This window comes from Panthera pardus, unplaced genomic scaffold (genome assembly GCF_024362965.1).
Source record: "Panthera pardus isolate Hobbes unplaced genomic scaffold, ASM2436296v1 HiC_scaffold_19, whole genome shotgun sequence".
In the NCBI taxonomy this organism is placed as follows: Eukaryota; Metazoa; Chordata; class Mammalia; order Carnivora; family Felidae; genus Panthera; species Panthera pardus.
The window spans coordinates 25,614,096-25,740,543 of NW_026526754.1; the positions used below are offsets into that span (position 1 = coordinate 25,614,096).

The window sequence follows — 126,448 nt, forward strand, 5'->3', positions numbered from 1 at the left end:
ACTCCTGACTCTTGACTTCAGCTCAGATCAAGATCTCACCCTTCGTGGAATCAAGCCCAGGGTCAGGTTCCAAGCGGACAGCAGGGAGCCTGCTAGGGATTCTCCCTCTCTGCCCCTCCTCTGCTCCCATGCATGCACCAGCGCTCTCTCTCAAAATAAATAATCACTTAAAAAGTCCCAAAGTTTTCAGCAGTGAGGGAGGGGAAGGGTATACAAATCATGCTACTTTTGTAATACATAAGGAACAATGGTGGGGAGCAGCGCAGCCCCAGAAACCAGTCCGACCAGCTCTGAGGCTCTGCACTATCCCTCCTTAGCTGTGACCTTGGATGGGATTTAATGTGTTTGAGTCTGTTGCCTCATCTGTAAAGTAGATATTAAAAGTACTTCAGAGTTGTGAATATTAAGAGCATCCGATAGGGAGCCAGGCGCCAGTTAGTACTAAGATTGCCTGCAGAAATTTCCAGAATACAGAAAGAAAAGCACATGGAGAGCCTGGGTGGCTCAGTCTGTTAAGCATCGGACTTCGACTCAGGTCAGGATCTCTCCGCTGCTGAGTTTGAGCCCCGCATAGGGCTCTGTGCTGACATCTGAGAGCCCGGAGCCTCCTGCTTCAGAGTCTGTGTCTCCCTCTCTCTCTCTGCCCCTCCCCCACTCATGCTCGCTCGCGCTCTCTCTCTCTCAAAATTAAACATAAAATTTTTTTTAAGCAAAAAAGAAACACGTTACCATAACCCTACCTCTGTAAGACATCCACCTAGTTTTTGGTTTTTCTACTCAACAGGCTTTTCAGCTCTGAGCAGTCAGCAGCGTCAAAGCTAAGCACTAAAGCGCTGGGCCTCACGCAGGCTGGGAAAGAGGAGGAAAGGTGCAGACAGCGGCGGCCAGGGGCCGGGTCTGCCTGGGCCAGCGACGAACCAAAAGGCCCCTCCCTCCTGCCTCGGGCTGGGGACGACTTCCAGAAGTCTTCGTGCCCTCCGCAGAAAATAACTAGTTAAGATGGCTATCTGTCCGAAATTAAACGTCCTCAGGACGAGGCTCCCGCCTGCGCAAGGGCGCCCGGCCACCCTCCCTGCTCTGACCGCGAGCCCCGCGGGCCCCTTTCAACTGCCCGGCGGCGCGCTGCCGCCCGACCCCCGGAGACCCGCAGACGGACCAGGGTCCGCTTCCGGTCCCGGGAGGGGGGGGTTCGGGGTCCGAGTCCGGGTCCCGTGGGGTCTGGGGGTCGGGGTCCGAATCCCAGTCCCGGGAGCGGGTTGAGTCCGAGTCCGTGTACCGGTCCCGGGTGACGGTCCAGTCTTTTGGGCGCGTCTCCCTCCTTGCTCCGCCCGGGAAAAGGACGGCCGCCCCAGCAGCGGCGCCCCTGGCCGGCGTGGCTGCAGGATGCAGCCCGGCGCAGAGTCACGACACTCTTCCTTCAGGGCTCTATGTGCGGTGCCCCGCACAGGCTGCCACCTAATAAACCGCTAGGTTACGCCAGTCCGATCGGGGTTGCGGCGGGACGCCGGGGGCACCGAGCCTTGGCAGCCCCCACCGCGCAGGCGCTCCCGGGTAGCCCGACTGCGCAGGCGCCGCTTCCGCGCCAACATGGCGGCCGTGTTGCTGCTGCTGCGTGCCCTCCGTCGGGGCCCGACTGCGGGGCCCGGGCGACTGCGGGGCTCCTGCTCGGGCTGGAGCCCAGGCCTCACCACCGAAGGCGGGAGGAGGTGCCAGCACTTCGTCTACAGGCCTCCGATCCGACTCGCGGGCGCCGGAGGCCAAGCCAAGCAGGTAACCGCCGACCCCAGGCTGGGACCCTGCCCCCTTCCTGAATCTGGGCCGGGCCCCTCCCGCCCCGCCTCCGCCCCGGCTGGGTCCCTCCCCCTTCCCCTGATCCCCCTCCGCAGCCCCGGGCAGGCCCCTCCCCCTCCCCCATAGGCCTCCCCCGCTCTCCCCGCGCCCCCGCAGTCCCCTGAGCCCGAGCGGTGCCTTCCAGTCCAGTGATGCGGGGTGGTACGGAAGGGCCGGGGCAGCCTTGGAGAGACTCCGCACAGGCTCCAGCTTGGATTTTTCCAGCCCTTATTTCCCGTATTGATATTTTCTGCCTGTTTGCCTGAATTCCTGGCATCTTAAAATTGAATCCAAGGGCGCCTGGCTGGCTCAGTCGGTGGAGCGTGAGACTCTTGATCTCCAGGTTGAGTTCGAGCCCTACATTGGGTGTAGAGATTACTTAAAAATCTTTTTTTTTAATTTTTAAAAAATATTTATTTTTGAGGAAGAGAGAGAGAGAGAGAGAGACAGTATGAGCGGGGGAGGGGCAGAGAGACAGGGAGGCACAGAATTCGAAGCAGGCTCCAGGCTCCAAGCTGTCAGCACAGAGCCCGACCTGGGGGGCTCGAACTCATGAACTATGAGATCATGACCTGAGCCAAAGTCGGACGCTTAACCGACCTAGTCACTCAGGCACCCCTAAAAATAAAATCTTTAAAAAAAATAGATAAATATGGGGCGCCTGGGTGTCTCAGTCGGTTGAACATCCGACTTCGGCTCAGGTCATGATCTCGCGGCCGGTGAGTTCAGCCCCGCATCGGGCTCTGTGCTGACAGCTCGGAGCCTGGAGCCTCCTTCCGATTCTGTTTCTCCCTCTCTCTGCCCCTCCCCCACCCATGCTGTCTGTCTCTCTCTCTCTCTCTCTCTCTCTCTCTCTCTGTCTCTGTCAAAAATAAATAAACATTTTAAAAAATGTTTAAAAAAATAGATAAATAAATTGAATCTACTAAAAGTTTCACTGATTTTAGCGGAGAACAATTTCACAATTGGCTCATTTGGATCTGATCTCCTGAGGATTAGTTCCAAATAGTACTTGGCGTTCGGTTCGAAGTGGGCTGAGGTTTTGTGAGCCAAACACCACGTGATTGTATTTGACTTTTGTCTTGTAGCTTAACGTGTTATGAACTCAAATTCATGGAGCATTCTCTGGCCAGGACTGTTCTAGGCTCTGCTCAGGTTAACTCTTCATCCAGAAAACAAAAACCCTAAGTCCTGGTGCCTTTATGGCTGATTTTTTTTACCCAGTCTTAGGAGCTCAGCCTTAACATCTTAGGTCATAATTTATTGTTGTTATTATATTTTATCATAACTTGAGGACCAGTTTGAATTATAATTCTATTGTTTTCTAGCTTACTGGCTGTCCTTCCTTAACCTGAGGGCAACTATAGGTTTATTACCTTTTTTCCTGCCTTTTAGTTCCGTTGAAAAGGAAGTTCGTGCTTTATTATCATCAGTCTGAACCTGTGCTCATTTTATGAAAATAACTGATGTAGTCAGGTCACACAGTGTGAAATCTCAGCAGGTTACCTCGCCAGTGGCTATAATAGTAGTAAAACTAAAGTAACCTGGTTTAAGCAAACTGTTTGGGTCTGACTTTGAAGAATGACAATTTTCGTTTTGTTTGCTGTATCTTTCACACTGATGTTAGTCATTTGTTGGGTCCAGTCCACGTTGTGTGGCTACCTCTTCTATGCCTGCTGCGTCTCACCGAACCAAGAATGTTAGTTTTAGTTAAATGGGACAGTAACTCGATAGACTAGGAATTTGCCTCTTGTTGCTAACGGGAGGTTACATGTTATGTGCTTGTTACCAGAAAGCGTTGAGCAAGGTGTTACTTTTCTTGATAGCAGCGGGACAGGGATGAACGAAGGGAGACATCAAAAGCAGATGAGGAAACTGCCAACAAAGAGAAAAAGTTAAGTTGGATCGTTGACCTTAACATAACACGTATTCAAGTGGGAAAATGCTCACCCTGAGAGCAGAGCTTTGGAAAGACAGGCCAGTGAGCTGCTGTAGAGCCAGAAACGCTCTTCGTGGAACTGCTGTCTGGAGATGTCAGGATCAAGGGCCCTGGGCTCTCACAGCTGCCGTGTGTGTGTGTGTCTGTGTCTCTCTGTGTGCTTTTCCAGACTGTGATCCTTGGGTACAGAGTGGTAGCCAGCGCTCCCTGCCTGCCCCTCAGTATTTCTTGCGCTCACATCACGTTTGACGTTTTGATGTTACATTAAAACTCTGAAATGATGCTCAGGCCGTTCATGTTTCAGGGCAATGTAAGCACAATAAATGAGCACTGGAGTCGTCAGGAAAGGTCTGGCACAAGGAATCAGTCACAGTGCGGTGGTGTGGTGTGGAATGGGTGACCGTCCTCTGTGTTTTCCTTTCCAGAACTTGCAGTCGTGCCTGCTGACCCCTACCTGTGACAGGTTCCGGGGACTGTTGCTGAAACAGCATCTCATCCAGGATCCAGTCAGACTCTGGAAACTCTTAGGTGTGTATCTTCTGAAATAGAGAATTGATAGGTAAATCCTGTGACATTTGTAAATAAGTTAGGATATCGTTGCTAGTCTGACATCGGCAGAGAAACAAAATCACTCAGATGACTTTTGGCTTTTTTTTAATTAAAAAAATTTTTTTATTTACTTTTTATTTGTTTTTAGTTTTTATGTTTTTAATATTTACTTTTTAAAAAGTTTTTTTTAATGTTTATTTATTTTTGAGACAGAGACAGAGGGAGACAGAGCACGAGTGGGGAGGGGCAGAGAGAGAGGGAGACACAGAATCGGAAGCAGGCTCCAGGCTCGGAGCTGGCAGCACATGAACTGCAAGATCATGACCTGAGCTGAAGTCGGATGCTTAACTGACTGAGCCACCCAGACACCCTGTTGGGCTTCTAATTATTGTTGTTGTTGTTGTTGTTGTTTTACTCATTTGCTTATTTTGAGAGAGAGGCGGGTAGAAGGGGAGAGAGAAACAAGCAGGTTCTGAGCCATCTGCACAGAGCCCAACTTGGGGCTTGACCTCACCACCCTGAGATCATGACCTGAGCCCAAATCGAGAGTCGGTTGCTTAACTGACTGACCCACCCAGGCGCCCCCTGGCTTCTATTTATTGTGAGCCCCTAGATGTTCTAAAGAGCAGTTTACAAAAGAGAAGATTGGCTAAGGCCTAATTGCTTCCTTGAGTGGACTTTTAAAATTCTGGTGCATAGCAATGATTGGGCTGCTTAAGAGGATTTTCGTGTTCTCTAGCCAGCTGCGAGAACAGTTAGTAAGGCTCTTCAAAGTGTATGTTTTATATAAAGAAGGTAACTAAAAACAGCCCATAGATAACTTACTCTTAAAATAGTTTGCTTGTTTAATGAGATACTGTGACATCTTCAAGCGAGATCTTAGGTCAGAGGCCTTAGGATCTTCAGGATTGACACCTGGGACTTTACTCCCCGCTCCATCCAGTTGGAAAGGGCAAAAGTGAAACCTCCCAACTCCTAAAATACATTAAATGGCTTGGTTCTCGGGGAGGGCCACTTGGCAGCAGCTGTTTCCGCATTTAAATCTACACACGTCCCCAGGGACACACGCCTCGCCCTCCAGACAGCCTGACCCTCTTCAGAGGGCCATCAGGGTAGTCTTACTTGCGGTTCTGTGAGCGTCGTGAAGAAAGATCCAGCTCAGTCATGGCTGTGAGACTCTCTTTCCCCTCCTTTTAAACAGCAGTGGAATTAGACGGCGGACAAGGCCGAGCCTCTGGTGTGATGAGTGTCGTGTCCCAGTGGTGGCTGCTGGGAGGCTGCTGCACACGTCACAGCCAGTGTGGCTCGTTTGCTCAGGTTCATTAAAGTGGCTGTGTGTGTGTGTGTGGAAGAGGCCATCCTCCAGCAGACTTCCGACGTTTCCTCAGTTTACATGCACGACTAAGTTTGCTTCCCTGGCTTGCTAACTGCAGTGACGAGACATTCCATAAGTTGAAGTAGCTTATTATTCTGTAAGTAGCAGCTGCCGTACTAAAAATGAGGACCCAACAGCGCTCAATCTCAGCATGTAGGTTTCGGATGGCTTCTGTTTGGGTTTGGTTATTGGAGAGCATACTCTTCTCCCGAGTGCTCCCCCGTAGTGGCAGATCTTGCTAAACGCTGTCCCTGTTCCTTACAGGTGGCACTTACTATTTTAACACGTCCAGGATGAAGCAGAAGACTAAGGACGATGGTAAATCCAAGGCGAGGACCCCTGAAGATGACGAAGGTACATCTATGTGACGTTCGTAAATAATGGCTGCCTCGGTTGTCTTCACATGTGTGTTCTGCTCTCCGCAGCAGGAAGTCGGTCTCAGAAGTAGAGGGAGCCCAGGCACCTCTGTCTCTCTTACCCTGAGCACACCTACCCCCAACCTTTGATGGGATCACTGGGTCTTCTCCTGCCAGTGTGGCAGTGTGCAGTGTGGCAACCTTTGATGTGATCACTGGGTCTTCTCTTCTCCTGTTGAGACAGGCTTCCATCCACACCTGTGTCCCTCGTCATGTCCAGAATGTCCGAAGGCAGGCAGGATTACTGTCCTCTGCATAGAAATGGTGACTCTCAGGTCTGCCCTGAACTCAGGAGTTCCAGGGTGGGGAGGAAGGCACCAGGACACCTTGGTGAACCCACCCCCCACACCCCTGCTGCAGTGTGGCCTTGAGAAGCAGTCTCCCCGCCAGAGGAGAGGTTGGGACAGCGTATGGCCTCAAGGAGGGGGCAGAACACATACAACACTCCCGTGTGAGTGACCTCTTTACCTGTTAGCCCTGCCCCAGCCCCAGTTCACAACGACCTCACGTGTAAACCTTGAGTCTCATCTCCTATGGAATTAGGACTCTGATCGGGCGAAGGGGTGAGGGAAATTATAAGGTCAGTTTGAATTGACCTCTAAGGTAGAAGCTGGCTGCTTAGAGGTAATGACAGTGGAAACCACTAACCCGTAAGAATGATTGGAGTGTACCCAGCACTGCACTACATGATTCCTACATGTTCACAATTAATTCTCTCCTAATTCCCCGTTATCGTTCCCTTTTTATCCCTGAGGACATCGGGTGTCTGTCCTGTGCGGAGTCTGGGGAGGGACACACAGGTAGAGAAGTGGGTGTCTTGTCAAGGACCTTCCTCGTACTTAGATGCTGATTTTGTTTTGCTTGTTTTATTATTATTTTTTAAATAGTCTCTATGCCCAATGTGGGGCTCAAACTCACAAACCCCAGGATCGAGAGCCGCAGCTGTTCCGACTAAGCCAGCTGGGGGCCCCCATCTTCAAGCTCGTGAGAGATGGGTCTTAACTCCCGGAAGCCGCCCGTGTGGTCATTGGCTGGGTTCTGTGGAGACATTTCTCAGATATTTCTGGTTTTGAGCTCTGCGCTGATCTCACTGCCGCCTTCACGGGGCATCCACTTTGGCAGTGGCTCGTTTCTTTCACCCAGAGAGCTCCCCGGGAGCTCAGCTCTCCCCCAGCAGGCTTCTGAACTCGAACACACGCGCGTTTCCCACTGTGGGCTGCTACGTTCGTGTGCGTCCTTCACCCCAGAGGGACTCCGCGTTGAAAGGTTTTCAGGGGTGGGGGATGAGGGTGTGGCTTGTCAGGAAATCTGCAGGATTTTGAAACACAAATACTGGCGAGGCTGATATTGGCAGCTATTAAAATTTTTTTCTTCCCCAAAATGAACGTGTTGGTCCAGCAATAGGTAGGTGGCTCAGTGGAACAAAATAGAAAATCCAGTAGCAGAGCCTGGTTTATGTAAGAATTAGGGCGTAACTAGAGCGGCATTTCGTGCAGTCGCAGGAAGGATGGATTGTGTCAGAAATGGTTTGGAACAGTTGCTTCGTGACTTGGAGAGAGACGAAATCACACGTACCAAAATAAATCCTGGATGGATTAAGTCGTTAAACCTAAACAGCAAAACTATAAAAGAATCAGGGGGAAATGTGGCAGAATACGGACATGGGAAAGGCCTTCCTAAATTAAGAAAGAGGTGACAAGGAAGCCAGGGTTTCCTGTAGAGAAACGGGCGCGGGCCTTGCGTGCGCCGTCCCGTTCCTCGTGCTCGGTCCCGCTGATAATTGTCACTTCTGCGGGGGTGGCCGCGGCCCTCAGTCCGGGTGCTGAACCACATGCTCACTGAGCCTGGTCGCCGCCACGGTGCCGTCAGCCAGTGCTGTGGCGCAGGGGACAGCGGGGGCAGAAGTAAATCCCGAGTAGGGGTCTCGCCCACTGCTTCACCGCCGCAGGTGGCAGCCGCACGCGGCTAGAGGGCGTCTGCGTCTCCCCCGCCTTCCCGGAGCGTGTAATACGTGTGAACTTCAGATTGAACGGTAGCGTGCCCTGAGAAAACGGGACGGAGTTCGTGTCTGTTGAGTTTTCATTAGAGGATGATTATGTGTTTAGCCCGAGGATGTTTCCTGCCGGGAGAATCCACCGTGGATGTTCCCTGGCTCTGCCGCCTGTGCGGGCCCGGCTGCCCGCAAGCGCCCCGACCTGCCTGCGTGCGGCAGGCGCAGCCCGGCGTCTGGGCCTCCCACCCGCTGAGGGTCTGCAGCGAAAGAGCCGGCCATCGTGGAGGGGAACCCTGTCTTCGCCGGCGGTGGACGCGTGGGCGTTCACCTGTGCTAAGGCTGCACAAGGCAGTCCCACGCGGGAGCGCGTCAGCATCCTCGCTGCCCGCTTTGTACAGCGTCACCGTCGGAAGCAGCCGGGCAGACAAAGGGTGGCCTTGTGGTGCGACTGGGACTCCATGGGGATCCACAGCTATAGGAAAAAGTTCAGCTAAGAAAAGCAGTTGCTGGAATTTCCGGACAACTTTTGTGTTAGTGCTTCTTGGCCCTGAGACGTGAGAACACCCCGTGAGGTAGGGTTCTCGGCCCCATCTGCGTCGGGACCGGTGCCAGGTGATGGCCGGAAAGAGCTGGATCGTCACTGTGATCCCCCTGCACCACTCGCCCCAGAGCTTGCGTTAGCAGTTGACCGGGGGGGGGGGGGGGGGGGGGGGGGGGGTTGTTTCTGGAGGGAAAACCGGGGACAGCTCTGGTAGCTGTGTCCTTGGGCCTCTGGCTTCAGGTGACTGATTCGGGGCACTCTGAGGTGATGGACAGTACCGCCTGGAAAGGAGTTTTGCCACCGGAATCTCGCAGGGGGTGTGCCCTGTAGGCCGCTGTCCGGTGGGTGGGCAGTATGGTGGCCGGGAGGCAGCAGTGTCCCCTGGGTGCCTGGGGACGCGGGCAGCAGGAGCTGGCCTGTCGGCGTTCTACACGCCCGTCACCGGTGTCAGGAGCCAAAGGAGACGCGCGAGCCAAGGGGACGGGAGCGCCTGCGTGCGGTGCTCACACGTGCAGACTCAGGCGGCGCCCCGGCCGTGAGGGGCCGAGGAGGAAGAGGGTCTTCCGGGGACAGGAGACGTCTTTTTGTGTCTGGAGCGTTTAGATGGCGTTTCCTGTTCAGGATCTCAGGATCAGATTTTGTTTCACCTCCTCTACCTCAGAAATCTTACTCTGATTTACTTTGAGAGACACAGAGAGCCTGCACAAGTGGGGGAGGGGCAGAGAGAGAGAGAGAATCCCCGGCAGACTCCGTGCAGGCAGCGCGGAGCCCAACTTGGGGCTCGACTTCGTGACTCTGACCTCGTGGCCTGAGCCAAAACCGAGAGTCGGAGGCTCAACCGACTGAGCCCCCCGGGCGCCCCAAAAATCCTATTCTTATTTAGCCAGTCCTCTAAGTGTCTCATTTCCACATTTCCCTTTACTGTTTCCCTTTGTCTTTCTCGGACTGGCCCTCACGATTGCATACCTGACCAACACCACAGACGGGTGTCTGTTTTTAGACACTTTATTCTTAGTAATTTCTACAGCCAGCGTGGGGCTCGAACGCCAAGCCCGCGATCAAGAGTCGCGTGCTTCACCGACTAAGCCAGCCACGCACCCCCAGGTTTGTGTTTTCTGCATTTGGTTTCCTTGGCTACGGTTTGAGAAGTACACTTAGTGAGTTACAGAAAGCAAATGTTTTTGTGGCCCTGATACACCAGCCAAGTAGCTTTCAGGAGGGTTTACTCACTGGTCCCGCTCGACAGCGTGTGCGGGGCCGGTTCCCCGCACCCCGTGCACCCGGGTTCTACTTTGTCGTACGTGCGAATGGACGCAGCACGTGTTTGCGCACGTTTGTAACGATGCTGTCTGCCGGCACGGCCGTCTCTGTGCGTGTGTGAGGTCCTGTCAGGGTGGGCCTGCCGTGTCCGTCTCCTTCTGCCCGGGAGCAGGACTCAGGGCGATTTGGACTCAGAAGCCAGAGCAGGAGTTGTACTGAGAAGCACACACGATTTTAACCTGCCTTCGGTGAACCGTCCTGACGCCCCAGAGCAGTTACCACTCTGGGCTGGGACCTCCCTGCTCTCTCCCCTGGAGAGTCCTCTGGGAACGTGATGCGCGGCCTCTAGGCCCGGCCTGGATCCTTCTCTCTGAAACAGGCCAGAGGCAGGCAGCTCCGTGTGTCAGAACACCTGGCTGGTATTTGAAAAGGGTTGGGTTTTGGGGAAGAAAGAAGACGTGTGTTTTGGAGCCTAAAGGCAAGCTGTCTTTTTTTTTTTTTTTGTATGTTTATTTATTTTTGAGAGGAGAACACACGCAAGCCTGCACGCACGCACGCACACGTGATTGGGGGAGGGGCAGAGGCGGGGAGACAGAGGATCCAAAGCAGGCTCTACAGTGACAACAGAGAGCTCGCTGTGGGACTCGAGCCCGCGAACCTCGAGATCATGACCTGAGCCGAAGTTGGACGCTTTTGTTGGCTAAGCCCCCCAGGTGCCCTGTCCAAGCTGTCTTTTGATTTTAAATGTTTGTTTATTTTGGAGGGAGAGAGCACACACGAGCACAAGCAGGGGAGGGGCAGAGACAGAGGGAGACGCAGAATCTGAAGCAGGCTCCAGGCTCCCAGCTGTCAGCAGAGTTCGACGCGGGGCTCAAACTCACAAACCGTGAGACCATCATCTGAGCCCCTGAGCCGAAGTTGGATGCTTAACCGACCGACCCACCCAGGCGCCCCATGATTTTAGAAATTCTTGCAAAAAAGTGCAAAATTATCTTGTTTAAAACCAAGCCATATCTGGGGCACCTGGCTGGCTCAGTTGGTGGGGCGTACAACTCTCGATCTCGGGGTTGTGAGTCTGAGCCCCACTTTGGGTATAGAGATTCCTTAAAAAAAAAAAAATCTTTTTAAAAACAAGTAAATGAAACCAAACCATATTTTTTAAAAATCATAGCCCTGTCTCACAGTCTGCAATCAGATGCATGTGAGTCGCAGAATCGTTGCAAGCCTGTTTCCCCACGGGGCGTGCCGGTGTGCTGGCCAGAGCAGCCAGGAAGGGCAGTGTCGCCACATGGCCTGGGCCCAAGTCTGTAAGTGCTTCCGGTGGACTCGTGCCCTGCGACCGCCGGCCAGGAACCAGGGATGCACAACAATTTGTGTGTGAGTGAGAGCCTGCCGATCATACAGAGCTTCTCAAACAGAGACGTTCATCCTGCTGGTGGAGTTTCACCCAGTTTGCCCAGTGTGGGGACGCTCAATATTATTAACTAGAAAACAAGATGGGAATTCAATAGACCAATTAGGTAGAAAATTAGACTGAAATACGTGGTCTCTACCTACTCACCGAGAACATAAATTTGCTCTCTAAAATAACCGCTACCTTTATTTCGCTGCCCTTTGCAACTGAGCTTTACATATTGGATAGGCTCTTATAGCCCGTTCTTTTTTTTTTTTAAGTTTATTTATTTTGAGAGAAAGAGCATGAGTGTGCATGAGTGGGGGGAGGGGCAGAGAGGGGGAGAGAGAATCCCAAGCAGGCTCCGAGCTGTGAGCGCAGAGCCTGATGCACGGCTCGAACTCATGAGGTCACGACCTGAGCCAAAATCAAGAGTCGGACGTTTAACCCACTGAGCCCCCCAGGCGCCCCCGTTCCAGTCTAAGGGAACATCTAAAATGCGCTTTCAGGTTTTCAGAACGATTGTAGACACAGCCTTCTCCATAAGCTTCGTTTTGTGTTTAAGCTGCCTTAAAATGCCTTTCAGCTCCTCTAAACTGTTGGGAGACGAGGGTGTGTTTGTGGACGGCTCCAGCTCCAAGCGGCACAGGGGGAAGCGGGCGGCACCGGTTCCGGTGCGTGTGCGCTTGGGCTGAGCCCTGTGTGCTGGGTCCCCCTGCTCCCGGGAGCGGGCCCCTGCTCTTCCCCCGAGCGGATGCTTGTGTTTGTGCCGGAAGGAGCAAATGGTGGAGACTTTGGTTGCCGAGCGAGGTCGGGGCCGTGGTGAGCACACGTGGTGAAGGCATCATTAATGACAGGCCTGGTTGGAGTCTGGGTGGCGTGTCGGGAGGATGGGCCGTGCCGCACAGGTGAGGGCCGCACGGCAGCCTGGTGTGTAAACAGAGGCGCCGGATCCTTCCAGGGACTGGGCTGGGTGGGCCGGTGAGATGACAGCATCGCGCAAATGAGAGGGTTTACCTGACTGGCTGTTTTGGGAGGAAGACTGTGGCCGGGCCTCTGGCGGCTGCAAGCAGGACTCTCCCATCTGCGCTCTGGGCCTGAGGGAAGCAGCTTCTGAACGTCCTGCTGGCCTCCTGGTCCGCTTGCTCTCCCTCCTTCTGGGAGCCTCCCTGGTGCCCGTGCTGGGAGCTGCTTCTCTGAGTTCCCTGTGCCGTGGGCTCTCCCCTCCCGCCCCGCCTCCACACGCTGCCGCTCGGGCCACCTTACCTCCCTGGGTTTCTGCACACCCCAAGCCGGGGCCGAGTCTCGGGTCCTCCTCTCACCCCTAAGAACGGGCACGATGCAGTCCATACCCTGGGTAGGGTATCAGTAGCCAAGTAATGTGATTTGGCTGACGAGTTGGTCTTTGGGAACATTCTTGAATTAAGTGGACCCCACCATCTGTCCACGGACTAAACTGTTTAAATGTGTGGCTGTGGGGGAGGGGAGGCAGGTGTCTGGTTGTTATTAAAGACTTGCACGTGTGCGCACACCCGGCCGGTGATCACGCCAGGTCCGGGGGGTCGGCCGTGCTCCCGGCCGAGGGCTGACGGTGGAGACGTAGCACACGCTGGTCCCGGGAATTGGAAAACCCTGGTTTTGTGCTCTACGCGGGCGGCGAACGGGGTGCTGGTGGCCCGGATGGCATGTGATTCGTATCTGTCTCAGGCCACTTTGTTGAAAACCGGCCAACACGCAGGGCCGGCCTCCTCGCCACTGTGCTCTCCTGCCGCCCCGCCTGCGGCCTCTGTCTCACGGTCCCCCGGTTGCCCCGCCCGCAGAGGAGAGGAGACGCAAGGAGAGAGAGGACCAGATGTACCGCGAGCGGCTACGCACCCTGTTTGTCATCGCCGTGGTCATGAGCCTGCTGAACGCGCTCAGCACCAGCGGGGGCAACATTTCCTGGAACGACTTTGTCCACGAGATGCTGGCCAAGGGCGAGGTGCAGCGGGTGCAGGTGGTGCCCGAGAGCGACGTGGTGGAGGTCTACCTGCACCCCGGAGCCGTGGTGTTCGGGCGGCCTGTGAGTGTGGGCGGGCCCCTTTCCGTCCCCTCCCCCCTCCCCTGCCCTGAAATCCCGTGATTGGGGGAGGGGGTGTTGTCCCAGACGGGAGCTGGGGGCCCGCGGCTGCGGTGGCCGTGTACAGAGAAGAGGAGGAGGGAACGTGAGCCAGCGGTGGCCCCGACGTCCCGCTCTGTGGGTCTGGCGCTGGCTGCAGGTTGGCTCATGGGGCAGCTTTGGCGGATGCCGGTGAGTTGAGGTGCCAAGGCTGTTGGGGGTATTCCCTGGGGGCCGGGGGCAGGAGCCTACCCTCCCTGTGAGGGCGGCTGAGAGGTGGGGTTGGGCACGGGCTGGCCCTTGGACGGGAGGGAGGAAAGAGCAAGCGGGGCCTGCTTACCTCCCCGCCTCGGGTGCTCCCGAGAGAGAGGAGGCGTCAGACGGGTGGGATTTGGTCTCAGGGAGAGGGCTGGGCATCAGTGTGGGGCACTGGGCCCCGGAAGCCGACTGCGGAAACCCCGCTATGAGAGGGAACCACCGTCCAGTCCCCGCCTCTTTGTTCCCCCGCCCCCCACCCCATAACCACACCACCGGCAGGCCCAGGAGAGGTAGCGACACGAGACTATTTTCCAAAACACTTTTCCCTGATCCTGTTTGCTAGTCATCTCTGTACTGACGCTCAGAGCTGTGTTAGATGTTTGAGCCACGGTCCTGTCATGTTTTAGTCTCCTTCCTGTTGTTTGTTAGAGGTTTGGACAGCGGGAAAAGGAGACCAGGTAGAATGCTGGGAGACAGGCGTTCAGTGTGGACATACTGTGCGCACTTGGGGCACAAGTTTACTCGTGGGCGTAGGACTCTGTCCCTTAGGACAGCACCGTGGGCGCCGCTAGGGCTCTAGATAGGGCTAAGCGCCACGCACGTGTGCACAGCTGTTTGTCAGTTTACATGAGCTTGTGACTTAGTTGTGGGGGACAGGCCCCTCCCGGCCCTGACTGCTGTGTGACCTGGGGGACCTTGCAGAAGCAAGCAGGTCGTCCAGGGCCAGGCGGTCAGAGAGAAGACGGGGGAGTTGAATCGCTTTCTGGAGTCATACACTTTGCTCTTGGCTTCTGGGATAGAAAGGAGGACACTGTTGTGCTTCTCCATTCTGTTTCCACGGCCGGGCCGGGTGTGTGAGGGACGGGGGCATGAAGTGCACATCAGACGTTTGGGTCTGTGGGGTTAGTCCAGCACAGACTGTGATCAGGGTGTTGTGGCCGGTGGCGCCCCCGCCTGCTTCTCCCATCTGGCCTTGTGACCCCACGACATCTTCTGAGGTTCTTAAGAGCCAGGGGGAAATCTGGCTGCTCCACGTAGATTGGAAGAGTGTGTTTAGAAGCTGAGCTTGGAACGGCTTAGTTCTAGAAAGCATTTGGACCAGGCCCTCACGAGAATGGTGTGGGACTGGCAGGACACCGTCTAGGCTGCTGGAGATCATCAGGACGGCTCACAGAGAAGGCATTCGGGGGCCCAGCGTGGACTTCGGGCCACGCTGCCTCCTCCCAGGGAAGCCTGTCCCCCTGGAGGCGGCGGTGACGTCATGCCAGGACACTCCACCTGCTCGCTCCCTGAGCCTCCACCCAGGAAAGGCTTCCCGAGGACACAGAAAACCACTTAGCTGATTTGCCGATTTCGGGGTCAGCCAGCGGGCAGGCGCGAAACCTGTGCTCTGGCCTTGGACTTGCCTGCGTCCCGGCGGGGAGCTCCGGCCTGTCGCGTGTCTCTGTGCTCTGCACGCACGGCTGAGGCTCGGTGGGGGGTGTCAGTGTGGAGCACACCCTCCCTTTCTTAAAATGTCCCCATTCCTGAAGATAGAGAAAGCACACGTATTGAAGTTTTGCTGGAATTGTGACGCAGAAGTAGTTTCTGACCCTCAGATGAACCTTCTGCTGCTGGAGCCCTGCAGCGTCCGGGGGTCGTCCGTCTGGCCCGTGTGTCACTCGCACCACCTGTGCTCTCTGCCTCCAGCGGCTGGCCTTGATGTACCGGATGCAGGTGGCAAACATCGACAGGTTTGAGGAGAAGCTCCGAGCCGCCGAAGACGCCCTGAACATTGAAGGCAAGGACAGGATCCCGGTCTCCTATAAGCGGACAGGATTCTTTGGAAAGTATGCTGGTCGTTATTTGGCCCCTGAACTAAACCAGGCGTGGCTCCGTAATGTGCTAACAAAGCACACACACCGGAAAGTGGCCTGGCCTGCACGAAGCAGACCCCCGTGTGGGAGGGCGAGTCCGGGACCACGTGTGGGGAGGGCGTCCGTGGGTCTGTGGCTTTTCTTGATCCAGCGCGTCGTGGGGCCGTTGGCTTCTACAAACGGGAAAGTGGAACAGAAAGGGAGAGGCGGGCCCGTCCGGTAGAAATCCCTGCTTCCGTGCGGCAGACGGAAGCGGGGACCGTGTTGGGCCCGTGGGACCTACAGACTCAGCGGGGACACGTCAGCTCCCAGTCGTGGCGTCTCACCACACGCTGGGCCCGACAGCGGCCGGAGCTTGCGTGCAGAGGCTCGCCGCTGACTGGCCGACACCGCTGACGCGCTGAGCTTCCTGTGCGGTGGCGGGTCTCTCCCGCAGGTGCAGGGCCGGGGCTGGCGGACCGCGGGCAGCGGCGGGAGGGCGGGCTGGCGCCCTAGGGTTCACTCGGTTTCCTGCTCTGCGAGTTTTGCCGTTGCATGCAAAACCGGTGGCCTGCTTCGGCGCACGTGAAAATCGGTTCTCGCTGGGCGTCATCGGTCGGCTCTGGAGGACGGGGCGAGCGTGTGGTGTCCACGTCCTGGCTTTGCGCCGTGGGGAGACGCTCCACCTGCCCATCTGGGAGAAGGTCACGAGAGAGCAGAGTTGGACAAGGAGACCCATTTTCACAACCACTCACTCGGCACGCTGCTCTCGGAGTGCGGGTCGCTCTTCCCATCTCTGAAGTGTCCGTGGCCCCGGACTTCGCGAGGCGTGCCCGTGGGCTTCCTGCCCGTGACTGACTCTCTCTCCCGCTAGTGCCCTCTACGCCTTGGGGATGACCGCAGTGGGCCTGGCCATCCTGTGGTACGTGTTCCGTCTGGCTGGGATGACAGGACGGGAAGGAGGACTCAGTGCTTTTGTAAGTTGGGCACGTGCCACCCATCCCCCTGCACCTGTGCTCTGTCCCGTGTCCCTGAACGTGTGCTCTGTCCCGTGTCCCTCCACGTGAGGTCTCTCCCATGTCCCTGAATGTGCGGTCTGTCCCATCTCCCTGAGCGTAAGGTCTGTCCCGCGTCCCTGAAAGTGTGCTCTGTCCCATCTCCCTGAACGTGTGCTCTGTCCCATCTCCCTGAACGTGTGCTCTGTCCCATCTCCCTGAACGTGTGCTCTTAGGGTCTGTCTGTGTTTGCTGAGTATGGCTCCCAAGAGTGAGCACGCAGTGAAGGCTAAGCTGTCACAGAGGCCAGCCTGGAGCCGTGGCCTGCCAGCTCCTCTTTCTTTGTGCCTGGCCGACTAGGGGATCCACCTGAGGCCCACTCTCCCCCTGGCTCGTGGGGCAGCTGAGCCAGGCCAGTGTATAGGCCAGTTTATTCTGCTGTTTCAGTAACTGGGCATGACTGTTTCTTTGGTTTCTCCTACTTGCTAAGATGCTGCGTATTTTTTAAGGCTGGCAACTGAGCCAGCCAGATGCCCCAAACCTAAATACACTTTTTAAAGATTTTATTTTAAAGTTTATTTATTCAGAGAGAGAGACAGACAGACAGACAGACTCCATAGTGAGATCATGACCTAAGCAGAGGTCAGACACTTAACTGGCTGAGCCATCCAGGCGCCCTGCGCCCCCCCACCCCCCAAATACACTTTAAAAGCATTCTCTTGGGGCACCTGGCTGGCTCAGTTTGAGGAGCATGCGACGCTTGATCTTGGGGTCTTGAATTTAAGCCCTGTGTTGGGTGTAGAGATTACTTAATGTGTACACACACACACACACACACACACACACACACACACACACACCCATCCTCTTGTGGTAGCCCTCGTTGTAACGTGAACCCTCCCTGGCAGGAGCATGTGGCCGGTTAGCCCATCAGCAGCAGAGCTGAGGGGCCCAAGCCCCGGCTGGAGCAAGTCTGCAGACGGCACCACCCAGCCCCTTCCCTGAGAACGGAGACCAAGAGTGTGTTCCTGGCTGTAGCTGAACGCTCACACTCTTTGAAGGGTGTCTCATCATGGGCCCGGGCTGTATTTTACTCGGCCAGTTTCACCGTTCTTGTGTATTTAGGGCTGTTTATTTTTACTGTCGTATTTAAATAGCACTGTGATAAATTCAGCGCACATGTTTTCTGAGCGCGGGCACGTCTGTGCGCCTCCTGAGGCAGAACTGAGCTCAAGTTTGCGCCCCTCACTACGAGCTTTCTCTTGCCTGGTTGCTTTCCAGAAATTTACCAGCCAACATTTCTACCAAACTTTCCTAGAGCTCGGTGTTATCTATATTGCTTTTAAAATCAGAGTATTACACAGTAGCGGGAAAAATCATATAGAAAAATACAGTTTATGTGCAAAAGACATAGTTAAATTACCTTGTTTGGGCGGGGGGTGGTTTTACGTCTTTTTTTTTTTTAAGGCAAACCGTTAAATACTAGATAACTTTCTTACTGTTCATGACGCACAAGAAACATTTCCCTTCATATGCCTCGGAAGGGGTGTGGGAGGGGACCCTGGGCCGAGGGGAGGTGGGGCCCAGGGACGCTCACTTTCCCTGTTGTGCTGAGAGGTCACGGCACCCTGCCCTTTGTTCTTTCTGCCCAGAATCAGCTTAAGATGGCTCGTTTCACGATTGTGGACGGCAAGATGGGGAAAGGAGTCAGCTTCAAAGACGTAGCAGGAATGCATGAAGCCAAACTGGAAGTCAAAGAGTTCGTGGATTATCTGAAGGTAGGCGTGCCTGCCGAGCAGGAGGCAGGTGAGCACCATCCTGGAGGAAAGACCCGAAGTAGTCAGGTGGTGGAAGCCGGTATTAAACCTGCCGTGCAGGCCGAGTGCACGGTTTTCAACCAGCAGGAGGGCCGAGAGCCCACCGCCGGCTGCAGCTTAAGCCGTCCGGGACACCCGGTCAGTCCCGGACTGATTTGCGCCAGAACCGTGTGAACCATAGCTGATTCGTGACAGCGCATGAGCTGATCTCTGTGTGTCCTGTCTTGAAAGTTCTCTCTGCAACACCTGCGATCAGCGCTGCGTTGTCTGCTGCTTTTCCAGAGCCCAGAGCGCTTCCTTCAGCTCGGCGCCAAAGTCCCAAAAGGCGCGCTGTTGCTCGGGCCCCCTGGCTGTGGGAAGACCCTTCTGGCCAAGGCAGTGGCGACGGAGGCCCGGGTGCCCTTCTTGGCAATGGCTGGCCCGGAGTTCGTGGAGGTCATTGGAGGTTGGTGTTGCCTGGGGGGCTGCGGACAGGACCGTCTGTGCAGGATGGCTCTGCCGTCACACGCCCTTCCTCAGGTGGCGGCCGGCCGGGGAATTGGGGGGACAGAGAGGCAAACAGAAGCCCCATGCTCCTGGGAATGCCGCTGGCGTAGAGAACTGGGCAGCGATGTTCTTTGAAGCCGCCTCCATGCGCGGCCTGGGGGTCCACGAGGGGGCGAGTACCGCCAGGGTGACTCTCCTGAGGCTTCGTCATCCTCCGTGGGCCGTTCTGGCCCCTGGCGCAACAGTTGGGCTCCCCTCCCGTTCCCCGTTCCCCGTTCCCCGTTCCCCGCCCGGTCCTCTGCGTCACCTTAGGCCTCGGCGCTGCCCGTGTGCGGAGCCTCTTCAAGGAAGCCCGGGCCCGGGCGCCCTGCATCGTGTACATTGACGAGATCGACGCCGTGGGCAAGAAGCGCTCCACCACCATGTCCGGCTTCTCCAACACGGAGGAGGAGCAGACACTCAACCAGCTCCTGGTGGAGATGGATGGTGGGTGCCCCCTCCGGTGCAGGGAAGGGGTTCTTTTCCTGAGACCCACTCGCGGGGTGGACCACGTGGCTCATGCGTGTTGTTCGGGAACACGCACTGATGTCCACGTACGCGGGCTGCGTCTCTCTGCCCTAGCACCTGCTGCAGGTGAGGGTGCCGTCAACACGCTCCCTAGTAGCTGATTCTGAGACAAGGCCACTTCCAGAGCTATTTGTCACCTTGTTGCACTCAAGAAACACAGGTTTTCATTTTAAAAAGTCAAGGTCATGGTAGAAAAGAAAGAAAAAACCTGGGAACACAAAGGGCAGGGCAGGGCAGGGCAGGGCAGGGCATGATTTCCAGTCTTGGATAAACCCAGGTGATGTGTTGTGCGCACCCCGCGGCCCGATGCAGGAAAGGTAAGCACAGGGCGCTTGGCTGCCCCAGGTGGAGGCACATGTGACTCTTGATCTGGGGGTTCTGAGTGACACGGAATGGTTTTTCTTTTCAGTTACTTTCGTAAGATTTTGGGGTTTTTTTGGATAGGCATTGTATGTTTATTTTATTTTAATTTATATATTCCTTAAAGATTTTATTTTAAGCAATCTCTATACCCAACGTGGGGCTCAGACTCAGGACCCCGAGATCCAGAGTCGCATGTGCTCCACTGACGGAGCCAGCCTGGTACCCAGTTATTTTTATTGCAGTAAAATACACGTGGCATTTACCTTTTTATTTTTTTTTTAACTTTTTTTAACGTTTATTATTTTTGAGAGAGAGCGAGTGGGGAGGGGCAGACAGAGAGGGAGACACAGAATCTGAAACAGGCTCCAGGCTCTGAGCTGTCAGCACAGAGCCCGACGTGGGGCTTGAACTCACGAACCGTGAGATCATGACCTGAGCCGAAGTCGGACACTTAACCGACTGAGCCACCCAGACACCCCAAAATTTACCATTTTAACCATTTATTAGTGTTATTCTGTCTGTTGTGCAACCACCATCTATCTCTAGAACCTTCTTATCTTCCCTGACTGGAACTCTGTCCCCATTAAACACCAGCCTCCCAGCCCTTGGCAGCCATGCCACTTTGTGTCTCCACGGGTCTGAGTCTTCTTGGACCCTCCTGTGGGTGATTCCTACTGCTGTTTGTCCTTCTGTGACTCACCCAGTGTGATGTCCTCCGGCTTCCGCCATGCTGTGGGGCGAGGGCTTAATTTTTTTTTCTTTTATGTTTATTTACTTTGGGAGAGAGCAGGTGGGGGAAGGGCAGAGAGAGAGAATCCCAAGCAGAGCCTAGCATGGGGCTTGAACTCATGAACCGCGAGATCATGACCTGAGCTAAAATCAAGAGTCAGATGCTTAACTGACTGAGCCACCCAGGTGTCCCTTTATGTATTTATTTCATTTATTATTACTTTAAAAATTTTTTATGTATTTATTTTTAAGTAGATTGCACACCCAACATCGGACTGAGATCAAGAGTCATGCACTTCACTGACTGAGCCAGCCAGGCACCCCCTGGTTGTCTTTGTAATCGAATCACAAGTGTCTCTCTCTTTTCCTCCTTCCCTCATGCTCTGTCTCTGTCTCTCTCTCTCTCAAAAATAAACATTAAAAAAAAATTTTTTTTAAAAAGGGGCGGCTGGGCAGCTCAGTCCGTTGAGTGTCTGACTTCGACTCAGGTCATGATATTGTGGTTCATGAGGTTCAAGCCCCGCGTCCGGCTCTGTGCTGACAGCTCAGAGCCTGGAGCCTGCTTCCGATTCTATGTCTCCCTCGCTCTCTGCCCCTCTCCCACTCACGCACGCGCACCTTCTCTCTCTCAAAAATAAACATTTAAAAAAAAAAAAGAATGACCGACATCTGTGATATCGAGTGGACAAGGGAGAACTGGCCATTGGAAGTCATCAGATGACCAGGTGGCCGTCCAAACTTAAAGTGCCCTCTAGTCCCCGTTTCCCCTCCGGCTCCTGCAGATGCCCATCGAGCACTAGATCCCTGGGTGAGAAGGTGCTGTGGGCGTGCATGCCTGCCCCCGCTTCTTCAGGCTGGTTTTCTGACCTGTGCAGTGTGGAGAGAGTGTGTGACCCCCCCTGTGACTCTGTGGCCCGTGTGCCACAGCTCATCATTGCAGGTGAGATGAAGGCACTCAGAGGTGAAGGCCCCCACATGCCTCCCACTGGGCCCACGGGAGGCCCACATAGGCCTTCCTGCTTATATCGGTGTTTGCACTTGAAGGCTGAGCCCACGTTTTGGGGCAGACCCGAGCCCACCAGGAAGCATTTACCAAACGGTGGCTTCCTCTGAGCCCAACCTCTGTGCTGCCGTGAATAGGGCTGCTTCCGCTCCAGGCCCACGAGCGCCCAGGAGCCCTGACTGAAGCCCCTTGTTGGGCTGGGCCAGCGGTGAACGGGTCCTTTTGTGTGCGGACACAGTGCGCATTCTTCGCCCTTCACATGAGTCTGAGGGGTCTGTGTCAGTCCTCCCGGAGGGGCGGTGCTTGCTCATTGAGCCGCAGGGCACGGAGCAGACACTGTGCCGGTCGTGGGAAAGGCTCACCAGGAAGGGACTGCCCGCCCCCCCACTCATGAGTCAGGGAGAGGTGGCCCTACCGGAGGGCCAGGCCTCAGGGGACAGGCACCTGCGCGGAGCGTGCTGGGGTCAGCGTGACTTGGTACCTGTGTACGGCTGATCAGCAGAAAGAGGGCTCTGCGCTGAGTGCCCCTTCCCCGTGCCTTCACCGGAGCTACTGTGTTAGCAAGAGTGTGTGGGGACGTGAGCTGCGTTCTCACGTGGAGTCAGAAAGTCCTAGCCACCATCCACATGGCCTTTTCCGTTTTAGTTTACTTTAATCTGTTTTTGAGAAAGCTTGGGTTGGGGAGGAGCAGACAGGGAGAATCCCAGGCAGGCTCTACACCGTGAGTGCGGAGCTGGACGCGGGGCTCGAACACCCGAACTCGGAGGTCACGCCCTGAGCCGAAGTTGGGTGCCCCGCCCACTGAGTCGCCTGGGCGCACCCCCACCCCCACCCCTTGGCCCGTGGACGTCTGTTTGCCCCAGCTCCATTTGCTGAAAAGGCTGAACTGCTTTTGTGCTCTGCCAGCGCTTAGCGGGGTCTGTAGAGTCTGGCCTCCTGGCCCGCGGAGGTCTTCTGCAGGCCCGCGCCTCCGCCACGCCGCGGGGCCCCCCGCACGCACCACGCGGCACAGACTCCTGCGGGGTGGCACCTCGCACCGTGTTCCCCTCGACCGATGGGGCTGCGGCTGCCGTGCTCCGTTTGCTTTTTCATGTAAGGTTTCGAACGCGCTCGTCCACACCCGCCAAACCCTTTTGTGAGAGTTGGGTGGGAACACACCTCCTAGGACAGCCAGAGCGGAGACGCGCGGCGCGCCGGGGTGGGGGGCGCACCGACGGCTGGGACGAGTCTGCGAGCGAGCCCGCACGACCCTCGCTGGAGTACAGCAGCCGGAAGCGTGAGCCGACCCACTCTCGGCCAGCCGCTCTGGGAGACAGAACCGAACTCACACCTCCCCTCTGGCCCGGCGCTCACGCGCCTGCCTGCGGCCCCAAGAAAGGTCCGCTTACGTGTGGCAGCTGGAAACTCCCCGCATGCAGCTTCTAAACCGAGCCTGCGTGTCCTTGCCGTGGTTACCGTGAAGCAAAGGAAAGAAACTGAGTGCTCACACACCGCCATTCGGATGGATCCCGAGGGAATTCTGCTGAGCAGAAAGGGCCAGCGTCAAGCGGCTGCAGGTTGTACGAGAACACTTACGCAAGACTGTCAAAGTGACAGAATCCCAGAGAAGAGAACAGACTGGTGGTGGGGTGGCCGTGGAGCAGGCCTGCGTACCGCGGGGACGTGGAGAGAGGCGGGCAGGGGGGCCGCGTGCAGGGGACCTGCAGAGAAGAAAGCTCCTGGCCGAGTGCGTTAGTCGAGGCGGTGAGAAGGCTCTGCCCTGCACGGCCAGCTTGCTGGCTCTGAGCGACCCTCGAAAGGACTTCTCTGTACCAAGCTGCACCTGTGTATCTGTAACTAGGTCAAAATGCAGAGTTTGTAGAGCAATCCGTCCAGCCCCGGGGGCTATACCCTCTATGTGATCGTGACCCCAGTGACGCAGGGTGCCTGGCCCGAGTGAGAGGGGCTGGCTCTGTGGGGAGGTGGAGCTGAGACCCGCCAGCAGAGCTCTGAGCGCTCCTGCAGCTCGTGCTGGGGCTGGCTGGCACCGCTTGCGCCCCTGCCCCGCCGCTGCTCTTCCGCAGCCATCACTCCCACCGTCGTCCATGTGTCTTCAGTTATGTGACTTCAGAATTCCGTGTCCATGGCCTTCGGGAATCCTGGCAGGGCCCTCTCTCCAGTCAGCCTCTTGTTTGCCGGGTCACAGGTTGACTTCTCCTAACACCACGGTGCAGGCAGATCGAACACAGGGGCACACGCTGCATGTGCTGGCTGGTGCTGGCTGGTTTCCGGGTTCTTTTCAGAAGTCACGGTTATGTGCTGCACTCTCCCCTGACACAGAAATGTCAAGTAAGCATCCTGGCTGGTCGCCTTCCATGGAGAATGCACACATACAGGGTTCTCGAGGATTTCCTTGGGAGGTGGGTGTGGTTTGGGCATCCTAGTGGCTGCTTCTCGGTGACTCAGGGGTCGTCAGTTCCTTGGTACGGTGGGTCCCAGGCCCGTGCACTCGGCCAGGCCTCTCACTGCTGTCCTGCAGAGTGGAGTCAGTGACAGTCGGCTGGGAGATGGCAGTGCCTAACACTCGGGCCATAATTCTGCAACCGTTCTTTTAAATTTCACTTAAGACAGGTAGTTTTAAGTTATATTTGTCAGTGTCAACTTACCAAGATTTTTTTTTTACTAGCAAAAGATCAGGATATCTTCATTTTACTTATTGTTTAAGTGGGCTCTACGCCCAACGTGGGCTTTGAACTCAAGACCCTGAGATCAAGAGTTGCTCTATTGCTCTGTTGACCGAGTCAACCAGGCGCCTCCGGCATTTTTAACTCTATTCCGGAACTTGTCAAGCATACATCAGAGCAGAGAGAGATGTGCGGCAAACCTCCACGTCGCAGGCCAGCCCTGTTCCAGCCACCCCGCTCCGTTCCTCTCCTCGGGTGGGTTATTTTAAAGCAAATCCAAATTTCTGAATCTTACGTGTTCTAAATCTTCTATGCTCTGAACGTAGTTCTTTACATCCAGAGAGATGCCACAGTATCATTGTAATGCGTAATTTACAAACACAGAACACTCAGGTATCCAGTCAGGCTCAGATTCGCCCCACTGCTCCTTAGGCGCACTTCTGCAGTGGCTTTATTCAAATTGGGTCCAGTCTGGTTCTCCTACAGATCTGGGCCATCGGTGGAACTTTCTGTCTGCACTTGTTTTTAAATTCCTGTGAGAAAGCTAGGGCCTAAACGCAGGCTACACACCAGCATTAGGGACAAAATGTCCCAGACGTCTTGCTGCAGTGGCTCTGGCCCACAGCCAGTGCACTGAAGGAGCGTGGGGACAGTGTCCCCTCGTTCCCCAGGCCTGCTGGGCAGTTCTCTAAAAACGAGGTCCCCCCCAGGCGCTGTCTGGATGGCAGTGCAGTTCTGGTCTGTGGTTCAGCCTGGGGGAGACGGGTGAATTCTTGCTCTGTGGGGATTTTGATCCTCATTCAGAACAACGTACGTGTTCCTTTCTTGCGGACCCCAGGGGGAAATCAGTCCCACCCTGTGTCCTGACAGGGGAGCTCTACCTGAACGGCTATCATCCCTCCAGGAATGGGCACCACGGACCATGTCATTGTCCTGGCATCCACCAACCGAGCTGACATCTTGGACAACGCTCTGCTGAGGCCAGGCCGACTGGATCGACACGTCTTCATCGACCTTCCCACGCTGCAGGTCAGGGTGGCCGGGGGCCGGCCTTTCCTGGCCCAGCTGCGACCGCACAGTCCTGGTGCCTGTCTGTCCAGACTTTCTTTGGCTTCCCGCTCTTCCCACCGTTTTGCAGTTCATTTGGTTCACCCACATTTTCTCTTTATCCCTAAACATTGGGGCTGAGTTTTGTAGAACCTCAGGAGTCTCGTCCTGACCCCAAGTCTGCAGGCTGTCCGTGGGTTTGGAACATGAGCTGTGTTGCCCTGGGAGCAGGTGTGAGCCCTGCCGGTGTCTCAGCCCCTCCAGCCTCCTTGGGCCTCTGGAGAGACGTCCGCCCTCTGGTGGCCAGGCCTTGGTGGTGCCCCGAGGCAGCAGGAACCAGCAGGCAGTGATGGCGACCTCACATGGGTGTCACCCTGGGTCTGACACTCGAACGGCTCCTAGGCTCTAAGGAGCAGAATGGAGCTCCCCGCTGCCACTGCTTCCAGAACAGCACCTTTCCCTTTCTCTGACCGCGTAAGGAGCATTCCCATCAGGGTCTAGAAAACACAGAACGTCTACGAACCAGACGTCCTACGAAGTAAGCCCTTACTACGCGTGACCTAACCTTTCATTTTGAGATGCTGCCTGTGGCTCTCAACTGGCCTCACATATGAAGGTCGGGAGTGATGACAAAGACAGGGATCTAACAGCCAGGGGCCCCATCTGTGGGGCAGGAGTGAGCCCACACTCGTGTCCTTTCTCTGCAGGAAAGGCGGGAGATTTTTGAGCAGCACCTGAAGAGCCTGAAGCTGACCCAGGCCAGCAGCTTCTACTCCCAGCGTCTGGCAGAGCTGACGCCGGGGTTCAGTGGTACGGAAGCTGGTTCCTGCCAGTCCTAAGGGTGCAGGCCTCCCCCAAGTGCCCCACATCCCCCGCTCCGGGGTGGGGGTGAGGGTGAGGGTGAGGGTGTGCACGGGGAGCCAGACCCACAGCACTTCCCTCCCGGAGTGGTGCCAGAGCCCATGGCACTGCTCCCGCCGGCGCGGGCCTTCAGGGCGTACCGTGCGCGTGCGCGTGCCCGCCAGGGGGCGCTCCTGCCTTCCGGGCTCTGCACACCGCTCTCGGGGGCCCCCTCCTGGGCTCGGGCTGTGTGCCATTGATGAGTAGAATCAGATCACAAATCAGGATTATTTTCTGCATGGCCCTCATTTTAAAGGGCAATAGAAACAAAATCCCTTTTATTATAATTTTTTCCCTTTGGATTTTTTTTAATGCCCTCAACTAGAATCTTGTGGAACCTGGAAAACTAACTTCTTTCCCCTCAGTGCACGTGTGAATTGCTAGCTGGAATAAAACAGCACTTGGTGCTCTGCGTGCTGACGACAGTTGTGCAGTAAAGAGCCCGGAGGTTAGGGTTAGGCTGGAAGGCACGAGGGGGAATGCTTTGGGTCTGTCAGTAGTGTGGGTGGGGTCAGCAAAGGGCATGGGCGTCGCCTGCCCGCCTGTCTGCCAGTCGTCAGCCCCCTGCCCTCCCCCCTCACCCTCTGTGTGGACAGGTGCCGACATCGCCAATATCTGTAACGAGGCGGCGCTGCACGCTGCGCGAGAGGGCCACACGTCCGTCCACACGTTCAACTTCGAGTACGCCGTGGAACGAGTCATTGCCGGTACGAGGGACGTGTTCTCAGCAGGGCTGGGGCCCCAGGAGCAGCCAGATGGAAGGCAGGGTGGTGGGAGCCAGGTCACCTTCCACATGTGACAGAAGCAATTAGCAAACAATTATGATCGGACAAGGGAACAGTACCAAAGTTCTATTTTTACGTCAGGTTGTTACCACGAGACTTATCCTTAGTGTAAAATGCCGAGAATCTGCCAAAGAGCAGACTCTTCAAGTAGAAATATAAAAGGATCTCCCACAGCCAAGGGTGAGTGGCACGCAGCCCCGAGGTGGTCATCAGTGCCCCCAAGCTGCAGGCCACCCACCGTGGGGCTGAGGCCACGGCTGCCTGGGGACAGAGGGTCTCCCGAGATCTGAGCTCTGCTGTCCCGCCTGTCTCTGCTTCGGGGTCTCGGCAGGACAGGGGCAGGGAGGGGGTGGCTTCCGGCAGTGCTTAATGGTCACTGCTCCAAGTGGGGTCCCTGGGTTTCTGTCAGAAGAGGGACCGACACGATCTCTAGAAGTTTCCGCGGCCCTCCATGGCTTGTTCTTGAGCAGTGTTCGATCTAAGATCCTGAAAGTTTTTTAAAAAGGGAAACTATTCCTTCCAAAGGTGTATGAGAAGCACAGGCCTTGTCTGTGGAGGGGGAGCACTCAGTCATGAGTCATCCCTAGAAGGGGCTCGTCCCTGTCACCCTCCACCGGAGTTAAAGTCTGCTACAAATACCGCCAGGTGCCCATACTGCTGGTTAGGAATTGGCGTGGACAGAAGGAACTAAAGTGGCTGTTTCTTAAATGTTTTTGTTTTTTACTTTTTAATGTTTATTCTTGAGAGAAAGAGAGAGAGACAGAACACGAGCAGGGGAGGGGCAGAGAGAGAGAGGCAGACACAGAATCCGAAGCAGGTTCCGGGCTCTGAGCTGTCAGCACAGAGCCCAACGCGGGGCTCAAGCTCACAAACCGTGAGATCGCGACCTGAGCCAAAGTCTGACACTGAACTGACTGAGCCACCTGGGTGCCCCTAAAGTGGCTGTTTCTTACTACAAACTCGGTTTTACACAAGCCCCTTATTTTTACGTGGGAATTGATACGCTTGCAGTAATGGTGTGAAGGCGAGAAAGACGCCTGTCAATACGGACGACGCTGGCCCTGTGAGCAGGCACCAGAGCCCCCCGGCCTCACTCCGCGGCCTGCCTGGGCTACAGCACGTCGCGTTCAAGCCCACCCTCGTGTGTAGATGCTCACATCACCAGCTCTGGTTGAGATGATTGAGCTGCTATAGCCAGTGTGAGGAAGGATTTATAACCTTGCAGTAAATGGAGGTGACCCTCCTACCAAATACCCCAAACCCAGAGCTGATCCAGGATGCCCCAAGTGGAAACTCAGGGAGGTGTGACGGTGTGACGGGAGCAGAGGGTCACCAGGTGGGAGGCATCGGGACTGCGGCTTGCATTGCCCGTCTGGGGGGAACGGCAGCGCGCAGCCCGGAACCCGCTCGGGACCCCATCCAATCACAGCAGCCCCGCGGGCCCCCGAGCGGAGGGTGTTCCTAAAGCCTGCAGGAGCTTGACTGGCCGCTCCCGCATTCACACACGCACAAACGGGGAGCCTCCGGCATCCCCCTCACCAAATGAGCTTCACACAGTGAGGAACACAGTTCTTGGTGTTGGCTGGGGGCCGAGACGCGGGAGGGGAGCGTCCGGTGAGGACGTTGCTCTGATGACACAGGGTGGAACTCCGTGAGGCCAGGCGGAGTGCCTGGGACGCTCACCCGGGACCCTCGGACTCTCCGGCCCTCTTGCAGGGACCGCCAAAAAGAGCAAGATCCTCTCCAAGGAAGAACAGAAGGTGGTCGCGTTCCACGAGTCGGGCCACGCCTTGGTCGGCTGGCTGCTGGAGCACACGGAGGCCGTGATGAAGGTGGGCTGTCCCACGCGCGCGTGTGGCCGCGGGCGGGTCTGGGGCGTCGGCGGGCGTGAGCCCCACTGGCCCTTGGACCACGCTGGCCTCGGGAGCACCGCGTGTCCGCGCTCGAAGAGCAGGCACGGTGTGAGGTGGACAGGGGCACAGGGCAGAGGTGACCGTGCAGGGTCCCTCATCCCGGGAGGCAGAGGGCAGGACACGTGGCTCCAGCTATGGGGCGAGGCCACTGGAGAGCCACGCAACGACTCGGGGGCCCCCTCTCCTGTCTGCACCCTCAATCTCGGAATTAAGAGTTGTCAAGTTTACCACCATCTCTGAAAGCAGTAATGTAACGACTCCTAACCTTAAAAATAGGTGCGTGGGGCTCACCTTAAAGAACTACCACTCTGATAAGCATTTGGGAGTTTGACGAAAATTTATTTGTTCAAATGCCTATAGTGTAAACAACTCCTCCGGAATGGTGGATTCATGACCAGGGAACCGAGTGACCCTTCAGGAAAACGTGAAGGTGTGGGAGGCGGGTGCGGATTGAACTGTGCCCTGTGTCCGGCCTAGAGGGGGCCGGCGGGTACCGGGAGGGAGCTGCAGCGCCGAGCATCCCCGGCACCGAAGAAGGGGACACGTGGCCACTGCCAGCCGGCACGTCTGCTTACTGTCCTTGAACTTCTTTTCAGAGGTGTCAGTTGTAGCCAAGTAGATTGTTAGTCTGGTCGTGTCTGAGAGGCCTTCCCCCAGAGGGCCCGAAGTCCAGTGTTTGTGACAGACAAGTGGACGCAGCCGTCATTGAGGTGACCTGGGTCAGACTGAGGACAGTCACCAAGGGTGTGACATTTATGGGACACTAAATATTTCAGTAAGCAAGGTAAATACTTGAATGCAGTATCTCAAGAAAAATTAATGCAGAAAAATCCTGGATGAAGTAAACGTAATTTAAAATTTCCCGTTTGACGGCCAAAAGATAAATCTGTCCTCATGAGAACCACCCCCCACCCCACCCCCACCCGGCCTGGCACTCTGCCAGTTATGGATGGGATCGTCACTTAGAGCATTTTACAGTGTAATTCGCTTAAGTGTCAGACTCTCAGCTTCCTCTTCAGAGCCCCTGCGTGCCAACCTGGTGCTGCGCTGGTGGGGGAGAAAGGAAGGATGGTGTCCAGTCTTGGTGTCCCCAAGGGTTTGTGCAGTCCCATGTCCACCGCGGTGGGCGGTGACAGGAGGGCACGACGACTGGCCCGGGGTGGGGGCGGGGCAGGGTCCCGTCTCCTTGGCGCCACCCAGGAAGCCGTCTTTGCTGTGCTTTGCGTGGCGCGCCAGGACGACACCGCCCGACAGCACGCGAGCTGTTCTCCTCGGTCACAAAAGTGAGGCCGGTGCAGACTTGCTCTGACTGCTCTGAAAGCCTCCAGTTAAAGATCCGTCTTGCCCCGCCCCACCTTCGCCCTCAAAGTCCAGATCCCGCCTGCTCACTCGGCCCCCCGACACTCCGCAGGTCTCCATCGCCCCGCGGACAAACGCAGCCCTGGGCTTTGCTCAGATGCTTCCAAGAGACCAGCACCTCTTCACCAGGGAGCAGCTGTTCGAGCGGATGTGCATGGCCTTGGGTGGCCGCGTGTCGGAATCCATCTCCTTCAACAAGGTCACTTCCGGTGAGGAGCTGGCCCTGGTTCTGGTTCTGGCGTGAGGTGCTGGTTCTGGCGTTCTCAAAGTGCTTTTACACCCACCGCGCCTTCCTCGTGGGGTTGGGAGGGTGAATCCGTGGAGGAATTCGAAGGGTGGCTTACACACGTACTTCTGAATTTCGCCAAGTGTTCTCAAGCTACCGGTACAGGTGCTCGTGTTCCCAGTGACACGGGTTCAGCGTTGACAGGGGTGCTGTCAGAGCTGGACGTGTGCTGGGGAGCTGCCAGGGAAGCGAACCCAGAGGTGCACCCCACGTAGCGTTTAGAGTTTTAAGACTCTGTCCTTTAAAGAACAGTAACAGGGCACAGTTGTCCCCTGGGTCCTCTGCGGTCAGGCCCAGGCCCGTGCCCCTCTGCCAGGAGAGAAACCTCTTTCTCGGCCCCATGCTCCAGGGGCTCAGGACGACCTGAGGAAGGTCACGCGCATCGCCTACTCCATGGTGAGGCAGTTTGGCATGGCCCCAAGCATCGGGCCCGTGTCCTTTCCCGAAGCGCAGGAGGGACTCACGGGAGTTGGACGGCGTCCCTTCAGCCAGGGCCTCCAGCAGATGATGGATCACGTGAGTGCGTGCCGCCCCGTCACGGCGCAGTGGGTCAGGGAGCAGGTGTCCGAGGTGCTGGCGCTGTGCCGTCGCGTGGTCCACGTGGTGGGCTTTCCAGTCCCGACCCCTTGTGGCTCTCACGTTCTGAGCGTCTGCTCTCGGGTGAGGACTCGTGTGGCCCCTGGTGAAACTGTCCGTGAAACGCCCCGAACGACGCAGCCGGTGCCCGGCGGTCCCCACACTTGCAGGACACATGCACGCTCCCTGCGCGACCTGGCCGGGCCCACGTCCAGCCCGGTGCGCACGTGAGGTGGCCGCACGCTCCCCGGCCTCCAGGAGCTGGTGGGCGCCTGCAGCCGTGAAGGGGGAAGGGGTGGGAACAGGGGCATTCGCAGGGGATGGGGTCAGGGCAGGAAATGCCACTGGCAGCCAAGCTCTCCTGGTCCCTGTGAGCTGGAGGTTGGCTTCCTGCCCCGTGGCTCTAACGTGTGCTCTGATGCCAGAATTCTGTGCCAGAATCAGGCACAGGAGAGGTCGTGAGCATTGGTCCGCCGTCCTGCTCGTGACAGATCTGTTCGCCCATTGGCAGGAAGCCAAAGTGCTGGTAGCAAAGGCCCACAGGCACACGGAGAAGGTGCTGCGGGACAACCAGGACAAGCTGCAGGCGGTAAGGTTCTGGGCACCTGCCTGTCCTCCCCTCGGCGGGGGTGGGGGCAGGCAACCATCGCCACACGGTGCTGATGTGGCTGCCACTCCTCGAGGGACTCTTTCCAGCACACACACAGCCACAGAAAAAGCAGCCGGTCTACACTCCCCCCAGTTCAAATGAAATCTCACCTTTTTCAAAGACCACTTGGGGCATGGCAGTCTTTATTTTTCCTTTATTTATCTTTTGGGAGGGGGAGAGGCAGAGAGAGAGAGAGGGAGAGAGAATCCCAAGCAGGCTCTGTGCTGTTGGCACAGATCCCGATGGGGGGCTCAATCTCATGAACCGTGAGATCATGCCCTGAGTTGAAATCAAGAGTCGAATGCTCAACCGAGGCACCCAGGGGCCCCTATTTTAAGTCATGTCTGTGCCACACATGGGGCTTGAACTCTTGACTTTGATTTCAAGTTTAGAATAATCTTAGATTTATAGAAAAGCTGCAAATATAGCACAAGACCCTTCTACCCCATGGCCAGTTTTCTGTATCGTTAACATCTCCCCTTAACGTGGTGGGTTTTCTACGAGCTAGTGAACCAGTGTCGATACGTCATTAACTGAAGTCTGCGCTAAATTCACGTTTCCTTCATTTTTATCTAATGTCGTTTCCTGTCCCTGAACCCCACTTCACTCTTGGTTGTGATGTCTCGTTACGCTTCCCCGGGCTGTGAATTCCCGCTTGCCTGTTGGCTGCCGGCTCTGGCAGTTTTCAGAGCAGTGGCTTGGTGGGTGTGGCATGTCCCCCAGCTGGGATCTGTCTGCAGTTCTCAGTGAGGCTGGGAAGGCGGCATCTGAAGCGGGTGCCTCCCGTGTCCCTCGTAGAAGCGGGCAGCACTTTGTGGACAGGCCACGTTTCGTCACTTCCTTATTCCATTCAAATGAGGCGCTGCTCCCCCAGGCTGGGGTGCTGCCCTCACAGTGCTGCCCCTGGACCAGGGGGCTGTGGGCAGCGCAGGGACCTGCTGAGCCAGAACCCGCCATTTACCAGGCCCAGGTGCCACACGTGCGCGCTGCGGCCGCTGCTTGGCAGGACTGGGTGGGGCTCCTCCTGTGGGGGCCCCGGGTGTCCCCCCTCTGCACCATGGGGAGTGGGGCATGTTCCAGGGCTTATCAGCTCTGTCCGTCCCGAGGAAGCAGTGGCCCTGCTCAGAAGTGCCTGGGGCTCATCCCTCATGGCCGGTGCAGGCTCCCTGGGACCACGTCTAGGGAGGCAGAGGCTCCCTTGCTAGCCCCGTCCCCACGTTCCAGCTCCCACTTGTTCCCCGACGTGCAGACACACGCACCTTGTTTGCTAAAGGAAACTAAAGTGGCCCCAGAAAACAGACTTGGGAGGGAAGCAGAAAAATGACGGAGGCTGGCAGCCAGGAGGCTGCCTGTAAGGTGGAGGCGAGGGTTCTGTGCACGAGCTGCCCGCTTACACTGCTTCCCTGGGAAGCCGCCTGCCCAGGGCGTCCCGCTCCAGACGCCCCCTCCCTGCTGGGTGCTCGGCTCTCAAAAGGCTCATCTGTTTCCTTGTCTGGGGCTCACACACCACTCGCTGTGTTCCGTTAGCTGGCAAATGCCCTGTTGGAGAAGGAAGTGATAAACTACGAGGATATCGAGGCCCTCATCGGTCCGCCCCCTCACGGGCCCAAGAAGATGATCGCGCCTCAAAGGTGGAGTGAGGCCGAGAGGGAGAAGCAAGACGCCGGGGAGGAGGAGGCGCCTCAGCAGCCCCCACTTCGCGGGGAGGAGCCATCTTGGCCCAAATAGATGGGCCTCCTGGATTGTGCCTCGACTGTGCCGTGGGGACGCGGCGTCCCCTGCAGACCCAGGAAGGGAACGCCTCACTGAGTGCCCCGCCCCTGCCGTTCCTCTTTTGCCCAGACTGGTGCCCCCTCCCAGCCCTCACTGGTCTCTGAAAAGACTTCTATTTATTGACTGCCCTCCCGGTGAGAGGTAAACGTTTTTGCAGATGACTTGGCTTTGTTAGTAGATTGTTTTATCCGTGCCGGGTACAGGTGCGCATGGGGTACAGGTGGGCATATGGATCCGAACTCCCAGGCCAGTGACCCGGTGACAAGGTGGTTTTGTGTGCGAGCAGCTTGCTCCCGCCAGGAGTTCGTGCGGGGGCTGTCCCCGGCTGCTGGGACTTCATCAGAGCGCTAACAGGACCCCCGAGCCAGCTGCCGCCTGTCCTCCCTCCGGTGGGCCTGTCCTGCTGGCAAGTCCACAGGGTCAGCATCAGGGCCAGGCCCTGGGCTCTCGGGCGTTAAAATACCGCCACCTACTGCTGTGCAGACCCGGGCACCAGCCTGTCCTGCTGGCCTGGCCTCCACATGAGGGGTAAGCCCTGAGGCCTGCTGTGGCATCTGTAGTAAGTTCCAGGGGGACAGTCCATCTTGCGCCACGGGGCCAGCTCTAACCCAGACATGGGGTCACGCGTTTCAGTTTAGAATGTCAGCCCAAGATAACCAACAGAAGAGCCCTGTTGTAGGAATCTGGGGGAAAGGCCCTGGGACGCCCCCTCACCGCAGCAAGCGAGGTACACTAGGTCCCCTCGGCCCCCTCGTGCCCAGCGGTGTGCCACACGCACTCCGGTGTCCCCACCCACTGCTCTCACTGCGCCTGCCCTCCCTGCGCAGCAGTGTTCGGAGCCATGGACTGCAGGTGCTTCCTGACAGAAGGGGTAGTTCGGCCGCCCATCCCACAGTACGGCCCGAGGGATGCAGTATGTAAGCAGGTGGGGGTCACACCCGAGGGAGGGCAGCTCTGAGAGCACTGTGGCCTTTGCCCCACGTCCCCAAATTCACTTCCAAAGACGGATATGCAGTTAGGAGGGTTCTGGTCTCTTCGCCCCAGGGTGGCACCCTCCATACCCGAACCATGGACGGATGTGGTCAAGCTTATCCCCCTCCTACTTTACCGATAAATTGGCCCGTGCCTCTTTATTCTCTGGAAAATCATTTGCTGACCACAAGATACACAGAAACCAAACGTAAATGGCATGAAAGCGGCCCCTCCCTGCAGCGGAAGCAGGGGAGCCTGACTTCCTAGCACTCACTGGTGGGATGGGGGAGGTTCGCGATGCTGACTTAGAGAAGCTCAAGGCGTCTGCCGACTTTGGGCCCCCAAGTGGTCACAAGTGATGTCACCTCCGGGTCATCAGGTGCTCGAGCGCCAGAAGTCACACCTCCTCTACCATCTCAGGCGGGGACTGAGGCTGCCCCTCAGACTTCCCGTAAAGAGCCTCCTCCAACTGCATGTTGGTCTGGGGCAGCCAGACCACACGGGGCAACCGGCGTGTTCAACACCCGAGCCGCAGCCCTGACCCTCTGCCCTCCACCCGGCAGAGGGGGTATAACATGGCCTGACTGTAGCTTCTGGAACTGGCTTCACCTGAGTCAGGTATGCGAGGTCTCCTCACCAAGAAAAACATGTTTTCTTTTGTTTGTTTTTTAGTAATCTCTACTTCCAACGTGGGGCTCAAATTCACGATCTGCAGATCAAGAGTCGCACCCTCTTATGATTGAGACAGCCAGGCACCCCGAGAAAGTCACATTTTCAAAGTAAACGTGTGTTTAACACCATCAGCCTAATAACTTACATCCTTTAACGATACAAATTGTCCTCTGTAATCTACACTTGTACTTACGATTCTTTTATGTTCCCTAAAACCTTTTTGTTGCAGTGTAACAGACATACACACACACTGATGTTCGTATGTGCCGCAGGGTGATCACAATGAGCCTAGTTAACACCTGTCACCGCACAGGTATTTAATCTGATGAGAACTTTTAAGGTCATACTCTTAGCAAGTTTTAAATAAAACATTTATGATTATGACACTAATATTCTTTCCACTGCCTTTCACTGACATCAAGTATTCCTTCAGGTTTTAGGAACCTCTGTGTTAGCCTTTATCTGATTTACAGGTAGGCCACGATTCTGGAAAGCTGAGATGATGGATAGTCATGAGTTCTGTGATCAAGCAGCGAACATTAGCCTGTCCTTGCTGTTATTAGGCTACTGCTTTTCCTAACTCAACCATCAGCCCATATTCATATAACATAACATGCAAATTTTACAAAGTGCTTTGGGATATAACCTCCCCCACTTCCCCAAACACTATAAAATCACTTCCGCTATGATATTAACTTAAAAAATCAAGGGGCACCTGGGTGGCTCAGTTCAGTGTCCGACTCTTGATTTCAGCTCAAGTCATGATTTCATGGGTCACGGGATTGAGCCCCACATCATGCTCTGCTCTGAAAGTGCAGAACCTGCATGGGATTCTCTCTCTCCCTCTCTCTCCAAAATAAACATTAAAAAAAAAAAAATGACTGTGTGTCTGACAGAGTTCCAAAAACTATTGTTGACCGCCTCAGGTGGAATTTCTCTGAAGCCAACACCCACAGCACCAGCTGGAAGGCACTGGTCAGGTGCAGGTGCTGAGTGACAAGGCACTGCTGGGAGTAACTGGGGCTCCCTCTTGCAAGGAAATTCTGGGAGGCTGTGCAGGGGACACTCCAGCACCTTCAGGCATGTTTATCCAGGAATCCCTGGCTACCTTATTTATGTGCGTGCAGTTTCCAGGGGCATTAGCTGGCTCCTTCAGTGGCCCCTGCAGGCCCAAGCCCAGGGCAAGCGCTCTGGAGCAGAGATGTGGCTGTGGAATTCTGTGCCCAGGGGGACACGGCCTGTCCCTCTAGCTGATGATTTTTTAAATGCGTGGGCCAACCAAGTCTTTGTATCAGAAGGATTCCTGCTTAACACTTTAGAACAGTTCGGGGTGCCTGGGTGGCTCAGTCGGTTAGGCAGCTGACTTCGGCTCAGGTCATGATCTCGCGGTGCGTGAGTTCGAGCCCCGCGTCGGGCTCTGTGCTGATGGCTCAGAGCCTGGAGCCTGCTTCAGATTCTGTGTCTCCCCCTCTCTCAGCCCCTCCCGTGCTCATGCTCTCTCAATAATAAATTAAAATTAAAAAAAAACAAAACAAAACACAGTTTATAACAGTTCATTTTCCTCTTTCCCAACAAGAAAGTTGAGCCTGTTTCTAGCAGATTTCCTGTCAGAACCATTTTTACTTCACTATTCTGCATACTGTTCAAAGGAAGTAAGCGTGTGGAGTGTTCAAGCACGGGATCCTGGAGTCTGCATCGGGCATAGTGTGCGCAGCAGACCGAGGACCTTGAATTACAACCTCGCTTTCTTACTGCCAACTTGATTCTGATCAGTGTTTCTAGTTTCTGACCTCCAGCCCCCAACCGGTGACCCACGGCAGCACCTCAACCATGAGCGGCTACAGCTCGGGTCAAGATGTGGCTCGGGGCACATGAACTGCACGGGTCTGGGGTCCGGAAAGAGAAACCGGGGATGGGGACAGGAGTGTGCTTGAGACTCAAAAGAACGCGGTATCTGAGCACGACGACCCACCGAAAGGGGTCTGAGAAAGACCAGGGAGGCGCGGGCTGACATTTGACAGACTACATTCAAGGAAAATCCGCACGGGCCAAGGCAAGTATGTATTTGGCAGATGTTTCCGCAATGTCCCTCTGCTGAAGTTATGGGGGGTCCACGTTCCAGTTCCACCAGAAAGAAGGGACTTGTGAGGCAGATGACAATCCCTCTCACGGTTTCCGTGAGGACTGATGGAGGGATCACTTGCTCTCTTCTCTCCCACACTGGCTCCCAGCACGTCACACGGAAGCGGAGCTGTGTGACATCCGTGACAGCCAGTACATCCACTCACCCTGTACTGGACACCGCACGACGTGCTGGGGTCTAACACACACTCCCCTCCCACTTCACAGAAGGGAAAAATTCAAACGATGCCCAACGTCTCACAACTAGTACAAAGGTGCCCAAGCAACTCCAGCCACTTTCCTACTGACTCGCCAGTGACTCTCAGTTGAGCCCATCTGTTCGTGAAAGTGGCAGACCACATTTTAAACGTTACCTGAACGTCACAGGTAGATGCCATTCCCAAGTTCGTGAGAAGTACTTTCAGCCTCTCCTGTGCTGACAACAGTCACAAAGTGGGGCTAACACAGTCCTTGGCTCCTAACTGAGCACCCAGAGCTAGGGTCTGGACTTTCCGTGCAGGCTCAGTGCATTCGTCTCAAGAGGCTGCAGGTGCTTCATAAATGACACATGTTCTCTGTCTTTTCTACCTGTTCCGTGTCCCTGGCCAAACCCTGTAATTCCTCAATGAATCTCAACCTGATACTTCTAACACCCAAGCGTGTCTCAATAGGGCAGAAAACTGTATCGGCACCCTATTTACTCAGTGAAGCACACAGGCCTCCACGTTTCTCATTCTGCGTCATAAAATTCTTCGAGTGTTAAGTTTTGTTAGGAAGAAGCTTAGCGTTTGGGGGAGGGTGGGAAAGAAGGAGAGTTACCAGGCTGCAAAGGCTCACGGAAAGGTACAGGGTGTTGGCGGTTTCCTAGACTCACCCTGGAGAACGGGAGACGCGCAGGGCACAGGTCACGGAGCTATGTCGGGCTATTTATCGAATACATGTTTTCCATGACGCCCGTCTCTGCAGGGTCTGCAGTCCGTCACCCGGATTCTTACCCCCCCTCTGCCCGACTCGGGGAAGGTACAGCGCTCGTGGCGTGCGGCGTGAAAACGCATGCGAAGTACTTACGCTCCGGTTAGAGCACTCAACAAGTGTCACTTCTGGGTACACAAAGAAGCACAAATGTTTCAACAGGCTGGGGAGGCACAAAGACGGACGCGGAGGCGAGGCTTTAGGGTTAGGGGCACGTACCGAGTCCCGTGACGTGCAGGAGCGGGAAAGACTCGGCACCCAAACGGCCGCTGCTCTCCTCTGGCCTGGCCGTTCCTCCTTGAGGGCCGCGGAGTCCCGCAGGACCCGCCGTCCTCCCAGCACGGCCCGGGACCCAGCCCGCGGGAAGCGGGAGGCGCCACGTCCGCCCAGGCCGCGAGGTCTGCTGGGAGAGCGTGGACGTCACTTCCGGGATCCCCGGCTCTGACTGGCCGGAACGCTTCGGCGCTTTTGATTGGCCGAGCCCAACACCATCCCAGGGTGCTTTGTGGCAGCAGTTCCTTTTCGCTGGCCGTTCTCCTCCGGAGGAGGTGAGTGTGCTCGATTCCGGCGCCTTTGGCCGCATCGGGTGGCATCCGCCGCCATCGGTGTAGGGCCGCGTCGGGCGCGGCCGCAGAGGGGCCTCGGGCCCTTGCCGCAGACGGGAGAGGGCCGTGGCTCGGGTTCTGGGGCCGGGCGGGCCGCCGCATCCTGCCGGAGCCCGGGGCCTGACTCGCTCCCCTCTCCCGCGGCTCCCCAGGCCCGTAGGCAGCAGCCATGGCGCCCAGCCGGAATGGCATGATCCTGAAGCCCCACTTCCACAAGGACTGGCAGCGGCGCGTGGCCACGTGGTTCAACCAGCCGGCGCGGAAGATCCGCAGGTGAGCCGCCGCTGCCGGGTGGGGCCGCGGGGAGCCCACGGTCAGGTGCGCTTGAACCCCTTGGCCCGGTGAGCGCGCGGCCGTCGGGAGCGTGCGTCGGGGCCGGGCCGGGGGCCAGCTGACCGCCGCCCGCCTCTGTCCGCCCAGACGCAAGGCCCGGCAAGCCAAGGCACGCCGCATCGCCCCGCGCCCCGCGTCCGGACCCATCCGGCCCATCGTCAGGTGCCCCACGGTGCGGTATCACACCAAAGTGCGAGCCGGCCGGGGCTTCAGCCTGGAGGAGCTGCGGGTGAGTGCGCCGGGAGGCGCGGGAGGCTCTGCTTGGCGGCCCCCGGTCCATGATGACATTCTCCGGAATCGCTGCACCTCCTTGATGAGAGCGCATTTGAACCCTTTTCCATCTGACGGCCGGGCACCCGGGTGGGGGCGCGGCGAGCGGAGGCCCCGGGGTGGAGGTCCTGCATCCGTGTCTGTCTGGGGGGGGCAGGTGGCTGGCATCCACAAGAAGGTGGCGCGGACCATCGGGATCTCCGTGGATCCGAGACGGCGGAACAAGTCCACGGAGTCCCTGCAGGCCAACGTGCAGCGGCTGAAGGAGTACCGCTCCAAGCTGCTCCTGTTCCCGCGGAGGCCGGCGGCCCCCAAGAAGGGGGACAGCTCGGTGAGTGCGTCCTCCCCGCCGGGTCAGGGTAATCTCTGCGTCCCCGCGGATACAGGGACGCGTGTGGGTGGAGAAGGGCAGAGTTCCTGGCGTTTCCCTAGTTGTGCAGAGCGCCCGGAGCCCGGCTTTCCCATCTGGGTCGCGGTCAGAGCTGTTGGCTGGAGGCCGGGGGTTTAGGGGTTCATCTTGTTTGCTTTGTAAGTTGGCTCACGTACAAACGCTCCCCCGGCGTCCCCGTGTCTCTGCTCCACGGAACGGGGGTTCGGTGACTTGTCACCCAGGCCTATGTGTGTGCACCCGTAGGTGGGGTCGCCCAGCAAGCGGGGCTGTTGTCCAGGGTTAGAAGCTTGCAGCCTTTGGGGACTTGAGGTGAGCCCGGGTGACTCTTGTCCTTAACCAACAGGCCGAGGAACTCAAGCTGGCCACGCAGCTGACAGGACCGGTCATGCCCATACGGAATGTAAGTGGGCTTTGGGGGGTGAAGCAGTGAGTTTTCGGGGCGGAGATTGGGTTGAAGGGTGGCAGCCAGGGCCTGTGTCAATATTTATGGGTTTGTGAAGAAGAAACCTTTTTTGACTTTGGGAGCAACACCCTTCACTCTTAACAGATGGGCTCCTTGAGGGAGGGCCTTGTCTTCATCTTTGGGGACTCATTTGTTGCACCTCCTTCGGGTTTTTTTTGGTTTTTTTTTTTTTGTTTTTTTGGTTTTTTTTGTCCCTCTCTTTGCTATTTGAAAGGCCAGGCCACAGGTACTTGCACATTTGGTGATCCAGGACGTGACTGGGCCCTTGACTTTCTCTGCCAGGGAGGTGGGCCCGGGCCTCCCTCGGTCCATGTTCTCTGTTGTTGACGGTGACACAATGTCTGTCTCAGCACATCGTCCCCCAACGGTTGTTCGCACAGTTCAGGGGGTCGCTTCTGCCTCTGCTGTGTGTTTGGCGGGGGCATTAAAGTCTGTCTTGGTGTCAGCGTGGCCTTTCAGCAGTCGATGGGCAGACAGCGTGCACCTCCACGGTCTCTGCTGTCATCATATGCTGGGTTTTGTCTCCGGCCTCACTGCATGCAAGGGTTTTGACTCCTGTGCTCCGTTGCAGGTCTACAAGAAAGAGAAAGCCAGAGTCATTACCGAGGAGGAGAAGAACTTCAAGGCGTTTGCCAGTCTTCGCATGGCCCGTGCCCATGCCCGGCTGTTTGGCATCCGGGCCAAAAGGGCCAAAGAAGCTGCAGAACAGGATGTGGAAAAGAAAAAATAAAGCGCCGTTGGCAACTTGAGATATTTGAGGTCTCCGTGTGACGGCGGTCTCCCGTGAGGGGTGGGGCAAGGACGTGGGGATGTGTGCCCTTGCTGAGGAGACCTGGCAGGGGGTGACAGCATCTTTGCGGGGCAGTCCAAAGACCGAACTGCTTTTTTTTAGTTTCAGAGAGTAGATCCCAAGCAGGCTCTGCGTTCTCAGTGTGGGGCCTGACACAGGCTCAAACTCCTAAACTTTGGTACTTTTTTTTGCAGAGGTGTTACAACGGTTCATTGGCTTCATTGTTAACGAGTATTTGCCAGTTACTTGAGTGTTTCAGGGGTCAGACCCTTCCTGGGTCTGTCTGCATTTCTGTGCCCAGTAGCAGCCCCTTCACCCACATTTGCAAGGCATCCAAGCTTTGGTGCAGAAAGCTGGCCTTTGTCCATCCTGAACACACGTTCGGGCTACTGAGCCTGTGTGGCGGCCAAGCGTGCCCTCATGGGCAGGCGGCACTGTCCCCGGACCCTTTGTGACAGCATGATGCCCGAGTTCCTTTGAAACCAGAGCTTGGTTTCTCTACGGGTGGGTACTGAGGTCCAGCCCTGAGCTGGTCCCTCGTCCCAGCAGGGCCCACTCTGGGGACTGGCACTCAGCAAGTTTTGCTTCAATGCTCCAGCCCTGTGGGTATAGGCGTCCACAAGCCAAGAGAGGTGTGTGTTTCTGTGCCCGGCACCTGTGCTGCCACCTGAGTGTGTTTGGAACCAGATTCCAGATAGGTTTTCATCCAACAGATGATTTGGAAGGCACTTTACTCCACACCTGAAGTAAATTTGTAAGGGGCTGACCTCCATGCTCCTGCACTTGGAGATCCTGTGCCAGGGAAGGGTCAGCTGACGGGTGGGAATTTGAGGCCAAGCTGTGTCCTGGACCATCCTGTGAAGGGGGGATATCCTGGTGGCACGGTTTCCACAGCATTTGTGCAGAGAACCCAGTAAGGAGTGGGATTAAGCTACCTGACCGCAGGTGGCTCTGCGCTTGGGCCGGACCCCAGGCCTCCAGGAAAGTGCACGGCCGTGGCCTCCACCACCCCAGCACCTGTGATCCAACCTTTGGAGTAAGGGGAAGAGACCTTTGCATGGCCTTCAGTCACCTCTGGACATACCCTGTCCCCCTTTTGGCATTGTGATATCAGAATGAAGGGCCTTTCCTGCCTTCAGGAGCCCCTGGGACAGGCTGGACACCTGAGAAGCTTGGGGTAGGGGACCCGCACGCTAGGACCCTGTTCACTGGGTTCTCTGCAGCAGCCCTCTGGTTCTGTCACAGTTCTGGGTCACCTGAACTAAGCAGCTTCCAAGGGTCACTTAGCGCAGTGCCACGAACTTTTGGTGAGCGGGACCGGCCCCACCTCTGCAGGTAAGCTACCTGAGCCGTCTGGTAAAGCCAGGCAGGAAGTAAGCCGGATCCTAGGACTTGGGGCTCCTGAACCCCACCAAACGGGCTTCTGAAGGTGCCGGGCCCAGCTGGTTCTCCCCCCTGCTTGATGCGCTAAACTCCCTGACCTGCAGTTGTGAGGACTTCTTTCCTCTGCAGTCTGGAATGCTCTTGGTGGGGTCGTAGATTTTTACATCACCCAGGACTTGGGTGAGTCTGGTACCAGAAGTGATTATGGATTGGACAGCCCAGCTGGTGTCCACTCTGAGCTGTGGCCGTGTCTGGGGAGGAGGGGGCCCCGGTGCAGCCTTTCCCAAGGCTGAAGAAGGATCCCTGCGAGGTGGAGCTGGGAGCCTGGAGGGCAGGCGGTGCCAACCAGCCTGGAAAGCCTAAGTTCTTTTTTTTTTTAATTTTTTTTTTTTTTAACGTTTATTTATTTTTGAGACAGAGCATGAACGGGGGAGGGTCAGAGAGAGGGAGACACAGAATCTGAAACAGGCTCCAGCCTCTGAGCTGTCAGCACAAAGCCCGATGCGGGGCTCGAACTCACAGACTGCGAGATCATGACCTGAGCCGAAGTCGGCCGCTCAACCAACTGAGCCACCCAGGCACCCCCGGAAAGCCCAAGTTCTGCTGGACTGGTGGTGGAACCCTGATGCCTGTGACCCGGGAGCTGGGGAACGACCGGGTGAGAGTGAGCTCATGCGCGTGGTAGGCACTGCAAGGAGGCTGGGAGGACTTCCCCCGCGACTGGTCCCTGTGTGTCCGTCGGCTCCAAGGCAGCCCTCGCCACGGCCAGGGTGACGGGGTCCTCTGTCAACTGGCCGTCCCCTGGCATTCCGGCTCCTGGAGGGTTTCGCCTGGAGTGTGTGCGGAACTGCCCGGGACAGATGGCTCCTCACTCGGCTGTGTGTCTGGTGGGGCGGCAGAGGCGTGAGGCCACAGAGCAACAAGAAAACGGGGCCTCCGTCCTCTCTCTGGTGAGCAACTGAATCTTTCCGGCAAGCGCGGCCTCTGACGAGGTGCCCCAGAGCAGAGAACCGGCTGTGCTGTGCCCTCCCCCGTGTGTGGTTTTAGCCGCTGTGTGTGGTCATCTGATGCGCAGCGTAGGAAACCAACCCTGTACGGGGCAGATTCCTTCACCCCTTTCTACACCCGGGTAACGTTCCACCAGCTGGTGCGCTCCGGGACACCCGAGCGGGGGTCTGACGCGGAGTTCGGCTCGTCAGGCCGGTCGTGTGTGGGGTGCAAGTGCGTTTTGAGGTCAGATTCCCAAAGTGGGTTCACGGGTGTCACTAGCTATGGCCATGGCGGCCCACAGGGGTGCCTGGGCTCCTGCCACCCACCAGATGGCCCGTGTCACACGTGTACCTCTTTGCCAGTTTTCGGATAAGCATTGTTCTGATAGAAGTTGCAAAGGTGGGGCGCCTGGGTGGCGCAGTCGGTTAAGCGTCCGACTTCAGCCAGGTCACGATCTCGCGGTCCGTGAGTTCGAGCCCCGCGTCAGGCTCTGGGCTGATGGCTCGGAGCCTGGAGCCTGTTTCCGATTCTGTGTCTCCCTCTCTGCCCCTCCCCGTTCATGCTCTGTCTCTCTCTGTCCCAAAAAATAAATAAAAAACGTTGAAAAAAAAATTTTTTTTTTAAATAAAAAAAAAAGAAGTTGCAAAGGTTTTTTTCTCAAAGTATTACTTGTTTTCTTTATTTTTTAAGCAGTTTTTGTTTCTTGTTTTTTGTTTTTTACTTATTTATGAGAGACAAAGAGCGTGCATGAGCAGGGGAGGGGCAGAGAGAGAGAGGGGAACAGAGGGTCCTAAGAGGGCTCTGCGCTGACAGCAGCGAGCCTGAGGCGGGACTCAAAGTCACGAGCTGTGAGGTCATGACCTGAGCTGAGGTCAGACGCTTAACTGACACCCAGGCACCCTATCCTGTAGTTGCTTTGTTAAAATATCTACAATTATGGTGTTTTTATTTTATTTTAGTATTATTTTTTTCAATATTGGTATTTTTTTAAGGAAGAATTAAGATTAACACTAATTTCCACTTGCTTGAAACTGTTGTAATTTAGGGGAAAAACTACAGTTGTTTTAGGTTATTTAGGCTTTTTGCCACTTAACTCCGTTCAAGCCAGAGAGTTGAAGGAGCTAAGTGCACGTGCAAAGGGCTCCGGGTTCTTTTCTCTACTTTTTTTGTGTCTCACACATTACTTTTTATTTACAGATACTTATATTCATCATGTTTTCTTTTATTGTTTCTGGATGTTCGCTTTTTTTTCTTTTCTAAGTTACAGAAAATATGCTCTTTGTTAAAAAAAAAAAAAATCCAGAAAAGAGAAGAGAATAAACCGAAGTGAAGGGTCCCCTGAATCACCCCCACCCTCCAAGCACCTAGAACAGCTTCTGCATCTACCCAGAGTGGTTTCCGTGAAGTTATATTCTGGTATAGACAGCTGGCCCCTTTGTTTTCATAAGAGCAAATGGCGGGGGTGCCCAGCTGGCACAGCTGGAAGAGCGTGCCACCCTTGACCTCGAGGTTTGTGTGTTCAAGCCCCACACTGGGTGCAAAGATCACTTAAATATTTTTTTGACAGCAAATGGAGTCACGCTGTGTGCACTGCTCCATATCATTCCAGCTCACCCACGTCTCTCCCTTCACTCCTGTGCCTGTAGAGGACCCCTGAAGGGGTTTGATTTAAGCAGGCCTCTATAGGTGAGGAGCCCTGGAATGCTGCTGTTAACTTGCACTTCTTTATTATTTGTGAGGCTGAGCCTCTTCTCATATTTGCTGGCAAATTATCTTTTTGTGTGTGTGTGTGGTTCCTCTGTTACATTCTTTGTCCATTTTTCTATTGTGATGTCTTTTTCTTGAGTTGTAGCAGCTCTTTGCGTATTAAGGAAATCTGCCTTCTGTCATATGTTGACGATTTTTCTTCTAGTTTATTCTTTTCCTTTTGAGTCTTGCTTATATCTTTTTTTTTTTTTTTTTTTTTTTAAGTCATTGCTACACTCAACGTGGGGCTCTTACGACCTTGTGATCAAGTCTTGGGTGCTCTACCAACTGAGCCAGCCAGGCTCCCTGAGCCTTGTATGTTGACTATGGTCTGGAGGGGGGACGGAGCGCTGTCTTTTAGGAGACAGTCTGGCCTCTGTAGTAGACACGGCTTATTCTTTTTTTTTGGCTTTTCAGCATTAGAACTCACGTTGGGAGCTTCTTTGAGTCCCGTGAGAAGCAGAACCCGCCTCTTTTGTAGGAGCTGAAGGCACCTACTCTCTGCCCTGCTTCCTGGCCCGCTTCCTGGTCACATGACCAGGCTCCACACTTCGCAGACTGGTCCCCTGTCCCCGGCCAGGGCACATCCTTGGTGATGCAACCTCACCGTCCTCTCCGTGGTCTTGGGGTGCCCCCCCACCAATCCCAGGGCTTCCCCAGTGTTTGGCTCCCTCAGCTGGAACCTGTTTCCAGTTGCTTGGAACTAGACCAGACATACTGAGCACGCGGACCCGGGTCTGGCTCTGGGCCTGCCTGGCACTGACCATCCAGGAGGCTTTCACTCGACATGCACCGAGTGCCGACCACAGACGGGGCACCGCGGTAGGGGAGGGAATCAGGCTGCAGGATGTAAGCAGAGCCCGATGATGGGGTGGGCACTGGGCAGCAGATCGTTGGAGGGGCCGGGGAGGGTGGAAAGTAAGGTGGAGGAAATTATTGAAGGACACGGAGATGAAGGGGGAACAGGCATTCATTCGGCACCTACTGTGTGCCAGGCGTCGCCCGGCTGCAGGGACTATGTGTATCTGCCTTGTCTTTGTGGGGTTTTCATTCTGAAGGATCCCCAGACACAGGCTCTGGCAGGCCCACTCTGTCCGCTTCCTGCAGTGTTCTGGGCACACGTCTGTCACGGGTCAGTGGCGGGACGGTCAGAGCCCTCTGCCATCAGGTGCCTGCGGCTCCTCGACCCCACCCCCCCTCCAGTGTGTCTTCTCCACGTGGTCCTGGGGCGGAGCAGGAAGTGCACAGCACGTGTTGAGCGCCCCCTGCAGGCCAGGCCCTGGGGCTGCCACTGTGAGTGAGCCACAAGACCCCTCTTCACAGGTAAACCGGAACAGAAAGTGGAAGCACAGGGTGGGGCAGCTGCCTTGGCTCCAGAGAGGAAGACCGGCCACCTGGTGCCAGGCTGCAGGGGGACAGGTGGCCCGGGGCCTACAGAAGGGCCGTCAGCAGGAAGGGAAGGCTGGCCTTGCAGAGTCTTCTCCAGACCTACCCTTCCCGGAGGGGGTCCGAGTGCACCCCCCCCCCCCAAACCTGGGACATCCACCTTCTCACGGCTGCTCCTCCAGAGCGCTAAGGTCCGGGGCACATGAGAGGGGTCTTGGTGACAGGCACCTGATCGCTGCCAGAAGGCCATATGGGGCTTTGGGAAAGGTGTGTGTGAGCCCTGGCTCCCCACTCTCCCCTGCAGAGCCTTAGCTGGGGCCCCTCGTTTTCAAGCCTCAGTTTCCACAGCTGCAGAGGGACCCTGATTCCAGAGTGCTGGGGGACAGACAGAAAATGGCATAGCTCCTGCCCTTCTGGAAACTTCCCCAGAAAGGGGGATGCTTTCTAGGGAGGAGGAGGCAAAACTGGGTCACTGATGAAAGGTCTGGGGATGGAGGCAGTGTCAAAGCACCACCCGGGCGGCTCTTACCGAGAATATCATCAAAAGCCCCGGATGAGTCAGGTGAGAAGAAAACCAGGACGTCCGTCAGTCGGAGATGCCAGCCCCGTGGACGCTGCACCTGCCTGCCGCCCTGACCCACACCACCGTCACCCCCCCCCCCCGGGGACCCTGTGGGCAGCTGTGTCCTGTGGTCTGCCTGTTCCGGCCCTGGTCCTGTGGTCCCCGCCAGCTGACGTCCATGTCCTGGTCTGATACCGTCCCTGAAGTGTGTAGCTGGACCCAGCAGCTTGCTACTACTTGAACAGAGCGCAAGTGGAGGGCACCAGGCTGAGACAAGGTTACCGTGGCTCCTTGTGGCTCCTGTGTCAACCACCTCCCTCCCCCTCGGATAACTAGCCCTGGGGAAGCAGGCCGCTGGGGTCCCCAGGGCAAGCCCCGAGCACGGGAGGCCTCCTAGGTCAGGGGAACCCAAGGAAGGGACAGCTGGTTCTGGATCACCTCTGGCCTGTGGCCCTGGCCTTGGCAGGCGCTCTATACCCTCGCAGTCGGTTGTGACCTCCCAGGGGGTGAGGGAACAGCAAAGCCCCTGAGACACACTGGGGGGCCAGGATGGGCCAAGGAAGGCGAGGTACTAGGTTCTGAGTGGCGTTGCGGGGTCCAGTTAGAATCCCAGCTCTGCCCCTGCTGTGTGACCTCAGGCAAGGCATCATCCACTCTGAGCCATGGTCTTCTCATTGACAAAACAGGCGATACCACCTGCCTGGCAGGGGCTTGGGGCAGGAGGGGATGGCAGCCAGGGACTGAATGTGGGAAGTCACCAAGATAAGGGACACAGTGTCCTTGGAGGAGAAGGGTCCTGTCAGGGCTCCTTGTGTCTGAATGTGTTTGCGCTCAGGCATGTCTGTGTGTCCATGTCACGTGCATGTCTGCACGCATTTGATGCGTGTGTGCACATGGTCAGTGAACGCACGTGTGCATTTGACATGTACGTGTGCCTGGCCCATCGTGTGCCCGTGTGATCCACGTGTGTTGTGTCTGTGTGGGGTGTACATGTGTACGGGGTGTGCACACGCGTGTGGGGTGAGGGAGGAAAGTCCCATCAGCCCCGCCTCAGTCCCGGCTCTCCGATGCTGTCATGACAACATGGCTGAGGGTCTGAAGCCCAGCTAGGACCACGGATTGCGTGTTGTCCCAGCCGGGTGGGCCCTCTGGGTGCGACTGTCTGATTTCTAAAGTAAGACAAGTGCCACATCTTGTAGGAAAACAATCCAATCGAGACAGGTTGCAGATGTTCTGAGATAAAATAGCATTTCTCAGGAGGAAAGAAACAAAGGAAGAGAGTACGTTTGCAACCAGCTTATAAAAGGAAGAACCCAGACAGCCATATGTAGCCTGTTCCCTTTCTGGAAATCCTGTTGTTCCCCCCACCCCACCCCTGCCTATAATTTCTACAGTCAACAAGCATTCCCAAACAAGCTCTTGGCTTGTGGGGCGGTGGCCTGCGGGTGGCCCGCGTCCTCTGTCTAATGAGGAGCAGGACTGGGGCCAGGGGCGGGGGGGGGTTGGGGGGGGCAGGTGCGCATACATGCAAGGACTTGCCCTGAGCTAGCACGCCTCTCACACACAGCCTGGAGGTGACTCTGCTCTTGTCCCACTTTCCAGGTGATCCTGGAGGCATGAGTGGTTCTGGAACTTGCTCGAGTTCAATGCTGTGGGACAAGGGCCACGAGCTCGGGGAAGCCTGCTGGAGTCGGCTGGTGGAGAGCACAGTGGCCTGAAATGCCAGTCGTCCAAAGCAAGGATTCTTTGGAAGCATCAAAAGAACCAAATGGGGGTGCCTGCCTGGGGAGCTCGGTCGGTTTCAGCTCAGGTCATCATCTCCAGGTTCAGGAGTTGGAGCCCCGTGTCGGGCTCTGTGCGGACAGAGCAGATCCTGCTTGGGATTCTCTGTCTCCCTCTCTCTGCCCTTCCCCTGCTCGCTCGCTCTCTCTCTCTCAAAATAATAAGTAAATAAACTTAAAAAGAACCAAATGGGAGTTAGTTTAATACCTCAGGGACGGTTGGTTTGATCGGCTGATCCCTCAGTGACCCCTCCCGAGCCCCTGGCTGGGCGGGAGCTGGGTTAGCGGGTGCCAGGGTGAGGCAGCGGGAGTAGGGAGGCAGACCAGGGCTTGGCAAACATTGTCCTCAAGGAAGAGGTAGTTAAGCGTGTCAGGCTCTCTGGGCCACAGCTCCTCAGCTCTGCTCTGGAGCAAACTCAACCCCAGCCAAAATGTGAGCGGACAGGCCAGGCCGTGCTCCAGTGAAACCTTATTTACAGAACAGGCGGCTACCAGACTGGGTCCCTGGTAACCTGCGGTAGCCTACTTTTATTGAGGTAGAACGCCGGTCTGTTTGGGCTGCTGAAACCAAAATACCACAGACTGGGCAATTCTAAACAACAGACATCGATTTCACAGTCCTGGAGGCTGAAAGTCCAGGATCAAGGTGCCGGGAGCCTCAGTATCTGGTGAGGGACTCCCCTTCTTCGTCTGTCCTCACGTTGGCGGAAGGGCGAGGGGGCTCTGAGGGTCCCTTTCTCAGGGCCCTAACCCCACTCATAAGGCTCCACCCTTACGGACCCAAGGGCCTCCCAAAGTTCCCACCTCCTTTTTTTTTTTTTTTTTAACTTTTTTTAAGTTTATTTATTTTGAGAAAGAGACCGCGTGAGCAGGGGCGGGGCAGAGAGAGGGAAAGAACCTCCAGCAGGCCCCAGGCTCTGGGCTGCGGGGCTTGAAGTCACAAAACCACAAGATAGTGACCTGAGCCGAAACCAAGAGTTGGATGCTTAACCTACTGAGCCCCCCGGGCCCGCCGCCAAAGGTCCCACCTCCTAATACCATCACATTGGGGCTCAGGATTTCAACACATGAATTCGGGGGAGGGGCATAAATATTCAGTCCATGGCATGGAAGAAGGCCATAAACCGTTAATAAAAGAAGAAACAAGTTACAAACAGAAATAGTTTGCGCCAAGACCTCATTCAACAAACGTACTGAGCACGTAGTATGTGCCGGGCCCAGTCCTGGGCCCAGGGACTCAACCGTGACATGGCAGGCTGGTCCCTCACGCTGACAGTCTGATGAGCCATGTGGTAAGGGCTCAGACGCTGGAGGCAACTTTTGAAAAGTAATACAGACTTGCATGGGGAAAAGGCTGGAAGGGCAAACATCACAATGGTGTTTATGTCTGGGCGCTAGAATTCTTGTTTCTACGTGCTTCTCCACACTCTCTAAGTTTTCGACGTGGAACGTGTACTCTTATTTCCTGTACAACCATCACAACAACACATACGAACGGGTGTCTCCTCTCCCATGTCTGGCTGCCGGCCCTCCCCCTGCCCCTGCCTTCCCGGCCCTCCCTTGTCCCCAGGGTTCTTGTGGGCTGGCGGGTGAGGAGGGAGCCCCACCACCACCGCGTGTCCTGGGAACTCAGGAAGGCCACACTGGCCCAGGCCTCACGGACCAGGGTTGCGGGAAACCTGCTTTCTCTTCTGTGGCTTCTTTCCATTAGTGCCATCTGGAGCCGAGGCGCAGGGTCACCCCGTGGAGACAGCCGCGTCCTGTGAGGCTGTGGCCGGAGACCCCAGGGGGTCCGTTAAAATCTCTCGACCTCAGACGCTCCAACTCCCCAAGTCTGATGGTCTTTCCTCTCTCCCCTCGATGGAAGCGTCACCTGTTACTGTGGTGCTGTGTGATGTGTGTGTGATGGTGAAGAACCGAACCGCGGTCAGGACCGATGCCCTGCACCCCCACTGGCGAGTCAGGTGTCCCAGGGCGGGTTGCCGAACTTTCAGTGCCCCCCGCCCTCACCTGTGGAATGGGGCTGACTTCCACACCGCTGCAGTGAGCACGGAGGTGTGCAGCAGGGTGGCGGGTCCACGGCCATCCACACGGGACGGCCGCCACCCGTCGGCTGCAGAGGTCAAGCGTGGAAGTTGAGCTTGGGGGAGCCGGTCCTCAGGGGAAGGTCCCCCGGGTCCTGGCAGACCGAGGAGCCGGGCAGGGAGGCCCCTGGGCCCTCACAGGAGAGGCCGGGCCAGGCAGCGTGGTGCTGGGTTGCCCACCTGAGCCCGGGCCCTTAGTCCCACGGACGTTCAGAGAGGCCAGGAGACTTTGCCCAGCGTGCACGTGGGGCCGCGTCGCGGAGGAGCTGGCTCTGGGAGGCCTGGGGCCTGTGAGCCCAAGAGCCACCACCAAAAGCCCACATGTGTGGCTGGTGGGCCCAACACGACTCCCCTCGGCTCCGAGAAGCTGGTCTGGGAAAGATGCAGGGGCCAGAAGGCCCGGGGGGGCCAGGCTACTCACAGTGGAGAGTGGCTAGCCCTTGACAGCTGGATCCCAAAGCTGTCTGGCCCTGTGCCGGCTCCCGAGAAGGAGTGACTGGGAGGCTGGATGGGGCAGAACGGGGCACTGATGGGCCTCAAATCCCTCTCTGCGTCTCACTGCCCTTTGCCTCTTTTCCCCAGGTGCCCAGGAAGTAGGCCCTTGTGCCGGAGACCAACTCACTAACCCCAGCTGCAAGGATTTCCCTTTTTTTGCCAACCGGCACATGGCGTTTGGCTTCCAAGTGTGCCTGGGGTTCAGTCCCGTCATCTCTGTGCCAGGATGCCGTCCAGGCACAGGGGCCGGGAAGACCTCTCCTGCCTGACCCTGTCTTGCCGTTGGCAGGCCCTCTGGCCTCAGAATCTTCTTCTGCAGCCCAGGAGGCCAAGGCTGAGCCCTGATCAGCCTGAGGGCATAGAGCCAGGCACGCCAGACATGGGTCTCCGCTCCACCCCCCCCCCCATCCTGTCTGTCCACCTTAAAGCCTCTCCTTGTCCCCCTCCCACTATGGCTTTGGGTCAGATCTGTGCCCTCTTTTTAGGCAAAAATTGGCAAAGAGAATGGGTTGGGACGTGGTTTCTGCCTCTGTTAACACCTCCTCTTCTGCAGGCCTTCTGCTGCGGGTGGTCCAGAGCAGGGCGGGGCGGAGGGGGGGTCCCCCTCCCATGGCACCCAGCAACCGACTGCAGGGGATAAATGGCAGGGCGCCAGGCACTGTCCTGGTCAGATTCTGACCCTCAGCCCCGACACCCCCAGGGCAGCAGGGGCTCCCCTCTTGGACCACAGGTCCCACGAAGGTGGGGACCTGTTCTTTCATTTCCAGCCCCAGCCCAGGGGGTGCCTGGCACACAGTGTGTGCCCGGGAAACGCTTGCTGATGGCAGTGATTCATCACCAGATGCCGCGGGGCCTCCACATGGGCTCCTGGGGAGGAAGGCCGGGAGCGCTGGACCCCTCCTGCCCGGCCCTGGGGCAGCCGAGTGCCCCCGCCCCAGAGGGCCTGCGCAGTCTGGGAAGGCGCTGCCTGCCCTGACCCCAAACCTCTCCGCCGGGTTCCCCCCCCCCCCCCCCCCCCCCCCCCGAGAATTTGAACCCGGTGAACCCCTGGCAACCCCTGCTGCGGGACTGAGGGCGGGGTCTGGCCTCCCGCAGACCCCTCCTCGCCCGCGCCCCGCCCCTCCACGGCTCCCCATCCTCTGCCGGCCCGGCCCCCCGCCAGGCTTCGTCCCTTGCACCGCCCCCTCCTCTGTCCCCCTTCCCCAGCCCCCCTCCCGCCGTCCCCGCGCGGTGGCGGCCGCCGGAGCCACGTGTGCGGGCGTGCAGGGAAGCGCGGCCACGCCTGGCCCGGCCATCATTCCCGACGCGGCGGCCCCTCGGTGCGCCCGGCCGGGTCCCCGAGCGCCGGGTCCCCGAGATGAGCGCGGGCTCGGAGCGCCCGGCGGCGGCGGCGGCGGCCCCCGGAGCGGTGCCCGCGCCCCGCGCCTCCAGGGTGGAGCTGCGGCTTAGCTGCCGCCACCTGCTGGACCGCGACCCGCTCACCAAGTCCGACCCCAGCGTGCTGCTGCTGCTGCGGTCCCAGAATCAGTGGGTGCAGGTAGGGGCGCCGGCCGGGCCGAGCCCAGCGGCGACTGGGGGCCTGGAGCTGCGGACGCGGAGACCGGAGGCGGTGGGCAGGGGACCGGGTCTAGAGAGGGGGTGTCCGGCACTTGGGGGGCGCTGGACCGGAGGCGACTGAGAGGACCCCCAGGTAGAGAGAGGGAGCACCCCAGTGCGGGTTGCGAGCAGGTTCCCGTTTGGGGGGCTTGGGGAAAAGAGTGAGGCACCCAGGCTTGAGGGTGCTGGCAGGGAGCTTTCCTAAGGGGCACAGAAGGGCCTGGGGGCTGCAGAAGTGAGTGGCATGGCCCGAGTGGTGACGCAGGGTGGGCCTGGGCTCGTGGGTCCCCCCGGCCTGCGGGGCACGCAGGAGGGACACTTGTCTGCCGGGTCCTCACCCATCAGGCAGAGGCACCCAGACCGCAGACCAGGGAGCACCGAGGGTCGGGCAGGGCTGCTGGGTTAGGGGGAGCTGCTGCCCGAGGCTGGGGCATTAGGGAGCCAGAGATTGATCTCTGGCCCACCTGGAGGGCAGCCAGTCGCCTGCTTTCCTGTAGGGTCCTGCGGACTCCAGCATGAGTGCCGAGCCCCAGGTGACCCAGCGCAGTGCACGTGGCTGGGCTGGGACAGCTGGGGTCTGGTTTGTGCTCCCCACAGACCCAGTTCTTCCTGTGATACCTTCTGGTCCTGGGGGTCACTGGGGTGCCTGTCCAGCCTGCTGCCCCTAGTCACCCCCAGCCCAGCCCTCCCCGTGTGCAGGTCGTGGCAACAGCTCAGGGCCCTGTGCGTTGTGCAAAGCACTGTCTCAGTCACCACTCCTGTGTGTACATCACCTTGAAAGGCCAAGAAAGGCGGGTTGTGGGCTGGAGAGGTTGGGGGTTGAAGCCTCCCTGTGCTCTAGCGCGCCCCCTGGGGAGGACCTGGGTGGGGAAGCGGACAGGACGTGGTGGAGGCAGACCCGCGGGGCCCCCACCTGTGAGGACACAGTGCTGGAGGCTCAGGCGCCAGCTTCTGGGGACCTGCTTTTTGCTCCCCCGATGCCGTGACCTGGTCTCTTGTGGTCTCTGGACCACCAGCCTCCTGGGGCCGCAAAACCCTGCCCGTCTTCGACCTTGGAGGCAAAGGGCCTGCCCCAGCCCAGTGTCTTTGTGGGGGGTGGGGGGGACACTGGGGAGGATCTGTGACGAGGGGTGTCTGTGCCCTAGCCTCCCGTTAGTCTTTGTTTCTTGGCCTTGGCACTACTGGGTGCGGATGTCCCTGAGGAAGGATGGCCCACAAAGGCCCCCCATCTGCGAGCGTGGGAGTTTGTGGACACTGGAGGGACCCTCCCCAGGCTGGGCTGTGCTTTGGGGACAGATAGGGGCCCAAGATGTAGGAGAGATATGGCACCCAGGGGGAGTCTCTGCCCCCACCCCAGTCTCCCTGCCTGCCCAGCTGGGGAGAGATCTCCATTTTGGGTTTGTCCAGCCCAGGATTCTGATCCAACTCTGTTCCTGATCGGACTGCTTTTGCACGGGACCCTTCCCCTCCCCGAGCCTCAGTTTCCCCATCTGTGACGGGGGTGGAGCAGGCTGTGGTGGGCATGACATGAGAAAATGCAGAGACTGCAGCCTGTGGCTGGTCAGGGGTGGGGGTCTTTGTTTCAGGGAGGGAGGTGCCCCCCACCCAGGGGTGGCCGGAAGCCATGTGGGGTTTGGAGTCCTGAGGATTAGAGTGCAGGTTGCTGGGGGAGGGGGACTTCCCAGGGTACGGCCTGGAAGTGAGTCCTTCAGGAGCACGAGGGCAGGGGAGCAGAGGCTGCGGGCCAGTGCCAGGCACAGGGCGCTAGGGAGAGGCGGGCGGGGGGCGACCTACTCCTATTGGCTGCTTGCAGGTGGACAGAACGGAAGTTGTCCAGAGCAGCCTGCACCCTGTGTTCTCCAAGGTCTTCACGCTCGACTACTACTTTGAAGAGGTGCAGAAGCTGCGCTTTGAGGTTTATGACACCCGGGGACCCAGCGACCTCGGCTATCAGGACGATGACTTCCTTGGGGGCATGGAGTGCACCTTGGGGCAGGTGGGCTCCGTCCCCTCGGGAGGGAGGAGGGCAAGAGAGATCCCGGCGCGTGGAAAGTGCAGCTGGGCTAATGCTGAGGGCTGGGGGCGGGGCGTGGGGGAGGGTGGGGGACAGCGGAGCCCCAGGCTCCGCAGAGGTCCCTCCCTCCGGGACAAGTATCCTGCTCTGCCCGTCTCCACGGTGACTTCCCTTAAAAATTCCTTATTAGCTTTAAAAACGCGTGGTTTTGAGCTGGGTAACACAGGCATATAATTCAAAATTCAGGAAGTGTAGGGGCGCCTGGGTGGCACAGTCGGTTAAGCGTCCGACTTCAGCCAGGTCACGATCTCGCGGTCCATGAGTTCGAGCCCCGCGTCGGGCTCTGGGCTGATGGCTCGGAGCCTGGAGCCTGCTTCCGATTCTGTGTCTCCCTCTCTCTCTGCCCCTCCCCCGTTCATGCTCTGTCTCTCTCTCTGTCCCAAAAATAAATAAAAAAAAAAGTTGAAAAAAAACAAAATTCAGGAAGTGTGAAAGGCAAGCCATGGACGCGCACCCTCGCCTGTCCACGAGTTCACACTCTCGCGTGAGAACGTGAGGGGGTATTTCTTCTCTGTGTGTATATACGTATATATTTTAACACAAATTACGTACACTATTACTGTTCTGCGCTGCTTTCTTTGCTGCCGTGGCACAAGATCACTTCCACCCCGTGACGTCAACGTGTCCCCACTCCGCCCTGCAGCCGGCCGGCTGGCCCGCTGGGGGCTGCTGTCACCAGAGGGACAGTTTGCAGTCCTCAGATGATGTCCCGTCCGCTAGCTGTTCCGTTAGCCGCATAGCAAGAGTGCTTGCCAGCCACCACTGAGACAGCCTGGGCACCGGGCTGCGGGCCACACGCTTCGCTCTCAGCCTGTGATGGGAGATGCTTCCTTTTTACGGAGGCATGATTTCCATCCAGGAGAACGCGGAGACCTTAAGGGTTGATGTTGATGAGTTTAGGCACCTGTCTTCCTGCCCATCACCAGCTCACATCACCCTACAGACCCCTCCTCTCCAGCACGCCCCTGCTAGTTTTGCCTGTTCTAGAACTTCCTGTTCATGAATCACACAGTGTGTTCTCATTTGTGCCCGGTTTCTTGCACCCAACGTGATGTCTGCATGACTCATCCCCATGGCCGTCTGCGTCGGAGCTGATCTGGGGTGGGCCCCCTGTCATCCCATTTTATAGATGACAGCACGGATCACTGCACAGCAGCAGAGCGGGATTTGATACGTATGCATGGACTGCATGTACACACGGGCACGAGTGCACGGACGCGTGTATGGATGCATGCACGGACACAGAGAAACATGTGTGAGCACACACGTGTCGAGATCGACTTGTAAACTGTAGACAGTGAAAAGGCCCATCGAGGCCGGCATGGCCCTCAGGGCAGCTGCAGTCAGTGGTCAAGTGTATGGACAGTGGCCCTGAACCCCAGCTGCATGACCTTGAGCAAGCCCCTGACCCCTGTCCGAACCTCCAAGCATCAGGCACCTCAGTGGGTATTGGAAGGGACCAAGAAGAAAGGGCTTATTGACCATACACTGGTTCACACAGCAGCTTTCCCACTTCTCCTGATCGGAGAGCCCGTAGCAGTGCAGCCCGTAAGTGGGAGAACCTGGGGCCAACGGCCTCCCTCCCTTCACACCTTGCGGAGAGCTTTCCCACCCTTAGCCCGTTTTGACCTTCCGGCACGCAGGCAATGTTCCCGTGTGCTCGGAAGCCGCTAGGTAGGCAGGAGCTGAGGGGCGGGTGGCTGGGAATACGCCGTGTGCTGTCTGGACTTAGCTCACTTTGCATGGTCGCCCCCGCTCCAGGAGCTGGCCGCAGGTGGGGCCAGGTGAGCATTGATGAGCGTCAGGGGTGCTGTCACCATGGCGATAGCGCGTGTTTCTGCGTTGGCCAGCAACGAGTGGAGTCCCCTACGAAGTCATGGGCACTTTGGCAGCCGTGGGGCGGGGTGGGGGCGCGGGGGCGGCGGGGGGGGTGGTGCGGGCTGTCATCCTTGAGCTCCTCTACAGACCAGGGCGCATACTGCCTCAGTGCTGCCCTCTGGTGAGCAGGTGCCCTGGCTGCATACAGCTGCCCTGTGTCAACTCTCGGCCCCAGTTAGGGGCTTGTAGCCAAATGAGGGCCAGGTGAAGGGGAGGGGGTGGCCCAGGTGGGCAGGGGCAGGGGGGAGCCCACGGGGAGGCCGCACAGGGTGGTGGAGAGTCAGGTCGCACTCTTGCTCCCGACCCTTTGCCACCTCCACAGCCGGGAGTCCAGTGTGGCGCCCAGGAACACCCTCGGCCCCCCTGCTGGCCGGGGGGCTGTTTGAAGCCCCCCGCTGCCCTTGGGGCAGGGACCGGGGACACCCCACACAGCCTCCCTGAGCTGCTGGGGAGCTGGGGCTGGGTGGGCGTTCCTGACCCAGCATGTGGGGCTGTGGCCCCAGGCGGTGCCTCCTCACAGAGCCTGTCTCCCCTCCTGACAGGAGGGCCAGGTCCCGGGTGAGGGGCGGTGGCCACACAGAGGGATGTCAGGTGGCCGAGCGACTCAAGGGAGGACGTGGGGCCCTGGGGTGTTGATTTGGAGGAGCTGGGCTGCCCGGGGAGACTGAGGGCCGGGTCGGCATGCCTGGGGGGGGGGGGGGACCGGAGCTGACCCCTCCCTGGCTGTTCCGACTTCCAGATTGTGGCCCAGAAGAAGGTGACCCGTGCCCTGCTGCTCAAGTTTGGCAGGAATGCCGGCAAGTCCACCATCACGGTGAGGCCGCCCGCCTTCCCGCCCAGCCCCTCCACCCCGCAGACCCCACCCCTTTCTCCTCGTGGCTCTCAGAGGCCTGCCCCGAAGGCAGCTGGCGAGGTCCCTGGGCCGCCTGGGGGCCTGTGGAGCTCGGAGCCCTGGCTTTCCTCCCAGGTGACAGCTGAGGACATCTCCGGGAACAATGGCTACGTGGAGCTGTCCTTCCGGGCCAGGAAGCTGGACGACAAGGTGAGTGGAGGCTGCCCGCGTGGGCCCAGGGCACGTACTGCCGATGCCACGAGACCCGCCCCCCCCCCCCCCCCCCAGCTTTGCCCTCCTGCGTCGGAGCCTTCGTCTCTAGACGCCACAGACGCAGGGCTGCCGAGTGAGGAGCACGCCGGCCACCCCTGTCACCATTGTTCCTGTGCCCTGAGCCCCTTCCTGCCACATCTGTAAGTGCTCGTGCCTCCTGAGGCAGGGGCACTCGTGGCCCCTGTTTAGTGACGGGGACACGTGCTCAGGGCCGTCACCATCCGGACAGTGGAAGAACTGGCCGTGAGCTTGGCTGTGTCGGGTGCTCACACAGGGTGGGGGCCCAGAGCAGGGTCTCAGCTGGTAGAGGCCGTCCCCTGGGGGGGAGGAGCAGGGGCGGTGGGGGTGCCAGCTGGGGGTGTGCACACGTGGCTGGAGGGAGGCTGGGCCCGGGCCCGGGAGTTACAACAAAGCTGCTGGGGGGCCAGCGAAGGCTCTAGAGGGGAGGACAAGGCGTTGGATCATTCTGAGAGGCTCTTGGGAAGGGTCATGCCCTCATTTCCTAGCTAAGGAGATAGAGGCTCCAGGGGTGCAGCCTCTGTCCCCCCTCCAGGACCAAGCGCAGCCTCTGCCCCTCCTCCAGGACCTCTTCAGCAAGTCAGACCCCTTCCTGGAGCTATACCGGGTCAATGACGATGGGAGTGAGCAGCTGGTGTACCGGACCGAGGTGAGGGCTCCCTGCCCTGCACCTTGACATCCCCTGCAGAACTTTGGGGACGGGAATGAGAAGAGAGGGGCAGAAGCCAGCCTGTCTCCCCCCCACCCCGGGTCCTCCCAGCACCCCGACGGCTGCGGGGGCCTTCACCCCCGGCACCCAGCTCCTTGCATCAGGGAGCCAGCAGGCCAGGCCGTCTGCCACTAGAATTCACAATTGTGTTTTGTCGTCCCTGCCTACAGGTGAGATGGCATTTTAGTTACAGCAGTGAGAGAGCACTTCCTTTTTTTTTTTAAGCGTATTTATTTTGAGAGAGAGAGCGCGTGTGCACGTGCAAGCAGGGGAGAGGCAGAGGGAGGGAGAGAGAATCCCAAGCAGACTCTGAGCTGTCAGCATCGAGTCCGACAAGGGCTCCGTGTCAAGACCGTAACCTGAGCCAAAACCAAGAGTCAGGCGCTCAACAAACTAAGCCACCAGGCGCCCCAAGAACATTTGCTTGTGAGATAAATTAGAGTAAAAAAAGAGGCTATTTAAAGAAAAAGCTGGGGGTCCAGAGGGTCCAGGAACGTGGCACAAGTTACGAAGATGGTTCCTGAAGGACCGGGTTCAGAACTACAGGGGCCCTGGGCCCCCAGTCCTGCCTGGAACCTGAGCCGGCCCCCCCACCCCCGGCCCACAGGTGGTGAAGGACAACCTCAGCCCCGTGTGGGAGCCTTTCAAGGTGTCGCTGAACAACCTCTGCAGCTGTGAGGAGACGCGGCCTCTGAAGGTGGGGGTGGCAGGGGGGGTGGCAGGTGGGGGGTGGCAGGGGGCTGGCCTGGCTGCAGGGGAATGGAGACGTCCAGGTGGGGGGCCCGGAGGGGCCGGTGGCCTGAGGGGCCTGGGCTCCCCAGTGCCTCGTCTGGGATCACGACTCCCGCGGAAAGCACGACTTCATCGGGGAATTCTCCACCACCTTTGAGGAAATGCAGAAAGCCTTTGGGGAGGACCAGGTGAGCTGGGGCCCCTCCCTGTCCGCCCCCCCAAACAGGGTGGAAACAGGGTGAAAGTGGGGCCCTGCCCCATCTGCTAAGGGTTCTCTGGCAGGAGCCTCAAGAAGCAGGTAGGGCACCAGCCTGAGCTGATTCGGCCCCAGAAATTGCTATTGTCAGCAAACCCCCGAGATCGAGGACCACGCCTGCCGGGTGGCCAGAGTAGGGACGACAGTCACTGTGTTACAGGTGGAAAATGCTGTCCGGGGCTGGGGTTTTGAGGCCTCCCTGCCCCCTTGGAGCGGGGTTTGGGCACTGGCGCTCTGGGGTGGGGGTCTCCGTCTCTCCCTGTGCCCCAGGCCCAGTGGGACTGCGTGAATGCCAAGTACAGGCAGAGGAAGCGTAATTACAAGAACTCTGGGGTCGTCATCCTGGCAGACCTGAAGGTGAGCTGCGGCCCCTGCCCGCAGACGCCCCACTCACCCACAGTGGGGAGGGGGCTGGCTCCCGCCTAAACTCGACAGAGAGGCAACGGGGCACAGGCGCACCCCTCCCTGCAAATCTCCCCGTTGTCAGATAGACGCCAGGGGTCTGATGGTCCCCAGTACGTGCGGGAGGGAGGAGGGAGGGATGGACGGGAGGGGGAGACAGAGGAGGGGAATGGGGGGGGGGGCTGCCCCAGGCAGAGAGCTGGGGGAGAAGGGCAGGTGCCCGGGGCTCCGGCCTCAGTTTCAGGGTGTGGGGCGTCCTGGGCGGGCCCTGCCGACCTCCCTGCCTGGAAGTCCTACAGGGTTCACTCTTTCCTGGACTACATCATGGGCGGCTGTCAGATTCACTTCACCGTGAGTGCACGGGCCCCTCCACACCAGCAGAGCCCGGGCGCCCTGCCCACCCTGGATGTAACTCGGAGCCTGGCCCGGGGCCCGGGGCGGATGTGCAGAAGTGGGTACAGTGAGGCCCCTGCCCGGGCTCGGGGCCCTTCCCGTGCAGGTGAAGTGGGCAGTTGGGTCTCAGGAGCTGCCCGGGGTCACCCTCCACGAGAGCAGTGACAGCAAGACGTGTGTGGCAAGAATGCAGTGGCACCCGTGGCGGCCGGGGACAGCGCCAGAAGCCACGAGACCCAACAGCGGTGGCTCTGGTCCGGAGCTGTGGGTGTCAGTGGGGCGGGAGGGCCCGGCGTCCGTGCCTCTGTGTCGCCTCACCGCTCGCTCGTGGCTGCACGGGTCCGGGTCTTGCCACCCAGTGGCAGCCAGACTGGCCTGAGGGAAGCGTCCCGGCGGGGCCGCGTGGGGACCCCAGCCCGGGGCTTGAACTCGCAGTCCCTGCCCAGGCAGAGAGGCAGCAGAGAAGAGATGCGCCTGGTCATGGCACGGGTCCCTTGCCAGCAGCCCGCCCCGCGCCCAGGGCACTTGGCTGCAGGTGCTCGGGGCTCAGTGTGACCACGCCCTGGGCCGTGGGCCGGTATCACCCGCGCGGTGCTTCTTTCCACCCGGGGATCTGCGTAGACGGGGTTGGCAGGGTCCGGGCTTGCTGCTCAGAGCCAGTGCCCACTCTCCCCAGGGTGCCCTTTGCCCCAGCACAGAGCCCGGCCCTGGGACTGTCACCTCAGGCGTCTCCTCAGACGGGCCCCGGGAACTGCTCTAGTTTGCACCCCTCACCAAGCACTCCCCACGCCTCCTTCCCCCTGCCTGTCAAATGGGGGCTCTGGGTGCCTAGTCCCGCCCAGGTGGGAGAGGGGCCCCCGGCTCATGAGCCCGGGTCTCTGCAGGTGGCCATCGATTTCACAGCCTCCAACGGTGACCCGCGGAACAGCTGCTCTCTGCACTATATCAACCCTTTCCAGCCCAACGAGTATCTGCAGGCCCTGGTGGCCGTGGGAGAGATCTGCCAGGACTATGACAGGTGCGGTCCCTGTCCCCCCCCCGCCACTGGCCTTGTCCCCAGGACTATGACAGGTGCGGCCCTGCCCCTACTGCCCTGTCCCCAGGGTGATGACAGGTGTGGCCCCACACCCACTGTCCTGTCCCCAGGATTATGACAGGTGCGGTCCCTGCCCTTCCACTAGCCCTGTCCCCAGGACGATGACAGGTGAAGCCCTGCCCTTACTGCCCTGTTCCCAGGATGATGACAGGTGTGGTCCCTGTCCCCCCCACTGGCCTTGTCCCCAGGATGATAACAGGTGTGGCCCTGGCCCCACTGCCCTGGACCTAGGACGGTGACAGGTGTGGCCCTGCCCCCACTGTCCCTGTCCCCAGGACTATGGCAGGTGTGGTCCCTGACCCTCCACTAGCCCTGTCCCCAGGACTATGACAGGTGCGGCCCTGCCCCCCACTGCCCTGTCCCCAGGACGATGACAGGTGTGGATCACCCCCCACTCACCCTGTCCCCAGGACTATGACAAAGTACCACCCTGCCCCCCCCATCACCCTGTGCCCAGGACGATGACGGGTGCGGCCTCTACCCCCCACTTGCCCCTCCCCTCCCTGCCTCCCTGGACTCCAGCGCAGACTTGGGCCCAGAGGGTCATCATGACTCTACACTGACCAGAAGAACCTGCCTGAGGCTGGCAGTGCATGGGCCACGGTGGGTGGGGCTCGCTCCACGGGCCAGACCCGATGTCCTACGTGGCTGATCTCTGAGGTGAAGCTCGGGTCAAAACCGGCATGTGTTGACATGGGGCTGGGCCTCAGTCACGTGGCTTTCACCCTTCGTGCACACACACACACACACACACACACACAGGGGATCTGTGTCCCACTTTACAGACCAGTAAACTGAGGCCATGGACAAACAGAAAGCTGTCGGGGTGGGTGGCAGACAGCGGAGGTTCCAAGTCAGGAGGCCAACGCTTCCCAGGGTCTGGTTGCCTCCCCAGGAGGTACCTGCTGCTCCCAGAGCAAAGACAGAGACTGAGGAGACGGCTCCACCCCTGCCTGGGTGTCTTCACTGCTCAGTGCCTCAGTTTCCCCCACGCGGCTCGGAGCAGAGCCAGCCCCTCGGGAAAGTGTCAGCCTGGGCCTGGTCACCCAGGGGTGGATCAGAGCCTGGCTGTCCTGGTTCTGGTGAATGTCTCCCCAAAGCACCCCCGCCCCGCCCTCAGGGAAGTCAGGGGCCCCGTGTGAGACCGCTGCTTCTTTTCCAGTGACAAGAGATTTTCTGCTCTGGGGTTTGGAGCACGGATCCCTCCCAAGTATGAGGTAGGGGAGCCTGGGGACCGGGTCCCCACCCCCTTGCCTCTGCCGGGGGGCCCCCAGGGCCCTGCTGCTTCTCCCCAGCACAGGCTGTCCTGGGTCACCTGCTGCCTCTGCCTCTCATTGCTGGGAACCGGCTCCTAAGTGACAGTGGGCAGATTGCAGAGACCCTGCGCTTGCGGCCAGAGAGGCTGACCTTGGTCACCCAGCACTAGTGACCTCTGGAGAACTGAACACAAACTCCGTGTCTCTGTCAGGAGAAGGGGAATGAGTCTGGAATCTTCAGCCGCAAATAGCAGTTCACCTGGCTTAAGCCCGAAAACGTGGTGGGAGGGACTTCTTGGTTAATGCAACTCAAAGCCTGGGGCCTCCTGTCTGCCCTCTGACCCGGGGTACTCCCTCCGCGAGGCTCTTTCCACATGCTGGTCCCGGGGGCTGCAAACCTACCGCCCCCCGTAGGCGGGGGTGTGGGGGTCCTGAGGGGTCACCCAGCTGACAGTCCCTCTGTGCCCACCCAGGTGTCCCATGACTTTGCCATCAACTTCAACCCTGAGGACGATGAGTGTGAAGGTAAAGGGCACGAGGCAGGCCTGGGGGGGGGGGGGGTGCGGCGTGGACCGGGCCGGACTCACCCTCCTTCCCCTGTAGGGATCCAGGGCGTGGTGGAGGCCTATCGGAACTGCCTGCCCAGGGTCCAGCTCTATGGCCCCACCAACGTGGCCCCTGTCATCTCCAAGGTGGCCCGCATGGCAGCGGCCGAGGAGAGCACTGGGGAGGCCTCCGTAGGTACCTGGGGCAGGTGGTGCGCTGGGGGCTGGGTGTTTTAGAAGGGGTGTGTGCCGTGGGGGGCCTGGGGCCAGGGTATGGTCTTCCCTCCTCCCCCTCCTTCCTTCCCTCCCCTTCCTTCTCTCCCCCCTCTTCCCTCCCTCCCCTCCTTCTCTCCCCCCTTCCCTCCCTCCCCCTCCTTCTCTCTCTCCTCTTCCCTCCCTCCCCCTCCTCTCCCCCCTCTTCCCTCCCTCCCCCTCCTTCTCTCTCTTCCTTCCCTCCCACCCCTTCTTCTCTCCCCCTCCTTCCCTCCTCCTCTCCCCCCTTCCTTCCCTCCCCCTCCTTCCCTCCCTCCCCCTCCTTCTCTCCCCCTTCCCTCCCTCCCCTTCCTTCCCTCCCCCTCCTTCCCTCCCTCCCCTCCTTCTCTCCCCCCTCTTCCCTCCCTCCCCCTCCTTCTCTCCCCCCTTCCCTCCCTCCCCCTCCTTCTCTCCCCCTTCCCTCCCTCCCCTTCTTCCCTCCCCCTCCTTCCCTCCCTCCCCCTCCTTCTCTCCCCCCTTCCCTCCTTCCCCCTCCTTCTCTCTCCCTTCTTCCCTCCCTCCCCCTCCTCTCTCCCCCTCTTCCCTCCCTCCCCTTCCTTCTCTCCCCCTACTTCCCTCCCTCCCCCTCCTTCTCTCCCCCCTCTTCCCTCCCTCCCTCCCCTCCTTCTCTCCCCCCTCTTCCCTCCCTCCCCCTCCTTCTCTCCCCCCTCTTCCCTCCCTCCCCCTCCTTCTCTCCCTTCCCTCCCTCCCCTTCTTCCCTCCCCCTCCTTCCCTCCCTCCCCCTCCTTCTCTCTCCCCTCTTTCCTCCCTCCCCCTCCTCTCCCCCATCTTCCCTCCCTCCCCCTCCTTGTCTCTCCCCCTTCCCTTCCCTCCCCCTCCTTCCCTCCCCCCTCTTCCTTCCTCCATTTCCCTCTCGCCTTCCTCCCACCTGGTTCCCCCTTCCCTCTCTCTCTCCATGTGTGTATGCTACTATTGTTTTCTTTCCAAACCATTTGAGAGTTGGCTGCTGGCCTCCTGGTGCCTCCGCCCCCAGCAGCAGGGACATTCTGTGCACAACCGCAGCTCAGCTTCCAAGCCCAAGGCATTGAAACAGACCCCCTTCCCATGTCACGCCTTTCCCCATGTGTCCACATTTGCCTGTGGTCCCCGGATCTGCCTGGTGTGCCGGTCTCCTGACCTGCGTTGTTCCTCAGCCTTACCCTGACCACGTGACTTGCCCTTGTCCAGACTCCGGCTAGACTGTCTCTCATCCTGTGTTGGGGAAGCCCCACAGTTTACACTTTCTCTCCCAGGCACAGAGCCCCCAGAAGCTACAGTCTGCAGCCTCTTGCCCGGTTACCTCTTAGTGTTTTGGTGTGTATTTTCTACTATCCCTGTATTCTCTTACATAATCATAGCACAAATATCAATTTCAGGAAATGTAACTTAGCCACTGCACTTTTATCTAATCTATGGAATATGTTCCAATTTCATTAACTTCCCCGATTATAATTCCCTAGCACTACGTTTCTGGCACAGGATCCAGGCCAGAATCAAGGATAGCAGGCATCTTCCCATATTAGTTTGAAGCAAGTCCTAGATACATAGCTTCGTCTGCAAATATCAGTATAAATGCCCAGAAGAGAGATAAAACATAGCTGCAATGCATTGTCTCCCCTGAAAGACAAGGTTGGTCCCCTAGGATGGAATACCTAGGTGGTATACGCACGTCCAGCTGGATAATTCATGTCCTGGTGGTTTTCACAGGCAGAGCAGGGTTAAAACGGCCCCTTGTGTGATTGGCGGACCCCTCCCCTCCCCACTCTGCCCATCACCAGCTTCCCGTACTGCGCAGCCGGCTTGTGTGTCCCGTAGGGTCTCCTGGTCTGGACTCTGCTGACCGTGTCCCTTGGTGGCATTCACCACATTCTTGTCGTCTGATTCCCATGAACAGGGCTCAGACTTCCCCCGAGGTGACGGGAATGTCCCCAGGAGGCACTCACGTCTGCTTCTCCCCTCGGTCAGAGCCTGCATCTTAACGGAGATGCTTCACGGGGTTTTGTGGGCTGTTAGCCCCCCTCTCAGAGCAGCGCCGATACTGTGCGTAGGCGCTAGGTGTGACCTGGGACCACCCGATCTTCTCCTCTCTTTCCGTCCTGAGGGAAAGCAGGGTCCCTTCTTTCCAAGGCAGATACAGCCTCCCGGGGCCGGGCCACAGCCACCCACTGCCCAGCCCTGGGAGGCCCCGAGCTCGGGGGCCTCAGAGCAAATCTGCCGTTCTGGCGGCGGGTGACGGAGGTCAGCGTTTGAGTAGCTGGCAAAGCTCGGGGCTGTGAGGTCTTAGGGGGCCCTGGACCGAGGCTGGGGGGCAGGAGGAGGGCGTGGGGGCTTTCCCGAGGAGGGGCCGCCTATGTGGGGCTGAGGGCTGGGCTGGGTCCTGCCGGGAGACTGCCGAGTACAAGGCCACTCGTCCCACGGGCCTGGGGCACAGAGGGGGAGCGGGGATTGGGTGGCAGGGGCCCCCCGTCGGATTGCCCTTGGTCCTTCCCTCAAGTGGTGGTGTAGGGCCAGCGCCCACTGGGCCAGGTGGTTCTTTCTTCTCCTTTATGTTTTCTCTTGTCTGGATTTTTAGTAGTTCTGTTTTGTTTTTGTTTTGTTTTTTTAACAATGGAAATGGACTTTTATTTGAAACAAGACCCGGTCCGTCTGTGCAGATGCGCCCAGGGCACCAGGTCCAGCTGTACCAGAGTTGTCCTTTCTCAATTGTTCCTTGGGCCCTGGGCCACCTATAGGGTGTAGGAGGCCCCGTCAGGTCGCTCCTTCTCCGGCCTCAGGCTTGGGTTCGGACCCAGCCTCCACCAGCTCAGCCCCTCCATCTGTAAGAGGCTGAGGCCGGGGGAGGGGGGGCTGGGAGATGAGAAGCATCGGGCACAGAGGGGGGCATGAGCTCAAGTTGTATTGTGACTGTGATTATCGCCCTTTAGCAAACAACAATCTCCGAAAAGCCTGAAAACCAGCAGCGAGGGATGCCTGCAGTGGTTTCCGGGTGGCTGGGGGACGTGGGGTTGCCCGGGGCGGGGGGGGGGGGACACCTGGCCCAGAGGGCCCCCAGGCAACCCCCAAGGGCCTGAGGAAGGGGTGGGGTGCCCGTGCCAACTCTGTCCCTGTGTCCCCAGCAATACTACATCCTGCTGGTCCTGACTGACGGAGTGGTGACCGACATGGCAGATACCCGGGAGGCCATCGTGCGCGCCTCCTACCTGCCCATGTCCATCATCATCGTGGGGGTGGGCAACGCTGACTTCACGGACATGCAGACCCTGGACGGGGACGAGGGCATCCTGCGCTCCCCGAGGGGCGAGCCGGCGCTCCGCGACATCGTGCAGTTTGTTCCCTTCCGGGAGCTCAAGAGCGTGAGTGCTGGTGGGGGTGTCATAGGCTTGCCTGCCGGGGAGGGGGTGCCACAGGCCTGCCTTCGGGGGGTGGGGGTCACAGGCCTGCCTTCCAGGGGTGGGGCGGGTCACAGGCCTGCCTGCTGGGGGTGGGGGGTCACAGGCCTGCCTTCCGGGGGTGGGGGTCACAGGCCTGCCTTCCAGGGGTGGGGGGGGTCACAGGCCTGCCTTCCGGGGAGCTGCCAGGCTCCCAGGCCGCTCCCCCGCTCCTGTCGTGAGCAGGATTTCGGCCACTTTTGAGCAGCTAGAAACCTTCCTATTTTGAAAACATCAAGCCTACACATACGAGAGAGGGTGGCACGGTGGGCTCCTGGGAGGGCACCACACAGTTTCTAGCACTTCCAGACCCTTTGTGAGACAGACACACAAAGGAAGTTCATGGCCAGTGGACACACTCACGGGGCTTTACGGGACGGGGGATGGGTACAACCCACCTCCTTCCTGCCTCTGACTGTGTGCCTGGAGGGGTGGCAGGGCCCTGGGGGCGCAGGGGCCCCACTCAGGACGGTGCCTGGAGCCTGTCCGAGGTCACCCCATGCCAGCGCTGTGCGCAGGGCAACCTCACACTCCGGGTGTCACAAAGGCTCACCTGGCCACCGGGCGACTTACTGGTCGGCCACTGGGACAGATTCCATCACCGCTAGAGGGTGACGCTGGGGTTTGAGCAGCTCGGGGGCAAGAGGGTCTGGAGGGCCCCCAGCTGTGACGTAACCACGTTGTCCCCGCTCTGAAGGCGACCCCGGCGGCTCTGGCCAAGTGCGTGCTGGCTGAGGTGCCCAGGCAGGTGGTGGAATACTTCAGCTACAGGGAGCTGCCTCCCAGAGGCCTCGGCACCCACACCTACGACGCTGGCCCCGAGAGGGCGGGGCAGCCAGGAGTGCGGCCAGTCTCTGTCTCAAGCACCCTTGGGGTGCCTTAGGCCCTCCCCACCACACGTTCCAGAGCCCTCCTGTACCCCGCCCCCAGGCCCACCTCTTACCCTCCTGTGACCCTGCTGCCCAGACCAGCCTCTGGGGGCCCCCAAGGCTGAAGGATGAACAAATCCAGGCCCGGGGAACCCTGAAACAGGAGCCGAAGGTGTGGGGTGCGGGTGGTAGCCCCCCATGCCTGGCCCTGCCCCAGCCAGGCAGGTGTAGGGTCAGGGGGTGGGGAGGGTTCCCTGAGAGAGCAGGAGGAGGCCCCAGCAGCTCAGCCCAACGCGAAGGGAAGCTTATGGATCGGGGTGGGTGGGGGGGTTCCTGCTTCGCATCTGGTTCTCACAAGGAGGGGCCCGCAGCCTGCATCCCAGCTGTGGGGGAGACCGGGGTGCCCCCAGAGCTCCTGACCGGTCAGATTCCTCTTTCTTCCTGCCTTCCTCCCCTGTTGCTTCCCCCAGCTCAGCACCCAGGCCTTGGGGTCCACAGGTGGGGGCTTAGGCATAATAAAGTGTCATCTTGTCCTCGAAGTGCTTTGTGCCTTTACTGCCCCCTTCCAGCCCCCACCCTGGGACAGGGGGTCTCTAGACTCAGGTTCTCGGGGTCCTTCCCGGACTGAAGGGAGGAGCCTCTCGGAAATGCCGGGAGGCAGTGCTGCCCCTCCCCCTGATCCACTGCCTGGAATCAGCCAGGCCCAGGTGGAGAGGGGCCGCCAGGCAGGAACCCAGGTGCCTTGAACTTGCAACTCAACTTTACAAGGACCTACTATGCACTCCATGCTACACACTCTGTCAGAGAAGGAGCACCACCTGTCAAACCTCCGGGCCCTCTGGGGGTGGGCTTCTGATTGAGATTTCCCCTGGAATATCTTGTCTGGGAAAAAAAACAAAACAAAACTGTCCTGACCCTGAATCTATTCTCTCCTACCCACTCACCCATTCTCCATCCCTCCATCCATCCATCTACCTGTCCCCCCACACATCCACCCTTCTCGCCCTCCATTTATCCACCAATCCATCCGTCTGTCTGTCCATCCATCCCTCCATCCCTCCCTGCATCCATCCATCCATCTACCTGTCCATCCATCCATCTATCCCTCCCCACATCCACCCTTCTCGCCCTCATTTATCTACCAATCCATCCGTCCACCTGTCCATCCATCTGTCCATCCATCCATCCATCCACCCACTCACTCTGGAGACCTATTTTTAGCTTCTGATTCATCTCCTGTTAGGGAGAGATAATAGGCTTTGCCATGGTAACTTAGCTACTGCTGAATTCCGGAAGGGACGATGTTGGTCTCTTTGGGGATGGAGAGGACACCGGAGAAACAGCCCCCTCCATCTACACTGGGAGACAGCAGGGCCATAGGGTGGGGGAGGCTGTGGGCCCCAAGACGGGAGGGTGTGTCAGCTGTGTCCTGGCCCAGCCACCGAGTCCTGTTATGACTGGACTGTTTTAACGTTTTTTATTTATTTTTGGGACAGAGAGAGACAGAGCATGAACGGGGGAGGGGCAGAGAGAGAGGGAGACACAGAATCGGAAACAGGCTCCAGGCTCCGAGCCATCAGCCCAGAGCCTGACGCGGGGCTCGAACCCACGGACCGCGAGATCGTGACCTGGCCGAAGTCGGACGCCCAACCGACTGCGCCAACCAGGCGCCCCATGACTGGACTGTTTTAGTGGCAGAAAGCCTCAGACGGTTCAGGCGTGAGGCCAAGGGAAGTCGGTCAGTTCCGACCCCAGGGGGCACAAAATGCACAGAGAGCCAGCTAAGGAGAAGTGGAGGGGGTCTGCGCACAGCCCCAAGGCAGCAGGGGCGGGCAGTGGCTCTGGGCCAGAGGGCAGGGCAGTGGAGGAAGGGTATCAGCTTGCAGCTGATGCCTTAGCAGACATGCAGCCACTTCCAGAACAGGTGAGGTGGGGAGGGAGCGGAGGCGTGAGGCCCTCGCCTCTACCCTCCACCCTTCCCCTCTGCCCTTTCTTCTCCGGCCAACAGGAAGCAGGGAGCAGCTGGGGGCGGGCGGGGGGGGGGGGGGGAGGCCTATGGAGGATCCCCTACTGGACTGGAGGGAGGCAGGAGGCTGTGGGCGTGGGGCATGGCCAGCGGGCAGACTCAGCTGGGCACCTGTCGGAGGAGGTAGGGTGAGGATGTAGGGTCAGGACGGGGTCACCAGATCAGCCGTCAGGATGCAGTGATTTTTACCAGTTAGAGCCCAACCTCCTCCTAGGCCTGAGCCGGCTAATGGGACTCGGTCCTGGGACTTTTGCTGACCTTTGGTTTTCCTTGAGTGGCTGAGCTGGTGGCATGGGGGCCGGGAACGGCTGGTGACCACTCTGCTGCCTCGTGGGCTGGGCCTACCTGGGGACAAAGCCGACACAAATGGGTGGGCCAGAGAAGTGGCCCTGTGAGCTCCCTCTCTACCGAGGGAGCTGGAGCTGGGTTTCCATCGAGTTTCCACCCCAAGATTCCGGCCCAGAGAGATGGCAAATACGCCCATCGCACAGACGAGAAAAGCAGGGTCCAGGACAGTCAAGTGAGTTGCTCAGGGTCACGGTTAAGGACCCACCAGCTCCAGGCAATTCCAGGATTTATGTCTTTCCACACGTCTTCCATCAAGGGATGTGAGATCTGGCTCTGGACTCCAGACAGGCTTCCAGGGAGGGAACGTGGACTGAAATCCTGTCAGCGCCTTGCTCTTGGCTCATAACAGCACAGGCCTGGGTTTCCTCAGCCATCAGAACCAGAAAGTGTGCACGGGCCGGGGACCCCACGGCAGGAGCCACCCCGGGCTAGGCTTCCTTCAGAAATTGCCTCCAGGACACTTTGTGGAACCGCCCCCTCGTCAGAGGAAGGACTGGGGATTTGCAGACAGAGTGGTTAGCTGCTTGGGCACTGGGCCCGAGTCGAACTGGACACCTGGACAAGTTACCTCGTCATCTGTCACACGGGAGTGTGACGGCTCTAATTCCTTGGCAGCCCCTCCCACTGAGAGGTGGGGTGAGCGTCCCTTCTCCTGGCACCTGGGAAGGCTTGGGGTCCCATGTAACCCTCTAAGGCTTGGTCATGAAAATGCCACATTCTGCTGCCTTGCTTAGTTGAGACACCGGTGCTTGGGACCCAGTTGCCAAGCTGCAAAGAAGCCCAAGCGGCCCCTGTGGCACCAAGGCCCCAGCCAACAGCACGCAAGACTGGCTGGCCGTGTGCCGTGGGCTCCTCTAGCCTGGCTGAGACCCCCACTGCATCCACAGGGCAGGCTCTGAGCCAGAACCCCCCAGCCCATCCTCTCCTGTGTTCCGGAACCACAGAAATGGTCTGAATCCATCCATGCTTGTTGTTGTTGTAAACCACCAAGTTTGGGTATCATCTGTTACGTGGCAGCAGGTAACTGATGCACCCTCTTCACGGGGGGCTTGTGAGGACAGATGGGTGGTACACAGGCCTCGGAGCAAAATGCCTGTTCAGTAAACGAACAGCAGTTTTGCACAGGAGCTGGGCTTCTCTCTCTTGTTCTGGGCGACAATTGTGCCAAAGCCCATCTCTCTGATTATAAGCTTGCCCCTCCCCCACAGAGCCCAGGCTGGGCCTCAGAGGCTAAGGACTCCCGGTCACAGTCCCCCACCCCGGGACCCGCCCTCTGGGTCTCAGAACCGTGGGCTGGAGGGGGTGGGAACAGGGGCAGCTGGGCATCAAGGCTGTTCTTTCTTCCGCCGCTGAGGAGAAGCACAGGCGGGGACTGTAAGTGCTTGTAATTGGTGCGGGGGCGGCAGCCGGCTGCCAGACGTGGCACCCGGGCGCCGTGGGCGACACCGATTTCCTTGTTCCCCGCCCCTCCTCCCACTGCACTGACGTGTGCCCTGGGCAGGAGCCCCTGGAGCCCTTGCCTGGGGCCGGCCGCTTCCTCCAGTCAAGGCCTGCCACTACCACGGGGCCCCCGGGAAGGGGACATTCTACTGGCCCGGGTCCTCACCAGGTGGCCGTCTCTCGTGAGTGCCATTTCCCCGAAGGGGGCCAGGCTCAGACAAGTGAAGCCACTTGGCTCAGTAAGCACAGCTGGGGCCGTGGAGCGAGTTCCGAGCTGGGCCTTGGCGCTTGTTCTAAGGGGCCGGAGCCGCGGTCCCCGGCCGTTCGCTCGTGTGTGAGCGTGTGCACGTGGGGGGGGGGGCGTCCCTGTCCTCAGCTGCTTTAGCGAAGCGTCTTTCTGAGCCCCCAGCAGCACGCACTCTCGGGCCTCACACGGCCGCCCTTTCTCTGTGTCCCGAAGCCGGGTGGGGCCGGCCGGGCTGACGGCCACCGTGGGTCGCAGGAGCGCTGGTGCCCTGCTCACCGCGGGTATTTCTTTCTCCCGTCGTCCCCCTGGCGGAACAGCAAACATTTATTACGTGCCCGCTGCGTGCCAACAGCAAGAACACAGGAGCTCGGCATTCTGTCCAGGTGACACAGGCCGGCCGTGACCATGTGCCGAGGGGCGGCTGTGGGAGGCGGCTTGAGGCAGGCTGCCTCTTCTGCCGTGCCTACTGAGGGGAGTGTCCGGTCCATGGGACACAGATACTCGGGACCACCCGATGCTCGTCCTCTCGTCTCCTGTGGTGACAAGGCCCCAGATGCCAGCAGGGCACACGGTTGTCCTGATAAAGACCACCCGTCCTTTGGCGCTGGCTGTGGCCCCCCGACTACACTTTAGCTCATGGCGTGAGGACGAGAGGCATGTGCTACGGGTGTGCTTCTCCCCTCCCTGAGCTCCCGTGGCTTGGATTGAGATGTAATGGCTGGAGGTCAGCAGCCATCTTGCACCACAGGTGAACTTGGAAGTAGAAGCCATACCACCAAGATCAAAAAGACAGGAGGGCCCAGTTCCTGGACACGGTCCTGAAACAACCACCGCTGAATTTCTTGAATGTGAGAGAGAAACTTCAGTCATCCACGTGACAGGGCCTAACGCACTCAGCATTCGCATCAAATAAGCTTCTGGAAAATACCATCATTGTCATGGGTGTTGCTGTAGACAAAACCTCGGAAGGGGCAGCGGGCTCAAGCATGGTGGTCCGGGAAGACTTCCCTGAAGAGGTGGCGTAAGTGGAGAGCCGAAGAGCGGAAGCGAGGAAGTTCTGGGGCAGTGACTTCACGGAGCCCCTTGCTGGGAGCCCTGCCCCCTGTGTGGGACCGTCAGAAGCTCTCTCCCGGCTCCTGAATTCTGTCTTTACTCCCTGCTTGCTGGCCAGGGCCTGCCTCAGGCCCCAGGACTGCCTTCAGGGTGGTGGGTCTTGTCTTCCTCTCCTTCTGGGTCTTGGACCTCGTTACCGAGCATAAAGATTTTCTCTTCTTCTAACAGACGCGATTTGTGTTCTTTGTGGAAATTAGAAAATCTAAGTAAGCAAAAATAATGACAAAAATCACCAGCACATCCACCCCCACGGCAGCCATGGGAACACCTTGGGGACTTCCCCCACCGACTCCCCATGAATATTCACACGCTCATTCTGCACCAGAGGAAAACCACCGCCACTGGGGTGAGTGCTGCTTCATAACAGGACTGTGCGGCCCACGCACGTCATACCTGCCGACGCCCTTGATTGTGTCCACAGCCAGAGAGGAGGCGCTAGGACCCCCATGGTGCGTGCCCGAGGACGGCGTGCGTGGGCAGCACGGAGCGGGGGACCTAGGGCCTCCCCGAGAGGAAGGGAAGGACAGGACAGGCTTGCAACAGTGGCAGCCCGGGTGCCACACAGGGACCCCAGCTGTTCCGCGTCAGCATCGCTCCGATGGCCTGAAAGTGACCCTCCGACAGAAGCCCGCGGGATCCCTCGTCGTCCCGTCTCAGTGGCTGTGACCTGCCATCGCGGGCAGACACCCTGAGTGAGCCCGTGCCCAGCTCCTCCCACAGAGGCTTTCACGGGCCTGTGGCTCACTGCCCAGCGGTGGACATCTGGGTCCTGCCCTTGCCTTTGGGGGCGTCATGGAGCACCTTGTGCTTTGCACACACTTCACACTGGGGCCCCGAAGCGTGTCCACGTTCAACACTGCACAGCCTCGCTGGCGTCAGAGGATCTGTGGCCCGAGCGGCACGCGGGGGTTACCGAACACAAGACTCATCCCCATCCGGCTCCGGGGGGGCCCTTCCTTGTGGGCAGCAGGGGACCCGCCCCTGCACAGCGAGGTGTCCGGGCTCGCCGGGAAGGAGGCTACACCCGGAACTCCCCACAGCAGTGGATTGTTGGCAAGGGCAGGGCACCGCTTAGCCTATGGCCCGGCCCGGGCAGGGTGGGGGGCCGGCTGCGGCCACACCCCCGGGGTCCCCGAGGCTGAGGGGCCGCGGCCACGCCCCGGAAGCTCTCTGGAAGCCCGAACACCGACCGTGTGGCTGTGCGTCAGGCCAGATGGCCCCGTGGTCTGGTCGGCCTGGCCAGTGTGGCCTGTCTGGCTCTGGCCGCCGGGCGCGGTGCTGGATGAAGGACTGCCTCGCGGGAGACTCCCTCTCACGTGTCGGGAGGGAAGGAGGACTCTGTTCCCAGCCAGCCCCGCTGACGTCGTGCGGCTCCTCCGCAGAGGGGCACTGAGTGGCTTGGGCACGGGACAGGAGGGGGAGACGCACAGCCGGGCAGGAGGCTGGCAGCCGGGACCGTGCCCACAAGCTGTGTCGCGCCTGCCGCGGACTTGGCACCGGCTGAAGGCCTCGCGTGGCGGCCCCGGAGCGGGAGGCGCCGCTGCCTCATTCGTTTGAGGTGAGAGGCCCGGCCGCGGGGCCTCGGGGCTGAGCTCGCACCCCTGACGGCCTCAGCTCAGCCCTGGTGGCTGGTGCGTTTGCCTTCAGAGGCCGCGGAGGGAGCACTCGGGGCCGGCCACCCCACCCGCAGCAGGGGCCTGGCTCCCGGACAGCTGGACCCCCAGAGGGCCTGCGAGACACCGAACATCGGAGAGAGGGGCGTCCGGACCCCAGGGACCGACCACACACCCCGTCCACGGCGGAGGACTTTCAGGGCTGTCTGGTAGACCCCTGCCCGGTCCTCGCCCCGAGGATCAAGCCTATACACCCCCCCGCCTGTGCACACGCGTGCGGGGCGGCCAGGCAATGGAGGCAGATGCGAGGCGATTCATACTGTGTGGTCCGTTTACATGAAGTTCAAGGACAGGAGGTATGCACGGGGGAGGCAAGGGGATGCTGGGTCTCGCTCTGGGCTGTGAGATGTGCGTCTCCACGTACACGTACCCGAGTTGATGTCGCCTCGGAAGACTTCTCAGCGTGACGTCCACACGGGGAGGTCACATCCTGGGAGCAGAGCGGGCTCTCTGCCAGCCACGGCCCGGCCCTGGGGGCCCAGCTCAGCCCTGCCAGGCCCGCGTGGCCCGGTCACGAGGAGGAGGAGTCTGCCCGTTCTGACTCCTCAGCTGGAGCAGCGGGGCCTGGCCTAAACTCTGCCCTGGGAAAGCCGGAGGGAAGGCCGGCAGTGGCTGCACACGCCTGGGTACTTTTCCTCCAGGGTTCCCTCCTGCCCGGTGCTCTGTGGAAGCTCCTGGAGGCCTGGGGCCCCGCGCAGGGTCGGCCTGGCCAGTCTCCGCTCAGGGTGGTCCAGCCGGGAGCCTGCCCACCCTCAGCGGTGGGCCAAAGACCAGCGACACGGTGGCTCCTGCGTCTTGTGGCCCAGTGCCCGGGTGGCGCTCTTAGCGCTAGGCTGGTGCAGGCCTGCAGTGGTGTTAGGACCCCGACTTTGTGGGGTTTTGACTATGGTCTCTCGAGGCCTTAGCCCTTCATCCTGGGGAGGCAGGGGTGCAGACAGGTGCTCTTGGCTCTCGGCTCGTCCCTCCTGATGAACAAACCAGGGCTGCCTCCCCCCACTGTCCTGCACAGATTCCCTCACACCGGTGAGACTACGGCGGCACTGAACGCGGACACTCTTTGAGGCCCCAGCGGTGCGCACGCGTGTGCAAGCAGAAGGTGGTCCTGTAAATAATGCTGCTGTCAACGCGGGCGTGCGGGTCCCTCTTTAAGATGGTGATTTCATTTCCTGGGGCGCCTGGGTGTCTCGGTTGGTTGGGTGCCCAACTGTCGATTTAGGTTCAGGTCGTGACCTCGAGGTTCACGGGATCGAGCCCTGCATCAGGCTCTGTGCCGACGGCGTGCTCCCTCTGTGTAGTCCCTCCCCTGCTTATCCTGGCTCTCTCTCTCTCAAAAATAAATAGACTTCTTTTTTAAACGTCTATTTATTTATTTGGGGAGAGAAAAAGACAAAAAGTATGCTCGCTAGTGGGGGACGGGCAGAGAGAGAGGGAGGGAGACAGAATCCCAGGCAGGCTCTACGCTGTCAGCGCAGAGCGGGACGCGGGGTCAAGTTCACGAACAGTGAGATCATGAACTGAAATCAAGGGATGGACGAGCCCCCAGGCGCCCCTGTGCCTGCTTTAATGTTTTTCAGCGACGTACAGCTCTTTTACCACGTTCATTAAGCGAATTCCTAAGTATTTTTTATGCTATTGTAAATAAAACTATCTTTGTAATTTCCTTCTCAGGTTTTTCCGTGTTAGTGCCTAGAATGCCACAGATTTTTGTGCACTGCTGTTGGATCCTGCTACTTTGCCGAATTCACTTTTTAGTTCTAACAGTCAAAAATACATTTCCTCAACTTCCACTTGCCCGATCCAAGGGCTAAGTTTTATCCCACGTCCTCAATTACTGCGGAGTGGGAAGAGGCGGGCCCATCCTCCTGCTGTGGAAACGCCTTCCCTGAGGCTCCCCCTGGCACTGACTTCTGGCCCCCGTGTCTTTGCCTCTGTTTCCTCTGCCCACTTCTCTGGCTGGGGGTCCTGGACTCTCTTTAGCTTTCTGGCCCCACACCCTGGGCAACGTCTGTACTGCGATGACTTCTGCATCTATGTGATAATAAAGGCTCCTCTCGTTTTGCTGCCTGGCCCTTTGCTAATTGCTGTATATACTATCTCATTTAACCCATTCCTCAAACCCGGGGAAGAATGTGTTCTCAGCACTATTTTCAAGTGAGGAAACTGACTCAGCAGGGTTAAAGTTCTCGTGCAGGCTCTCACAGCTAGTAAATGATAAAGCTGGGGTTTGACCGAGGCCTGGGTGACCCACAAGCTGTTTTTACAATCAGTCTGTGCTCCAGCTCGGATGCCACATTTCTTTTTTTTTTTTAATTGTTTTTTTAATGTTTATTCATTTTTTGAGAGACAGAGAGAGACAGGCCATGAGTAGGGGAAGGATGAGAGGGAGACTCGGAATCCAAAGCAGGCTCCAGGCTCTGAGCTGTCAGCACAGAGCCCGAAGCGGGGCTCGAACCCACAAACTGCGAGATCATGACCTGAGCCAAAGTCAAATGCTTAACCGACTGAGCCACCCAGGTGCCCCTCAGACGCCACATTTCTAACTGCCTAACGGAGGTACATGTGTGGGCACTTCAGACTGAATCCCCCCAATCTGGTCTATAGTACTTTGGGTTTTGCCTCCTACTCAGTCTTCAAAGTTGTGACTGTTCATCTCTCCTGCTGTCTTTCACTGCACCCTGTCGTGTTCAGACTACCTAGAGCACTGCCCCAGCTCTGACTCTGTCACTGCTGACTCACTTCCTGATCCCCAGCTCGTCTCCCACCGCTGGTCTTCCCTCAAATTGTTTGGTCCTGCTCTCCAATTTCAGCCTTATTTTTTGAAATAATAAATTCTGAGGCACCTGGGTGGCTCAGTCGGTGGAGCGTCCGACTTTGGCTCAGCTCACGATCTCGCGGTCTGTGAGTTCGAGCCCCGCGTCGGGCTCTGTGCTGACGGCTCGGAGCCTGGAGCTGCTTCGGATGTTGTGTCTCCCCATCTCTCTGCCCCTCCCCTGCTCATGCTCTGTCTCTCTCTCTCAGAAATAAATAAACATTTAAAAAATGTAAAAAAAAAAAAAAAAAAAAAGAATAAATTCTGCCATTAAAAAAAAAGAAACACAGTTTCTCCTCAGACCGCTGGGAACCTGCTTCGGATTCTGTGTCTCCCCCTCTCTCTGCCCCTCCCCTGCCGCAAGGACGCGGCTGGTTCCCGAGCAGGGGCAGAGGGTGGCGCTGAGCCGGAAAGCGCTGGGCCTTCTCAGACTGGCGCTCCAGCGCCTGGCCCCGCGCTCCCACACAGGCTTTGCCTCCATCATTCGCGGACTTCCTTTTCCGAGCAGAAGTGTCCTTTCAACCCCTCAGGAGGTAAAGAGCCCTGGGAGGCCCCCCGCAGGGATGGGGAGCCCGTGGACCCACGGCTGTGCCGGCTGGGGCTGGCTGGGTGCCCACGCTCCTCCCACGCCTTCGGCTTTGCAGGCAGTCCGCCAGTTTCCTTCTGGAAGTGGGGGCTGTGGCCGGAGTCACGGCTGGCTCGACGCTCGTGCGTGCCCACCCGCCGTGGTCGTGGCAAGTCCCGCAAAGGGGACTACCTGCCTGCACCTCGTGCCGGGACTGAGGTCCGAGGCAGCAGCACTCCAAAACGCTGTGCTGTGGTTGGTTAGCATCTGAACAAGCTGTGACTTGGCAGGGACGCCAGCTGGGCACCCACATCTCAGGGAGGCCTTGGGTGGAATCCTGTCGGGGCCCCGGTCTGAGACAAGAGCTGCACCCGGTGTGGGGCACAGCTATGCCACCCAACGAGTTCCCAGACCGCGGCCCTTCGGGCAGACGCTCTTACCCCCTCCCCCATTTCAGAGGCGAGGAGATTGAGGCAGAAAGCGGGTAAATGTTGCCCCAGTTCTAGAGTCCACCCCAGGAGAGCCGTGCAGCAGGCTGGGGGACAGCCTATCAGGTAGAGGAAACAGCACGGGCCAAGGTCTTGGGGAGGAGGAGGAAGCCTATTCAAGGACCAGGGCAGCGGGTGGCAGGGGGGTGGGAGGGGCGCTTCTGGGACAAGGGCCATTCCCATTATAGTCTGTGCTGAGGTCTGAAGGACAAGCCACGTGGACAGAGCCCCCACAGGGCAAGATGGCCTCTTCTGCCCAGGCCAAGAAGGAAAAGTGGAGCTTTAAATGTTGACTCTCAAAGCTGAACACATCCCAAACATAGACAACGTAATGGTGTCAGTCAAAGGTATTTCAGGAGCGGGGCGCCTGGGGGGCTCCGTCGGTTAGGCGGCCGACTTCGGCTCAGGTCATGACCTCCCGGTTTGTGGGTTGGAGCCCCGCGTCGGGCTCTGCGCTGACAGCTCAGAGCTGGGAACCTGCTTCGGATTCTGTGTCTCCCCCTCTCTCTGCCCCTCCCCTGCTCGTGCTCTGTATCTCTCAATAATAAATGAACATTAAAAAAAAAAAGTATTTCAGGACCATTTATTGACACAGCCCACCGGGGGAGTGTGCTGAAAGGGGTGAGGTGACCCTTGTTCGTCTTATGTGATGACCCCAGAGCAAACATCTCATTACAGTGGTCAGGACTTCGGGAGTGTGAATGATCCCCTCCGGCAGCAGCGTGTCTGAGGTTCCCACCTCCATACCCCCATGCTCTCTGTCACCCCAGGGGAGGAGAACAGAACCCCTGGACACCCCCTGCAGCAGTCTGAGTCCCCCACTCACCATGCAATCCTCCCCACTCTGCCTGGCGGCCTAACCCCGGAAAACTTGGCCCACCCACCAGGCTGGCTCAGGAAAGCCCCAGCTGGCCCTGGAAAGCCCCAGGAAAGCCCAGCCCACTTCTGGGCTTGCAGCTGGGTAGCTGGGGTTGGGCTGGATTTGGGGTCAGATGATGGAACAGGAGTGCCGACGAGCCTCCCGGCACCCGTCCCCCGGGGAAGGAATCTGCTCTGGAGGGGAGGAAGGGACTGACCTCTGGATGAAATGAGAATATTGCTCTTTCTTGAGGATGACTGACTAGACGGCCTATCTGGAACCCCTTCTAAGCAAGGACGAGGTGTGGTCATTTCAGCAACGATTGAGTGTGTTTGATTTCATAGTGTTGTTTTCCTGTTACAAAATGCTGCCGGCTCAGGCACCGGTGATGATCCGGTCGTGCAGGAGGCAGGCGCGTGGGGCCCGCCTCCCTTGTTCTCAGCAGAAGAGGGTGGCCATGTGTGCGCTGTCCTAAGACCACGATTTTTTTCATGTTTATTTATTTATTTTGAGAGACAGAGAGAGTGTGTGGGTGCACGCCAGGGAGGAGCAGAGAGAGAGAAAGAGAACCCCAAGCAGGCTCTGAACTGTCAGCGCGGAGCCTGATGCAGAGCTCCATCCCACGAACCATGAGATCATGACCTGAGCCAAAATCAAGAGTCGGACGCTTAACCCACTGAGCCACCCAGGCGTCCCCAACCACGATTCTTATGTAATTTTTAAAATGGGGTTCTTGTAAATGGTGAGTACGGTAATATCCTCGCATGGTACAAAGAAATCAGTTGTAGGGGCACCTGGCTGGCTCAGTCAGTAGAGCGTGACAGTCTTGATCTCGGAGTCGTGGGTTCGAGCTCCACGTTGCGGGTAGAGTTGACTTAAAAATAAATAGTGGGGGTGGGGGGGTGGCTGGGTGGCTCAGTCGGTTAGGCGTGGGCTCTTGACCTCAGCTCAGGTCATGATCTCACAGTTTGTGAGTTTGAGCCCCACGTCAGGCTCTGTGCTGACAGCGTGGAGCCTGCTAGGGGTTCTCTCTCTTTCTCTCTCTGCTCCTACCCTGCTCTCTCTCTCTGTCTCTCTCAAAAATAAATAAACATTAAAAACAAGCAAACAAATAAATGGACACCTTAAAGACATTTTTTAGAAAGCAGTTTTAGCAAGCTGTACCTGGGGACGTCGCCCCCGGTAGCCGCCGTCACTGCGAGTTGTGTGGCCCGGCTGGGCTTTGGTAGGTGCCAACAATCACAAACGTGTCTCCTTTCCCCCGTGCGCATCGCCGTGTGAACAAATCCAGGAGGCTGTTGCACACCGGCATCTGGGGAGCCCCCACACTTATTAACTACGGCACAGAACACCTGTGCTGTCGTTGTAACCACCCCTCCGGGCGGACATTGGCCGTCTCCACTCGTTTGCTCTCAAAATGTGGCAGGTTGTCTCCAGAGGCGACTGCAGACAATCACTGCCCGCCTCTGCACGCACGACGCTTGTCCTCTCCTTGTACCACGGCTGCCGTGTGACTCGTTTGGACCAACAGGTTGTGGCAGAAGCGAGGCCGTGTCGTTGTAGAAGGTACTGCCGCCGGTCTCTAGGAGCCCCGGGCCATCCTGCGGGAAAGAGGCCCCTCCAGGCCTCGGTCACCCGGCCGCCCAGCTAAGGCCGGAGACGCGAGAATGAAGGCGTCTAGGACATGCCAGCCCCAGCCAAGCCCCAGAAGGCAGCCACAGAAACGACCCAGCTGACACCGGGGGGGCAGAAGGAGCGCTAGGCTGGGCCCAGCTGATCCGCGGCCTCTCGAGGAACAATGGGCTCCGGGTGGTTTTAGACGGGAGCTTAGGCTGGTCTGACTCTCCTCTTACAAACAGCACCTTGTGCGCGCGTGGCAGAATGAATTTCAGCAGGGTCAATTTCCCAAAGTGGGGCTGCTCGCTCGACGAGCAAATGCAGCCTGGATTTCAATTAACTTTTAAATTTTTGCCATTTTTGTTAGGAGAACAGCATCTTGGATTAATTTGCCTTTCCCTCATTCTGAGTGAGGTTGAACATTTTACTCAGATGTTCAAGGGATTTTTTTTTTCTGTCATCTTTGGTTTGTGTCCTTTGTCCATTTTCCTGTTGGACTGCTTCCTTTTATTTAAAAAAAAAAAATTTTTTTAACGTGTATTTATTTTTGAGACAGAGAGAGACAGAGCATGAACGGGGGAGGGTCAGAGAGAGGGAGACACAGAATCCGAAACAGGCTCCAGGCTCTGAGCTGTCAGCACAGAGCCCGACGCGGGGCTCGAACTCACGGACCGTGAGATCATGACCTGAGCCGAAGTCGGCCGCTTAACCGACTGAGCCACCCAGGTGCCCCAAGACTGCTTCCTTTTAAGAAGCGATTCTAAGGGCGCCTGGGTGTTCGGTGGCCGAGCATCTGACTTTGACTAGGTCATGACCTCACAGCTCGAGGGTTTGAGCCCCCATTCACTGATGGCGAGGAGCCTGCTTGGGGTTCTCTCTCTGTCCCTCAAAAATAAATAAGTGAACATTAAAAATATATATTAAAAATATTTTTTCCTAGTTTGTCACTGGTCTTTTATCCTCCCGAGCAGTGTTTTGGCCACGCAATATTTTGTTCTACGTAGGGAATTTACTGATATTTTCTCTAATGCCTTCTAGACAGTTAATCTGCCTGTCCTTCTAGTACTTTCTGATTTAATCTCCATTATATAAGCCATTGATCTACTCAGTGTTTGTAGAACATGAGGTATAAATTCCAAACTGATCCTTTTTCGAATGACTAAGTTGTCGTCCCAACACAACTTATTCAAAGCCCACTGGTTTGATGGGCTACCGTTTCAGTGAAGTAACTGTTCGCGTGTACTTGGGTATCGAGCTTTCCAAACAGCCCTCTGGCTGACACGACCCCATCCCTACCGGTAGCACAGAGCTCGGCGATGAAGACCCGGTTCCCACGCCCCTCCCTCTCTTTTCGACATTTGATGGACAAAAAAAAACACTGATATTCCCCCACATGATAAAGTGGGCAACCAAAGCTGTTAGCAACCCGTCTACCTACCAATATTTCTGGGGCATATGCTCTGTGCCTGGACTGGATATGAGATCGTGATGAGAAAAATACTGCTCTTGTCTTTAGGGGTCTTGTCACACTAACAGGAGTTTGAGGGAATATATGGTAAAACAAGCAAGACTTCCTGGAGGTGGGGTCGTCTAACTGAGGCCGGACAGATGAGGAGAAGTCGGGCAGGTGAGGAGGGAGTGCTGGGGGCCTGGCAGGCCTCCACTCCGGCTGGATCGGGAGTGCCTGACGGGGAGAACCTGGATGTCGGCCTCCCGCACGTGAGGAGGTGGCCTCACTGTCTGGCCCGGGTGCTCATGGTGGCATCGATCCCGGTCACCCCACCTCCAGCCACCTGCCTGCTCGGGCGGAGCTGTGGCGAGGTTGACGCTGCGGGAAAGTGCTGAGAGCCGACGCCCCTGCCACCTGCCCCCCGCACCCCTCCCCTGGAGTCTGGAGTCTGACCTGGTGTTCTGGGCTCCGGGAGCAGAGTGCCCAGGAGGAGGTACAGCTGCTCCGGTCCCCGAACCCCTGAGCCCCCCTGCCCCCCAGCAGACCACACTGCAGGCTCCTCTTCGAGGGCGGAGCAAACGCTAACATCTTTTCTGACAGCTCAAGCCACATCCCCAGGGTGGCTCTGGACCCTCTTAAGGTGCCTGCCTGACAAAACTCAAGACTGCTGCTGTCATCCGCCCCCTGTGGGCAGGGGAGGGAGGGGAAGGTGCTGGGGGGGGGGGAGGGGCAGGCAGACGCAGGTGGTCTCACGGGACGAGCCCCTCTCCCTTCCCTGTTTTTAAATGTGGTAACTTTTAATAACAGACTTTAGTCACACGCGTCACGTACAACACGGATCACCTACGGCTTCAGGACAAAAGGTACAGGGAGTTGCATCGAGTTTTAAGTCTTTAGTTTCCGTGTTCTGTAGTTTCTACCACTGTCCTGAGCAACGAAACTGCTCGAACAGCTTGTTTCTCTACCACAGCAGACGGCAGTTCGAGCACTTAGACCAGAGAATATTCAAACCAGAAGAAACGTCCTTCTGTTTTTCCCCCGAGCCTTTTGAGAAACTGGAACAAAATTCTAAATGATTCAAGGTTCCAGTTTGGTGGCGGTGCTGTTCTGAGTCACCGCGAGGTGTGCACGCGGGGCACGCTTGCGTCAGGCACCGGGGACCTCAGGCTTGCGGGATTCTCACACACCCCCGTGTGCCCTCTTTGCCCACTGCAAAATCCGTTTTGGGGGCCCGTCCCGCTTTTTGTAAATTTCTACGTGCCTGACCCCCGAGCCCCGCCCGCCCCTCCCTGCCTCTCCTTCAGCCTGCAAGATGCCATCTCTCTGCACAAACCAAAGTGGGGCTCATTGCCCCCAGTTCTTTTCCCTCGTGCAATATTCACGGGCTGAAGGCCGTCCTGCACAGCTGAACTGGCTTCTGGCTGTGTTTGTCTCCGAAATGTGCTTGGCTGGCAGGCTGCAGTCTGCCATTTGCCCCTGTTTACTGGGGATTTAATCCAGCTGTTTTCACTGTAAGTGGGGCTGCAGGCAGGAAACAGAGCCCAGCCCAGCGAGCCGACACACATTCTTGTGTTTCTTGCCTGGCCCCTCCTGCAGTGGCTGAGCAGAGAAGGCCCAGCCCCAAGCTGGGCAGGTAGGAAGCCGGGCCGCTCACGTCCCTCACTTGAACAGAAGATAGAGGCCGACAGCTGTGTCCCACAACTCGACTTGAGGTTCCCTGAAGGAGCAGATATGTTCAGGAGGAATTATTGGAGACAAAAGGTCAAATCTGATTCCAATGTCCTGGGAACAAGAGGGAAACAAACAGAACATTCCCCAGAGCAAGCACAGAGGGGAGGCAGAGGCTCTCTCCTGGGAGGCGTGTCCTCCAGAGGGGCTGCCGGCCCTCGGGGGCCCCCGCGATGCAGTGACATTCTAGCACCCCTGAACACATCCGTCCCCACTGAGCACGAGCTCCTGCAGGTGGGTCTCCTCAGGGTCACTTCTGCTGCTGGGTATAGGGCATGGGAGTGACTGAGGGGCCCCCCAGTACAGCCCCTGTCCTCCGTTTCACTGTCACCCCACAATGGGTGGAAATTCCAGGTGTCTCCCTGTAGCAACATGGTGACAGTTCTGGCCATTGACAAGGGGCCCTCCAAGGGGGGGAGAGCATTTAATGGCGTGTGTGTGACCCTGCCTTCCGTCCGCCCATCCGGTTCTCTCAGACCCGCTCTTTCCCCTCCCCTCCCCCACTCCTCCTTGCCCACATTCAGAGACCCAGGGCCCACGGGGCATTTTCTGCATCCTGGGGAGAGGCCTGGGAAGGCAGGCAGGTGGCTGGAGTTGGAGCCTGGCCCAGCTGTGAGGTCCTGAGGAGGGGCTGGCCCGGGCCAGGAGAGCCCCTGGTGGGGACACACCTGCGTCCCCTAGGCCTCGGTGAGCAGGCTGGGGGTCAGTGGGGTGCCGCTGCCTGGGGGATTTCTGTCCAGAGCTTCGTCCCTGCTCCTGGAGCCCAGTCTCAGCAGGACACAGCCAGGAGACGAGTGACCTTGGAAACGGGATTCTAGAAGGTAGGAGAGCTGTGGTCAGCCCCGTCATTTGGAGACCGCAAACAGGCTTGCCTGACGTGTCTTTGAGTCAAGAGCCCCTCTGTATTGTTCTCAGGACGAGGTCCAGACCCACTGAGGCTGGCTGGGCTCCTGAGGCCCCTCCAGCCTACGCCTTCCTACATCTCCTCTGTGCGGCAAATGTTCCGACCTTGCTACCTTCCCTTCAGGCTTCAATCGACTGGCTCCTTCCTCCAGGAAGTCTTCCTGTCCTGGGATTCTGCCTGGCGGAGAGCAGGGTCCCTGCCCTGCCCACTGCTGTGTCTCCACCAGGCGGAAAGGGCTTGTTGAATTAATGAAGGCGTGAATGAAAAGCAAAGCGGCCCTCACAATGTTCTGCCCTCATGAGGCAGAACCAGACCTTCCTGCAACAGTAACTCACAAAATAGAGTCAAAATATGCTCAGGACATATTCTTTGCATCTAATGTAGTCTGATTCTTTTGTCTTCCCTTTGGAAGCAAGGACATATTCTGGAGCAGAGCAGCCCATGGTCACCTGGCTTGAAGCTGAGGACCTGGGATGATGGGTGGGCTCTGAGCCCCCCGCCAGGGACCCTGCCTGGCTGGTCACTGGGGCCTGCTCCTCCCACCTTGGCCCCTGCCGCCTCCCTCCTGAAGACCTAACACAGTCAGCAGCGACCCCTAAGGACAGCATGCCTTCCAGTCCCTTCGTGTCCCCTTGGAATTACTGTCTCAGTCAGTTCTACATCATGTGAAATCATGGTTTAAAGATTACTTATTTAATAAGGAGTCTATCACTTTTCCTTTTCTCACTCAGTCTCCTCTTTCCTTGGACATCTCTGTCACAAATCCTGGGAGGGGACAAAGTTGAACTCCCTGCGTGTGAAGGGGAGAGGACCTCAGGGGCCTCCCTGAACATCCTAGGGAGAGAGGGACGGGCACAGTAGGAGCCAGGGTCCGGGGCTCAGGGCCGTGTGTGGGGACAGGTGGGTGTGAGCCAGGCCAGTGGGCGGGGCGAAACTGCCTGGTGCCCGGGGGGCTTGGAAGCGGCAACATTCACATACGGTAGAGCTGTTTTCAGGGGGCGGAGGCTAACGTAACGCGTGGAGCCTCCCCTGGGATTCAGAATTGTCCCTGACCTGCGTCCCGCCCCAAGGAGGTAGCCGGTGCTTTGGTGTCATGGGCAGGAGGGAACGTTTGGTGCCCCTGACATGCGGGTGTCTCCCAGACATGCCCCTGGGAGCACAGAGCCTCGGCCTCCTGTCTGTAGAAGGGCAGACTCACCGAAGGTCCTGATGGGTCCACATGACACATCCAAGTGTGGCACCCGCCAGGAACAGGGGCACAGGGATGGTTCCGGAAGCCACAGAGAGTGGCCTCCGTGTAACCAGGGGCTCCCGGGCACCCGGGGGACAGGGCAGGCAGGGGCGGTCCGGGCCCCCTTCTCCTCTCATGCTGTCCTGAGTGGTAACTCAAGGCTGCACTGCTCTGGAACCCTGTGTTCTGGGCACGTGTCCACCGTGGCCCAGTTTCCAGAGCTGGGAAAGGGGGTTACCAGCCCCTGAGCGGCAGTCCTGGGCCCCCGGGGTCTGCAGGGTGCTGACCCCACCCGGTCACCTCCTGGGCCACACCTGCAGGAGCCCACCCGGCCGACAGAGGACAGCAGCGGAAGGTGGCAGTGGGGTGGTCAGGGACACCTGGGGCTTGTGCCTGAGGGGTGAGGGTGTGAGGGGGACTGAGCCTGAGCCCCTGGCCAGGACCCAGAGTGTCCGCCAGCCTCGGGTCAACCTTAGGGCTTTCGGCCCATTTCACAAACGGGACCCAGAGGTCCCCACACGTAGCGCTCAAGAGTGCCTGAGCATTTCACACGCGTCTTCCTCAAATCTACAGTGTCCCCATGCCGGGCACGGTTTTCCCCACTTTATCGTCCAGGGGCCGAGGCCAGCAGGCCGCCGGCTACGGCCGGGCTCAGTGACCATGCTGGGAGGAGGAGCTATCCAGGGGATGACCAGGGCTGCCCTGTTACTGTGCTGGAACAAGGGGCTATGGATGTGGGGCCGCGCCCATGACCCTCCGCCTCTCAGGACAGCTGCTGAGGCAGCTTCACCCCTGCGGGAGGCGCCCTCAGCTAGGGCCTCCAGAACCGTGGCGGTCCCGTACTGGGCTGGCCTCAGAATCGAGGACCCAGCAACCCTGGACCCGGCACGGCGCGCAGCCTTGAAAGTTACCCACAGGTGTCTCCTACCCTCAAACGCGCCAAGCCCAGCAGCCACCTGAAGACACCTGAACGTCCTTCATGGGGAACTCCGTCCGGCACCTGGTGGCGTGGCCACAGGCGGCTCAGAGCTCAGAGCCCACCCGGGGACAGCTGGTATTTACAGGCTTGAACAGCGTTTGTGATCTGCCGACCCCACTCCTCTGTCCTCATTAACTGTCCTCCTATAGTCTCCTTCCAGAAGCTGAGGACACGGCAGAGAGGGTGAACAAAACCGGGTGGGCTGGAGCCTCCGGGAGGCCCAGAGGACACGCAAGCCCTCCTCCACCTTCCCCGGAGGAGAGCCGTGCTCCGCCCCCCCCCCCCCCCCCCCCCCCGCTCCGGCACCGCTTACCGGCGGGCCCTCCCAGCTCTGCCCTCAGCTTGGATCCCTATCTCTGTCAGAGCCCCCTCTTCGGTCCAGATCCCCCCCCCCCCCCCCCGCCCGGACCTCAGGCCTCATCACTGAGACGCGTTTCTCTAAGTCTGGTATGAACCCTCCACACGGTGCCTAAGGGGCTGCTCCCGTTCAGAGACAGGTGACTGTGGCACAGGAGGGTCCCGCAGCCAGGGCAGAGGGCGGGCCAGAGCAAGGGAGCAGGGGCCCGTGCCCGCTACTGCGTCCCTGCCTCGGGCCACTGGGACCCAGCGTGGGCCCAGCTGCGTGGCCCCTGCCCTGCGGGGTCGGGGCAACTTGCTGCCCGCCAGAGGGAGTCCTGCAGCGTGTGTCCCCCAGCCCAGCCTCAGAGTCCTGAATCCACTCGGTGAAGGCAACCCCCGGCTAGCCCAGGCCCTACACAGATCTTCCCGATTTCGAAAGTCCCCAAGCTCTGCCAGAGGACATTCTGATTCATGATTGTTTTTGATCCTCTGATAGCTGGGAATGTGAGGGAGAGCACCCTCCCCCTGCGACACGCGCGGATACCAGGGCCCCCAGCCTCCGGGCAGGCGAGGGCCAACCCTGTTCCTGTACTGGGCACAGAAGGTCCCCCTCGACCCCGGGGAATGAGGACACTGGGCAGAGGCTAGGGGGCAGGGACCAAGTATCGGGGTGGGAATCCCCGGTCGGGGTGAGCTCGGTGGGAGGGTTCTGGGTGCCTTCCGAGCCTCCAGCCCCCAGCACCCTCCCGACGGTCCTCCCACCTGACGTCGATGCCCTGCCTGACGGCACCCCCCACATCACTGTCTGGGGGTCCCTGCTTCCCCGTCACTCAGTGCAGTGCTGCCTGCCTGGGCCCGGGGGTGGGGGTGGGTGGCCAAACGCGCACGCCTGACCGAGGCCTCATGTAGAAACTACAACCAGCTGACATGTGTAAGACATTAAGCCCCTGGGTCCTGCTCTCGTGGAGCGGTGCATTGCGGAGGCCCCCGGGGGAATTTGTTTGTAAAGAGGTGGCTTTTTATGTGAGAGGGAAGCTGGGTGGAGAGCTCCAGGGAGGGAGGGACGAGCTGAAGTAAAACAGAAACAACCCCCAGCCCTCATGAGCTGGAAGCGGCAAGCAAGCAGCAGAGACAGACGCGCCGTCCTGTCCACGGTGAGTCCCAGGAGCCTGGGAACTGGGCTGGGGCCAGGGTTCTAAGGGGTCCGGCAGACTTGTCTCCTTCCACCGCCGGAGAGCCACCTGGCTGGGGTGCATTCCCTAGTGGGTGCCTGCGGTATGCCCAGTGAGGCCTCTGAGCCCGACCTGGGGAGAGACAGACAAGTTCAGCCACACCTGAGACAGGAGCACACTGGGAGTGGGGGACGGGAAGGGCCCAACGGGCCGGGGGCCGGGGTTCCTGGGGAAGAGGAGGGGAAGAGGAGCAGGGGACCCGGTGCCAGCAGATGAACAAGAACGTCTCTTTTGTGTTGCGAGAGGTGGTGAGACAAGGCCAGAGCCCCCTTCCCAGCTGAGGCTAAGGGGCCAGGACCTCGTAGGAGCGTCTTGGGGGAAGCCCCTGAGGGAGGGACCCAATTCTGTGTGGACGGTGGGTCGCGAGGCCCAGAACAGCGGGGGCACCCGCAGGGTCTTGTGGTCTCCCCGGGGGAGTAGGGGACAAGACAGGACCAGGAGGGCCGTGGCAGAGCCACCAGCCCGAAGACAACTCCCAAGGGCGGGCAGACACAGGTGTCGTCTGTGAGGAGACTGGGGAGTGAGGCTTTGGGGGGCACAGAGGTCAGTGTGGTGGCCTCGTAGCTGGGCCTGGGAGGCTGAGGGGCTTGAGGACACCCCGATCCAGGGCAGCCTGGGACCATGGCTGGAGCTGCCCTTGTACCCCAAGCTCTCCCGGGGACGTGTCACCTGCTCTGCCCTCCCTCCGAGCTGATTGGGGGCCGCTGCATACCGGGCTCCAAGGGTGGCCACGGGCTGAGGGCAGTGCCGCGTGCACTGAGGCGAGCGTGGGGGCCAGGTGGGGACACCGACTCAAAGACCGGCCTGCGCTGAGCATGCGGGTGCATCATCACGGACATTTGCCGACGTCTGGGTGTGAGTGGGCTTCTGTCCAGTGCTTGCGTGTGTGTCCGTACGTGCACCCGCCCGGGTGGCCAAATGTCTGCAGACCACGTGAGTACGTACACAGGTCCGCAGCTGCGGCCGTAGGCTGAGTCCAAGCATTCTCGCCCCTGCGGTTCGTGCGCGAGTGTGTGGGTCACGAGTCCATTTGTGCGGACGCAGTGATGTCTCGATGTGGATGGGGTCTGCGTGAGTTTGCTACGAGCGCTGCGTGTGGGCGATCGGACACGGTGTTCGCATGCGCGTGAGGGGTGTGTGTCTCTAGCTGTGCGTGTGTACGTGGGATGTGTCGGTCTGTTTTGCCCGTGTGCGCGTGTGGGTGTGAATGCACGCGCACACGGCGGGTGCGTGGCAGGCTGCGTTCCGCGTGTCGGTGCGTGCGTTCCTCTGCTTGTTCACGCGCCACGGCCTGTGTGTCCATGCGGGATGGTGGGTCACGGGTCTTGGGACCTCCGTGCTGCTGCGAGCTACCTCCCTTGGAAGGTTGGAGGCGTGAGTGCGAGAGAAACTTTGGTGGGGGGTCTCTTGGGCCCCACATCATGATGCTGTTTTGCTGGAAGAGTCTTTGGTGAGCTTCAGCTGATAATTCATTCCCCGGTGCTTCTGAGGGGACCTGATGCCTCTAGTGCTCGCGGCCCCCTGGGTGTCTGGGCAGGCGGCTTGCAAGGAGGTTCTGCCAACCCGCTGGGCCCTGACGGTGACGGGAAGGCTGTAGCACCACCAGTGTGACCGCCCTGCGGCTCAGGCTGGGACTCAACAGCACTGTTCCCTTGCCACGTGTTTATTTTCACTGCATTCTTTCTTTTCTTTTCTTTTTCTTCTTTTTTAAATTTAATGAATTAATTAATTTACATCCAAGTTAGCATCTAGTGCAACAGTGATTTCAAGAGTAGATTCTTTAGTGCCCCTTCCCCATTTAGCCCATCCCCCCTCCCACACCCCCTCCAGTAACCCTCTGTTTGTTCTCCATATTTATGAGTCTCTTCTGTTTTGTTCCCCTCCCTGTTTTTATTTTATTTTCGTTTCCCTTCCCTTATGTTCATCTGTTCTGTGTCTTAAAGTTCTTGTATGAGTGAAGTCCTAGGATATCTCTCTTTCTCTGACTGACTAATTTCACTTGGCATAATACCCTCCAGTTCCATCCACGTAGTTGCAAATGGGAAGATTTCATTCTTTTCGATTGCCAAGTAATACTCCATTTATATCTGTACCACATCTTCTTTATACATTCATCCATCGTTGGACATTTGGGCTCTTTCCATACTTTGGCTATTGTCGATAGTCCTGCTATTATAAACATTGGGGTGCACGTGCCCCTTCGAAACAGCATACCTGTATCCCTTGGATAGATTCCTAGTAGTGCGATGGCTGGGTCCTAGGGTCGTTCTATTTTTAGTTTTTTGAGGAACCTCCATACTGTTTTCCAGAGCGGCTGCACCAGCTTGCATTCCCACCAACAATGCAAAAGAGTTCCTCTTTCTCCACATCCTCGCCAACATCTGTTGTTGCCTGAGTTGCTAATGTGAGCCATTCTGACAGGTGTGAGGTGGTAGCTCATTGTGGTTTTGATTTGCATTTCCCTGATGATGAGTGATGTGGAGCATTTTTTCATGTGTCGGTTGGCCATCTGGATGTCTTCCTTGGAGAAGTGTGTATTCATGTCTTTTGCCCATTTCTTCACTGGATTATTGTTTCACTGGAGTATTGTTTTTTGAGTGTTGAGTTTGATAAGTTCTGTATAGATTTTGGATACTAAACCTTTATCTGATGTGTCATTTGCAAATATCTTCTCCCATTCCGTCAGTTGCCTTTCAGTTTTGCTGATTGTTTCCTTTGCTGTGCAGAAGCTTTTTATTTTGATGAGGTCCCAGCAGTTCGTTTTTGCTTTTGTTTCCCTTGCCTCCAGAGAAGTGTTGAGTAAGAAGTTGCTGCGGCTGAGGTCAGAGAGGTTTTTGCCTGTTTTCTCCTCGAGGATTTTGATGGCTTCCTGTCTTATGTTTAGGTCTTTCATCCATTTTGAGTTTATTTTTGTGTCTGGTGTAAGAAAGTGGTCCAGGTTCATTCTTCTGCCTGTCGCCGTCCAGTTTTCCCAGCACCGTTTGCTGAAGAGACTGTCTTTATTCCATGGGTGTTCTTTCCTGCTTTGTCAAGATTAGTTGGCCATACGTTGGTGGGTCCATTCCTGGGTTCTCTATTCTGCTCCGTTGATCTGAGTGTCTGTGCTTGTGCCAGTACCGTACTGTCTTGCTGATTACAGCTTTGTAATACACCTTGAAGTCCAGGATTGTGATGCCTCCTGCTTTGGTTTTCTTTTTCAAGGTCGCTTTGGCTATTCGGGGTCTTTTCTGGTTCCATACAAATTTTAGGATTGTCTGTTCCAGCTCTGGGAAGAGTGCTGGTGTTATTTTGATAGGCATTGCGTTGAATGTGTCAGTTGTTTTGGGTATCACTGCGTTCTTTCTGTTTATGGCAAGTGGTGCTGACTTCCCAACTAATAACACTTTGCCCTTTACTTAAATAAGAAATGGAACGATTCAAAGCAAACTACTGAGGCGGGGCTTGAGGCAAGGATTGGGAGGAGTCTGCTTCTTTGGGAAGTGGCCCCGTGGCCCTTTCCGTGGCCAGGAGGAGAGGAGCATCTGAGAGGGGGTGTCAGGGCGGCCTCCCCGGGGACCAGCTGGCAAGAGCCCTGTCCTTGGCTTCCACCCCACTGGTTGAGGACCAGCCACACCAGCCCCACGTCGTCTGGGTGAGACCAAGATGTGAATGGGCACAAGAGGCTTCTCTCTATTACGGGGAAGCAGTCCTGGGGCACAGATAACATGGCCGTCGTGAAGGGGAAAAAGGAAGGCAGGCTGCTTCACAAGGGCCCGTGAGGTTGGGACCGTGCGCCCTCATTCCACAGACAAGAAAACCAAAGTCACTGGTCACGGGGAAATGGCCAGCGTGTCAGCTCTCCGCTGCCGCGTAACAAATTATCCCAAAACTTGGCAGCGAGTGCACAGGGCTCATGTCCGCACCACCGTTTCCTGCGGGCTGGGGCTTCATCAGGTCAGGGGGGCCAGACACCAGCCGGGAGGTGCTGCTCGGATGACCGGAAGGCTGGTGCCTGGCCATCGGCTGACACCGTGCTGGCCCTGTTGACAAGAGCAGCCAGGCCAGGTTTCCGGAGGACTGTCCCAGGAGACAGAGCCAGGGAGGAGCACAGAAGTCACACCTCCCACCTTCTAGCAGCTGGTAGGTCAAGCCAGTCACCTCTCCACAGACGGGCCAGCGTCACACAGTGAGGAGAGCCTGTGGGCCACGAGGCAATGGTGCAGCCGTCTCTGGAAAATGCAGTCTGCCACGGCCAGGGGTTCGAACCCAGGACTGTCTGTTTCTGAAGTGTGTGCTGTTCACAAAGCCCTGACCTCCCTCCTCACAGTGAACCTTAAAAACGAATGGCCTGGGCCAGGCCAGCCCCTGGCTCTGTCTGAACCACTACAACATGGCGATGAGAAAGACGGCTGCAGGTGCCTGCCTGGCTCAGTCGGTCGGGCTTCCGACTCTGGCTGGAGCCCTGATTCATGGTCTCGCAGTTCATGAGTTTGAGCCCCGCTTCAGATCCTCTGTCCCCCTCTTTCTCTGCCCCTCCCCACTCGTTCTCACTCACTCTCTCTCTCTCTCAAAAACAAAATACACGTAAAAATAAAATAAATAAAAGTTACAAAAAGATGGGTGCCATGTGCAGCAACCAGGCCAAGTGGAGGCGACTGGAATGAAAAGCAAACACTGAGGAGGCTTTGTGGTACCACGCCTGCGTCCTCCAGGCCACAGTGGGAGGCTGAGACGCACGTCCCTGTTCTGGCGCATTTGGGTTGAGAACGAAACTTGCGACATCAGAGAATGGAAAGCATCCATCAGCCCTCAGATTTCAACACATTTCCAGGATTGAAAACAGGCTGGAAGAGGCCATCTATGAAGCAGAGAAGGGAGACCCGTCGGGAATATTTGTGGAGGGGGCTGCAGGGGTGGGAGGGGGACAGCCCACCCAGGAGAAACCAGAAGGGAACTCGGCTCTGACGCTGCAGGGGTGGACGTGATAAGGGAGCTGTTGACGTGGATGCACGGATCCTACAGCCAGGTGGAAAACACCAGAACACCAGGAGGGCCTCCCTTAACATTTTTGTCTGTCTGGAAATCGGAGCTGCATTACAAGTGCCCGAGTCGAGTTGTGGCGTTAAGGGGTCCCCTGTGTGATGTGACCCTCCCTCGTGCTCATTTCATGCCAAATCTGAAGCCAGGAGGTTGTCTGGGTACACACAGCACACCCAGCTTTGCTGTCACTGCCTTCTTCAATGTGCAGTGACGAAGATGGCCAGTGGTTAAGGGAAGTGTGCAAACGCAACACGAGGTCCGGATAAAGTACGGGAAAAAACGAGTTCAGAAGAAACAAACGATCATCTGGTAAACGGATGAAAACAGAACCCCCGATATCAGACAATATTTCCGTAACAAAAGCAGAGTGCCAAGGGGAAAACATCAACCACAGACCACTCTTGGGAGATTAAATCTATGATCCCTGAAAGAAAACATTGCAAGTGCTGAAAGTCAAAATTGAGGACATCTCTTAGCACACAGAGTAAAAGCACAAGAAAACCTAAAATGAGACACAAGGCATGAACACAGGAGGTCCGGCATCTGGGGGAGAGCAGGGCCAGGAGAGAGGAGAGAGAGTAAGTGGGAGTGAAGAAATGGTGCCCTGTGATAAAGGCAGAAAGAGACTTCCAATCAGTAAACCTGAGGGTTGAGCTAGTTGAATGAAAAATAGAGCCTCAAATTAAGGCACACCATGGAAAAATTGCAGAACCCCAGGACGAAGACGTGACTCACGAAGATTGTGGAGAGAAAGCAACATGTCCTCTCCCCAGAAAGACCCGGGGCTCAGACCAACACTGGATGCCCCATCAACAACACGGTGCGGACACCCTCAAGCTCCAAGGGAAAATGGTTTACAGCTCAGTGGTACATGTCCAGCAAAACTGCTGACCACGTGCAAACCCCTGGGGCCTCTAATCTGGACTTCCCACACACCCACTACTAAGGAATGATTTGAGGACCAGCTCTAATAAAGTAAGAACATAAACCCAAAAGAAGGCAGACTCGTAGTGTAGAAATTAAGTGGAAGCCATCAATCCAAAGCTAGGGGCTGTAGGTATGAGGCACAGAGCTTAGAAGATAGAGAATATGATTAACAGCGCCCAGTGGAATGAAAAAAATAAAAAATAAAAGCAACCAGAAACTCCAGGTGAACAATAAAACCATATGGAACAAGCAAGCTGAATTGGGAGCTGAGAACGCCTTGATCCGCCGGGCGCGCCGGGAGCTCTACACGTTAGCGCTTCCAACAGGACTGGGATGACTTCTGTTTCACAGAGATACTGAGGCTGAGGGCTCTGAGCAGCTCGCACAAGGCTTGCTGCCTTGTCCCCCACAGCGTGTGAGTCAAAGGAACGATGCACACCCGAACCCGGGCCCCCAGAAGGTTTGCCCTCAGGCTCAGTGCCACTCGTGCTCAGTGTGACGCTGTGAACTCTTAGGACAAGGCTGCGCGGGTCCTCCCACCTGGTGCATCCCGGTGGCCTTGAGTCCTCTCCTCTGGGCAGCAACTAAGTGCAGTCACACCCACAGCTCAGCTCCTGGAAAGCTGTCCTCTGTCCTGAGCCAATAGAATGTGAATGTTCCCTGAGACTAGAGGCAGGTGGGACTGTGTTGGAGTTGGGGCAAACGGAAAAGTCAGAATACGGGCCCTGCCTGCACTTAAAAGTTTATATTTTTTCCAGCATGGATTTTTTTTTTTTGCACAAATTTTTATTTTTAGAAATATTGCATGAAAATACTATTGACCTCGATGGCTCAAGTTTTTGTGCTCCCCCCCCCACTTTGAAATTTGCATGTGAAGCTAATGCCTGGCTCTCCTCACACTCAACCAGCCCTGTGCTACCTGGGTACCTGGGAGAACCAGGGACCAACGGGAGAGAACCAAACTTGTGAGGGGAAAGAGGAAGTCAAGGTGTGACGAGCAAAGCTGGGAAAAGAGGAACAGCCACGTAGCCCACCTTTCAGGGGTGATGGGGCATACCTCCCACCGCGGGGTGGGATGAGGGTATGTTGAGACCCTTTCTGTTGGGCTTTTAAACTAATAAAGTATTACAAAGGGTTGACCGGAGAATTTAATAATAATAATAATAATAATAATAATAATAATAATAAATAACGTCAACGAATCCTGAACTTGAAGATGGAGAGAAGGTCAAAATCCAGGGTCAGGCAGGTTTCGAAGGACAGGCACATGGAGCTGTGTGGCAACGGATGAAGGGTTAGAGAAGAACTCACAGCCGCGAGACTGTGTGTGTACAAAGGAATCTGACCTGCCGTGGCTGCCGTGCTGGAAAGTGGCCGTGAGAAGCCCCTGTGTGAATTCACTGGGATGCAAGTGTTCCTGGGACATGGCCCAAGAAAGTACTGTAGACAAGCCAGAGATAAGTTAGAACAAATATCTCAAGACAGGAGCAAATACAGTACACAGGAAACTGGATCCAGGGCAAGGTGTAGTTACATAGTTACATTTAAATCAAGGGCTCAGCCCAGGGCTGGCTGTAACCTCCTGGGAAGGACTTCTCTGTTGAAGGAGAAATACTGATTTAAATACAACTGTTACACATATCACCGCTAGCAAAGTAGTGAGACTCCCGGAGACAGGGAATTGAAATACCCTGAAAATTTTGGCAAAAGCAAGAAACAGAGGAGGAGCTTCGAGATGGGACAAGAAACAGTGGGCCCAGCACCACCACCATCATTATTCTGGCTTGAACGATCACGTGTAAAGACAGCGTGTTCAGACGAGGCTGAGAAATCAAATACAGTTACACGTTCTGAGGACCCAACTCCGAAACAAAACGGATAAGAAAAAAAAAAGTTAAACATAAATAGAAAAATCGGGGGCAGGCAAAATAATAAAAGCAGGGAACAGGTTCCGGGAGAGATCCTGGGAAAAGGGACCCCGTGGAGAGGGCGGCCCACCGGGTGTAAGCAGACCAGAGCCCTGCCCACGGAAGCATCCAGGCCCCGAGGAGACAGGTTGGGAGGTTGGAGGTGAGTGGACACAAGTGGCTGTGCAGAAGACGGCCAACGGCAAGCAGGTGTGTGCCAGCCACCTCCGCGGAGACTCCTGGTTCCAGCTGGCCCCGGGCTTCGTCACCCTCCCCAGCGCCTCTCCCCAGCGCCCGCGGTCTGCTTAGAGCCTGTGGCTGGAGTGGGGGGTGGGTGAGGGTCACCCTGGTGGGATGGGGATCCTGATGGAGAAAGTCTTGCATGGGGTCTGGGGCCAGTGGCACAGAGGATGTCCCTGGGTCCCTACTCCTCTTCTCAAGGGGTGCGGAGGAGCTGGAGCAGACCAGGGCTGCTACCCTCAGCACCGTGCGCCCCGCAGCCTTTCGTGCTGCCCTTTCAACAGGAGACACAGGCTGGGCCCAGGCACGGACACCCAGCTAATGGGCAGAGCCGGGGCTGGGAAGTGACCTCCCTCCTCAGGCTGGTGGAAGGATTCATCCTTGGCGGGGGGGGGGCTTCGCAGAGCAAGTCTGCATGAGGCTCCAGCACCGTCCAGGTGCAGAGGCATCAGGGAGCCTGCTGAGGGGATGGGGTCCAAGGGCCCCCACCCCCAGGCTTGCCCACCTGCCCTCCTGAGCCTCCCTGCCTCACCCACACCTCTCAGCAGCCTTCCTGGCCTGGCTGTCTCCCAGCCCGGGTGCCCACTGGAACCCTGGACGCTGGCCCAGCCCTGGGACCAGGATCCATGGGTTCCAGCAAAGACATCAGGAGCCTTGAGTGCCCAGAAAGCCTGGAGAGCCACCTCCGTGCTAAGGAAACGCTGACCCTCCAGATTTCTGACCCGCTGAGTCCAGCCTGCTCGGCCAGAAGCCTGCAGCCAGAGTGTGGGTGGCTGGACGGCCAGACGGTGGCAGGGCAGCCAGGGCCCGACCCCCAGCAGTGGGTGGTATGATGGGAGCATCCTGGGGGGCTGCATTCCGTCTTCCATGATGATGTAAGACTGTTTTTACAGGCAAACATTACAAGAGGCAAATCTGAATGATGTTTCAGTTCTTGTTTACAGATCTTAGGCCGCCAGGTCCTGAGTTTGCAGAGGGAATATGACAGTACCACTAATGCAGGCTGAGACCTTACCCAGGGTCGCCCCTCCCAGGCCTGCCCTTTCACCCTGGCTCTGCTCCCCTGGGGTCAGCAGCCTCCTACTATGCCTGTGCCTGGCCCAGACAGCAACGCCCGGCCCACAGGGTCCAGGACCTCCCATCCTCCACCCCCCTCCCGAGGGAGTGCTGGTTACTGATTGAACCTGGAATGAATCTTAAATGGGACATCTCCTGGCAGTAATCACCAGGACCAAAGGCCTCTGTTCTCTCTTCTGGCGCACAGACCAGCTCCTTCTAGCCTTGGCCGGACCCCACACACAAGCCGGCCAGGCGAGGCCAGACGTGCCAGAGCAGTGCTCGAAGCAGGCCCCTGGACGCTGTGTCATGCGGACCAGCTGGTGGCTCTGGGCCCTGGTGGCCGTCTGCACTGGAGACCAGTTCCGGGATGAGGCTGAGAGAATCATGCGGGGCACACCTGTCATTGACGGGTAAGTGGCCACTGGGGACGGGACTGGGGGTCCGGGGCCGGAGGGGCTAGGAGCTCATGTGACCCTGACACTGACATTGCCTAATCTCTGCTGGGGCTCAGTTTCTTCAACCACAACATGGCTTTTGCCTTTGCTGGCCTCAGCTTATTCGTGGGGTCTCTTAGGGCCCCCCAAAGCTTCAGCAGATGATGGTCTGGAGGGAATGGAGCGGTTAAAAGGCCCCTGTGGCCCTCAGCAGCTCCTGGGGTGCCCTACAAGCTGACCCCCTGCACCCTGGGTGCCAGCTCCCAGCTCAGAGTGGGTGCTGGGGATAGAGGAGGTTGGGGCCTGGCCCAGGGCACGCCTCAAACTAGCCATGTAGCCCAAGGAGCCATATTCCCTCCCTGGGCCTTAGTTTTCCCTGGGAGGCCCCTCCTTAACCCTCCTCCAAGACCTTTCTCATTCCTCTCCCTCTCTTGCATCCGCCTTGGGGAGACCTCCTCAGGCACAGGGTCCCCGGGTCACCTCTGTGCTGTGTGCCCAGCTTGACCTTACTTGCGTGTCCACTGACCCACCCACCCCCACAGAGGGAGACCCCTTTCTAGCCAAGACCCTGGTGACACCTTGTGGTTTTGTCTCTGATCCACAGCCAAGCTGGCAGGGCCTGTCTCCTCCAATGCCCGGTGCGTCTGCCCTCCTCCCTTGCCCCCATCTCCTCCTCTGCTGGGTCATCCGGTGAGCCTCTGGCTGTCCTTCCTTCCACCAGCGGAGGTCTGGTCTCAGGGCTGCAGCCAGAGGGAGTCTGGGAGACAGAAGTACCAGCTCCTGTCCCCTGGCTCAAACTCCCCACCTGTCACGGCTCCCACTGAGCTCAGAGTATTGTCTAAGTCCTGCAATGGACCCCAAGGCCCTTCACTGCCTTCCCCAGCCATCCCCACACTCCCGGGTGCTCCAGGCAGGCTCGTGCTGTCCCTGCTGGTCCCCATGTCCACACCGCCTCCCTCAGCTCCTCCCGGGCTTTGCTCTGGGCTACCTCTCCCAGCCCCCGTGTGAAACGCCACCTGGGCACACACCCCTGCCGCTCTCCCGCTTCCTTTCCTGTCCCATTTCCAACATACCAGCAGGGAGCGAGGACCCTGTTCCCTGGGCACTCAGTCTGAAGAGCCGCGTGGCACACACACACACACACACACACCCTTGGGCGCTGGAAGTGTTAGGGGAGCACCTGTTTGTGCCTGTCTGGCACCCAGTAAGTGCGTGATAAATGTTGCGGTCGTGACTATTTGGCAGACGCCTCTGGGCTTTGTTGGACAAAATAGTCTTGCAAGAAAAGCAGAGAAAATGGGGTGTGTCCTTATACGGGAAGCCCAGGGAGCTGTGGCAGCCCTAGAGAAGGGAGGGGCCGCCGGCCCTTGCCCATCTGCCCCTGGTTCCTCCCCCATACCTCCTTCCTGGCCCCGGGGTCCCCGCATACACACTCAAGGGGAGTGAGGCAAAGAGAGGTCTGCTGAGAGGCTGCTGCCCTGGGCTCCCATCCCGGATGGAGCCCCTGCTGTCTGGTAGAAGATGTCAACAGTATGAGCCCGGGACGGTGGACCCACTGGAGTGGGGGGGCAGCTGGACACAGAGAGCGGGGAGCAAGGTCAGGTGCTGGGTTGGGAGGACCGCAGGAGGGGTAAGGTGGCTCCAAGAGCCTAGACACCCCGGGATTCTCAGGGAGCTGGGATTTGGGAATCGGGGTTGTCCCAAGAGCCAGACAGTGAAGAGCAGGTGACAGGACCCAAACCGACACTGTGATATTAGCTATATTTGCAGGTAAGAGACTCAGGTAAGTGGTTTCAACAAGAGAAAGAGCCCCAGGGAGTCCTGGCTGTTCCACAGTGTGACACAGCGGCCATCATTCCCACCTCAGGCTTCAAAGTGGCCGCTGCAGCCCCGGCCTCTACGTCTGCATGCCAGCCAGCATGAAGGAGGAAGGGACGTAGAAAGGGCAAAGGGTGAGCGAGTCAAGGAGAGCTTTTGGGAGCTGTCAAAGGGCAGAACTTAGTCACACGGCCACACCCAGCAGTAAAGGGACACGAAGTCGCTTTATTTCAAATGGCCAGGTTTCCTGCTAAAAACAGGCGGTTCTGTTACCAAGAAAAAGACGGAGAGTGGGTAGCGGGCCTCCAGCAGTCGCTCCTACAATAGCTGGCTGTCATTCAAGTGCTTGGAACCGTCACCTCCCCCCTTGGAGCAGGAGCAGGGTCCTCTGACCACTGGGGGTGCTGCCCAGGCCACACAGATAAGGAGGGTGGATCCGGGCTCCAGAAGGGCATTGTTGGCCGCAGGGCAAATGTGACCTCTGTTCCCCACTCCCGCGAAGGCAGGAGGGGAGGAGGCTGGAGCAAAGTGCCCCTCCCTCCCGGTGGGTTCCTGGCTGCCGGCTGGAGGGTGGGGCGTCCTTAGGCCGGGAGGAACGGCCCCTCCAGGGACCCTGCCCGGTGCTGCTCAGAGGCGCGGACACTCTGGGCTCACCCACACGTGCCCCCGCTCGGTCAGCAAAGGCGTTCTGACCACCAGCCCACACCCGACCACGTCAAAACACAGCTGTGGCGGTGGCCCTCGAGAGAGCTGGGGGGCTTCCGGAGTCTGGAGCCGGCTTGCTTTGGAAAGGCTCACCCCAGGACGGCTGGCCGAGGAGGTCCAGGCACTGACAGTTTAGTCTCTGGGCCAAGTAGCAAAGCGTCCCCATGTTCCAGGTGGAGAAACTGAGGCCAGAGAGGCAGGAGCCAGGATTGGGGATGGGGACTGGATGGGGGCTGAGGACAGAGCTGGGGGAGGGGTCTCAAAAGCAGAAGCGGCCCCTCAAACAGAGCAGTGGCCCCTGGGATGGGGCCGGGAGCGGGAGTGGGGCGGGAGGGGAGGGTGGGCGAGGCACCAGGCCCCTGGCCCTCGCTGGTGCATCAGGGATCCCGCAGGGGCTCCCCACGGGTGTCCCGTATTCCGGGCTTGGCTGATCCAAGTGCAGATTCCACCTCGCGGGTCTGAGACTTTGCATTTCCCCGGCCCCTGCTTCTTCCATGTGTGAACTGAGGGGGTGCTGGCAGCCCAGAGGTCTCTCCCCCTCGAGGCTGCTCCTGGCTCCTGGGTCCAGGGCTGAATCTGCCCAGCCCTGTGGGTTCTTGCCTTTGCAGCCCAGACCGGCCCCTGCCATTCGCCTCCTCCTTCCCTCCCCTCCTTCTCTCCCTCCATAGAAGCATAGAAGGATGGGCAGAGCTGTCACCGAGGCCCCGGGGCCCCAAGAGGATGGGGTGTGTGTTTTGGCGGGGGGTGCCAGACAGGCCACACCCCCATTTCCCTGCCCCCTCCCTGCAAGGGGAGGATTTCAAGAGTCCCCCGCCCAGCTGCCTGGTGTGAACCAGCACTATTCATGGAGGGGGTCTGAACCCTGCCCGTTCCCCAGGACGATTCTGGAGACAAACATCTGCCCTTGCCTCTTGGGCAGCCGAAGGCCCTTGGAGGGAACACCTCCCGGAGGCTCTCTCCGCTCACAGTCACCCGGCCTGGGTGTGGGGCACAGTCGAGCAACTCACCTGCGCATAGGCGTGCTCGGATCACGAGCAATCCGCCAGCCCTGTGGCCGGCTCTAATTCCCAGCCTGTGAGGGAGTTCGGAGGCCCCTGGCCTGAGTGGCCACCCTGACTCACTCCTGGCCCTTTCTCCCGCCCCCACCCCCAGGCACAATGACCTGCCCTGGAGGCTGCTGACCATGTTCAACAACCGGCTTCAGATCGAGAGGGCCAACCTGACGAGCCTTGCCAACACACACACCAACATCCCCAAGCTGAGGGCTGGTTTTGTTGGGGGCCAGGTATGGCTCAGCCCGGCCCCACGCTCGCTCACGCTGGCGTCCACCCATCTCCCTCCCCACCGCGTCCTGGCCAGGGTGCAGGCGTGCCCGGGGCGGTGTCCCTCCTGAGCCCTTGGGGCCACAAGTCTTTGGAGGGGGACGCTGGTGGCCACCAAGGCCGTCCCAGGGCTCCCGGGGCAGGAGGAAAGCGTGTGTGGCGTGGGGCCGGGGGCCAGCGGTCCTAGCCGCCCTCCCCCCGCGGCCCCTAGTTCTGGTCTGCGTACACGCCCTGCGACACCCAGAACAAGGATGCCGTGAAGAGGACCCTAGAGCAGATCGACGTCATCCAGCGCATGTGTCAGATGTATCCGGAGACCTTTGTGTGTGTCACCAACAGTGCAGGTGGGTCCCGGTCCGGCCCGCCTTCCCGAGCCCCTGCCGCTGCCCGCCCCAGCCCCGGGCAGGGTGGCTAGGGCCGCCCGGGTGTGCCTTACGTCGAAACCCCCCGGGCACCCCCAGGTGCCCGACGCCCTCAGCCAGCTCTCCTCACAGGCGTCCGGCAGGCCTTCCGGGAGGGGAGGGTGGCCAGCCTTGTCGGCGTGGAGGGCGGCCACTCCATAGACAGCAGCCTGGGCGTCCTGCGGACACTCTACCGCCTGGGCATGCGGTACCTGACCCTCACCCACAGCTGCAATACGCCGTGGTAGGTGACCCCGGGGAGGCCCCCAGGCCGCACGGGAGGGGGAGGGCCGCGGGGCAGGGCCGATCCCTAGCCCTGCTCTCCTCCGGCTCCTTCCTCCCCTTCCGAGCGCCCTGGATCCGGGTGGGCCACGACCACCACTCCATCTCTGGCACACCTGCTCTCCGCTCTCCCAGGGCTGACAACTGGCTGGTGGACACGGGAGAGGACAAGGCTGAGAGCCAAGGCCTGTCGCACTTTGGCCAGGTAAGGCGGTGGGGGGGGGGGGGGGCGTCAGGCAAGGAACACAGTCACCCTCAGAGAAGTGACCCAGGACGCAGTTTCTCACCTCTCAGGACCTGTTTCCTCACCTATAAACTGGAGACCCAGGGCCATCCCAGGGTGGGTACCCGCTGGAGCGGCTGGGCATCTTCCGGCCATTGAAGAGTCCACGAGCGCCTGGCCAGCGAGGGGACCTTTCCCAAATGTCCCGCCCGCCATGCCGGGACTCGTGGGGTGTGTGTGGGGGGGCCTGCGGTGAACCCCGGATGTGCAGACACAGTGTGGCCAGTGCAGCCTTCCTGACCCCCGAGCCCTGTGTCGGCGCAGAGTGTGGTGAAGGAGATGAACCGCCTGGGGGTCATCATCGACCTGGCCCACGTGTCCGTGGCCACCATGAAGGCTGCCCTACGCCTGTCCACGGCCCCCGTCATCTTCAGCCACTCCTCGGCCTACAGCCTGTGCCAGCACCGGCGCAACGTGCCCGACGACGTGCTCCGGCTGGTGGTGAGGGGCTGCGGGCCGGCCCTCCCTCCCTGCCCCTCCCCGCGGTGGTCCCGGGGTGCCCCGCCTCCTCCCGTGCCCACAGCTCCACTGTTCTCCTGGGCAGAACCAGACGGGCAGCCTGGTGATGGTTAATTTCTACAACGACTACGTTTCCTGCAGACAGGAAGCCACCCTGTCCCAAGTAGCAGGTTGGTGCGTGTGAGTGGCCACGGCAGCTGGGCGGGGGAGGGCCACTCCCGGGACCCACACCCGCTGCCTTCCTCGGTAGACCACCTGGACCACATCAAGAAGGTGGCAGGAGCTGGAGCCGTGGGCTTTGGCGGGGACTTTGATGGTGTTTCGAGGTAAGGGGCAAGGCCTACATCCTGTGGCTGACCTGGGAAGGTCACACCACGTCCCCCCCCCCCCCCCCCCCCCCCCGCCCAAACATGTCATGAGGGTCTGAAGCTCGGACGGGCCCAGCACATCTGGGTCTGAAGGCCACTGCACTGGACTCCCCGATGCCTTGAGGTGGGGGCCACAGGGGTTCGTGGGGAGGTGGACAGGCCCGAGGCCCTGACCCCTGGGACTCAGGGCCTGGTTCTCTCTGCCCTCACCTCAGGCTCCCCGTGGGGCTTGAGGATGTGTCCAAGTACCCAGACCTGGTGGCTGAGCTACTCAGGAGGCGGTGGACAGAGGCGGAGGTCAGGGGCGCCCTGGCCAACAACCTGCTCAGGGTGTTTGAGGCAGTGGAACAGGTAAGGAGAGGCCGGTGCACCCGCCCGCCCTTCTCTGCCGGAAGGCGGGCAGGCGGCCCAAGCAGTGTCTGTCCCCAGGTGAGCGATCACACACAAAGTCCTGAAGAGGAGCCCATCCCGGCGGCCCAGCTGCAGGCTTCCTGTAGGACGATGTACGGCTACTCAGAGGCCCCCAGCCTCCACCGGCAGCCAGGGGCCCTGCTGGCCTCCCTCACTACCGTCCTCCTCGGCCTGGGCCTTCTGTGATGCCCTGGGGAGATGGTGGCATCAGGGCAGGGAGAGTCCGGCTCCCCAGGCACGAGGCCTGGCCTCTCCTGAGCAGGCACCGGGGCTCACCTGAGGGCAGGAAGCTGTGGACAGTTCCAGACACAGACACACAGTGGACCCTTAATAAAGGCAACAACCCTTCCGAGCTATGAGGCTGTGTGTTCTCAGCATCCCAGTCCTTGCGGGGGTGGGGAGGGGGGCTCCTGAGCACCCAGGGCAAATTTTGTCAAGATGGTCCCAGGCTAGACCCCCAGACACAGGCGTGCCTGGGTCCTCCCGAAAGAGATTTGCATGGACATTGCTGAAGTCTAAAAACACACGGTCTGGGCTTCAGTTCCCCGCCCCCCCCAACCATATGAACGAACATGCACACTCATGTATACCTGCGTGCCCCACACCATTACGCACACACACGTGTGACCACACCCCTGCCGCCTGGCTCAGCTGCTCTCAGACGGGAAAGCCAGGTCTGGAGCACGGCTGAACCACCCCCCGACTCCAGGCCGGAGCCTCTCAGAACGCTTGGTCTGGACGGCTGCAGACTCCTGAGCAGGAGCCCCAGTGCCCAAGCGCCCGGGCCCGAAGACACGCACAAACAGGTGGACGGCCCCTTGCAGCTCCCAGCCTGAAGGTGGACAGCCCACAGGTGCCTGCTCGTCTCCCCCACCCCCGTGAAGGTCCCTCCCTGTCATTCCCAGGCAGATCTGTGACCAGAAGGGACATTTGTGGGTATTTGCTGATTACTTAGGATCAATTCAGTGTTAAAGGAGGAAACCGGAAGGGTCTCTGTCCTGAGTTGGCCAGATTCTGCCCAAAGCCCCCACTGGGCCACAGGGGATTCATCTGGCGGAGACTGTGGGGAGGGTCCCCCTGGTGGCCTGCGGAGGCGGCACACGAAGTCTGTTAACCTGGAAGTACTTTCTCCCTAGGCTTCGCTACTTGTCCTGAAATGACCCGGATCCCTCCAGAGCACCACAGCTGCGGGTGCCACACCAGAAACATATCTGGTCCCGGGGAGTGCTCTGCTGTCCAATTTCAAAAGCCCTTTCCTGAGGAGTAAATAAAACTGGGGGGGGGGGGGGGCAGGGGATGTCTTGGGGCCCTAATAACTGCCATAGAGGCAGTAGGCAGGGGCACACACCCTGCGGCATGGACACCCCTCAGGACGCGAGCGGCTTCCGCCAGGGGCCACCCATCCCCCGGCAAGGCCCACATCAGCACTTCTCAAACTCAGGGTGCAGAAGCAGCTCCAAGGACCCCACTGCCCCGCAGATACGCGCGGGTGTGGGGGTGGGAGGTGGGGGACGCCGCTGGGCAGCCTGAGGCTGAGGGGCAGGGGCACGATTCAGTTCCAGCTGTCAGCCTTGGTCACGTCTCACACGTTCAAAACCCCAATCCACACCGGGCAGGATGGGGAGCATCCACAACGGAAGGTAATGATTCTAACAGGAGAGGGACACAACCACTCCAAGGTGGCTGTGGACGAGAACAGAAGCACCGGGGGGCCTCTGGTCAGCGAGGGGTTTCTCGCAGAGGTGTGGCCAGCAATTCTGAGCGCTTTGTGCAAACACAAGCAAAGATGGGAGTGTGTGCAGCAGGCTTCTGCGGTCAAAGTTTCAAACGAGGAGAGGGAGGCTGATGACAGCAAGTGGTGGTTTCTGGCGCTCAGGGGACAAACACCCACAGGTCCACGCTGACATAAACGACGAAGTAAAAGTAAATGGAGGGAAGGAACTCTTCAACGGAACTGCAAATAGGAAATCACCACAAATATTGTCACCAGGAGATTCACGGAGGGACACGGAGGTTGGGACAAAGCATGACGATGTTTGCAGGCGATGCTGGCAGGCTTACGATTTTTTCCGACAGGATATGCAACAGAGGAGGCAAATGAGACTTTCTGGGGGAGATGCCTGGCCCACACCACCTGTCCTAGGTGAGTAGGACAGTGACACCGTGCACCTGGTGTGAGACACTGAGGACACAATACCACTTCTGTGGGGTTCCCGCCGACAGCTGTGACCTCAATGTCATCGTGTGAAAATGTCCCATCAGCCCAAGTGGCAAGCCGGGCTGCAAAACAGCTGGCCGGCAGGCCTCGGTGTCACCCAGGCGCCAGAGACAGATGGGAGGGACGGTCCCGGGTTGGGTGGACGGAGGCAGGGCAAGCAGACAGCCGTCAGGGTGGTTTCCTGACACAGCGGGTTACGTGTGGTTCACTAGGAAGGGGACGCGAAGGGCGCGGTGAACACAAGCGTATACAGACCGGGTGCTCTGCCGCTTTTATGTGTGTTTAGAATCACTTCATGGTAAAAACTTAAAACTTCGGGTTCTAATTCCATCTGTGGGGGCGGAGCCTGAGAACATGCATACCTCACCCACCACCCCACCCGCCCTCCTCTAGGTACCCCTCCTCAGCCTCCTAAATGGGGGCCAGAGAGCCATACCAAGGGTCCCGCCTATGGCCCCACCTACGGCCCCCTGCCCGACCCAAAGCCAGGAAAGCAAAGCTGGAGAAAGTTCTCAGGGATCAATTTGTTTACTCACAACAGTGTTTTAGGAACCGGGCAAACACACCCACTGCTCTTTGATGAGCCACAGCCACGGAGCCCTGTACCCCCTGGGCAGCAGGACTCTCAGGACCTTCTCTGCACCCCTGCACGTGGGCGCCCTGAGAGACCACGGCCAGGGAGTAAGGCGAGGTTGGCACTGAGGAAGGGAAGCCAGCACTCTGACCCTCCCTCTGGGGTCTCCCATCACCGTCCCGAGTGCCCAGGCCAACACAGCGGACTTCACAGAACACCCACAGCCACCAGGCCCAAGAGATCAGACGTAGCCAGTCATGGTAAGGGTCTCCAACGTTTCCGTTCACAAGAGCCGTGGGTGTGAGGGCAGCCCCGGAAGCCGAAGGCATCTGGGGAGGACTGGTCGGGGGGTCAGTCGAGCGCGGAGCTGGGCCCTGCTCAGTACCAGCCACGAAGTACCCACCCCCCACCCCCCCCAGCCTGTGCCAAGAAGGAGGCTTGGACCAACACCCCCCATCTGCCGCCTGCTCCTGTTTTGGCAAAAAAAACAAAAAACCCAGGAAGCTTCAAGAAAACAAAGTAAACTTCAGGAAATGAAAAAACTAGAAACCGCAGCCCGTCACGGAAAATCTTCAGGAGGGGGCTGCAGCCAGCTGCTTGGCTGTGGCTGCCACGGCCCTGCCGGGGGCACCTCTCCCAGCCCCCGAGCTCCGGCCAGCCACTCTGACTTCCAGGTCTGACGGTGTGGGCAGGAGGAGAGCCCAGTCGCGGGGAGGCACCTATCATTTACAGTACAGGAGAGCACGGTGCAGGGGCAGCACCCGACCGGTAGCATGAGACCGTCTGCTCCCCGCTGGGAGGGGCCTCGGGGCAGACCCTGAGTTCCTGAAGGACACACGACATGGCTCTCAGGGCCCAGGTCCTCCGGAGGCGGCAGTGGAACGAGACACCTCGCCCCCCCCCCCCCCCCGCCCCCGGGTGGGCCCGCCTGGACTCGGGAGTCTGGAGCCTCACACCGAAACCCCGAGTGGGGACACGGCCCGAAGCAGGAAGCAGCCCTGACCCCTGCTGACTGCCAGCAGCACGGAGTCCAGAGGCCCCCACGGTCCACACGGTGTCCACTGGTCAGTCCCCATCAACTCCTCAGAGGGTAGGAGATGGAGAGGGGGAGGCCTGCAGAACCCCAAGCTGGTCAGCCCGGAGTCACAGAAATAACCCACAGAAGTCAGAAGTTTGTGCAAACTCACCCACCAGGACACAGAGCCACCGTCTACGCTAAGAGGAACAATTCCCAGGCCTGGAGGTCAGGGCTGCGCTGCAGGGCGTGCAGGAAGGCAAGAGGCGTGGGGGGGAGGGGGGGGGGAGATGTAGCCCTCGTCCCCGGCCCTTCCCGCACGTCGAGGCGGGGGACGCAGGGCCCTGCAGCAGGATCTCGGCTAGTTTCTCAAGGCGGCCAACCTGTGAACCAACACAACTCCTGTGAGGGAGGGCGAGGGGCAGAAGCACTCTGACCTGCTGTGCGCTCAAGGACAAGACGCCCACCCTGGGGGCCAAAGGCCCCGCACCCATCCATGGAGCCGTGACCCTCTCCTTTCAACTTCAGCTTTGCATGGCCGCGTGGGGGCAGCAGAGGAAGGCTCGGGGAATGGCCACGCGTTGTCAAGAATCTGGTATGTTAGGGACAGCAGAGACCTCCTTTCCTCAAGCGATCAGTGGACAGGTGTGGGAGCACCATGGCTGACACACAACACAGACACTGAACAAGGAGCAGGAGAGAGAGGTGATCAGATGGGCCCTGGACTGGGCCTCGGGGCGGGGGCCTCCTGGAAAGAGCGGTACTCGCTGGGCCAAAGTCTACCGCACAAGCGCTCCCCCTAAGGCCATGCTGCGCCTCCCTTCCCCCACATCAGAGCACAGGTCGGGGGCACCAAGCCCCTCCCCCACAACCCCAGCATCAAGAGCATGGAGGAGGGACCGGGGGTGCACCTCTGGGGCACCGAGCCCACCTCCGGGACAGCTGGTCCTCCTGGCTGCGCACGGAGCTCTCCCCCACGGCGGAGGCGCCCTCGGGCAGCTGGCTGAGCTGGTCCAGGACCTCCAGGCCGTTCTCCTCGGCGATCTGCACGATGAGACTGTCCACCTGCTCCTGTGGCGTGGTCAGCGTGGTGGCCGAGCTCATGGAGTCCTCCATTACCTGGGGGTCACGTTCTGGGCAGGTGGGTGCAGGCCCCAGGAACCTCCCCTGCGGCCTCGGGAGGACCGCCGCAGCCCCGTTTCCAGCCACCCGTCTCAACCACGTTTCCTGCCCGCTCCCTCCACCCGCACGAGGCTCCCGCCCCCACTCCCTCTAGGGTGCCTTCTCCGGCGCTCTCGGCGCCCTGGGTGTGGAGCTAACATGTCCGCACACAGCCTCTCCGGCCCATCACTGGGAGAGGCCCCCACACCCTAGCCGCGGGCCTCCCTCTCCTCTGCTAGGCCTCCGCGTGCCGACTCCAGCCTCCACAAGACTCGGGTGCTCTGGAGGCGACCCCCCGCCACGGGGCACCGCTAGGGAAACACACGCGTGGCCCACCACGGGCCGCCCCCCGGATGCACCCCCGCACACCCAGACCACGGGCGACGTACCGACGTGTGCACGTCCAGATTCTGCACCTGCTGCTCGAACCTGTCCATCACCGCAGAGACCTTCTGCAGGTCCATGGTGCTCAGCGCCCTGTCCAGGGCTTTGGTCACCTGCGCCATGTTCTTGGTCACCTGGCACGGGAGAACGTGAGGCGGCGACAGAACTGAAGGAAGGATGGGCCCTCTGCACCCTCCCCAGGCACACAGTCCCCCCCTCCCCCCCCCAAGGCCCACAGGACTCCAGGCCCGGCCCGGCCAAGCCAGGTTCAGGACAGGCTGCAAGGCTCTCTCCTGGCAGGTCCCCAGACCGTGGGCACCGAAGAAGACTGAGGACGCCGCGTCCTGTCCTTTGGTGCTGCCCGGACGGTGTCGAGTGATCCCTACTCCACGCCCAAAGGGGTCTGGCGTGGCTCCCCCGGCCCAGCCAGGCCCCCCGGCCCTGCCGGCACAGGCCAGTCCTTGTGGCAGGCGACCCCAGGCACGAGCACTCACCCCCTTCATGGTCACGGCCGTCTGCACCTTGGAGGCCACCGCGTCCACGCGGGATGCCATGCGGAGCCAGTTCACGCCTTCATTCTTCTTGCGGATAGCATTCTCGGCATACACGCGGGCGCACTCCACGTTCTTCTGCTGAAGGGCCTGAAAGTCGGGGAGGCACCAGCTGGGAGAACATGGCTGTTTGTCCGAACTCTGCCCGCCCTGCTCAGGGACCTGGTCCTGGCTTTGCCGAGGGCGAGATGCGCTAGCGTGGGGCGGCCCCTTCCGCCTGCGGGCTTCGTGAAAGTGCAGAGAGGCTAGGCCCCAAGCCTATCCGGGAGCTGGGGTGTCCAGGCCGCGCGCCAGACCAGCCCGCACTGAGGGCTGAGCAGGAGAGCCGGGCCCGGCCTCTCTCCTCCCACCGCGCTCCCTCTCACGAAACCAGGGCGGGACACGCTGGTGCCGAAGCAAGCACGACCGCGGGGGGGAACACGAAGGACCCAGAGTGGAGCCAGCCGTCCAGTTTCCCCTCTGCCCTGGGAGCCCCCAAATCCAACACCCCCAGGATCTGCTGCCTGAGAGCTGGCGGACCCCTCCCACCTTCCCCTCCGCAGCGTGGACACCGCCAGCCCCGCCCTTCGCCAGCGGAGGGGCTGCCCCACCGCTGCCCAGGTTCTGAGGCCCGAGGCGCCAGGTGCGGAAGGAAGACAGCCGGAAGGCGTCACGGCAGGGGTGGCCGGAAGCCCGCCTCCCACACGGTCTGTGCGAAAGCAGGTTCAGCACGTTGGAAGTGAATAAAAGGCGCGGACAAAGAGACAAAGGCAAGGCGAGCACGGTCCTTTGGCTCTGGACACTCTCGGGGGGCCGGGGGGCGGACCGGAGCCCCCGCCGGCCTCGAGCTGGCTCCTGTGAGAACAGCCGCGGCCAGAGTCGCGGGGAGCGCCCCCCACAGGGAAAGAAGGCGCCAGCACAACCACAGACGCGGCCTCACCTTCTTCACTTTGGCCTGTTCCGCCTTGGAGTCCTTCTCCGCCTTCTTGGCCAGCTTCTCCAGCTGCTTTGCCGTGAACTGAGCGGAAGCAGGACACTTAGGTCGGACAGAGCCCGCCCTGCGGCACGCCCCCCACCCTCAGCGGCACCTCCCTGCCCCCATTCCGCCAGTGTCCTCCCCGCCCAGGGCTGCACGAAGGGGGCTCCCTGGGTCTCTGAGGCTCGGGGGAAAGGGAGGGCCGAAAGGGGTTTCCTACAAGGTCCTCTCCCAGAACACCCTGCCCAAAGCCTCCCCCGGAGCGGGAAGTTAAAAAGGCAACTCGCACAATCGCCACTACTTACGGACTTTCAACGCCCGCGGAAAAAACCTGACAGTGTGTGTTTCAAGCTACCCCAAGTAGCCCGGGGAATAATTCACAATCCCCAGCGGACACACACCTCAGAGTGCTGTCCTCACACGGTACTGTGTATGGGAGGGGCCGCTGGGCAGCGAACGCGTCTCCCTGGTACCCCGCCTGCCAAGTACCGCAGCCCCTCTGGGAAGCCCGGTCTGGAAGCAGGATGATGTAGCACGGGGCTCCCACGTGCAGGCCTCAGCCCAGGGGGGCTCCCCACTGGCCACTTCTGTCCCTGAACATCCCAGACTGGGCCCAGCTGAGGCAACCCGACATCTACTTGAAATATATCTCAATCTGCAAAAGTGTCACATACCCAAGGATAGCCCTCTTTGCGAGAGAATTCTGTCCCCCGAACCCTCCCTCCTCCCTTTCTTTCTCTTAAAGTTTGAGAGCGAGAGGGCGCGCATGCGTGAGTGGGGGAGGGGCAGAGAGAGACTCCCCAGCAGGCTCCATGCTGTCAGCGCAGAGCCCCACACGGTGCTTGATCTCGCAAACCGTTCGACCCCACGATCCACCCAGGAGCCCCGCCTTTTTTCTACATATAGCCCCTTGTCCTTCCGCCAACCCGCTCTGAGGCACCAGCCCACGTGTTCCACTGGCCAGTCCTGGGAGCACATGCAGAGGTGGGGCCCCTGCGACACCCAGCATCACAGGGGCCCTCCTGACTGCTCCTGCACCTCTCGCTCAGACGATCCGACCTGTGAAAACCCACCTCCCCGAGGGCTGTGCTCACAGTGCTGGGCTCACAGGGCAGGGCAGGCTCTCGAAGGTCGCCCACCCATTCACATTCACTGCTTAGGTGCTTTTACATCAGTGTCAGCTGCACTTAGCGTCCCGACCTCGCTTCCTTCTGACTCGGTAAGCCTGCACCGTCCGGCAAAGGAGCCACTAGCTACACATGGCTATTTAAGTTCCAGTTACCTAAGATGATGTACAAGTAACAATTCAGTTCCTCAAACTAGCCACATTCCAAGGGCTCCGTGCGGCTGGCGGAGGGCAGCACAGATCTGAAGCCCTCACCGCTGCAGAGGGCAGGTGGATGCTCCCTCTCGGGGCCGTCTGTCTGTCCTACGGAAAGGATTTCTTTTGTCTGCCCACCTCACACTCCTCCTCTGCTGAAGGGAAAAATCCAGATTTTCCTGACTCGGAAATGCGGCCCTGAGCACGGTCCACAAGGTGGAAGCTTGCTGAACAAAGTGCCTGGGTGCCTCCAGGCGCTCTCCACCACCCCCCACCCCCGCCCGGCTGCAGAGCAGAGCCAGCGAGACGAGCTACTTGTGAACACCTTTGCACGCCACTCCTGCCCGGTCTGTCACAACTAACCACGGGTGGTTATGGAGAAGCTTGCCCCGGGCCAGTCACAAGAGGCCGGCTCCGCTGCCTAGAACGCTCTCCTTCGATAGGATTTTAAAGAATTGGAAAGCACAGTTCTAACGTGCCTATCAAGGGACGCACCTAACACCCAAGCTGTGTCTTTTCAACGTGCTCGCTGTCTCACGGACTCGCCCGCTCAGCTGCTTCTGCTCAGCCCAAGACAAGGAAAGAAGCAACGTGCCATGGAGCCGATTCGATACCCCCCTTCGTCACCAGTCTGGGTGAGCACCGTGCAGAAATCTGTGCTTCTGACTGCGACTGCCAGCATCTGACCTCATCTGCCGACCACCAGGACAGGGTTGGGGTGAGAGGTCATTTGGTACATACCTTCAACTGGAACAGGGTATCTGCAAAAAAAGGAGATGGTCTGAGGATTCCAGCTAAGACAAGGGGGCACTTCTAACAAGCAGAGGGGGCCGCTAAGACCCTCCTGGACACAAAGAGCCGGATCAGGACGCAGGCATGGATGGGCCCTTGCTGGAAGCCCAGCCCACACTGGAGGCAGAAGCTGGACCGCGTGCTACCTCTGTTCCCCCCACTGGCCAGAGGGCTTGGGCAAACACAGTTTCCCTAACCTGTGACTCCTTCCAGAGAACACCAGGATGGCACCGGCTGGCCTCAAGGATCAGTGTGCAGGCCAATGAGGTCATGGACGCAGCACGTGGCCCTCAGTGAAAACCCAAGGAGTCGTTTATAATTAACGCAACTTTACAAAGACCTTTGGGATTCTTTCCCAATCTAATAAAACTCGGTACTGGAGGATATTTTATAGACACTTTTTCCCCAAAAGTAAATGGATAAAAAAAGTAGAATGAGGACTCTTATGCTATCAGAGAGCTGACCTACAGAGACCCCCCTCCATGGCAGCTGGCATGCCTGGGCCATCAACTCAGGCTCAGGAGCCTCCCTCCCGACACAGAGGAACCAAAGAGACGTGGGAGTACTGACAGCTCACTCTTGCTACTCACACACCCAAACTCAAGGACCAGACAGATCCAGATTCACGTGGAAACTCTCTCTATTTATTCAATTTCTAGATTCGGAGAATGATGTCTGAAAGGGTTTGCTGCACTAGCCCAGAATGCAGGAAGGAAATCCTGCAACCAGGAGGGTGTTGAGTGTTCACGAATGCAAATCAAGCACCCCCCGCCCCCCGCTGAGAACCCAGTGGGGTTTCAGGTAGCCACGTGCATCCACCACCTATCGGTGCGGGCCCTGGTCAAGGCCAAAGCCGCCTGTGAATCTGTAAACCAGAGCTAAGGGACACTTCTGGCAGGCTCTCCAACTCTCTACCTTACGGTGTGACCCTGGCTCCCTGCCTCCTTCTCTTCACATGTGAGGAGCAGGAACCGGCTCTGGAGAGCAAACAGCTGTTAAGGCAAAACCTAACCCAGGAAAAAAGCTAAACGGCCAAAAGAAAGTTCCCCCAAGAACTGGGTAAACTATGGGGCAAAACCCAACATTTGTGGTGATGGTAGTGCTGGGTGTGTGGTGCTGAAGCAACCGCCGTAGAACTTCCTTTGTGACAACGACACAAGTTGTCACAGTTTTTTTACGTTTGTAAAACGTTTGTAAAACTGTACAAACGGTTGTACAGTTTTTTTACGCTTCACACAGTGAGTTTTGAAACCTATCACACCAGCCCCTAAACGTTCTAGCAAATGTATGTACCTCACTTTACCACTGATTCTTCCTGTTCTTTAGTGTCCCGGAGCACGGACGGGGCGGAGTGAGTGCTGTAGACAGTGGAGGACAAGACCAGGGAGCTAGATGACTACCTCTGTTTCCCCATCTGCAGGATTGGGGCATAAGTTCCTATCTCAAGAGCTGTTATGCAGTAGGCCACATGCACAACCGTGCCTGGCCCACAGTAAGTGCTTTTTGCCTGAGCTCTTCCTATTTTTCTTAGTGGTGTTTTGGGGGCAGTGGTGCAACTGTCTCCTTTTCTGGTGCCCTCTGACCTGACATCCCAGGACCCCAAGGAGGCCGATGTCCCTAGCCGGTATAGGAGCTGGGGGGTTGGGAGGCGGACGCTGAGGAGTCTGGGGGCAGGGGGGCAAGGGGGCAGGGTGTGGGGTCGAGGATCCTTATCGGGTTCTGGGCTTGAAGCTCCGGGGATCGAGGATCGGGGTCCAGGGCCGGAGATCCAAGTCCCTGGTCGGGTAGCGGGGTCTGGGGTCTAGGCCCAGGGATCGGAGATCGCTGTCGGAGACTGAGGCCTGGGGGAGCCCGGCTGAGCCCCGCCCTCCCCCGGTGGGCGGGGTCTCTTACCGTCCATGGCAGGTCCGGCAGGGGCAGCCCTCGCAGGAACCGACTGACGGGAACCCCGGGGCCCAGTGGATCGCACCAAACAGCTCCGTCGCGCGGGAACTTCCGGGGTCACCGCCCACTTCCGGCGACCGGCAGCTCTCGCGAGACCACGACGCAAGTCCCGCGGGCGGGGCGGGGCGGGCCGTTGCCGTGGAGACCCGCGCCAGGTCGGCCGGGTAAGCTTCTGTGAGTCACTCCCGCGGCGCGCCGGCAGAGGTACGGAGTGCGGGGCTGCGGCGGGGAGCGGTGGGCTCACCTATGGGACTTTCCAAAAGCAAACACAAACCTAGGAAAGGTAAAGGGCCGTCGGCCCGTCGTCTCATAGGCCCCGCGGCCGCGGTTCGCGCAGGGCTGGCGGGGCGACAGGGGCGCTCGGCGGGGTCCGCCCACGCCGGGGGCTGGGGGTGCTGGGCGCCCCACCCGCCCCCGCTCCTCACTCCCGAGTGAGGCGCCTGAGTCCTCCCTGACGACTGTGCCTCGGGAGTCTTTTCACCCACGGAAACACCCACGTTCAGAGAGACGGAGGGACCCAAGGCTTGCGAGCTTCCTTGTTTCATTGCGGGCCAAAGCAGCCAACTGAAGGACTGGGATCCAGTAAACTGTAGGACTAATGGTCCGTGTGTTTCAGGTGAGGAGCAAAAGGGGCGCGTCTATTCAGTTCCCAAGGCCAGGGAAAGGCCGACGGGCAGGCATTCTCAAGAGTCTGAGAAGCCTCCGGACGCTAAGCCTGCAGAGAGCCTCCATGGAAAGAGAGGGGCAGCCAAGCGACAGTGGGCTTCATCTGAAGTCGAAGGTAAGTCACGCCCAGGAGGGGACAGAACCTGAGGCCGGGGAATGTGGGGGTGGTGTAGAAAGGAGCCTGAGTGGTGGGATACCAGTGGCAGGGGGCATGCCCTAGTGAGGGAAGGGTTTTAGGACCTTTATGTAGGAGGTAAATATCCAGAATTGTCGGCGGGAAACAGCAGGTGGATAAAGGTTTGGGTAACTTTCCGGGTGGTAGATGCATAGCAGAGTCCAGAGGGACTTCGCAGCGTCTGGCTGCAAGGCAGACCCACCGTTGCCGAGGGCCGAGTGTCTTTGGGCAGGACTGTTGCTCCCTCGACATTCCGCAGACTGGAACAGGACCTGGGAGTCCTGTAAGAAGGGATGTGGGAACTCAGCCCGGGGCACAGGGATCAGAGGAACTAGGACGTTGGTGGGACAGAGATCGGTTTGGTAAATGTATTCACTTTGTTGGCAGCCCAGCGTGGCCAGACCTTTGCAGGTGGGGGTGGGTGGGGGATGAGGCCACAGAAGCAGCCAGAATATGAAGCCTTTCATCAATTTTATCATGTGCGTTATGGAAACGGAACTGTTAAATAACTAAAACAAAGCAGGTGTGATGGGGTTTGTGCCTTGGAGAAGTCTTTCTCCAGAACAGAGGCTACTCGGGGGCAGTGAGGGGACCTGTCATAGGCCCGTGGCAGCGACGGAGTAGGAACTGATGAGGCGTTGGCAGTAGGAGTTCTGAACGGATGCGGGGGGTAGGACCCGCAGACCCTGCTGTCGGAGGGGACGTGGGGCATCACTGACCTAGGAACGAATGGTCGGTAGGTCAGACGATGCTGGCCTGGTGAGCGCGGGTGGGCTCCGACTGAGGCACCTGGGAGGTCAAGGGCAGGAAGCCGTTTGACACGAGGGTGCTGGGCTTGGGAGCGAGGCCCGGACTCCGGATCCTGCTGCATGAACCCTTGCCGGAGTGGAAGACTGCAGGAAGGGCCAGCGTCCCGGGGAGGACGTTTGAAGAGCGCTGCCGGTCGGTCAGGGGCCTTCTGGCTGCAGGTCACAGAGCAGCTAACAAGATGTGGCTGTACTGCCGAGGGGTTCAACACCTCCCAAATGAAGGGTCACAAGAGGGCGCTTGCTCAGCAGCATCCCATGGCATCAAGGACCGTTCGGGTCTACGCTTTTGCCACCCTCGGTGTCGTCAGAGAGCTGGATGGCCCTCGGTGTCACGTGCAGCCTGGACTGCTGTCTCGTTCACGAGGGGCCGTTCTCGGTGCAAGAACCTGCCCTTGGAGGGTCTCACCGGCCCAGCATCGCCAGGACAGGCTCAGATGTGAAAGTTCTGGGGCTGGACTTCTGCCAGTACAGGCAGGGGTGGGCAGGTGGGTGTCGGCTGGAGAGGCACCTAGTGTCTGTCACACCCTCACTTCAGAGGGTAGAGAGACGCTGGATACAGAGGGGCAAGGTCAGAGAGCGAGAGTGAAGGTGGGGTTTCAAGAGAGAAGGCGAAGAGTGTGGTTTCTCCATCTAAGGCGGCATCTCAGCAGTGACGGGGAGCAAGCTACTGACATCGTGCCCGTGAGGGAGTCCCCAAATCCTGATGGTCCACTGAAAGAGGCCAAATGTAAGAGACCACACGTATCGTTATTCTATTTATGTGAAGTGTCCAGGAAAGGCAAATTTATATAAAGGGAAGCCCGCACTAAGGGTGGGAGCAGGGATCAGCCATAAATGGGACAAGGGGCCTTTTGAAGGTGACAGAAATGTTCTCAAAACTGGAACGATGGGTGACCAACACTGAAAGTTTACTAAAAATCACTGAATGGTATGCCTCAAACAGGTGAATTTTACGGTATGTAAATTATACCGCAACAAAGCTGTTAGAAAAGAAAGAAGGTAATTTGGCCAACAGCATTAAATGTTGCAGAGAGATCAAGTAAACCCAGAAAAGGCTGCGTTCAATAAGGCGGACGCAGCGGGTCTTGGTCACCTTGCAGAGAGCAGGATCGGGCGATCAGAACTGCAGACACCTGGTCTGCCAGGTGGGAACATCTAAACTAGGGCATGAGCAGCTTCTCTCTCACATGTGTGCCGTAAAGCTGAAGAATTTCCCTATTAGATTGGAAAAAAGTAGGGCCTTGGGAGTCCAAGTTTCCTTCAACTAACCTAAATACTACAAAAGCCGAAGAGCAATGGAGAGTCCTAACGAAGTCGAAAATGCTGTGTATCAAATAATAAAAGTAGGTCTTACTACTATGGGATAAAAACCAGAAAGTTCTTTCTGGGGTAGGAATGAGGGAGGGAGAGGCTAGCTGACTGGAAGGGAGCCTGTGGGGACGCTGCATGGTGGTAGAAAGTTCTGCCTCTCGTGGGGGTGATTACACAGGTGCATACAATTGTGAAAACGAATCCAGCTGTGCAGTTAAGGACTGGGCATTTTATCTTGTGTGAATTATGCTTCAAAGCGCATGGAATACACACCAGTCCTTGTCTCTTAGAGCTGCACCCAAAGTACTCAGGTATAAATCGATGTGACTGACGGAGACGGTGTCTGAGATTTGCTGCGAAGTGGAAAGAGTGCGGTGCGGCTGAGGACACTTTCCAAAGGCAGCCGCAGCCCCTGCTCTGCCTCCGGTTCTGCCGTGTGACCTCGATGCCCCTCCCACCTGGGCGGGGCCTGTAGCCTCTCCTTAAATCTCTGCCAGCTTGACATTCTCTTGTAACCAATAGAAGGTGGAGAAAAGTGGTTTGTGAGGCTGGGCGGGGAAAGCGATGCCGCCCGCCTTGCTCTCGGGAACGCAGGCCGGCGCCTGGAACCCTGAGCCGCCACACCCCGCCGGGAAGGAGCCCAGCCCCCTGGGGAGGCCTCGCAGCCCTGGTCTCTAAGCCCTTCCAGCCTAAGGGCCAGACTTGGGACTGACAAACCTTCAGGTGATTCTGGCCCCCCCCCCCCCCCCCCCCCCCCCCCCCCCCCCCCCGCCTGTGGGTCTCCCCGGCCGAGCCACCAGACACCACGTAGCAGTGGCATCAGTGACCAGCCCTGGGAGCCGCCGTCTTGCACGTCCAGCCCAGCGGAGCCTTCGGAGACCACAGCCCCAGACAGCATCCACCTGTAGCCACCTGGGGACCATAAGCGATAGCTGCCCGGTCAAACCTGTCCTGAATTCCCGACCCTTAAAGTTTGTGAGAAAATAAAACGGTTGTCTCAAGCTGCTACGGGTTGGGAAAGTTGTCATGTAGCAGCGGTAACTGGAATGGAGGGGTCAGCCGCTGGGGCGGAGGTGGAGTCCTGACCTTGCGCTTGACCTTGTGGCAGCTGTGGGATGGGTTCGTTGTCTTGCTACTTCTGTAGATACTTACAACTTTTGCGTTACGAAACCCACATACACACGTTATACCACACATTAACACGCCACAAAAATGTGCCATCGGCCAGCTCCAAAATGCTGGAAATTCTAGTGGAAGAAAAATGACCCCGATTTTTTCTGCAAATAAATGACATGGAAAAAAGGTCTACTCTGGCTGCTGTAACAAATGCCATAGACTGTGTAGCTTCAACAACAGACATTTATTCGTCCTAATTCTAGAGGCTGAGTCGTCCCAACAATCTGATTCGATTCCTGTGAGGACCCCTCCTTGGCCTGCAAACAGCCATCAAATTGCTGTGTCATCGTCTTTTTTTTTTTTTTTTGCAAGGGGGATAAACAGATACATTGTGCCTGTAAAGACTTTTTTTTTCAACATTTTATTATTTTTAAGAGAAAGAGACAGAGCACAAGTGGGGGGGGGGGGGGGGGCAGAGAGAGAGAGGGAGACACAGAATCCTAAGCAGGCTCCAGGCCCTGAGCTGTCAGCACAGAGCCCTATGCCAGGCTCAACCCAGAAACCCTGAGATCAGGACCTGAGGTGAAGTTGGATGCTTAAATGACTGAACCACCCAGATGCCCCAGATTGCTGTGTCTTCACATGGCTGGGGAGAGAGGGTTGTGGTCTCCTCCTCCTCCTCCTGTAAGGGCACCGATCCCATCGTGGGGGCTCTACCCTCATGATCTCAACCCTAATCACTTCCCCAAAGCCCCACCTCCACATTTCATCCCGCTGCGGATTAGGCCTTTCACACTCGACTTCCTGACTTCTGGGGGGACCCAAACATTCAGTCCATAGCAGAGGGGACTGTGCAAGGACACTTGAGGGACCTAGGAACCAAATACAGCGTGGGCCTGGGCTAAGTCATTCTTGAGATAACCAAATTGAGTATTAGGTATTAATAATGGTTTTCTTAGATGTGACAAGGTTATTGTGCTTATGCTAAAAATAATCCCTATTTGATAAACATATTGCATTAACTATGGGTAAAATTATACATCTGAGATTTGCTTGACAGTACTCAGGAAAAACACTGAGGAAGATAGACAAAAAAAAGGACGAAACATTGAATCTGGGTGATGCATATATGGGTATCGTTATACTATCGTTTTCATGTGTGTCTGAATATGTCCATAATTTTTTGAAGGTAGAGTGTGCCTATTTGCAATAAGTCAGCTATTTCAAATATCCTGAATGAAAAAAAGCCAATTTCAAAAGATCACATGCTGTAGGACTCCCATTTATATAATCTCCAAATGACAAAATTATAGAAATGTGAGAATAGACCAGTGGTTGCCAGAGTCTGTTAGGGATGGCAGGAGGGCGGGAAGGTTGGGGGGAGGGGAGAAAGGTGTGGCTATAGAGGTATAGCAAAGAGGAGGTCTTTGTGGTGTATCTGGATCTTAGTGATCTTGATCTTAGTGCTGGTTACATGTGATAAAATGGCACAGAACACAAACTGTGCCAAAATCAACATCTTGGTGTTGCCATTGTACTGTAATTATGTAAGATGTTACCATTGGAGGAAACTGGGTGAAAGGTATATGGGACTTATCTGTACTTTCTGTGAGTTTATAACTTCAAAATTGTAAGTTTAAGAATGTATCAAAATTGGGGCATCTGGCTGGCTCAGTCTGTAGAGCATGTGACTCTTGATCTTGGGGTTGTGACTTCGAACCCCACATTGGGTGTAGAGATTACTTAAAAATAAAATCTAAGGGGCACCTGGGTGGCTCAGCTGGTTGAGCGTCCAACTTCGGCTCACGTCATGATCTCGAGGTTCGTGAGTTCGAGCCCCGGGTCAGGCTCTGTGCTGGCAGCTCAGAGCCTGGAGCCTGCTTTGGATTCTGTGTCTCCCTCTCGCTCTGCCTCTCTCAAAAATAGACATGAAAAATCATTTTAATAAACTAAAATAAAATCTTAAAAAAATACATCAAAATTTGTAATAATTAAAATAATATAATTCCGATATAATAGATCAATGAAACAAAATATGGGACAAGAATAAGACCTTACTGGGGTGCCTGGGGAGGCTCCATCAGTTGAGCATCCGACTTCGGCTCGGGTCACAGTGTCTCAGTTTGTGAGTTCAGGCCCTGCGTCAGGCTCTGTGCTGACAGCTCGGAGCCTGCAGCCTGCTTCACATCCTGTGTCTCCCTCTCTCTGCCCCTCCCCTGCTCATGCCCTGTCTCTGTCTCTCTCTGTCTCAAAAAATAAACATTAAAAAAAAAAAAAAAAAGACCTTACTATGAGTGTGTGTGTATAAAATTAGCACCAAAAGTAAGTGGCAAAGGAAGAATTATACAATAAATTATGCTAGAATTGCTTACCATTTTAAGGGAAAGCTCATGTTGAATTTTAACTTCTGCTATGTGCTCAGATAAATTCCAGCCAGGGGAAAGTGAATATAAGAAGTGACTACAGGGGCGCCTTGGGGCCCCAGTCATTAGGCAACCGGTTCTTGGTATCGGCTCAGGTCATGATCTCACGGCTTTGTGGGTTCGAGCCCCGCTTTGGGCTCTGTGCTGCCAGCACAGAGTCTGCTTGGGATTCTCTCTCTCTCCCTCTGCCCATCCCCTACTTGTGCTGTCTCTCTCAAAATAAACTTTAAAACAAAGAACAGAAATGACTACAAAAATAGGTACATTTTAATACGAGTCCTCAGTGGGGATCATCTTTCTAAGAGTCAAAACAAAGACATTACAAAGAGATAACTGAAGAATCTGACTATGTTAAAAAGTAAAACATCTCCCCAAATCCTCTATAAACAAACGTAAAACAAATGGTAAGGTCAAAAGATATTTGCAACATATGAGAGGTCAAAGAATAACACACAACAGATCAAGTGCTCTGACACATTGTTGATGGAAATACCGATTTTCCTGAAGACAACTTGGTAATGTGGTAGGCGGGATTCTCAGGCCCCAAGATCCCTGTCTGCCGGGAACAACACCTGTATAATAACTGCCCCTTGAATGTGGGCGGGACCTGTGAAGAAGATGGGTGTTACTCCTGGGATCCCGGTAGTAATCCATTGGTTTTGACTTAAAACGGAGTTTATCCTGGGTCAGCCCGACCTAACTAGAGAAGCCTTTTTTTAAAAAGTCAGTGTCAGGTGGCTGTGAAGAAGGAAGCTACCGTGTCAATCATATCTCAAAAGAAATTTGTTTAAGCTGCCACATTGTGAGAGGAGCTGTGAGCAACCTCTACCAACGGCCAGCAAGAAAGCAGGGACGTCAGTCCCTCACCCATAAAGAATGAACCTCTACCCAGCAGCCTGAATGAGTTCGGAAGGCCCCAGGCCCGCGAGAAGATGCAGTCTGGCTGACAGCTGGATCGTAGCCTGGACTTACGACCAACAGAATTGGGGATGACAAATACAGGTACTGTTTTAAGCCAGCCACTAAATTTGTGGTAATTTGTTAGACAGTAATTGAAAACTAGTACAGGTAATATGTATCAAGAGTCCTAAAAAAGATTCGTGTTCCTACATGAAAACGTTTTAAAACTCTAAAGAACTCTTGTTCTGAATTAGAGAACCTCAATAATGTAAAGATGTTAAGTCTCCCTTAGTCTATAAAATCAGTGACCCCAATCAGAACACCACAGTTCTTTTTGGGGACTGGACCAAATTATTCTACAGTTTACCTAGGATAATAAAAACGTAAAACTAGCAGGAAACTGGAAGAGCAGAGGCACAAGAGGGATTGAGCCCTGACATGAAAGTGTGTTGCCATGGAGAGAGCAGGGTGGACACGTGTCTCACCATCACGGAATTCATGATAAAAGCGCCAAGTGGAAGGAGTGGAGGAAAGATGGGAGAGTTCGCTCGGCGGTTCAGAGACCGCTGACTGGACCACTGAGAAAGCAGCGACGCTGCCTCGGTCCTTACCCCAATTCTACAGGAACCAGAACATTGAACATAGTAAAACAGTGACGGTTTTTGTAGGTTGGGTGGAGGGAGCACCTTTTCACTCTGACAGACCCTAAGAGCCAGAAGAAAGAGACTGATGTGTCTGAACCGTTTACGGGTACCGGCGCCAATGGCAAACTTCCTAAAGGTACAAAAAGCTCTTGCACACAAAAAAGGTCCAAGTGCAAAATGAGCAAAGAACGTGACCAGCATTCACAGGAAAATAAACACCACCGGCCTGTGAATAAGCAGCAAGACGCTCACCTCCCCATGCTAAGGTGAAGCTTCAGGCAAGGTGATTGGGACCAGTGGGGGGCAGAAGTCAGTACTTCCCATTTTCATATAAATGGGAAAAGACTTAGCAAATTGGCAAGGATGAGGGGAGGGGATGGAGACATGTCCCGTTTATAGAGTCTTAGTGGAAATATATATTGACGTAATCTTTACAAAAAACAACTGGACAATACTTACCAAAATCTTCACTCCAGTAAATTAGCCAGTAGATACACCCTCACAAATGTGCAAGTACATAAATGAAAGAATGTTCATGGCAGCATCACTTGAAAAAGATACAAACTGCCAATAACCCAAGTTATGTTCATTCAAGGGAGCTGGTTGTGTAATGGATGGGCCCCAGACAGCGGGACACAGGCTGCCGTGGAAGAGGCCACCCCTGTATCTGCAAACATGGGGCTCAGCCAAGCCCTGCGAGCAGCTGCCGGACTCCCCCTTCCATAATGTGACCCTAAAAGCATCAAACAGTGCGTGCACATCATTCCATATGCAGTTTTTAAATCGCACAGTCATCACCTCTTAGTCTGAATACGCAAAAAGTGTGTATTAATATAAAAAACATGAACTCCCCAACTTAAATGCAAGATATGATGAAATGCAGTTTTTTTACTTATGATAAAAATAAAAAGGACACTCTCAGTGCCTGGTGCAGGCCATGGGTCCTTCACTGGTAGTTAAAACCATCGGAGCTGTGGATGCGGTGATGAAGAAGGAGGGAGCTCGGGGCCCCAGCATCTCCCTGTACCGTCAGCCTTGAGCACATGACCTCTCTGTGCCTCAGTCCCTTCACCTGTAAAACACAGCTGCTAAGAGGACCTACTTCAGAAACTGCTGTGAGCTGGTAGTCACCGTCGTCATTACTCTGGGCTCAGAATGATGGCTGACACAGAACGAGCAACTATCCACCTGCCCCTGCCCGTAGCTGGGTTCGTGAGGTATTTTAAGCGGGGGACAAAGCAATGGAACCAGTGCAATAGCGTTTTGTAACAATTCTGCGGCAGTGCGATTATTGTAACTCTCCCTGCTCTATTGGGTACACACACAGAAAGAGACCTCTCCGTAGTGCCTCAAACCTGTAACCCCAGGGAGGGGGCTGGGAGACACAACCCTGGAGGCAAGAAAGCACTTCTGCTTTCGTCTTGTGTAACGTAAGACAACCTCGGCATTTCGCAAGCTCTGTGCAACCCTTGGAAGCTTAAGTTTAAGAGAATGCCGTGGCCGACGTCAGAAATGCTGATTCTTCAGCGTTCTGACTGATAAGGTTCTGTGCAGGGGAAACTGCGTATCTGAGCCTTCACCTCTGGGACAGACTCTGCCTTTTGTCTTCTTTCTCCATTCTCTCCTTCCAGGTCTGTCACACGAGCCAGCCAGCAGCTCAGACTCTCCACGGTGGATGGTGGAAGCGTGTCTCCCTTTTCCTTCCTTGAAAGAGGGCGTCGAGTACTCACCACCCTCCTGGCTGAGCTGTCAATCCATGAAAGCTCTGTAACATGTTCTGACTGCTTTTGACCCTGACCACTTCTTTTCCTGAACCACACATCTAATTCTTTTGCTCTGGCCCTAACACAGACATTCTCTGCCTTCTAGAAGGGCTTTTCCACAGAGATGTTAAATACCTGGATGTTTTCTTCCTTCTAGAGAAACCTGATGTAAAGGTAAACTCGAGCAAGAAGAAAGCTGTCATTCCACAGATCATCATCACTAAAGCCTCACAAGAGACTCTAACCAGCTACGGTTCCATCGGAAGTGAAGAGCAGAGAACCATTCAGGAGCAGGCTGAATGGGGCCCCTACTACCGACACAGAAACCCTAGCACAGTAGACGCCTATGGTTTACGAAAATAAACAAGTGCCCCGAGGAGCTGTCGTTTTTCACCGTGCTGAGTCTCAGCGATGACGGCAGAAGGGCCACCTGCCCTGTGAGAAGCTGCAGCTGCCCCTTCGGGGAATGAGGTCCCCCAGTGACCACCTCGGGCTCACCTGCCCCAGAGCTGCTGGCAGCTTGGCAGAGGGCAAGAGTGCCTCTGGCCCAGAGAGTGAACTTGGCGGCAACGAGCGAATCAGTAACCCTCTGGTGTCACTGCCTGTGCAGAGTGATGAACGAATGGCAGGCAGCATACCTCAGTCTCTTGCCGGGCAACCTAAAATCCTTCCCATTCACTTCCGAGGGGGTGTGGCGTAAGTACTCGGCAATTATGGTGAACGAGACGTCCCCCACACTTGGGCAAAAGGTGGGACTCTGAGGACTCCACTTTAAGGTGTCACGTCCCAGAACAGGAAGTGCACAGTCACCCTGCGGGGCCCACGGGCTCCGAGCTTGACTGTGAGCTGATGCCGACTATTAAAGGATCCAGGAGAAGAATGTGGAATTGGGGTGGGGGCACCCGTGGCACGCAGAACTTGGGCAGTGGCCTTGCCAGAGCTGCCATGGGACGGGGGGAGGTGAGCTGACAACGTCCCCTCTTTCTGGCTGTGCATGAGGGGTCCCAACAGGAGGGGCTG

General features: G+C 57.9%; 6 protein-coding genes and 1 non-coding gene across 18 annotated transcripts; 6 read left to right on the forward strand and 1 right to left on the reverse strand.

The window, feature by feature from the left end:
- Positions 1-1,551: 1,551 nt before the first annotated feature.
- SPG7 (SPG7 matrix AAA peptidase subunit, paraplegin) lies at positions 1,552-33,559 on the forward strand. Of its 3 annotated transcripts, none has more exons than XR_002070932.2 (17): positions 1,552-1,770; positions 4,195-4,297; positions 5,958-6,047; positions 13,117-13,358; positions 15,342-15,481; positions 16,362-16,464; positions 18,135-18,260; positions 18,582-18,744; positions 19,098-19,271; positions 25,015-25,139; positions 25,865-25,967; positions 26,654-26,764; positions 28,559-28,674; positions 30,167-30,323; positions 30,750-30,916; positions 31,415-31,565; positions 33,153-33,198. XR_002070932.2 is itself a non-coding variant. In XM_019412922.2 (17 exons), exons 1-17 carry the CDS (start codon positions 1,588-1,590, stop codon positions 33,351-33,353), a joined length of 2,382 nt encoding a protein of 793 aa, XP_019268467.1. In that variant the 5' UTR covers positions 1,553-1,587; the 3' UTR covers positions 33,354-33,559. The 3 variants fall into 3 exon arrangements, 2 of the variants coding, with proteins under 2 accessions (XP_019268468.1, XP_019268467.1); XM_019412922.2 differs by having other exon boundaries at positions 1,553-1,770; positions 31,488-31,565; positions 33,153-33,559; XM_019412923.2 differs by lacking the exon at positions 19,098-19,271 and having other exon boundaries at positions 31,488-31,565; positions 33,153-33,559.
- Positions 33,560-38,551: 4,992 nt separating this feature from the next.
- On the forward strand, positions 38,552-40,946 carry RPL13 (ribosomal protein L13). Its single transcript, XM_019412924.2, has 6 exons — positions 38,552-38,683; positions 38,893-39,013; positions 39,161-39,302; positions 39,501-39,674; positions 40,078-40,134; positions 40,769-40,946. The coding sequence occupies exons 2-6, from the start codon at positions 38,910-38,912 to the stop codon at positions 40,925-40,927; spliced, it is 636 nt and encodes a 211-aa protein (XP_019268469.1). The 5' UTR covers positions 38,552-38,683; positions 38,893-38,909; the 3' UTR covers positions 40,928-40,946.
- On the forward strand, positions 39,353-39,430 carry LOC128778224 (small nucleolar RNA MBII-202). Its single transcript, XR_008423638.1, has one exon. It is a non-coding gene; the product is annotated as a small nucleolar RNA MBII-202 (small nucleolar RNA).
- An 11,692-nt stretch (positions 40,947-52,638) lies between the features above and the next one.
- Positions 52,639-68,562, forward strand: CPNE7 (copine 7). Of its 5 annotated transcripts, none has more exons than XM_053906777.1 (15): positions 52,648-52,951; positions 54,824-55,006; positions 57,702-57,776; positions 57,930-58,004; positions 58,651-58,734; positions 59,402-59,491; positions 59,616-59,714; positions 60,053-60,139; positions 60,476-60,535; positions 61,462-61,595; positions 62,836-62,890; positions 63,403-63,454; positions 63,533-63,666; positions 66,843-67,079; positions 67,852-68,562. In XM_053906777.1, exons 1-15 carry the CDS (start codon positions 52,772-52,774, stop codon positions 68,035-68,037), a joined length of 1,731 nt encoding a protein of 576 aa, XP_053762752.1. In that variant the 5' UTR covers positions 52,648-52,771; the 3' UTR covers positions 68,038-68,562. The 5 variants fall into 5 exon arrangements, with proteins under 5 accessions (XP_053762756.1, XP_053762755.1, XP_053762754.1 ...); XM_053906778.1 differs by having other exon boundaries at positions 54,875-55,006; XM_053906781.1 differs by lacking the exon at positions 67,852-68,562 and having other exon boundaries at positions 52,639-52,951; positions 60,476-60,639; positions 63,533-63,670; positions 66,843-66,952.
- A 16,502-nt stretch (positions 68,563-85,064) lies between these two features.
- On the forward strand, positions 85,065-105,062 carry DPEP1 (dipeptidase 1). Of its 5 annotated transcripts, none has more exons than XM_019412916.2 (11): positions 85,065-85,207; positions 98,429-98,633; positions 102,333-102,465; positions 102,714-102,846; positions 102,964-103,147; positions 103,321-103,390; positions 103,733-103,909; positions 104,013-104,097; positions 104,178-104,253; positions 104,511-104,646; positions 104,725-105,062. In XM_019412916.2, the coding sequence occupies exons 2-11, from the start codon at positions 98,530-98,532 to the stop codon at positions 104,890-104,892; spliced, it is 1,266 nt and encodes a 421-aa protein (XP_019268461.1). In that variant the 5' UTR covers positions 85,065-85,207; positions 98,429-98,529; the 3' UTR covers positions 104,893-105,062. The 5 variants fall into 5 exon arrangements, with proteins under 5 accessions (XP_019268461.1, XP_019268460.1, XP_019268459.1 ...); XM_019412915.2 differs by lacking the exon at positions 85,065-85,207 and adding an exon at positions 88,833-88,993; XM_019412914.2 differs by lacking the exon at positions 85,065-85,207 and having other exon boundaries at positions 98,370-98,633; positions 102,997-103,147.
- Positions 105,063-107,433: 2,371 nt separating this feature from the next.
- On the reverse strand, positions 107,434-115,710 carry CHMP1A (charged multivesicular body protein 1A). Its single transcript, XM_019412911.2, has 7 exons — positions 115,571-115,710; positions 113,627-113,646; positions 111,529-111,606; positions 110,553-110,699; positions 110,064-110,192; positions 109,445-109,632; positions 107,434-108,896 (listed from the first exon to the last, which is right to left on the reverse strand). The coding sequence occupies exons 1-7, from the start codon at positions 115,575-115,577 to the stop codon at positions 108,875-108,877; spliced, it is 591 nt and encodes a 196-aa protein (XP_019268456.1). The 5' UTR covers positions 115,578-115,710; the 3' UTR covers positions 107,434-108,874.
- Position 115,711: 1 nt separating this feature from the next.
- Positions 115,712-125,807, forward strand: SPATA33 (spermatogenesis associated 33). Of its 2 annotated transcripts, none has more exons than XM_019412913.2 (3): positions 115,712-115,904; positions 116,238-116,402; positions 125,297-125,579. In XM_019412913.2, exons 1-3 carry the CDS (start codon positions 115,868-115,870, stop codon positions 125,434-125,436), a joined length of 342 nt encoding a protein of 113 aa, XP_019268458.1. In that variant the 5' UTR covers positions 115,712-115,867; the 3' UTR covers positions 125,437-125,579. The 2 variants fall into 2 exon arrangements, with proteins under 2 accessions (XP_019268458.1, XP_019268457.1); XM_019412912.2 differs by lacking the exon at positions 125,297-125,579 and adding an exon at positions 125,586-125,807 and having other exon boundaries at positions 115,718-115,904.
- The last annotated feature ends 641 nt before the right edge of the window (positions 125,808-126,448 follow it).

Bases quoted from the DNA above. Each gene is read 5' to 3' on its own strand.
- CHMP1A (XM_019412911.2), bottom strand. The intron at 111,607-113,626 runs GTATGTACCAAA...GCTTCCGCTCAG, and splicing joins ATACCCTGTTCCAGTTGAAG to TTCACGGCAAAGCAGCTGGA. The intron at 108,897-109,444 runs GTGGGCTCGGTG...GTTGGTTCACAG, and splicing joins GAGGACCAGCTGTCCCGGAG to GTTGGCCGCCTTGAGAAACT.
- RPL13 (XM_019412924.2), top strand. From the start codon at position 38,910: ATGGCGCCCAGCCGGAATGGCATGATCCTGAAGCCCCACTTCCACAAG. The intron at 39,675-40,077 runs GTGAGTGCGTCC...CTTAACCAACAG, and splicing joins CCAAGAAGGGGGACAGCTCG to GCCGAGGAACTCAAGCTGGC. The intron at 40,135-40,768 runs GTAAGTGGGCTT...GCTCCGTTGCAG, and splicing joins CGGTCATGCCCATACGGAAT to GTCTACAAGAAAGAGAAAGC.
- SPG7 (XM_019412922.2), top strand. From the start codon at position 1,588: ATGGCGGCCGTGTTGCTGCTGCTGCGTGCCCTCCGTCGGGGCCCGACT. The intron at 4,298-5,957 runs GTGTGTATCTTC...TGTTCCTTACAG, and splicing joins CAGACTCTGGAAACTCTTAG to GTGGCACTTACTATTTTAAC. The intron at 13,359-15,341 runs GTGAGTGTGGGC...CTCTGCCTCCAG, and splicing joins CCGTGGTGTTCGGGCGGCCT to CGGCTGGCCTTGATGTACCG.
- SPATA33 (XM_019412912.2), top strand. From the start codon at position 115,868: ATGGGACTTTCCAAAAGCAAACACAAACCTAGGAAAG. The intron at 115,905-116,237 runs GTAAAGGGCCGT...CGTGTGTTTCAG, and splicing joins CAAACACAAACCTAGGAAAG to GTGAGGAGCAAAAGGGGCGC. The intron at 116,403-125,585 runs GTAAGTCACGCC...TCTTCCTTCTAG, and splicing joins GGCTTCATCTGAAGTCGAAG to AGAAACCTGATGTAAAGGTA.
- CPNE7 (XM_053906777.1), top strand. From the start codon at position 52,772: ATGAGCGCGGGCTCGGAGCGCCCGGCGGCGGCGGCGGCGGCCCCCGGA. The intron at 59,715-60,052 runs GTGAGCTGGGGC...CCTGTGCCCCAG, and splicing joins AAGCCTTTGGGGAGGACCAG to GCCCAGTGGGACTGCGTGAA. The intron at 60,536-61,461 runs GTGAGTGCACGG...GGGTCTCTGCAG, and splicing joins GCTGTCAGATTCACTTCACC to GTGGCCATCGATTTCACAGC.
- DPEP1 (XM_019412916.2), top strand. From the start codon at position 98,530: ATGCGGACCAGCTGGTGGCTCTGGGCCCTGGTGGCCGTCTGCACTGGA. The intron at 102,847-102,963 runs GTGGGTCCCGGT...GGGCACCCCCAG, and splicing joins GTGTGTCACCAACAGTGCAG to GTGCCCGACGCCCTCAGCCA. The intron at 104,647-104,724 runs GTAAGGAGAGGC...GTCTGTCCCCAG, and splicing joins TGTTTGAGGCAGTGGAACAG to GTGAGCGATCACACACAAAG.